The sequence below is a fragment of the Ixodes scapularis genome, unplaced genomic scaffold, assembly GCF_016920785.2.
Source record: "Ixodes scapularis isolate PalLabHiFi unplaced genomic scaffold, ASM1692078v2 PGA_scaffold5__190_contigs__length_132052651, whole genome shotgun sequence".
NCBI lineage: Eukaryota > Metazoa > Arthropoda > Arachnida > Ixodida > Ixodidae > Ixodes > Ixodes scapularis.
In genome coordinates, this window is record NW_024609880.1 from 31,220,041 (window position 1) to 31,362,628 (window position 142,588).

At 47.8% G+C, this 142,588-nt stretch overlaps 5 protein-coding genes across 9 annotated transcripts in view; 2 read left to right on the forward strand and 3 right to left on the reverse strand.

Moving 5' to 3' along the window:
* Positions 1-6,955: 6,955 nt before the first annotated feature.
* Positions 6,956-51,367, reverse strand: LOC120846079 (tyrosine-protein kinase RYK). The gene is made up of 7 exons (XM_040217741.2): positions 51,216-51,367; positions 49,930-50,043; positions 48,871-48,960; positions 47,933-48,114; positions 46,608-46,717; positions 17,052-17,348; positions 6,956-8,119 (listed from the first exon to the last, which is right to left on the reverse strand). The coding sequence occupies exons 4-7, from the start codon at positions 48,068-48,070 to the stop codon at positions 8,008-8,010; spliced, it is 657 nt and encodes a 218-aa protein (XP_040073675.2). The 5' UTR covers positions 48,071-48,114; positions 48,871-48,960; positions 49,930-50,043; positions 51,216-51,367; the 3' UTR covers positions 6,956-8,007.
* Positions 26,508-40,760, forward strand: LOC120846083. 4 transcript variants are annotated; one of them, XM_042293886.1, is made up of 8 exons: positions 26,508-26,703; positions 32,616-32,699; positions 33,015-33,173; positions 33,318-33,433; positions 36,541-36,628; positions 39,368-39,457; positions 40,487-40,522; positions 40,617-40,760. In XM_042293886.1, exons 3-8 carry the CDS (start codon positions 33,061-33,063, stop codon positions 40,618-40,620), a joined length of 447 nt encoding a protein of 148 aa, XP_042149820.1. In that variant the 5' UTR covers positions 26,508-26,703; positions 32,616-32,699; positions 33,015-33,060; the 3' UTR covers positions 40,621-40,760. The 4 variants fall into 4 exon arrangements, with proteins under 4 accessions (XP_042149820.1, XP_040359537.1, XP_042149822.1 ...); XM_040503603.2 differs by lacking the exon at positions 40,487-40,522 and having other exon boundaries at positions 26,515-26,703; XM_042293888.1 differs by lacking the exon at positions 33,015-33,173 and having other exon boundaries at positions 26,517-26,703.
* On the reverse strand, positions 48,863-82,835 carry LOC120846078 (tyrosine-protein kinase Dnt). Its single transcript, XM_042294181.1, has 6 exons — positions 82,718-82,835; positions 70,451-70,764; positions 67,193-67,413; positions 51,216-51,373; positions 49,930-50,043; positions 48,863-48,960 (listed from the first exon to the last, which is right to left on the reverse strand). The coding sequence occupies exons 1-6, from the start codon at positions 82,833-82,835 to the stop codon at positions 48,863-48,865; spliced, it is 1,023 nt and encodes a 340-aa protein (XP_042150115.1).
* A 15,356-nt stretch (positions 82,836-98,191) lies between these two features.
* Positions 98,192-126,295, reverse strand: LOC8033823 (splicing factor 3B subunit 1). 2 transcript variants are annotated; one of them, XM_029984720.2, is made up of 15 exons: positions 126,204-126,295; positions 124,275-124,465; positions 122,527-122,610; positions 122,354-122,471; positions 117,776-117,849; positions 114,794-114,887; positions 113,577-113,656; positions 112,288-112,537; positions 110,379-110,665; positions 108,505-109,866; positions 107,484-107,705; positions 104,860-105,231; positions 103,931-104,379; positions 100,146-100,362; positions 98,192-98,429 (listed from the first exon to the last, which is right to left on the reverse strand). In XM_029984720.2, exons 1-15 carry the CDS (start codon positions 126,232-126,234, stop codon positions 98,271-98,273), a joined length of 3,990 nt encoding a protein of 1,329 aa, XP_029840580.1. In that variant the 5' UTR covers positions 126,235-126,295; the 3' UTR covers positions 98,192-98,270. The 2 variants fall into 2 exon arrangements, with proteins under 2 accessions (XP_029840580.1, XP_040073679.1); XM_040217745.3 differs by lacking the exons at positions 122,354-122,471; positions 122,527-122,610; positions 124,275-124,465; positions 126,204-126,295 and adding an exon at positions 118,740-122,342.
* A 180-nt stretch (positions 126,296-126,475) lies between these two features.
* LOC8033819 (run domain Beclin-1-interacting and cysteine-rich domain-containing protein) overlaps positions 126,476-142,588 on the forward strand; it is a 35,682-nt gene continuing 19,569 nt past the window's right edge. The window contains exons 1-9 of the mRNA XM_002406092.4: positions 126,476-127,395; positions 129,552-129,664; positions 133,006-133,167; positions 134,123-134,174; positions 134,239-134,292; positions 136,783-136,833; positions 137,297-137,459; positions 141,437-141,551; positions 141,621-141,689. Of these exons, the coding sequence (XP_002406136.3) occupies positions 127,134-127,395; positions 129,552-129,664; positions 133,006-133,167; positions 134,123-134,174; positions 134,239-134,292; positions 136,783-136,833; positions 137,297-137,459; positions 141,437-141,551; positions 141,621-141,689 (1,041 nt within the window). The 5' untranslated portion in view covers positions 126,476-127,133. The remainder of the gene's footprint in view (positions 127,396-129,551; positions 129,665-133,005; positions 133,168-134,122; positions 134,175-134,238; positions 134,293-136,782; positions 136,834-137,296; positions 137,460-141,436; positions 141,552-141,620; positions 141,690-142,588) is intronic.

Genomic DNA, 142,588 nt, shown 5'->3' on the forward strand with positions numbered 1-142,588 from the left:
TGGATTTGTTATTCAGTTTGAAGGTGGCGGACAAGGGGAGAAGGGATAAAGGTTAATTTTTATGTATCTTTTAAGTGACCAATGTTCGGTATACAAGGGTGCGTTCGATGTCTGGTAGTCTGTGACTTTGTTATAACTGTAGGTCTCTTTATGGAAGTTCAGAAATGGCTTTAGTCGGCCTTAGATTTCTGGGAGTATGAGGATTAGTGGAAAGGGGGGGGGGGGGCATAGAAAGAGCTGAGTTTGAAACGTCCCTCTTTCTGTGTCTTTTCCTGCGACTATAAGTTTTGCTTTTTGTACCTCAGTCTCGGGCACTCAAAAAAGAATCAATGTCCACCAGCCCTCCTGCACACGACTGTTACCAGGTGAGGACCACACAAAATAAACCCTAAGATAAGGAGCCAAAACGTTAACAAGTTAAAAATATGTTCGTAAAGATATAGTTCTTATACTTTCAAAATTTCCCCTCTTAGAAATTAAATACAAAATTACCCCATTGAACGAAAGAAAGGAACGCCGTTCTTTTTCCCGTTCCCGTAAAAATGTAACGAGTTCCCGTTCCAGTTCCACCGATGCAAAATGGAACGGCGGCGTTCCTTCGTTCCTCCTAAAAGGAACGCGTTCCAGGAACGCCGTTCCTTGGAACTCCGTTCCGTACAACACTGGATTTAACACATTCTACGGTTTTGACGATACAGGTCATATATCGAGCAGAAACTGAACATAACTACTTTATCTCTTTTTACGGTTTCACCTAAATACGAGAAAAAACGCAAAGAAAACATAGCTTGACGCTTAAAACACGGAAACAATTGAAGTTTAACTTCTTTAAGACTTGGGAGGTAGTAACGACTAACGTAACTACGTTACTTGAAATAGTAACATAAGTACGTTACCCGTTACTGTGTTGAAAACGTAACGAGTGGGTTACTACGTTACTGAAAAAAAGTAACGCGTTCCTGGTAACGCCGTTACTTGTAACCTGTTACCGCCAAGACTGCAGAACGGACAAACCTTTACTGGTTGTAATGCCTTGTGGTGACGAGGGTATGACATATATCATACCTTGACTTGAAGACGGTCTGTGTATTTAATCAATTAATGAATACACACACTTCCGCAGACCCACAGTCTGCTGATCCCGCCGGCAATGCGGAAACCGACTCGATGTAATCGTAGGCCTCGAGAGACTTGTAGGCCTGCACCGTGTAGGGCATGAACTGACTTGGCGAAAACTAAATAAACGACGACCTGAACCGTCGACTTCCGTGGCAGCAACTTTACGTCGGAAGTCCAGCACCTAGGCCTTGTTTACGACGCACGGATCCTCGTAGGCAACGCCGTCCACGCACAGTTTGTTTCGATACCGCTGCCGTTCAGGCTCGGGCAACGAGCTCAAATAGTCGGGCATAGCATACGACATACACATACGTTATGAGGAAATACGACGCACAAAAAAAGATTCAAGCGTCCCTACAACGTCAACAACGAGCGCACGCCATAGAGCGCAATGGCGAAAACACGGAGAGCCGGGCTGCTTTTGCCCACATAGCTACCGCGCATGCGCGGCCTTCCGGCCGTGTTGGTAAACAGAGCCGCTCCACGTGTCGGTCTATATGCGCCGCGGGGAAAAATAGATATCGAGTAGGAGGTGTAGGGCGTAGTGTCGGTTGTTGTGTTTGTGTACATGTCGGCACACAGCTGTGTAGCTGTGTGCTGTGCTGTATGTAGGGTTGCTGTGTAGTCGTAGTCGTAGTCGTGGTCGTTCGCAGTGTTAACGGACTCGTCTTTTTTTTTTTTTAAACAGGCTGCTAGAAATCTCGATAGGTGGCACAAGTTACCGCCCGATTCTAAATAGTTTGCTTAAATCCATGTAAGTTCAGCATTCAGTTTTTTTTTTTTGTTTCGTTTAGCGGTTTGTTGAAGCTGCCGACGCCGCCGACCGCCGACAACGCACGTACGTACCTTTCGCAAGTAGCTACGTCCGCCGCTTGGAGACATCGAACGAGAACTAACGCGCCCTGTGTGCTTTCAATGGACCTTTTGCAGAAACATCGGTTCGAGAGTAACTGGTTCCAGTATCCTCTCTCTCTTCCTTCTGTCCGAGCAGAGAGGGAAGATGGTTTCGTTGTGTCGACTTCGGGGCAGAAGATTACTCACGATGGGGACAAAGGCGAGTTTGGGGGAGCCGGATCTAGGTCACAGCGTCTCAATGGGTGAACAGGATGTAGCTGACGTTTTGGGAGTGCAACGGGTGGGAGAGGCCTCGCGCGCGCGTTGTTTTCTTGCCACTTAGCCTCGACCCCAGTCGCGTGTCTAGGGGGCAGCACATATTCGCCAAGAGGTCCATTCGGATGAAAGGCGTGCGGCTCGCTGGGCTCGTCTCTCGCCTGTTCTCGGCCGCTGGCCGCCATGTTTCATAAGGAACACGCTCGAAACGGTTTTGCGGAAGGCAGACGCAGTGTAGCGTGTTAAGTTTACACAGCACCTCATGTGTAGACGAAAAACACAGATGGCCTCGTGTAAAACGAACACGTTTCGACGTGTCCGCTATGGGACAACGGTTTACACGTCTGGGCGTGTTATTTTTGCTAACAGTGTAGTTGGCGCATGTGCACCGCAAACTCCGTGCGGAGTAAAAATAAATACGTTGGTTATGTGGTTTTGGAATTCGGGGAGAAATCGGGTTTAACCCGATTCTCCTGAAACATGTTCGGGGTGTACAAATCGGGTAAAATCGGGTTTTACCCGAAAACGAACAACCCTACATATAACTCACCCGAACAAACCGCATTAGTGTAGCTTTGATGGCTTTTAGAGTGCAGCTCTTAGGGGCCCGTCCAGCCTGAGCGGTGTCGGCGTAACCGGGGGGGGGGGGGGGTCACGTGACCCCCCCCCCCTCCCCCCGAGGTCACGTGACCCCCCCCCCCCCCCCCCGGGGTCACGTGACCCCCCTCAGTACCCTTCTCTACTCCTCCTCAAGAGCTGCGCTCCAATTCGGCGTTACAGGGATTCGTAAACGGCTTTCATTTTTTTTTTCTTTTTTAAGCAAATCTGTAAGGCCTAAAAAAATACGCCCTGTATATTCTTATTACAAAAAGTAATAAGAAGTCATATCTCGTTAATACGGACCCCATTAATATGAATACCAGTACAGGTTCCATTTTCGGATATGAACTGAATAAATACACGGGTGTTCATTCCAATTCAAGCACGGTCTTACGGTCGAATTTTTAATTTCTACAACACAAGAATGTTTTGGGGGCATTCTTGAAATAAAAGAAAGCGCAAACGGCAGTTTGGCGGATTTTTATGTGTTCAAGACTGGTGTGACCGAGGCGAAAACTGCTGTTTCTCCCACCTGTCGGGGTATCGCATGTTTGACCGCTCAAACTATTTTCTCGCTTCTAAAAAAAAAAAAAAAAGTTGCAATTTTTTTTTTTATTTTGGTGAAGAAGGAAGAGAAGTGCAGCCGTCGCTCATAGATGGCGGTAGCTGTCCAGTGCGTTGTGTCGAGATTTATTTGTCCACGGACACGAAGCTGGGGAAACTGCCCTTAACGGCTCCGCTGTAATCAAGCGCCACCTTGACGTCAGGTCATTTGTGGGGAACACGAGCGGTGAGAGATGGGGAATACAATGAGGACGAAATGTTTAAAAATAGTGCCGGATACGGGCTTCTGGAATTAACTTTAGGACATTTTTTTAGAATAATTGAAGAAACAAAATTCCGATCCTGAGTTCCTTTGATGAAGTTTGGCTAAGTTTGGAATGTTTTTACGTGTGATCTTTTTAAGATATTTGAATGCCTGACATCAGCAGAAAGCTCACACCTAGCTCTTTTTAATGAATACAGATTCAATGTTATATTTTTAGAATAAAATTTGTTACATTCATTCGAATGAACGAATGTTTGGTAAATTAGCAAATTCGAAATTGATTATCTCCAAAACAACGTTTTTTATATGGTTTATTTTTTATTAGTAGCACGGTATAATAGTGCTTCATTGCGGAATATAAATATAATATATATTATTTTGTTTATATATGACCGCGATCAAAGCTTGAATTTGTCATGCGTGCTGTAGAACGGCAAGATTTTTTGCATAAGTTAAATACTTTTTGCTTCGCCTTACGCACAATTTTACTTAGTTTTAAGATTACGGGTTAATTAAAGTATTAATATTACTTAATTATCTATTCCACACCGTTATGCCGACCATCATAACACCTATGCGGAGACGCAGTCTTTCTGGAGAACCAGTCATACCTTGCTACTAATAAAACGAAAAACAAATTAAAACAAATTTATGGCAGATTGCTAGGCATTTGTGTTGCATATGTAAAACGTTCTAGCGTCACAAACGCTTAGCGATACTCCGAGTTTCCAGACGTCTACTTTCACGACGCTTTTCTTCACATTGTTTACCTTGTGTGTACACTTGGAAGTTTTTACTAAAATGAAGCGATACTGCTAATCAGGCTTATAAACTTGGCAATCTTCCAAAGTCCTTCATAATCTCGAGCTCCTCTTTCTTAGTGCGCACAGGTGGTCGAACTCCTCCTCACCTATCCCTCTAATAACATGACCTGAACATTAACCAATCAGCGTCGAGCGTCGCGGCTACGCTTTTATCCAGGCTTCACGTTTGTCTGGGCTACACGAAATGCCGAACTCTCAGCCAAAGACCGTTTCATGCTAAAATGATGTTTTTGGGCCTGTGCCTTATGTCGAAAATTCTGTCGTTTCGTGAGCATGGTGGCGAAAGTGATTGTTCCGCTTTGTGGCGCTAACACGTACCTGCACGAAAAACGTGCGAAAAAGATGTTCTGTCTGTCGGAGCTGCGGTACACGTCATACACGCGGTTCAGTCAATCAAGAAACTCGAGTTCGTAAAAGGAATGCTCTGGTTGTCTGAATTTTTCGGCTCCGATTTGGCACAGGAATCTGGGGTTGTAGGGGGAAAGGTTCACGTGTGATCGGTGCAGCCATTGCCCGCGAGCCCGTTAACCACCGAAATTGACAGAAAATTTCAAGGCGTCAGCAGAGGCATGAGATGCGAGACGCAAGCACACCCTAAACACTGCGAACCGGCGAAGAAGCCGGGCCTTCGTAAAACTGAGCCACAGTACTTCGCTGAAGTACGCGGATATACACACAGGCAGGTAGAAGGAAAAAAAAAAACGGCACTTTTATTTCCCCTCTTTCACGCAGTTGAGCATTGATCACGTAAGCATCGGCGAGCGCTTGCCGTCGGATGTCTCCCCGCACCCGAACGTTTGAGGCGCAATTGGAGTGAGCAAGTATGGACCGCCTCTGAACTGTCTGTGAACTGACCATGACGTGAAGTTGGGCTATACCGACAGAACGAGCTGCACCTCAAAGTAGCAACACTTCGGTCATCTTTGTGCGTAAAACCGCGGTTACCAGTTATCCGAAATCGCAGGAGAGATCTCTTCCGTTTTCCAGCAATGTTAAAGCAGACCGCAACAGAGAAAAACGCTCTATACTTCGTTTCACCTCAAGTACAGACGCAGCCGACGCTACGAGTCGATGGGAACAATCAGACATCGTCAAAACCCCACAAGAATGGTGTTCGCCGTGGTTTCGTACGTATATTATATAGATGAACTCATCACAAACAGAAAAGGCCCAGTGACTTGCGTTTTTGACTCTGCTTGATCGGTATCGTTAGCTCGATAGCGTCGTCTGCGTCTGGAGTTGAGCTCGATAGAAGCAACATGCTCGTTACACCCGCCCTGCGTGCATCTTTCAGCACGTGATCACGCTCCCGCTCATATCCATGGGCAGAACGCGGGGTTCTGCCCATGGACATGAGCAGAACTTGAGCACGAGTTACGGTGACGTCAGAACGCCGAGCTCTGATTGGCTCCGCTTGAAAGATAGTGGGTAGACCTCAAAGCCAGCTGCCTCGAAGCCCTACAAAAGGAGCAGACGAACTTGCGCTCCAGATAGCCATGGCACTGTCAGCTTAGGGGTGAACGGAGCATAATTATCGCACCGATGGAACTGCACACCAACGGCTTGGGGACGCCGAGTGTTCCCGAGTCGTTTTAATATGATTTTTTTTTCGAGCGCGGACGTTTCAGTGCCTTCTACGGACAACCCTCTTTTCCTTATACAGTTCCTTGTTTCGCTCAGTTTAGGAAAGCGTACCAGAGTATCCGCCGGGTAAAACATGCTCTCTTATCCGCTTTCGATACCGCAAAACAATGCTGCAAGTGGCCAGGTTATTACTTCCTCGGTTCTCGGCACGAGCGTCATAACGGAACTTAATCTCCAAACTCTAATAATTAAAAAAAAAAAAAAAAATGCCACAAGTTACAAGCACGTGCATCCTGCTTTTCTATAAAAAAAATAAATAAACGAGAGTATACATTCGCACCATTTCTTTTATTGCTCCGAGAAAAAAGCGGAGGCGGTAAAAAAAACTAGTTGGCCAAAGCAATTGGACGGTACCCGACTGCCTTTCGTCACCCGACTCAACCCTCTCTCTTTGCGATTGGAAGAATTGATCAGCTGACCCTAATTATATACTTCTCAGCCTCTTTCCTCCACTGCGCGTACAGATTGACCTTCAAATGCGTTTTTTTTTTTTTTAAAGATTAAACGGGAAGCACGTGCATATTGTTAGATTTGCTGAAGCGGGGAGATTGAACTAGAGCCAGAGAAAAAAAAAAAAAAACGAAGGCAAAAACGTCTTTCGTGCATCTTCATGTCTGCAACTGTCATCGGAGCGCAAGTTGGTCCGCTCTTTGCGCATGCGCATCCTAACAATCCAATCAGAGCTCGACGTTCTGACGTCACTGCAACCCCTGCGCAAGAAGCAGACGAATTCGCGAATCCGTCTTCCCGCCGAAACGTCTTGACACACAATGGCGGTGGCGGTTCCTTCGAATAAAAAAAAAAAAAAAAAAAGAAAGCGAATACGCGCTGGGAGAGGAACGGATCACATTGTATTTACAGGCCGTAATAAAATATGCTCGAAACCTGAAGTGCTGCGCCTTTGGAAAAGCAGCACGCATAAGCGAGTCATTTTCCAACCAATGTGTCCATTGTCGGTCACACGGTACTTCCACCACTCGACACTGTAACCCAGGTTCTCTTACGCAACTGCTCTCGAAACGATTCGTGAAGGACCTTCCCTCGTACAAGTGCAGAAGTGACCGCGGGACATATGCGCGTGAGAGATGGAAGGCCGATGTGACATCGCCATTATGCCACGTATAAGAAAGGGACGTTGAGAAGTTCTCGCCGATTTGCTTTTGTAAAGACGTTACGGCAGTCAGTCAACACGGGCTTCTCCGCGTCGTTCATTGTGCGAAATAATATGTTAATCGGAGGACGGCCTGGCATGACGCTCCATCGGGCAGTGAAGCGACGCAGAGCAGCTCTCTGTCATTGGCTGCCTTTACTGCCTCCGTGGCCCTCCTGGTACTCCGACGTCACGTCTCAACGGTGGCGCTGCTGTCGGCCCAGGGCGCATGCGGAAAATGTTCACCTCGTGCAAATCTGGTTTCTTCGCGTGCGCAGTGCCTACAGGGACAAACGCTGACTTGTTTATAAGTAGCGCGTTCTTCTTTCGTCGTCATGTATGTCGAACGGCGTCACACCTGCAGCCTCTTTTTTGAGGCGTACCCTGCTGCCCGGAGCCTGTTGGCAGGTTGAAAAGTTTGGCGTACTTGAGTACGAAGCGTTTCTCGACAGTACCCAGAGTCGATCGCAGGGAGGCGTAAGCGGAAAAACGTTCGAAAAGGGTCCATGGGCAGCAGTGTGTCAAGCGACGGCGGCGCAACGCTGTCCCTTCTGTGTCCTCCTCCTCTGTCCTTTGATTGTGAGCGAAGACGAGCAGCCTCGCCCCTTTCCCGGATCCAGGCCGGGCTAATAAGCTCGGGGGCGGCTCTCGCGCTGCGTCGGCCTTAGTGCAGGGCGGACTGATTGTCGACGGCCGGACGACGCAGTTCCTCCGATGAGGCGCGCTCCTTCTCAGATGAAGCGGTTCAGCGCCGCGTACAGGTCGGCCAGCAGACGTAGCAGGGTCAGCCAGCCGGGACGGCTGTCGGGCTGGGCGCGCCAGCACAGCTCCATCACGCCGAACCTGCGATCGCAGAGAAAACAACAACAAAGCAGGCGTTCAAGGATTACACAGCGAAAGGTGTCGGTCGCGTGTTCAGAAAACGTTCTGGACTAAGCCTATAAGCCAATTTCGTCGCTCTGATGTCATATCGCCTGGTTTACGAGAGAGAGAAAGGGACCGAGGCATAAAGGGGTCATGAAAGGATTTTTCAACTCCTTCCTTTTTAGCTTTCCTCCTCAACTCGCACATCGCGCACTGTACCGAACAGTTCAAGAAGACGGAAAAGAGCAACTCCCTCTTGCTCGGACACTCGTTTGTGTACCCGGACACGGCCATTCTCCTCCAGATTGATTGGTCCGTCGCTTGAAATTGCAACTAAAGTTGCTTTCCCCACGCCGTTCACCGCATAAGCTGACAGTGCTGTGGAAGCTACGTGCTGGTTGGGTCAGCCACGCTTTTCCACGTGATCACGCTCCCTCGCGCACACCCACGCGCAGAGAATGAGGTCCGGTGATGAAGGGAAGGCAGCTGATTGTTCTGGCAAGCGCACAGCTTCCATCGCATTGTCAGCTTTGGAGTGAAGGGAAGAAGTAGACCCGGTGTCGTGTAACGTGCGTTTGGGCCGGGTGACGCGCTTTGGGTACCGCGAATGTATTACAGTGAGCAGGCAGAGAGCTTTCGAAGGGAAGGAGGTACGAAAGAGTTCGCTGTATTTAAAAATGTTTGTATCGAAATGCAGGCTTTAGACTTTCTAGCTTCTTCCTTTTGGCCCACTAAACGATATGCTATTAGTAAAATGCCAATCTAAATTTATCGCCGACAAAAATTCGTTTCATGGGCCCTTAAAATAAACACAATACCTAATCCCCCCTTCCCCCTCCCTCTTCTCCCGTAAACCATGTGAGGTGACGTCCACGAAAACGCACCACCAACCGGAGTGCCGAAATGGCCTGTTGACTTTTCACACAAGCTTTTTTTTTCGAATGCGCGTGTCGGTAGGACTTGGAAGTGCGGCGACACCGGTTTACGTCCGATGCGCGATGGACCACTCGCCGAAAATCCCAGAAGGCCGAGCTCGAAGCACGCAAGGAATTATGGGTATGTCCTGTATGCTCCTTGCTCCCGCAGCGTCTATTATGTGACACTGAAGACAGTGAGAAAGAAAGCGGGTAGCATAGTTAAGCAATACCTCCTATTAGCGTCGAGATGTTTCGGTGGCGCCCTCTTATGTTTTCTATTCGTGGAGTCACGACTAAGATTTGCCTCGCCGTGACGTCACGAGTTGTTACCCTTGCTGCTTACCGTCAGTTGCGACGGCATGTTCGATGGTGTGTATAAAATGCACAATGGAGGCTAGGAGCCATCCCATTCCCAAACCAACACCGACCAAGTTAACAGTCTAATAATGCTCTCATGCCCCTTGTTTGGCCAATCGTGGATAGCTGACCGCAGCGACGCTTTTATTCGCGCACGTCGCTAATAGTCGGTATGGCGCACCGTGAATTCACGAGGGCGCCCATCAAACCATTCGGCCAATCTTGGCCGCGGCACGATCACATGGTCGTGTTGCCGCGGGGTCGATCGGGATCTCGAATTCGGCTCCCGACGCGCCGCTTTCTCTCCTAGCCACTGGAGGGCGCTGCAGGCGCCCCCGTGGCAGGCGAGGAGAAACCTCCTCGCCCATCGATAGATATACTCGGTGGGGCAGGGGGCGAGAGGCCTCTAAGAACTTCGGACGAGACCGAGACGCAGGCACTGGCAGGCAAGTGGGTGGCGACCGGATCTAGGATATCGCGGGACGCGAGGCCTAAGGGCCTCCTTTGTGTTTAGCTTTAGCCTTAACGTGCATTTGTAAATAATTGTGTAATGTAGCTTGTATTTGTAGTTTAGATTGAGTGTTGTGTTTTATTGTACGAATAAACGGGGAGCGGAATCCCGCTCCCGTGAAAGAACCAGGCTGGACTCTGTTCGTTGACGGCCCCACGTTGGGCGCCATTTGTAGGAAATCGCGTACCGCCGCCGATGGGAGGCGCCGCAGGAGGAGGCGTTCCTCCAGCTGACCGAGGCCTTGGCGCGTACAGCATCCCTCAAACTGCCAGACCTGAATAGGCCCTTCACGATCCAGACGGACGCCAGCGACCAAGGACTCGGCGCGGTGCTCTTGCAGGAGACAGGGGGAGAGATCCGCCCGGTGGCATTTGCCAGCCGGGCGCTGAACCCGGCAGAGAAGAACTACACGGTGAGTGAGCGCGAATGCCTCGCCATCATTTTTGCTCTTAAGAAGTTCGATCATTATGTCGAGGGGACGGAATTCACGATCGAGACGGACCATATGGCCCTCGCGTGGCTCTCCCGAATCAAGGAACCCGCCGGAAGACTGGCGCGCTGGGCCTTGACACTGCAGAAGTACGAGTACCGAATTCGGTACCGGAAGGGCACGACAAATGTGGTGGCCGACGCGCTCTCCCGCGCACCCGTGGATCCCCCACCGCGCGAGGCAGCAGACTACGGAGGCGGGGCCATCCCCCAGGAGACGGGAAATCCCGCCTCGCGCTCCGCTCCCCACTGTGGCGGCGTCGCGCAGCTGGCTGAGGCAATTACCTCACTGGGACCGGCGTTCAACCGAACGGAACTGTACGAAGCACAGCAGAGCGATTCGTTTTGTCGCGCTATCTTCGACCGGCTCAGGCAAGAGATGGATCCTGACCAGACGGGCGAAAAGACGCTCCGGCACTCCGGAACACCGAGAGGGCCAAGTGCCACCGCCCAGGAGTCAGACATTGAAGCAGGTGAGCTGGAGTCTTACCTGATCGATGGGGACGGCGTCCTGCTGCGCTACTTCCCGGAAGAGAGCGATTCAAGTGAGTCGTTCAAGACCGTGATTCCCCGCGATCTCAGAGTGGCAGCGCTGCGTCACTACCACGATGCGGACGGTCATGGCAGTGCACCGAAGTCGTGGCATAAGCTGCGCCGTTTCGCTACCTGGCCGGGCATGAAGGGGCAGCTGTGCCGTTATGTCCGTAGCTGCGCAGTGTGCCAAGAGCGCAAGCCCAGAGGGGGCAGACCACCCGGCCTGCTCGAGCCCATCGTGAGTACGCGGCCATGGGAGATCGCGGCCTGCGACTTGATGGGACCCCTGCCGCGGTCAAGCGGAGGCTATCAACATGTGTTGGTAGTCACTTGCCACTTCACCGGATTCGTCGAGATGTTTCCAATGCGGAAGGTGACAGCCAAGGGAGTCCTGAGCAGGCTGTCCGAGGTCTGGTGTCGCTACGGGTTCCCCGAGAGACTGGTGAGTGACAACGCCTCGATATTTTGCTCGAAAGTCTTCGCGGCAACCTGCCAGGCCCTCGGGATTAAGCATTGTAAGACTTCGTGTTACCATCCACAAGCAAATGTGACCGAGCGGCGGAACCGCGACATCAAGCCGCTGCTCGGGGCGTATGCTCGAAAGCAGCGGGACTGGGATCTGCATTTGGATTCGATTTCGTTTGCATTGCGGTCCAACCTCAACCGCAGCACTGGGTTCACGCCTGCGCTTTTGAACTTCGGCAGAGAACTCTCTACGCCGACCGATGCGGTTCTTCGCCCGCGACAGAGCGCGGCCAGAGCGGTGCCCTCGTACGAAGATTTCGCGACGCGCACAGGAGAGCGACTGTCGCGGGCGCTGGACGCCGCCCGCGGAAACAGGGCTCGCGCGCGGGCGGAGCAGAAGATCACCTATGACAAAGCGCACCGCGATGCGCAGTTCGAGGTGGGCGACACCGTTCTGCGGCGAAGTCACGTGCAGAGCGATGCGAGTAAGTTCTTCTCGGCGGCGTTGGCCCCCAAGTGGGTTGGCCCCTTTGTCATCGATTCCAAGAAGTCTCGACTGACATACACGCTGAGGGACCAGAATTCTGATCTCGTCCGCGGGACAGTTCACATCGGCGAACTGAAACCCTTTTTCCCCAGGGAAGGGGATGAGCCGGTCAAGCGGCCGCAAAGGGGCATTCGCGGGCGCCAACGATCTCAGGAGTTCCTGGGACCACCGCGGCACAGCTACAACACGCGTAGCCGGAGGCAACCCGATGGGATCGGAACTTCGTAGAGTGCGTGGCCCGGGAAAGGGAAGAAGAGGGGGGACGATCCGAAATCGGCGTTCCGTAACCCGGGAAAGGGAAGAAGAGGGGGGGACGATCCGAAATCGGCGTTCCCGGCATATATATTTTTTTTATTGTTTTTTGTTTTTCTTTTTGGGTGGGGGGAGGGTGCCTCGGAACCTTTAGTGCTTGTTTTTCTTGTTTTTGCTTTGAATGTTTTTTTTTTGTTTTTTGTGTGCGGTGTTGCTGTTGGTGTTGGGGTACTGCTCCCTCGCTGGGCGCACGCCTTGGACTTTTCCCATCTTGTGCGTCATCGCCCCTGCGGCTGCTGCTTCGAGACGCAACTTGGTGTGCACCGAATGGTCCTCTCTGGGAGGGATGAAAGGAGGAGTCGCCGTTTGGACAAACACCAGCTTGGGCTGAGCTCCTCGTCTTCTGGCAGCGTATTCCCCGGCAGGAACCACAGCTCGGGGAGCCTTGTGGGACGTCCGCGACGCCACGCAGGACGCCGGGGTGCAGTTCTCAGTGACACTGGACTTCCAGCCCCGCATCGTTCCGGGAGGGCGGTCGCAGCTGGGTCGCAACCACAGTCCCTCTCCGGTGCACCACTCTGTGGAGGGGCCAGTCTCATGGTGGCCAGGCACACTGCTCAAGGACCCCGTTGCCCCGGAGGCCGCCGCCAAGCCGAAGTCGACGCAGTCTACTGTGAGGTGCTCGGGAGAACTGATGGACCTCAGTGAGGACGACCCATGGGACCAGCGGTGTGTGTGTGCGTGTGGGGGGTCTCCAGGCCAAACCAAGCGACGGTGTTCCCAGCAGCCTAGCCGTACGTCTGAATTCCGGCGTACTTCGATTTTTAGGAGAGGGGAGTATGGCGCACCGTGAATTCACGAGGGCGCCCATCAAACCATTCGGCCAATCTTGGCCGCGGCACGATCACATGGTCGTGTTGCCGCGGGGTCGATCGGGATCTCGAATTCGGCTCCCGACGCGCCGCTTTCTCTCCTAGCCACTGGAGGGCGCTGCAGGCGCCCCCGTGGCAGGCGAGGAGAAACCTCCTCGCCCATCGATAGATATACTCGGTGGGGCAGGGGGCGAGAGGCCTCTAAGAACTTCGGACGAGACCGAGACGCAGGCACTGGCAGGCAAGTGGGTGGCGACCGGATCTAGGATATCGCGGGACGCGAGGCCTAAGGGCCTCCTTTGTGTTTAGCTTTAGCCTTAACGTGCATTTGTAAATAATTGTGTAATGTAGCTTGTATTTGTAGTTTAGATTGAGTGTTGTGTTTTATTGTACGAATAAACGGGGAGCGGAATCCCGCTCCCGTGAAAGAACCAGGCTGGACTCTGTTCGTTGACGGACCATGTGGGAAATGGCGAATCGGCGGCGGTACGCGATTTCCTACATCGGTGACAGGTTAAGGATTTCAGTAGCTGCTCTGCGCCCGCACGAGTGTTCTCCCTTTATTTATCTATTTCAAATACCCTCAAGGTCAGTACATTGAAGAGGGGAGAGCTCTGTAAAATATTACCTACAAAGTGCACATATTAGTAATAGCATGTTTAAATAAAACAATATCAGCCATGTTTGCAATCGACGCGGGAAGGTGGCTCCAGTCTATCTTGCTAATACTTCACAGTGCACAACAACATATTAGCATGATTAACCAACTCGCCCAAGCTGAAGTATTGTCCAGTCTATCGATGTTTGAGGCATAATAAAATACTGAAACAACAAAGTTCTGAAATTTCTAATACCTGCCTTATGGCTATTATCAATGCGAACAGAGATGTAGAGAGTGGGAGTAATTCGTTTATGACGAAGGGCAGCATTTTGATGAAATATTTTATGAAAAAGATACAAAGGAGAGATTTGTCGGCGGTGAATTAGTAACGACAGACCTGCTAGAGTTTTCTTTTTTTTTTTGTGGTAGAAACGCTGGCAGTGCGATGATAGTTTGTCAATATGAAACGAGCTGAGCAGTTTTGAATGGATTCCATAAGAGTAATTAGTGATGAGTGAGCGGGGTCCTACACAGCAACAGCATATTCTAATTTCGAACGGATCAGAGTTTTGCAAACCATTTCGTCGTTTACCCTGAGACGGTTCTTTTAGAAGAGCAGAAGTAACAGAAAAAACAGACAGGTCTCCACCAGCTAGCCTGTACCTTGACTCTTTTCAGAGTTTTGTGCATGGTTAGTTTTAATAAAGACGGAGCGAGAAGAAAATTTATTTTAAGTATACCTAACAAACGGTTAGCACTGTTAATTACGTATTCGATATGAATCTTGTAAGAAAGGTTAGACGTTGTATGAACACCAAGATATATGTAAATACTAAATAGGCGTGTGACAACCTCGTCGATTTGCATTTGTCAATGTTTAGTTCTATTAGCACAGTGATATATACGATTAAGCTCTGATTGTAGCACAAGAATGTCAGATGTTATGTTCCGGTACATTACGCAATCATCATTAAACAGGCAAATAGAAGACAAGTCATTAATGTAAATACGAAAGAGTAGCTGGCCAAGCACTGAGCCTTGTGGGACAGCCCACTTGACTGGAACAGAGCAAGAATTCGTATTATTAGCAGTAACAAATTGTAGGTGGTTAGTTAAAAAAAGAAAGCCGTTTACAACTCCCTGTAACGCCCAATTAGAGCGCAGCTCTTGAGGAGGAGGAGGGAAGGGTACTGAGGGGAGGGTAGACCCCTCCTCCTCCTCCTCCTCCTCCCCTCATGCTTTAATATGCTTCAGGGAGGTCACCTGTCCTCGGGGGGAGGGGGTCACGTGACCTCGGGGAGGGGGCCACGTGACCTCGGGGGTCACGTGACTTTGGGGGCCACGTGACCTTGGGGGTCGCGTGACCTTGGGAGGGGTCACGTGACCTTGGGGTGACCTGGGGGGTCGCGTGACCTTGGGAGGGGTCACGTGACCTTAGAGGGCCACGTGTCTTGGGAGGTCACGTGACCTTGGGGGGTCACGTGACCTTGAAGTGACCTTGGTTACGTCGACGGTGACGGCGACGCCGCTCAAGCCGGAAACGGGCGCCTAAGTGCTGCGCTCTAAAGAGAAAGCCGTTTACAACTCCCTGTAACGCCCAATTAGAGCGCAGCTCTTGAGGAGGAGGGAAGGGTACTGAGGGGAGGGTATACCCCTTCTCCCTCCTCATCCTGCCTGCTACTCCTCCCTCCGAGCGGCGTCGGCGTCGCCGTCGGCGTAACCGTGAGGTCACGTGAGTGACCTCGCGAGGACGTTTCGGAACCGTGCCGAAACGTCACCGCGTTTACGCCGACGCAGACGGCGACAGCGACGCCTCTCAAGCCGGAAACGGGCGCCTAAGAGCTGCGCTCTAAAAGGTATGAATCTAATTTAGTTATACAGGAGTTTATGTTAATATGGAGGAGTTTGCGGGAAACTTTGTCAAAGGCTTTTGAGCAATTCAAAAATACATAGTCAGTTTCATAATGATTCACGAGAGAATGATAAAGATCATATTTAAAGGATAGTCACTGCGTCTCACATGAAAAACGTCTTCTAAAGCCACATAGCTTCACAAGTGTACAACATATGTTTTGAACTTGTGAATCAGTTATTAGTTCCAATATAATTTACAGACTGTGAATAGATGGCGTGTTCAAATATTTTACATGGCACACTTGTTAAAGAAATTGGCCGATAACAAACTTTTAGCTAAATTACCCAAGCACCAAAGAGAATGATGTGACATAGCCTCCTCTATACTGACAAAGCCTGGCAGATCGCCACGAGACGCGGCCGCAGAAAGTGAAAAGGTAGAGCGGCAGACAACGGATGAGGGGAGAGCCTAAAGCCCCTTTATACGGAAAAGTAGCGCCATCCTTTGAAGAATACCGCCTTCTATCTTGGCCCGATCCAGGCGGCGCTACAGTCGACGCGCAGGTGTAAAAACGCGACATAAAGATGAAAGGTGTGCGCATCAGGGGAGGAGGGAGAAGATGCCGCTACCTTTCTTAATCAGGGGCATTAGAGAGCCATGTAACGGGCGCCCCGCTGTGGCGAGACGCCGAAACACACTTTTCCCGAGCGATAGAATGTCCGCTCATGCTCCGCTGTCACCGCTAGGGGATTCCTTTCGGCTTCTGGTTGGCCAAGAGAGCATGTCAAGCCCTCTTTCTGCGTCTGGTGCACGCCCTGGCTTCGCCCGCTCCTCCAATTGACCAAACTCTCTCTATACGCGGCTCTAAGCAGCTAGCTCAACGTCTACGACTAATCATTCGGTGCTCTGCCGTTGAAGTGCCTGGAGCGCGTCCCCTACCGGTGTGTTTAGAGTCCTATTCCGCCGATGCATCGAAAGGGCTCCTTAAATGGCTACAAATGACGTCACACAAGCCGGAGTGTCATGCTGTTGGATGTCGCTGTTCCGGGGGTTGGTCCAATAGAAGAAGTTACGGCAAAAGGCAAGAGCAAACGCGAGTGTTCCTGTCGTTACTGCTTCCAACTCCCGAATGCCGAAGCTCCCGTGGACTAGTCGTAAATACTCCGAATTCCAGGCACACTAGTTGTAAGAGTGTAAGGGGTTACCAGTAAGTTACAAGTGGTTGCGAAGTCGATAACGCCCAAACGCAAAATTCGTGCACCAGCCTTTACTAGCGTTTGCTTACGTTACGTTATAAGTCACCGGAAGATCCGTGCCCCGAATGGCGCGTGCAACGTTGCTCCTTGAACTGTTTGCAAGGTTTCATACGAAGCACGGGTGTCCTGGTGACTCTCAACGCAAACAGACGTCAGCTTCCGTAACATAATGCAACGTAAGAAAACGGTGCTGTGTGTGAACTGGCCTTTTACGCATTAACCGAAGTGACACGTATGCCGAGAAGACCAACTCACAGCGGATCCGGGCAGTTGACGGGTTGTCCGAGGCGGTAGCCCTGGCTTAGGTGGGCGGCCACCTCGAAAGGGTCCAGCTCGGCGTAAGGCTGCTGGGCCAGCGTCATGAGCTCCCAGAGCGCGACGCCGTACATCCAGACGTCGCTGGCGGCCGAGAAGTGGCCCCGCACCAGGCTCTCGAGGGCCAGCCACTTGACGGGCCTGTTCTCACCGTCGCCCAGGCAGTGGTAGTCGTCCGGGTACAGGTCCCTGGACAGGGCGCTGTCCGCCAGCTTCACGTGTAGCCGGTCGTCCACGCTGCGAGCCAAAGTTCCGCCTTGCATTTGCATTGGTGGACGGACCCTTCCCGAAATTGCGCGCTATCTCTCACTGTAACTTGGCCAACGGCACGTGACGGTGAAGGCGAGTCACAGTGAGCCAACCAGCGCGACAGAGGCGAAGCACGTGATGGCCCTTATACCAAAGGGGGCGAAAGCATATCCCAAGCAGTTTGAGAAGAAGGAACTTCCCTCTTACCGTCTTTTGTTTGTCCCAGGTCCCTGATTTTCGACAATCAGGGACCTTCACAGCAAAGAATGTGACCAGCTGTTGAAATATGGCTATGGGCTATCGAGAAAAGCCCTTTACCCGTCGAATATTGAAAGGCAGAACGTAAAGCTTGCCTTGCAAATCTTCAATGATTCCTTGCCTGTGGCATTGCGTGCTCTTGGAGCGAAGCAAAACCTGTTCTCATTTGAGGCCACTGCTACTTTAATCGACATCATACTCAAGTGGTGGTAAATTGTGAATGTGAAAACTCCGCGGAAGGGAAAGAGGCTGAGAGACCAGTTCCAACAACCAGTGGTCTCCGTGGAAAACGATCCAACAAATTTACTTCTTGCACTTGCTTTTGAAATGGCTGGATGAGTGGAAAAACAAAGGCCTTGACAAAGGTACTCTGACAAAGGAAACTCACGCTGCGCTCGAGCACACTGCCTATGCGCTTGTGGAGCTCGCTAGGTACAGCTTCGAAGAGCTTAAAATGACCTATGTTCTTTTTGGTAAGATATACAAACGGACTGCCTAGAGGACCGGTTTGGAAAGTATAGACAACTGGCAGGTGCGCAGTATCATGTTTCTATCAGGCAGATTTATGAAGTCGAAAACAAGCTGCGCATGCAGAGCACCTTGCCGACTATTTCCACTGAACAGCATTGGGAATGTGTACTGAAGCAGGTACAGGCAATGCATCCCAGCTGCAACGTAGTTGTAAGCAGCGAGACGCTTTCGAAGATGCAGGACATCTTTCCGATCCTAGTCTACGTTGCAGGATATGCCGTGTACGTGACCCTTAAGAAGTTTAATTGCGCAAAATGCAAGGACGCGTTGACTGTGGATAAGACAATCACAGTGTCTGCCGCCCATGAACACTATGATCTCGCGAAGCAGTTAGACCGAGGAGGTCTACTGTACCCATCGATGTTCGCGCTCAATGCTGTTGCTCACAACTACGTTGTCGTAGAGCAGCTCGCTACGCAACCAGAACTGCTACTAATGCCCGAACAGCGCCAGGTGATCACGAAACTGACGCTGCATTTTCTGGCCAACGAAGAGTCATCTGACTTCGACACCTGCGAGAACGGCCACTCGAGTGAATCTGTGCTGAAAGACATCCTTCGGTGCAGCACGAACATTTTACTGAAGAGCTTCTGTGGAAAGCTAAACGACAAGCTTCTCGACGCTGCTGACAAATAAAAAAAAAAAAAAAAAAACAACGGAAAGCCGCAATTTTCCAGAAGAAATAGGTGTATTGCTCCTGATGAAGCGCAAACACAAACGAAACTGGATTGTGTAGATAAATGTTTCGCTCCTATAATTTTCGTCCAGTGAAATGTCTTTTACAGCACATGCATGCTCATTCTTGCAAGAAAAAAAAGTGCCCGCGCGGTAAATCGGTGCGAGAACCTCTCTTGAACAGCGCTCCGCACTTTTACCAATCCGCCCTATCGTGTGACGTCACGGGAAGAGAGCTAAGGCCTAAAACGTTTCTAGAGGGTGTTGCCTCATTCCGAGGCACGCTCTGGCGGCGAGAGGACAGGGGTTGGGGGAGAGGCGTCGCAAAATAAACCACTCCACCAGGGGATGATTCAGCGCGGCTATCGTTCTGTCTAATGCAAATGAGGAGAGTGTCCTGTATTCCCCTAGTGAAGTATTTGCCTCCCTCTTGAAGATTAACCCGTCATTCAAAATTCGTACAAAAGCGGCTTTCCCCTCTCTTCCGTCCGTGGCTTCCGCAGTACTGCGTCGCCAAGTTACGGTGAGATGGAGATAACAAGCCCGCGCGCAGTTGTGACGCCACCTAAAGAGGCCACCGCGGGCGGCACGGATTGGACACCAGTGCTGCGGCAGTGTTCGGCTGAGACTCGTCTTCAACCAGTAAGGTCACGAGTCTCAGCCGAACGCTCACGCAGCACCCGTGTCCAATCCGTGCCGGCCGCGTTGGCCTCTTTAGGTGATGTTGCAAGTTCAGCCACAGGCCTTGTTATGTAGATGATGATTTTCATTTCATTTCATTTATTGTACCTTAAGGCCCCTGGGGGCATTACATAAGGGGGGTAACATAGAACACAATATAACACTTCAAGGGTTGAAATCAAATCTAGGGAAAAATAGGTTGAAAGAACATCTGTTAAGTACAAAACGAGCGTGTTGGTAACGGTAATTAGACACGAAGAAGATACATAGAAAGGGGAAACGGACAACGAAGACTTCCAACTAGCAACAACATTTATTGACCCGAAGTTTGCATATATAGGTGAAGGAGGGGAGGGTGAAAGACGCTACAATGGAAAGTGGGAAAGCTATGAGAGAGGGTGTAGAGCCAGGGAAATGAGGGACGATCCCGTGGGGTAGACATCTAATCGCTCGGAGCCGCGGAAACGAGGGACGTCAGCTCTGGCCCCAGGAAGTTTATCTCCCTCCTGGATAAGCCTATGGACGGGGATCCGAAGTTGTTGTGATTGTGGTGCATGGCGAAGGCCTCCATGATCTCTCGTCCGTATCTTGAGGCGTGACCTCCAACCCTGGTGGTCGAGGGAAGGTCGGCCGAACAGGGTTCGCTGCACTCAGAGGTGTGTTTGGCAATCGGGTGGTAACAAATCTCCGAAGTGTCGGAGGCGGCTTTCTTGATCTTGTTTGCATGTTCCCTCACCCGATCGTTTAGGCATCGGCCCGTCTGTCCGATGTATTTAGCACCGCAGGACATGGGAATCGAATACACGCACTCTTTGCAGCAGGTTACATAATTGGTCTGGTGCTTTTTCTGGCACGGGGGCGCTGGACCGGGGTTGTTGACCTTTCTAGAAATGGAAGCTAATTTGAACTTGCAGGAAAATACAACATTGGTGTTGAAGCCGAGCGCAATAGTTTTCAGGCGATGTGAGGTGTTGTGTATGTAGGGGATGCACGCGAAGCGTGACTTACGAGGGAGAGGTTTGGACTTCTGCCCCGCGACAAGTCTTTTGATTGTTGTTTCAATCAGTCTCTCGGGTATCCTGCCTTTATGAGGCGACTAATCTGCTTGGATAGGCTGGGGGCGGAAAGGTGCTGACAGGATTTAACCTTTGCCGAAGCAACTATAGATTTCGAACGATCCCATTTTTTACATTCCTTAAGTGTGAGCTGTTGAAAGGAAGAACGGGCTTAGGGGACCTCTGCTGGTGAGCCCAGCAGATACCTTTGCTAGTTGGGACCAACCTGAGATCCAGGAACTGTAAGCCCTCAGGGGTGGGGGCCTCTTTGGTGAACGTAAGCCCATGTGAGTTCTTCTGGAACACGGTCTCTATGGCTGCAGAGTCGGAGATGGTGGAGTGTAGGATGAGATAATCGTCAACATAACGAAAAACCTTCGCATCGGGAAAATCTCGTTGAAGGTCCGCCTGAAGTTTGGCGTCAACATAAAACAGGTAAATTTCGCTGAGGACAGGAGCCAAGCAAGACCCGATACAAACGCCGGCCTTTTGTATGTACACTTTACCCTCATATTCAACAAGCGTCGATTGGAGATACAGTTGTGTCAATTCGAGAAATGAGGACAGCGAGACGCCACATGAATTTTGAAAGTCTATGACACCTGTCTCGTGGATGGCGTCAGAAATGAAGCCCAGGAGGGTCTTCACGTTTAGGCTATAGTAGAGATCTACAACATCGAGCGAGAACGCTCTTACAGCTTCAGTGCCGGCGTGTAACTCGTCCAGCAAGGGAAGGAGATCTTCCGAATTTCTTAGTCTGAAAGCTTGGGGGAGCTCTAACGTGCCGAGATGTTTCTGCAGAAACTTCGCCAAAGGCCTCTGCCAACACCCCGTCTCGGATACAATGCTGCGGAACGGCACGCCTGGTTTGTGGGTTTTAGAGGAAAAGAAAATAGAGAGGTATTGCTTCGCTGGGGCAAGAACGGCACTTTTTAAAGAAGGGAGGTTAGATGAATCGCAGATTGCCTTCACCCTGGACCTGAGGGATCTGGATGGCCGCGTTTTGAGGCTCGTCGGATTTATCTTGCATTTGTTGTTTGTTCAGGATGACGAACTGACCCGTTTTGTCAGCTTGAAGTAAACTCAGCTCACCTGCCTGAAGTTCTTTGATGACTGGCGTAGAGGCGTTTTTGGCTCTCCTGCTCCCCCCGTGGAAGCACACAGCCCTTGTTCCAGCACCGACGAAGTCTTGACGGCTATCCTCCGAGATCTTGGCGGCGATCTCGTACACCGACGCCAGTTCGTCGACTCTGGAGCTGTTCACGGGCGGGGCAAATTTAAGTCCATGGGCGAGCAGGCTTTCCGTGGCCGGAGACAACGTAACCCTTGATAAGTTGATGGGGGGGGGGGCTCTGGTTGGGCCTTGGTTGACACGTCTCCACCGTTCCTCAGGTGACGGAGAAAATGGTTCCAGGAGTCTGACCGCAGGGTGCTGGCCGACTCCTGTAGAAATCTGAAGGCTGCCTGGCGATCATAGTTGGGTCCCAGGTGTCCGCACATCACGGAGGGCAGGAGTTGTTGCATGACTCGGAGTTCATTAGAGATCTCGTCCCGAGCGATCTGCATCACCCTGTGGTTTGCTTGCCAGTTGCTTGAATGAAATCCCATGATCTGCTTGATGGATCCATGTGGGACCTTCTTGCGAATTGAGTATCCCAAAACACGCAGACGTAAACGTAAGAGTGTCATCTTGGAGAGGAAAACTGCAGCTTGGAAGAATTCACCAGGATCAAACTCCGAAGTCGGTTGCTTGGGACAAGACATGAGAGCTCACGTGAACGAATTAAGTACAAAACGAGCGTGTTGGTAACGGTAATTAGACATGAGGAAGATACATAGAAAGGGGGGACGGACAACGAAGACTTCCAACCAGCAACAACATTTATTGACCCGAAGTTTGCATATATAGGTGAAGAAGGGGAGGGTGAAAGACGCTACACTGGAAAGTGGGAAAGCTATGGGAGAGGGTGTAGAGCCAGGGAAATGATTGAAATAAAATGAGCCAGGGAATTGCACGGTAAAATAACATATGTTATTTTACAGTGCAATATCTTCATTATACAATCATATGCTTAGTAAGTTCTGCTAAAAGCAAGGCATGATCAGTAATTGTTACAATGGACTCAGGTCTATTGTAACAATGAAAAACTCCAAAAAACACCCGCCGGTAAAATTTTTGTCCATTCGAATTTATCCGATAACTCCGAATTGTCATGTGCCCATGCCCCCCCCCCCCCCCCCCCCCCCCCAAAGCAAAAAAAAAAAAAAAAAAAAAAAAAAAATTTTGTTTTTGTTTTTTTACATTTTGAGCAGCGCAGAATCAATGGTCCCGGGGAAATGACACCATAATTATCTTTCAAGCCTCGGACCGTTGTCAAAAGGGGGTCTTACGGCTTGTCTCGTCAAGATTGGTTCAGGAAACCATTCGTGTCGCGACAAAAGCCACTCTTTTGGTTTCCAGTTGGGGCCATGGGATTTGGGATTTAGAGAAAAGAGAGGGTATGTTTCTGGGGGTAACAGTGAAAACTATGGACTTTAGAGATTGTATAAAATAGGGAAGAAGGACAGTTGAAACTTCTCTATTACATCCTTAACCACTCTACCTCGCGCGGCAGCGGTATAGATTGATGGGATGACTACGAGCTTCCTTGCGGCTACCTCCGGCAGTTTATTGATTTTAAGGTATCGACGTTTATCGAAGCCACACTTGTGTGCGACCTTTGTCGTGGGACAAATTATTATTGCCATTGACACCAACGCCAAATTCAACTGAAGAAATCTTAATTGATACAAGCGCGTTTTATATTTTATCTGGCATACGTTTGCATCCGGTTATTATTTATTATTTTTTGATAAGAAACTCTGCGAAATTAATCTCCGAATTTCGGAGAATTGGGGATTTACGAAAAAAAAAAAAACTCTGATAAACACCGAATTTTTGTTAAAAAATAAACTCCGAAAAACACCCTTTGATTTTCACGAAAAATAAACTCCGAAAACAAGGAACCTTAGCGGTAACCGATATCATTTATACAAATAAGGAAGAGCAATGGGCCTAGTACAGTACCCTGTGGTACGCCTGAAATAACTGGTAAGGATTGTGAAGATGTTTCACCAAGACGTACGGATTGGGTTCTAGTCGTAAGAAAAGTTTTTATCCAATTAACTACAGTTGCATTAATTTTTAAGTTTTGTAATTGTACTATAAGTCTGTAGTGTGGCACACGGTCGAAAGCTTTCGAAAAGTCTATAAAGAGAGCTTCTGTTTGTTTTCGTGAGTTAAGATTACTGCGGATATCGGTTACCAACTCGAAAAGCTGTGTTGCGCATGATCGATTCCTACGAAATCCATGCTGGTTAGAAAATAATACATTATTGATATCAAGAAACTGCATTATGGCTGTAAAACTAATATGTTCAAGGAGCTTACTACGTACACTTGTTAAAGAAATAGGCTTGTAATTGCTCAGATCGTCAGATGACCCAGACTTAAAAATTGGAATGACGTCTGCATGTCTCCAGTCATTGGGAAGCATACCAGTAATAAGTGATTGGTTGAAACTTTTACCCAGGTACAGGGACGAGATGTGCTTAGTAATTTTTAAAATCTTACTGTTTATCCCGTCGCGACCAGGAGCAGAGCTGACTGGAAGTTGCTCTATTAATTTTGATATTCCTCTAGAAGAAATAGTTATTGACCCCATTTCGCCAAGTGCGTCCCGAGAAGCTAATCGCGGCATCCCCCTATAAAAATGGCTTCCGCCATTCAATATACATCTGACTGACATCCTATTGCCCCTATCGCCATTCGATTGCTCTCGCTTGAAATTTATGGACACGGTATTACCCCTTTATTGAAGTTTGGCACTGACGTGGTAGGCGCTACAATGGCAATCAAATGGCGACAGAACCCTTTAGCGTCTTTTTATTGGCAGGTGTCAATACAGAATTCGGGTATCGTCTTTTTATACTCATCCTATTGTCAATCAAGCGCCCCCGGTGGCAGTGCAATACCGGCCAAATTCTGCTGCAAGTAAATCAAACTTTAGGTACAAACCATAGTTATAATATACGCCAGAGGTTCAATTGGCTCTTGTGTTCCGCGGCAAATTGAAGAAAACCATACATGGTAAATTTCTTCCAAAATGTAATTTAATTACAATTACAATCATATCGCTCCAAAAGTAGTTTAACCATAATTACAACTACTACTATGTGAAAAATAATATATGACAATTACAAATTACATCAAAAAGTAATGCAATTACTTTACAATTACTTATTTCTGGGAGCGACCATTTTCGTCTATATAACTTCAAACAACATGTTAAGCATGCAACGCATTTCTTCATTCCTTGCCCAAATGTTTGAATCGCCGAATATATGTCACGAATTGTACATTTTTTTGGTAAATTTTCTTAAATTAATGAGAGAAGTTAACAATTTGGGATAATGAAATCCTACGTTCTTATATTTTCAAGAAATAATAATAAATTAGTTTATATACACGAAGACACCAGATCACTAAAATAAAATTGGTTGACACACCTTTGTTAGCCAGGCAAATAAAAATGTGACAATTAGCTATATCTGAATATTTTAATAGTGTTAATATATGACTACATTCTACATCTACACGCGCTAATACAACCATATTTACAGACAAACGTTTCATTTTTTTCTAAATTATTTACAGTGAGTTGAAATACAATGGCTCAAACTAAAAAAAAAGACCCGAATATGGGCTCCCGAATCCATCATGACAATATCCACAGGTGCGAAGTCAGCTCAAAAATGCTTATGCAAATAATATCCGAAGTAAAACCAACGAAAAATAAACGTGAAAATAATACAAAAAATGCGACAGTACTCAAAGAGGGGCGCAAAAAAACTGGCAAACAAATAAATAAAAAAAAATTACTTCATAGACCCTTAAAAACCTCAGCCTCGGCCGCCTTTTTTTTTTTTTTTTTTCTGAAATTTTGTTTTGTTATTTGACTATATTTACGACATTTATTTTTTTATGACTAACACTGAAAAAAAGAAAAGAAAAATGCTGTCGACGACAGTGCTAAAAGCGCGAGCTCGTTGCTTTGGATCGCGCGCCACGAGCGCTCCTGCAGCGGGTGCAGTCATGCCAGTCAAGGCTACTCGCTCGCCGCTTGCACGGCCTTCGCAGCTATTCTATGCAAGGGTGACAATCCGTCGTATTGCACACAAGTACAGCTCCAGAAAAATGCGTACGAAATTACTGCGGCTGGGCTCTGTCGCCTCCGGTACACGTAATCTTCATTTGCAACAGGAGTGACGGACGGCACCGGGCGAAGTTTGAAAATGGAGAACGCTTATTTTGATGTTCCTGAGAACGCGACGAGTACAGGCGGCAATGTTGACAACACGCACCAGCGCGGACACCGCCGAGCCGAGCACCCGGCCACACACACGCCGAGCTACCGACATTTCACAATGCAGTCAGCGGCATCCAAAGAAAACGTGTTGTTGACGTAGAAATAACTAAGATGTCAAAATAAAAGAAAGGGGGGACGGACAACGAAGACTTCCCGTTACCAACACGCTCGTTTTGTTTTTAATTTTTTTTTTTTTTTTTCAAAATAAAAGCTGCTATTTTTACGTCCATGACGCCATTGTCCACGCCCCCTGGATATCCAATCGGCGTCGAAAATACGCAGCCTCCGATTCCAAACCGAAACTGAAATCCCGTCGTAGTTGCTGGTAGTTGTGTGGCTAAGCGAAGTTTCGTATCGCGTATAAAACTTTTTTTTTAATACATCTGTTTTAGTTTTTTAAGTTTGTTAAAACGTTTTATTGTTTCGGTTCGCCACTGTTTTACGAATAATGTTACGTTAACTTTTTTATTTTCGCATTTATTATGCACCTGGAAATAAAGTCGTTTACAAGCCAATCCAATCCACCCTGAACTTCATTTGCGTCGAAGTTTCCGAAGATTTGTTGCGGTTTGGTGTGTCTTTTATTTTTACGTAGAACTCATATCGATCCGATATGCCGCGTCCGAAAATGGATTTTGCGACTAATAAGTGGCGAGGCACCACGCGAGCAAGAATGAACAGCCCTGGAGGTTATGGGCACTGCTCAATTGGCTCATTCCTCGGTGCTTCTCGAAGGTAAGCCTTTTTTCTCTGTGTCCTCCTAAGCTTCCGTTCAAGCATCTCCTTGGTTTGTTTCCTTGCCCTGCCTTTGCCTAATCGCGCCCGAGAAGTGTATTCTGACAGGTATTTTCCTTAGGCGAGCATCTCTCCTCGCGCTTTTCGTCAAACCGTCCGACGGGTTGCGAGTTCTAATCGCGAAGCCATGATTCGGTCACCCAACACGTCGGTCGACCTGGATCGCTAGGTTGGACATTTGAGAAAAGGTACATGGAAGTGACGTAATGCAAAGGAGGAGCGTATCCTAGCAACACTCACGTGGCGGCTCTGCCCACTTTGTCGCCGCTACGTCATCGCAAACTTGACACCCGTCACCCGTTTCAGCGACGTCCGGAGCCAACCACCGACGAGCGGAAGTAGCTACGCATTCCCTGAGGCGTCCCTACGCGCGGGATACGGGGTAGGATTTACTACGACGCGGGGAGCAGTTCCTGAGTTTAGCGAAGGAACGGCAGCCAATCCTGTGCGTCGCTGGCCGTCGCATCTGTTATAGTACAGGTAAAAGTATTGAAAAACAATCAAAACCTTTTGGGCGTTGTTAAAACAAACCTCTTTTTTGTACCCTTTTGCAATACATTTAAGAATTAATTGGAGAGAAAGTTGTTCCAATATGCGGGATGTGCGCTACGCGCCTTCTTCAAACCAAAATGTCGAACCACGAGGAGCCGGGTGTGCCGGGGGCAGCGAAGGGGTCGGCGGAACCAACGGGGAGCGCGCGAGTGACGGCTGCTTTAGTCAGAAACAATTTTTTTATCTTTCGAGTACTTGCTATTGCTGTGCTCAAATAAGAGTGTTTGGCGCAACATCTGTGATAATTCTTTCAAAGTGGTTCAGTGTTTATATGGTGGTATGCTAGTCAGAGAATATATATATATTTTTTTCCTTTCGAAATTTAACTATTGTGCTCAAATAAGACCAGAGTGTTCAACAAGATATCTGTGATATATACTTAAGATTGTCCAATTGCTTACATGGTTCCAGTCGATGCTCAGTTTTACTTCCAAGAATGAAATATTACATTCCATGTTATCACACTTTTATTCATGAAGTCACAGGTTTTTCTTTAAGAAATAAAGCAATTTTCAAAACAAACTACATGTGCACTGTCTTGAGATAACACAATCACCTAACTTTGATGTAGTACCATAAAAGAGATAATAAAATGGAGCAGAAGGCAAGACGCTTTGAAGTATTTGTAAAATGAAACAATGTCCATGACAACAATATCCCTGGTTCAATCAGCAAGTAAGAAAGCAATCTCTGCAAAAGCAAGCATTTCTTTCTAGAGGTAGTCTAAATTACTTCTGAGTTCTTTGCAGGGGCAATCCAGATGACCTGTTGGTCTGGCAATTAAACCTCCGAACCTTTTCTGTCACTGTCGACTGCGTCTCGTGCCTTCTGCTCATAAAAATTAAAATAAAGGCTGTATCGATTTCACCGCGATGCACTCGACACGTATCCGGAGGCAGCACGCTGGCTGTGCGACGAACTTCACAAGGTGTAGGAGCTGAAGAGAGTATGTAGCTTGTGGACGGCCATGACTGTGGAGCAGGAAGCGAAGTGTGCACTTTACGGCTTCCACGGGAAGGGCTTCACTGAGGGCAAGGATGTGACGGGGTCCTTGGTGGTCAGGACCTGAGTCGTGGTGGCGAGAGGTTCCCTGTCGCTGGCGGCGTCCGTGCTGGGCACCACCGCAGCGAGGGCGCTGAGGGGCTTCCCGACGGTGTCCCTGGTGGTCGGGACTACCGTCGTGGCGGCGGACCCCTTGCGTGTGGCGCTCCGCACGGGCACGTCTGCGGCGGGTTCCGAACCGGGCGACAAGGCGCTGCCTCAGAGCCTTCCCCCTGTCCGAGAGGCCGACCGGAAGGCCGACCGGAGGGCCGGCAGGAGCCAGCCTCTCGGGAGCCGACGCTGACCTCTCCGAGCTTGGCTCAGAACCGTCCGAGCTCGGCTCAGACTCCAACTCTGACTCTTCAGGGTCGGAGTCTGACTCCGGTTCTGGCTCGCTCGATGCAAGGCAGATGTTGTGGAGCACTGCACATGCCGAAATAATGGCGGTGGCTGTTGAAGGGTGGTAATACAGAGCCCGGTGCCTTTACAGACACCGGAATCTGTTTTTCAACAGCCCGATGCAGCGCTCCACAACAGACCTGATCGAGGAATGCGCCTTATTAAACCGGCCGCAAGCGGTGGAGGTCGCGTGGTTCCCGGGGACGGGGGTGATGAGCCAAGGCTCCAAGGGGTAGCCGCTGTCACCTGCACATGTAGAGGATGGAACATATTACATTCTTTACTTTTTAAAATAAAAGGCAAGAAAACAGCTGTGTGCAACTATGTCAATTATAATGTAACTTAAGTGTGTTAATATTTCTGCACTACAGTATCAGTTTACATTATGATTAATTAGCACCAGCTTGCCTGCAAACTCCCTGTTATTTCATGTAACTATGTGTTTTCCTGGTGGGTTGTATGGGATGTGTGCACGATTCCTTAGGGGTGCTGTGTTGTATGCAAGTGCATTATTAGGCCCTTGCATCCGACAGATAAAAGCTCTGTTGCTTTTGGGAGTGTGGCCGTGATCTTAGGCACGGGCAGAGCAGAACACGCTGGCCTTGTCTTTGGCAAGCAAGGGGATAAGGCGCCAGTTCGACGAACCTCTTTCCTAATCCTCAGTGGAGTTGGAGATGGGGAAAAAAAAGGGGGTGGTTAGATTGGAAAGGAGTCAGGTCCTGTTAGGACACGGAGGGTCTAATAGGAGGAGCTATATAGGCAGACCGAAGAAGAAGGGGCAAGGAAAAAATCCAGTGTGTGGGACAGAGACGACCCGACGACAGATTTGGCGAGCCCCAAGTGGCCAAGGAGGAATTGATCCCATTCCGTACAAACTGACGACCGTCAAAGCGACCAGGCGAGCCCCCAGGGATCAGCGAAAGAGCTCCAACTTCATGCAAAAACCAACCAGCAAGAGGGTACAGGTAGACAGTAACAGTGAGTGGGCCGAACCGGACAGCGACTCGCACTGCGGTCGCATTCCTTGCATAGTCTATCACTGTCGTGAGATTGGTGTAGTGTGGCTTTCGTAGCCTGCAGAGTGTGAGAGTTATGTGGACATAAACAGAGATTAATGGCCAAACTTTGGGTGTTGTCTCACTTCAAGGAGTTCCATCAACTGTGTCTGTGTGCCTCACAACAAGCACAGTACGTGTGGTACTGTGGCTTTCAAGCAGTGGGAGCCACCGTGTGCGTAAGGAATGAATTAATATGCTCACCAAGCAGGAACCGGCCGTCGCGTGGCACCTGCCCTTGCTCGAGTTGGTTTCGGAGCCAGGAAAATTGCCACACGAAGGAGTCGTGCACCGACCCGGGATACCGTGGGTCGATGCACATTATCCGGCAGTCGGCGTCACAGACCTGAAAGTGAGAGATATATTGACATGTAATTACCTGAATCCACAAGTAGTAGATTGTACTTATGGTTCACAAAGCAGTCGCAATTTCAGAACCTTTTAAGTTATTTTGTCTGACACATGCATGTCAACACACCTTCCTGGATGCAAGGTACAACTAACTACCTTGAAACAAAAATAATGTGTTTTTTTTTTTTACGGAAGCTTGCACGTTTTAACAGACAAATATTATTTTTGGGAGAAGAGTCTCACGGCTCACATGCTACGTAGAGCACACGCTCGCGCAGTCGTGAGACCCCACAGCCCGCAGTCATAAAACGGCATACTTAAACGGTATCGGCAATACGTTTTTTTTTTTTCTACAGATTTGGGGCGCGTTTTGACAACGTAACATGAGTGTACTTACCACCATCACGTTAAGGGCGTAGAAGTACTTGCGGCACCAGTACGCCGCCTTCGTGACGGTGGGGTCGTTCTTGGACGGGCCGACGATGGAGACCATGGTCCCGTCCACGCAACCGATGACGCCGGATATCCTGCCGAGCAGCCTGAAGCCCTTCTCCGCGTCGAACCTCTCGCTCGGCGTCTCGGGGAAGTGGATACAGCCACGCTGGACCCCGAGACGACGCACGATAGCGACGGACACGGCGCGGACCGCAACGCTGACTGTCTTTTGGTCCCGCGCTACGTGTTCGTCGCTCGCCACCATGCCTTGGAAGCTCCCCGTGCCGTAGAAGTGCAGTGCACACAACACTTGAAGCTCCACAGTCATGACCGTCCACGAGGTACGCACTCTCCTCACCTCCGGTTCCTCGCGAAGTTCGTCGCACAACCACCGCACCACGATCTTGGGCAGGCGGTATTGCTTCCAAAAGATCTCCTCCGCGAGCTCGAATGCATCGCGGTGTTCCCGATACAGCCTTTCTGGCGAAAAAAAAAGCTCTATTAAAGAAAAAGACGAATTGACGAGACGGCGACGCCTCGCCGCCGAACACATGCTGTCAATGACACCTAGTTCCGAGCAAGTACCTTTTGAAACGTACTCGGTACAAAACGAAACGTCATTTTGTTGTCACGTCCGGTAGCCGACTCCGCCCAGTTTTGCCGACTCCGCCCACAGTTTTCTAGGGAAATTACGTCACTTTTGTTTCCAACCAATCAGACGTGATGACGTCACTTCCGTGTACTAAAAAAAGGTACATGTACAATGTCGAACCTAGCTATCCTGTCAAACGTTTTATCGCACGTGGGTCGTCACTTCGCGTCGGCACGCATCGCTGCCTACCCATATCTGTACTGGCCAGGTTTCTTTGTCGGCCCGCGCGTCTTATCGCTGTGGGTGATCTCAAGCGACGCGAGCGAAACGCGTAAAAAAAGAAAACATTGTGGTTGGAGCCGTTTGATCTACTGCACTATATGTATATATAGAGAGAGTAAAGCTATACGCACTCCGGAGTGCACTTCGGACGGAAATGGCTATACGCACTCCTCCGAGAGATCATGCCGCTCGGGCCACCCTTTTAGAACGGCGCGTGTATCACTGGGGAGCTCGTTAACACAGCCCCCCACCTGCGTTCACGCCGCTTCGCGGCGACGGTATCGGCTGCTAATTACAAATCGTAACCAGTACACGCCGCTTCGCGGCGTCCAGCCGGCAATCCAAGCCCCGCTGTCCCCGATCGCACCTCGAAAGGGAGTCCCATGCCATTTAGTTTTGCAAAGTTTCTCAACACTCGATTTTTTTTTTTTTTTTTACTGTTTATCGCAAAAAAAAAAAAAAAAAAAATGACCTAAATATTGCCAAATGCCTCGACAAAACAAAATGTTTGAGAAAAAAAAAAAGAAAAAAAAGCAGGCCTACTGCGGATGGAACCCGCGTCCACTTGCGTATGAAGCGGACACCTTGACCCCTATGCCATGCCTCCGCTTAGAAAATTCGTTGTGACCACTCGTTTTATGCGAGAAAAGCGGAGTGCGTATAGCCATTTCCGTCCGAAGTGCATTCCGGAGTGCGTATACCTTTATGCAGAGCTGATCCAACCTGCACTCTCTTTTGCCATTGCCGGTAGCAAATTGTGTCTGTTTAGTATTGCACACCTGCCAACTTCCCCGTATTACCCAGAAGTCTTTTAAATTTTGATCAGTTTGTATGATTGACAGCTAGAAAAACTTCCCGAAAAGAGAAATTACCCTCCCCCTCTCTTTTGTACTAAAGAGTTTTTGCCATCACTGTGGACGGCTGCAATCCCATGAGCATAGGCAGTGCAATATATAAATATAATGAAGTTGTCTTCATGCAAATTTGTTCCCAATATTTCTTTTTAAAACACCCTCCCCTGCTTAGAAATTATCCCGAATTCGGTGTCCCCAAACTTGGAAGGTATGGTACTGTCTGTGCCTTTTCTATCTTGTGTCATTTATGTAACGTAATATATCTGTTCTTCATATTTATAATCGCTGCAGGCCTGGTCAAGGAGGAGTTGCTCAGTGAACTACTAGTTTGAGTTCCCTGAGACGGACACCACTGACATCACCTACAGTGCCGAGGTACAGGCTTAATGGCAGATATCAATAGGAGATGAAGGTAAGCTGTCCTATTTATTTAGCAGTGTCGGAGTAACTCACTTGAGTTTTCATCACTGTTTTCGCTGACAGTTTGTTGCCTGCACACAAAAATGGTCCATTATTTGTCCATGTCCATTAAAATTGATGCAGCCTTCACACTTCTGCGGTTTAGAGCGATTCGCAGACATGTCGATCATAGTCGAAACAGCGTGGCTCATCATTAGAGTTGAATGCTGAGTTTCGCTTAAAAACTTTTTGGCCACTTCGATCACTACAAAACATTATTTGCCTTCTCAGGTACGCGTCACGTCTGTTTGGTTGGACAGCCACCAAGTTGACTTGGATGTCAGCACCTGTTGTCATCAGAACCTGGTTCTTGTGCTGCCACATCATTTTTGGTGGTGGCGCTGTCGTCACCTCCCAGCGCTTGCGCTCCCCGAGTTCCCATTCAAGATGGTGAGTGGTATACTTGTGGGGGCCTCGCTGCTGCAGGTGCTGCCATGTAGCTCTGGCTCGTGGTGGCTCCACCGCCATCATTTGTGCTCCCTGTGATCCCAGCCGGAGTGGTGACAGGGATTATGCAAGGGCTCTTTGTCGCAGGTGCTGCCACGGACTTTGGCTCGTGGGGGTGCCGTCGCTACTGACAAAGCCTTTGCTCCCCGTCGTCCCTGTTGAAATGGTGGCTGGAACTTGGAGAGGGTTTGCCGCCACAGCTGGTCAGTTCAAGTTCCGCACATTCTGCCGTAGCCCTTGGGAATTCGTTCCTTCCATGTTGAGGTTCTAGTAGGAGAAGTCCACCGCTGTTGAGCTACATGTCACCACAGCAGTCAATCTGCAGAGGGGCATGGCCACGTGACCACACTTCTGAAATGTTAGAGCCTTGTTGTGGACATGGAGGCCGGTGTGAGAGATTTAATATGCGTCTGGCACATCTGCCCGGCGAAAGAACTCATGGGTGTGCCACATGGAAAGTGAGCAGACTGTGCAAGTCTCTTTTACAAAATGGCGCTAACAATAGGTAGTGTCTGAATCATTCTTGTCTTACGTAGGTGATACTTTCTAGGCGTAATGTGTTAGTAGATAGCTATGGTGTTATTGCTTAACTCTGAACAAGATACAAAGTATGAGGCATTTTCAGGCCAAGTAAAAAATTTCTGCTCACTTTAATCTTGAAGATCTTACAGAGTTTCACATCATCCAGCAATCCTGAAGGCGATGCACCACATGTAATTATAATTAATATTCCCGCTCTTAGTTTACCAGGAAGGTGTTAAAAAAATTGTAAGTAGTGTTAGTTGCTTAGGAGAGCGATGTGTTGCACCTTGGCGTTCCATTCACTTTGGGATGAGGTGCTTCATTCTTGTGCGTCCTTGGTTGTTTCCTTAGCCCCTAAAGATGTTGGAGATTTATATGTTTTATTTTTGGGGAAACCATGTTATGTTAGTATCTGGCATGCTTTTTTTTTATTGCTGAAAGCTGTTTGAAGTGAGCCTTTTGTCCACCTAAGAGCATAATGATTGGGAGCTTCACTCAGGTGTGTTTTCTGGCCACACCGCAGAGCATGATTGTAAGCATCGATGCATGCTATTGATACCAAGATTGGGACTTCAGAGAGGATCAGTCAAGTCTTCCTATTTTTATTTCCATTGATTCTTTGGCATTCTAGATATCTTTTTGTAAGCGTGTTCACGTAAGCTTGTTCAACTTTCTGGGTCATAGTATCGGGTCGTTCTGTAATTATCATATGCTTTATGCATTTGTTATTAGTCTCATCTGAAGTTGTCATGGGCACATGGCTGACACATTTGGTGCTGCTTTGATTTGGAGGGTAAATATTGTCCGCCATAGGTCTAGCAAACTTCATATATTCTACACTTCAAAATTTTCTCGTAGACCTGATTACTAGGCAATAAGCTCCTTTTCAATATGTGCATTTACTTAAATTGAAAAGCCAAAAGGCTTTTAATAATCAGCCACATGCAGAATAAGAACAGTGTTTCTGCCACCTAGTGTGGGAGAAAATGGGTGGGGGGGGGGGGGGGGGGGGGTGGAGGCCAAAGCAAACGCAAGCAGTGTGAATACAACTCTAGGACTTATATGCGGGGTAAGTGAGGAATTTGAACTGTCTACCAAGACCATGTAGCTCACACATTTAGCAGAGGATAATTGGGTTTGATTTAACAAGGTATTGGGGTGGTTGTAAAGCTCCTATACAGCCCCACATGGAGTCACCCTGCATGCACTGATCTAGACTGCTCGTTTCACATAGATTTTTGTGACCTATTGATCTAACTGCTTCTTTTATTTGCAAATTTTTGTGTTATTCAGGATAATTGGGAACCCAGCAAAAGGTTGGCATGTCATGGAGTAAACATGCCATTGTACAGTGTGCTTCACTCTAAAATGTAATGCATGAGCAGTGGCCAAAGATGATGACACTTGTCTAATGAGGAAATCAATGATACTGCACAAACTGAAGCATATCTTCCTGGGACCGTTGCCATTCCCCTATACAATTATTGCATGACCTCCTTGTTTTTTTTTTTATTGCCCTCAGTTAATTTGGCGAGGACTGGATTGCTGTTATCCTTAATAGGTCGGCGTGTCACGTTTATCTTGAGGTCCAATTAACGGGAAATTTGTTTTGATAAGTTAAATAAGGGGAACAACAAAATATTCAGAGCAATGTCTTTTTTTTTCTTTCTATTTTTTTGCATCACCGAAACATTTATTGGTCACCGCATTGAAACTGGGAGTATAACGCACAAAGAGAACTGCAGTGTGACCCTCCAGTCTCTGCCGTCAGACGATGCACACATTCTGCAACATAAGTGCAGGATCAGCTTTTTTTTTGGGGGGGGGGGGGGGGGGGGGCGGGGCGGGGCGGGGCGGGGCGGGGCGGGGCGGGGCGGGGCGGGGCGAGGCGAGGCGAGGCGAGGCGAGGCGGGGCGGGGGCGGGGCGGGGGGGGGGGGGGGGGGGGGTAGGGCGGGGCGGGGGGCGATTTTTCTGAGATGACATGAAAATGTTGTGTTCATCACCATCAAAGTGATTTGTTGTCTGCATGTTCCCTGCTTTAGTGACAAGGCCACTGACAAGCCGCTTCACGGGTACTAAATTGAACCGCTTGACAAGTTGCTCAAACAATAGTGATACACAAATGGCAGTACGAGGACAAGTTGAAGAACCACAAGTAGCGCTTGTCCTATCACTTCTTCAACTTGCCGTTGTCCATAGCACTATTTGTGTTTTGCTCCTCTTCATCTGCTTCATAAAGAGCAAATATATAAGGCTGCTTAATAAAATGACAGCGTCCGTCAAATCGGTAAACATTTCTCTGTAAAACATATTGCCCTGGCCAAGTCCAAGTCTCGTTTTCACGATGAGTCGCATAGTGAATCGGCTAACAATGGTTGATGAATATGATGTAGTTCTACTGAATCAGTAGCATACTTCAATCTCTCTTCTGCACAAAACCTATGTTTCGGAGTGGTTGACATAGTGTTTTCTCGACAGCCGAGGGGCTTGAAGCAGGTGCTTAATGTCTGTGAGCCTCCACCATTGAAATTTTAACTTGTCACTTGCTCTAGAACTTGATAATGGAGCAATGGCAGATTTTATGAAGTTTGCAAAACCGACGTCGGAGACCTTCGAATGGGAAAGGTTTACAGGGCTAGAAAAATAATGACAGCACGTCCTCACTCACAATTATCTGTAATAAAAAGACGGTGCCCAAAGAACTGTAGCTAGTTTTAAGTGTCACTCGCTGAAGCGGTTTGTATATTGTGTTAATTCCTGCATTATGCTGTTTTTTTTCTGTTTCAGGATCCAGTGTTACATTCCTGTGGCTTTTTGGTTGTTTCCCAATTATTGAAGGGAGTTGCAGGCTTATCATGGGCGACACAGTGCTTTGGTGAGTGTACCTTTTATTTACTGCTTGGCCAATCAAATCGAGTGGCTTTGCAGGAAACTCTCTACAGTTTCAGGATGTTTGAGGGTGTGTTCTCCTTCAGACATTCTGAAATGGCACAAATTTTTTTGTGCTGCATCACTACACTCTGTTGAATGACCAGCTGAAATCGTAGTAGAAGCTACATGCTCGTTGGACCAGTCATATGTCTACCTTTCGCCATGTGTTACACTCCCGCCCATAACCATGTGTAGAAGGCGGGGTCAGGTAACGAGAGGGAGGTGGTTGATTGATCCGGTGGGTGCATAGTTACCACCACAGTCAGCTTAGAGGTGAATGTTAATTACTCAAGCTTTAAATAGGTCACAGTACTCAAAGCTTGAGGAACACCTGAGAAGTTTTAGAATGTTTTTATTTACCGTGTCTACTCGCTCCATGAGTCTCAAACTACGTCCAACTCGGCTAGCCATCAAGCCAATTTTCTTTCGCCGCCAAGCGGCCAGGCCACTTCAAACCAGGCAAAGCATAGCGGTACATGCTTTCATGGCTGCAAGTGTGTAGTTGCGGATGTGATCAAGAGTGAAACCGAGCGGCGCATACACGTAACAAAGCTGGGGTCGAGGAATTGCCCAGCTTTGGACATGTTTCGCCCACCGAATGCATTGATGTCAACAAACACGCGGTCATCTGTAGTGTGCCTTCGGACAGTGAAATCGTGAAAGTGGTTAGGCCTAAGGACGGTCGCGTCACTCACCATGCTGAGTGAGCTTCCCTAGTAAAAAAATTTAAATGTGTAAAAAAATTTATGTCCAACAAACGCGTATGATTCAATAAGATCATATAAAAAAATACAAGAACCTTATAAAAACATATAAGAACAATATAAAATTATATTTGAACTTATAAGAAACTTCTTTTCAGTTTCTTAAAACTTCTTATATAATCTTATATATTTCCTGTATTGTTCTCATACGTTTTTATAAGGTTTTTATATGATCTTATTTGGTCATATGCTTTTATTGGACACCTAAATTTCTTACATGCAAGATTTTTTTACTATTCACTAGGAGGGTGCTTTTCCTTTGACAGAAGGCACACCGAAAGCACCCTAAAAAAAGGTTTTCAAATTGTAGAACATGGTTATTGTAGCGCACCCACGACCAGCCGTCAATGCGCCTCCGTCAGTGGAGACATGCCACAGTACTTTGTCGTGTCATACTGCCACCTAAAATTACATTTTCGCGAAGTGTGTAAATGCAGAAATTTACCCTGCATAATGAACGCACCCCCTAAATATATGTCAATTTCAGAATAAAGAGGTGTGTTCATTATGCGGGTAAATGTGGTAAAAAAGTGAATGATGACTCAAACAAATGCAAAACTCATACATTGGAATTTGAAAAAAATCACCAACCATATCCTACAACAAGGTCCCAACGTTTCAAAAACAGCTTGTTTTTTTCTTCAGGGGTGACTGCTTCCAGATAGGGGACAACAGCTTCGTTTTCTTCTACGATAGTCTCTTCTTTTTCACTTCGTTAGGTGGCTGAGTCCGTTCACGTAGCATGATGGCAATGTGCCAGTGGACCTATTGATGTTTCCTGGTGTTGTTTGGATATGCCATGACTATAAAAAGCTGCTGGCAGAAGTTTGTCTCAACATTTATGAGGGTGTTGGCAAAGTTGGTGCGATATTCATTGTCCTCACAGTGCTCTGCAACAGCGCTGCGCTCGTGGTAGAATTTGCAGTTGTTTTTGTGTTGTTGAATTCTTTCTGGGAAGTTCTTTGTTTTTCCAATGTAGGTGGCATGGAATTGAATATACAATGCCCTGCGCGCTTTGTTTAGAGGGATGGCCTTTAATTCGCAGCATCATACGTCAAAGTGTTGATACCGGTTTGTGGGACACCTGAATACTTTCTTTTACCAGCATACATGACAGCGCTTCGCTAGTCCCCTTTATGTAGGGAACACAGATGCGGGTGTGTGGACGGATGTTTTTGAGTTCCTCTGCCAAAATGTTTACCCTCAAAACTTGCACTGCATGTAGTATTGGCTCTTGGTCTGCGAGAATTTTGTTTTAGTTTTGTGTTTGTTGAGCATTATTGGGCAAATGACAATGGCTATGCCGCCTCATTATGACCACAGTAAAAAGAGCTATACACTTGATAACATAGTCCTGTCATGTTTTTGCTTTGAAAAAAATGTTAACACACAAGATTAATCTATTTCTTGACCCCTTGACTGGGGACCCATGAAAAAAATGTTTTGTCCCTATTTTGCCTATATTTTTTTGTACGGAACTTTTCTTGTGCTACCAGCATAGCTTTAATTCCTAAAGGAAAATTATTTCTGGTGTTAGGGGATAGATGGTGCTTCCTCCCATACGATAAAAGGAGTGAGCGTTTAAAGACGCACTCCCCAAACTGATTGAAGAGTGGTGCATCTATGAGTGCGCTCCCCAAGCTGCTGTTAAAATTGCCAAGCATCCAAAGATCTTATCAAAAGTAATAGATAAATCTTTGTCTAAGGTGAAGTGAATATTTACATTAAATTCAAGTAATGACGCAATAACAACATGGCAGTGCCCACAAGCTGCATGCGCATGAACGAATTTCACCATCCAAATGGATGAATGACCCTTTTGGCAGAACTGGACAATGAGGAAAAGGGTACCAATACTTGAGTGTAGCTTTCTAGGGGCTATTATCATTTTAAATTGCAATTCTCATTTGCTCTTTCAGCTCGCACCTTCACGGAGTACAGCAATGTGGGGAAGCAAGTCGAGGACAGCCTCTCTCGATTTCTGTCCCGGGGGCGCTATGCTCTTCCAGGTAAGCTGCTTCCCTCTCTTAAGAGACACGAGTAGACCCTTTTATTCAAGACAAGAATGACGATAATAATCACATCAAATAAAATGGGGAACAAGGGGACAAAGGAGATTCCTCTTTGACCTTTCTCCCCCTTGTACCCCTTTTCCAAGGATTATTATTGTATTCATACTTATTACATTATTGTGGAGTTCACATTTTGACAACCTGTGGTTGGCTGATGTGTTGTGGAAGTTAAAGCTATTGCACATTCAAACATTGTGTTAAATACAGTAGAACCCTGCTGCTGCATCTTTGTGCAGTCGCAATAAAGGATCATGACATGAGCGAAGACGTAACTGATAATGCCCTTGGGATAGCTATAGATGTTTCAGGAAGCTGTATTCTCTGTTTACCTTACCTTAGCTTTTATGGCTGTAAAAAAGATTGCCTTATTTTATATGTTGACAATTTTTTCAACACTTCTTAAAATTGTGGTTGAACTATAAGTAACACACTGTTTACAGACAAGCTTGTGTTTGCCCACAGCAGCTATGGGCACTGCATACGCAGGAACTAGATTCGTGTGAGCAGACATGTGTGTACATGGGCTGTGTTGACAGCCGCGCCATCGCAGTGATGCGTTGTCTATAGTTGCAGTTAAAAAAATATTGAAATATAAGGATGCAGAAATTCTGAGCGCATCGAGCTAAACCACAGCTGCCTCAAACAAATCACTGCACCCTGCATGCCACATCAAAGCAGTGGGGCTTGATGCAATCAGCACGGCTTGAACGTGGTGGCATGGAGGTGGTAAAGAAAAATGGGGTGTCATGAGAGCCTGAATCTCTTATTGTCATACAAGACCAAGCAAGAAACACAGTGCAGAGAGGCAAGGAGGTAAAATAAAGGGAGTAAAGCAAAAGGAACAGGGTATGTGTTTCTAGTAGTCATGTTGGCCACCTTGAGTGGCAGTGTTTGGGCATAAGAACCAAGAAGGAAATTCATGAAGCCTATAATTCTAACACATATATACTTTTGGACGTTCGATAGGACCGGTTTCCGTGAACATAACAGCCGAGAAAACATGTGAGCAAGGTTCTTCTGTACATATTTTTGAATGTGCTGCAAGAATATTTCTGGTTATATGCCCACTTAATTTATAATGTTTTTCTTCTTTCAGCTGACACCTTACAGACATGTCAGGAAGCAAGGAAAGGTTATTTTTTCACTCATCGTTTACATTTGGGTGATTAACTTAGTCTTGAAAAAAAACACGTCATTTTAATGACATTGTGATAAATAAATTTTGGGTCTTTAAATTGTCCTTCAATCTTTGTTTTCTTCCCATATTCCAAGCCGGCACTATGTGTATCAGGCATGGAATCAATGGTAGGCCATGTAAACTATTGCAGTTTTTTGGCTGGCCAGCTTAAAGTTTACGAGGGGTTGACAATGGCGAAATGGTCACTAAATTCGATCAATTGACGTCTATGTGATAATTATGCCCTTATAAAAATGGTTGATGCCATTTTGTATTATTGTCAAATGGCAACAGGTGTTTAAGAGCAGTCAGTCAGCAGGCAACAGATGTTAATCGTCATTGAGATGTCATCTTGTTGACCCGGATAGCCATTTCGCCACCGTCAACTTTTTGCCGTTCTATTGGTTATTGTCGGTGCATTGCCAGTGTATCTACATGCTAATGCTAATTGGCTATTGGAGGCAGTCAAAAGACTATAAAATGTATAGTCCTTTGATTGCCTCCTTTAGCCATTTAACGTTAACATGTAGATACACTGATGATACACCGACAATAACCAATAGAACGGCAAAAAGTTGACGGTGGCGAAATGGCTATCCGGGTCAGCAGGGTGACGTCTCAATGACGATTAACATCTGTTGCCTGCTGATTGACTATTTGTAAACAGCTGTTGCCATTTGGCAATAATATGACTTTCAAATGGCATTAACCATTTTCATAGGGGTCGGGAACGTTTCGCGAGTGAAGACGCTACTGAAATATTCATTAAATTTGTCACATACTTCATTTTCAGTCAGCTGCTTTCTAGTGCGATCTGAGATGATCAGACTTTTCTTTGAAGAAGGATTGATAATTTTCCAGACTCTCCGTGGACTTGAGATAAGAATGTTATACAGGTCGTTCTCAAACAAATTACGTTTCGCCGTTCTTATTTCACGTTTACAAGTTTTAGCAAATTCACGGAAGCGAGACTACGAGGCGTCATCATTCTCTTTTCTTTTTGCCGACTGGAATAGCCTCTTTTTCTCCCTTAGCATTCTCTTCGTTTTCTTCATTTTCTTCGTTTCGTAAACCATGGCGAACTGGGGTTAGAGATTACCCGACATACCGGAACGTATCGAGAAATGAGGTTGTGAATAAGTTCTTTGAATATACACCAGTTTTCTTCCACCGACCTTGTATTAAAGTGATGCTCAAAGTATAGTATTTACTGGAGGCCATAGCTGTGTGCGCGACTGCTGAGCACGTGCTGACGGCGAGCTCCCACAGATCTTTCGCCACGTGCATTCCGCACCATCGAGGCTGCCGGTCTTAACAGCCTAGTAATGTGATATTCCTATACACCTTTTCCACAAGAGCGCAGCCATCTTGAATGACGTCACTTCTGGTATGCGGTAAAACATCCTTTTGATATCTCCCCGCCGCTGGAAGGTGTTTACGACAAATGCGTGATTGTCCCACATTCTTATTTTGCCTCATATATTCTCTCGCATATTCCAGATTAAAATGTTCTATTATTTCTTCGTCCCGCACGCCAGATACGCGACAGGAAACAGAAAACGTCTATACTCCATTTCCAACCTTTAGTGTACAATGATGTCGAAGCTACCGGCGCGAGCGTGGTTTATCGTAGTCCCTCTTTTGCACGAGAACGCGTAAAAATGAAACATCACACGCTCGCGTCACCCACGAATCATTACAGCGCCGTCTCAAAATCAGACCTCATAAAACAAATATAGGTACACACGTTACACTCTTTGCAAATAAGCATATGATGTAGCCGTCTAGTAACGGCCACCTTAATATCAGAAACGCAACGTGGCCCCTGAACACAGTGAGTAAGTGGTCAATAAATCTTAGCTAATTAGCCAGCTGGTCGTGACGGTCACCAACAGGCAAGTCCACCGAACGGCGGCGTGATGTAAGAATTCGATTCGAAGAAGGGTTATTCATATACCAGTTCCACCCTTCTCTTTTCTATTTACCTGTACCAAATGAAAAGAAAAAAAAAATGTGTATTTTGATTTATTAGTTAAAACGCGCCACATGAAAGAGTGCGTTTTTTGAGGGACGCAACGGACGCCAACTTCAGTCTCAGTCTTCCACCCACACACGCGACAGCCTGTCTAGCGTCGCCACAACCTCCTTTTGCTCTTTTTTTTTCTTCGAAGCTTTTGCAGCTGACAAAGTCTTTTCGAAATATCTCAGAATCCTCTCTCCTGTCTCTTCTGATTTTTTTTTTTTCTTTTACAGTCGCTTTACGTGATTGGCGAAGCTAGTAGTAAGGGTGTTTGGCAGCCGCTCCACTCTCTAAGACCGTGGCACGCTTCACTTTCCAAGGCTAAATAAAAAATATAGGCTCAGTAAAAACGCGAATAAAAACGAACGCTACAGCGTTCGTTTTTATTCGCATTCGTGTTCAAGGGAGCGGTATCACATCGAGACATGTACAAATTACTCAAAAAAGGTAGTTAAGTTAAGTTACTGAGTATTTACGCCAAAAGTAATTAGAGTAGAGTAGAAATTACGCATTTGTAATAGTAATTGAGTAAACTACTAACTACTGTAAAAAAGTAGCGAGTTACTTTGAAGTTACTTTCGAAGTTACTTTTTTATATTTTTGTCGTAGCAAAATGTACATCAATTTTGATCCGTGAAGAACCCAGCGAGCCTAAAATAAATGCAGTCATTTTATGGCTTGCGTTTTCACCAAAATAGTTTATTCGCTCGCAGAAACAACTGACTTACAAAGTTCTTGATAGGAGAGTTTTCCCCTTTTCCTCCTAAAGACGTCCCCAGCCAAGCTAAAAAGGTTTTCTATCGACGCGCTGGATGGAACGGCAGCGTTGAATTTGAGAAACAGGCTGTGCAGGGTCGGGTAGGCGAGTGTCGGTATCTGAGGTGTCCATGACGAAACATGTGAGGTTTGCCCCGGCTAGAGGGTCTTGTTATAACTGGCCCTTCTTTATTCCCACGACGTTCGGTGAGTACGCTGAGCGAGTGCACCTGACCGTCAAGGGTTCAAGTCTCGCGCCACGACGATGAGATCATCCGGACGACTGCGCGTCTTGTTACAGTGCTAGTGCTACGCTACTGAAAAGAAAATTGTTTTGGAATGACAGAAGATGGAAACGAGGTATACTTCGCCGATGATGCCGGGTCCAACAAAAGGAACTCCCAAGGGTGACTCGCAATTTTCGCCGGCGACTACGGTATCCTGGCGCGCCTGACAAGTAAATCGTTTTCAACAAAAAGGAGGTCTCCTTAGCGTGGGAGGTCGGAAGGACGCGTAGTTGAATTACGTGAACAAGCATTGTCGCTCATACAGTTGCAGCTGGAAGCGTGAACGTGCTCCCATGAACGGATTCTCCGTGTCTACGTTTTTGCGCGGGGGAGCCGGGCTTTGCAAGGGAGTAAGTGCTGTCGACAAGGCGACCATGGGAGCAGGTGCCCAGCTGCGAGGTCACTCTAGTGGCGCCTTCCGTGGAAACCCCAAACCGCTTGACAGCATGAAAACAACAATAACCCTGGGAGTGTCCTCGTGTTTCACGGTTGCAGTTGGAGGCGCGGCGCCTGCGTGCATTACCGGATTAGGTCAATACCCGACCAAGGCTTGTTTCTGCCTGCGTTCGTGCGCGCCGGTATTATGTTTTGGCTGCTCGTCGCCACCTTGACCCAAGGACGCCAGTGATGCAGTTTCTACGGGAACGGAATGGGATGGGGCTTCTTGTTGGGGGAATGCCCCTTCATCTGCCGGCGTCTTATTTGTTTCTGCGCTCAAACTTTTGTGATGAGCAAATTTAGCATTAGATTTCGGAAGTAGTTAGTAGTTTGAGTAGAAGTTACCTGAAAAATGTAGTTAAATTAAACTACTAATTACCCAAATAAAATTGTAATTGAAAGTTACCAAGTTACTCCAAAAAGTAGTTAAACTACAGTAGTTTGAGTAGAGTAGTTGAACTACGTCCAAGTATGACATTGATGCGGACACCCCAACCTTTCGTTGAAAAAGACACTAAAAAGGTGCTTTAAACCGAATCAAACGATTAGCGAATTGCCCCTGGTGGATGTCGCTAAAGCCTCGTTTGCAATGTCCGTCTAGAAACATTGGCAGGTTTAGTGACGATGCCTGTCTCGCCTAGAACTATATATCCTCACTGCAGAGCCGTATATGCCTCACTGGCGCCTCATGCATGCGTAGAAGCATGTGCAGCATGCGCCTGAACGTAGCTTTGCCAACCTTGTAATCGCAATCACTTGCCCGCCCGAGCAGAGAAATGGCGGCTGCCAGATACCCTGCTTGCTATCGTCTCATCGACGCCAGCCTTGCCTCAGCTTTGCTCGTCCCGAGACGAACTACGTCACGATTGCGCCGGATGTCACGCGGGCTCTCCGCTGACTGCTCTCTGAGCTCTTGCCAGATCGGGCCTTTTATAACGAAAAATACAGCTATCAGGCTCAAAATACAAACCCCATGACTGTCATTTACGGTTTTTGTGGATCATATTCAGCATATTTCTAAACGCGACGGGTATATTTCAAATTGCGTCGAAGTATTCAAATCGGCTTGGTAACTATCGCGCTACAATTTACCACAGAGGTGCCCGAAGGTGGCAGAAGCATCGCATGAAAATTTCGAAGAACGAAAATACCCGAATAATAAGTTAAAAAAAGAAGGTAACCGTTTTTTTTTACCTACGGTGTTCGTCTGCTATCCACGCACCCTCTGACTGACGCAACAGCAACACGCACGACGCCAAAGGCAGGCGCCATGCATGTTGCTCAAATTACTCGACGAACCATCGGTTTTATTATTTTTGTGTCAGTTAGTGTGTTTTATTGGGTGCGTGCAGTTTTTTACTAAAAAAACAAAAAAAAAAACATTGTCAGCTTTTAACGCGACCGAACAATAGGCTTGCGCCGTAAGGTTTTTTTGGCGCCGAGGCCCCTTCCGCCATCTGATGGTTGTTGCGCCAGTAAAAGGGTACAAAGACAGCACTCAATTATCGTTATTTAATAATTTTTTTTAATGTTTTTACTCAGGTATGTTTGCCCTTCAAAAGTTTCGTGCGATGCTTCCACCAGCTTCGGGCACCTCTGAATCGTGGCGCGATACGCTTCTATATCTTTTTGTCTCGTGAATTCAGTTATCGCACATTTGCAGACTTAAACGTAAACCGTATTTATTTTCAAAACCAAAGCTCGAGGTACACCTAAGCACTTATTATGAGTTGTGAATGCGAAAGCATGCAAGCCGCTCGACTGCTCCCTTTTTCGTCTGCTACGTAGTTTTCGTCGCCGGTCAGCGCGTGTGCTTCACTGGTGACCTTGGACGCTCTGCGCTGATGCGCTGATCGACACGCAGCGCCATGAGTGAGCGGTCATGGAAACTGACGAGCGCAGCGGCCAATGGGAGCCCCTCGACGCGCGCCAGCCAATGGAACCGAAGCCGAAATCCATCAGCGTTACTTCGCTCCTTTGGGATCGGGAAAACTAGGTGCCGTTTTCGCGCTTCAAACTGATGACGTCAGCTCGCTCAATGGGACAGTTTCACATTAATACGTGCAACGATTGCCGCCGGGATTCTGGCGATCTTCTCTGCCGCCTGTTATCTGTCGAGAGCGTCGTGACGTCATTGACGGCATCCCTGAGCCAGCTTAGTGCCGAGCAAAGGTCACCTGAGCCCGCTGATGACGTCACTTTTGCTATTTTTTTTTTCCCGCTCTCGCGCTTTCCTACCTTCGGTGCGCCGCAACAGACGGGTCTACGTCGAAAGTTTAATTGGCTATTACGACACTCCTGCTAATAAGATCTAAATAAAGCTTAAGACATAGCTTTTAAGGTGTCTACATTACGAATTTTGCTGTTTGCTAGAATTCAAGGACCTTTCGTGGGGAGGCTGACACTCACAGGCAGTTCCTGGTTCCCACGTCCCTGTGCACGAAGCCCCTCTTGTGCAGGTACTGGAGTCCTTCGGCCACCTGGATAGCCATGTCCACCAGGTCCTGCGTGACGAGCACCTGGCAGGCAGCGCAGAAATACATCAAAATGTGAGTTTTTGAATGAATCGCAAGATATCTTGTGTGGATACAAGGGTTCAACTTCTTACGCTGTAAAGCGAGCCGGAAAAGTGGGCGCCTGCACAATGACTGCGTTTACGCAGATGCGACTGTAGCGCATTGAATCGATATTTGACTATTGTGATTGGTAGTAGATGGATATAGAAGACGAAGAAGTAGGGAGGCAGGGTGCGTGTGATTGGTCCCTCTGCGCTACGATCGCATCCATGTAAACGCTGTCCTAGAAATCTCGAACTTTCAAATCTGCATTGAGGTGGCCACTTTTACCTTATGAAATCTCAAAACTTTCCTCCTGCGAAGAATGCGAACAGACTTGCCCAAGTCAACGTCGGGCGTGTTCGCAGACGACCAAGTTAGCGATGAATGCAACTTGTGGCGCCATTTCCCGATAGACGCAGCGGACAGACAACGTACAGTGCGTCGTCTGTTCGCGACGCCTATCGGGAGATGCCGCCACCACTAGGTACAACCAAATCCTAGTGAAGTATTTGGTATAACCAGTCCGTAACCAGTTTGTTGTCTTCCTTGAACTAAAAATTTCAAATTTTTCCACAGCGTAGTCTAATGAGTTACATTATGATTAATTATCACCACCTGGCCTGCAGACCCAATGTTTTTTTTCCTCAAACTGTGCTAATTTAATTGAACTAGTAAGTTTTTAATTATTCAGAATCTATTATTATTATTATTATTATTATTATTATTATTATTATTATTATTATTATTATTATTATTGGTATTATTGCAATCCCTGGTGTATGCTGTCGCTAACAATTTATTCCCGGAAAGCTTTTTTTTCCCCTTTTACCTTTTACTTTTTGAAGTCTTCGCTGAAACATCTGGTATACGATCATGAAACTAAATTTCTGTTGCTTTTGTAATGTATTAACTTCGGCTGTTCATTTAAAGTCAAATTTGGGGTTTTACGCGCCAAACCCACCGGAAGAGCATCTGGCGCGACCGAGCGGAGGACTGGGGATTATTTTCGACCACCCGGGGGTCTTCTGCGCAATACGCCTCCGTTAGATATCGGGCACCTTCGGCCAGGATTCGAACCCGCCAACCTTAGCGGTTTATTTGGAGTTATTCGCCATTACGCGGAAATTCCAGGTTGGATCTGGTGATGTCCAGATTGGGATCGCGCGCGGTCCACACCTGGTCAGCGTTCCTGAGGAAGCGCTTGAGGCTTCCCCCGCTCATGTAGGGGTAGAGCAGCAGCGGGGGCCCGGGCTCGTCGCAGGCGGCACCGACGACGGCCAGCACGTTGGCGTGGTTCATGCCGGCCAGGGCCATGCCCTCGCGGACCAGCAGCGACGTCTGCGCCGCCGACGCCTCGCCTGCGAGTCGGATGGATTTCTGTCCTTGTCCCGTACCCAAGAAAGATTGATCGAAATTTCGGATGTCTTCATTCGCAGAAGACTGTCGTGATTGCTACCGGTTCACAAGGCTACTAGTGAGAGGGATGGCGTACAAGGGATATAAAAGCCCGTTCACACTCTTGCGACCTCTTAGAACTGGGTGCCTTGAAACCGGGAGCAGTGTAAACTTGCCGGTCGGGCATATTTTCTATTTCTCTCGCGCATTATCCTTTCTTTCTTGGCTCGAAAAACTTTTGTCAACGTTATAAACGAGCCTTTCTTATGGGTATTACGCACATTTGATCTCGGAAATCCCGCGAAACCTTCGCTCAATTGTGACATGCAGTTCCAGGGTCACCACATAGATGGCGCCAGAGTGCCAGTGTGTTCCCTCGCCCTAAGAAATTTTAAGAGGTTTAAACAGGTCTCGTCTCTCTTGGTCGTACTCGGTTGCAAGAGTGTGAATGATGTGCGCTGTCTCGAAGGTCCGCTTCACGCACCCACCAAGAGATGTTACATTGCTGATATACTGCTCATACATCATACACAAGACAGTCTTCAGACACTGTCTGAGGCCTTCCTTGTACGATGGCACTGTAACATTTGTCACCTCGTCGTCTGACTCTTTCTCTCTATCTCTCTCTCCCCCCCCCCCCCCCCCCCCCCCTTTTTTTCTTCCTCGCATTAATATGTAAAGCCCTACCTTCCCGAGCAGTTTTCGAGCATTTTACTCACGGGTGACAGTCTTGACGATGACGTTCTGCTCGGTGCCCACTTCAGCCCAATCTTCGATGAGGAGGCCATGGTGCACCTGACCGAACGTACCTGCAGTACGGAACCATTCAACGTCCTATCATTATATCTAGTGTAGGTTCATGTTGTTCGTTTTACGATGGCCCCTTTCAATTCAAGCGGCAGTTGAGCAAACAGATTGACTCGCCCCATATAAGTGCATGATGATAAGGATGAACTCTTCATGGCTGCCATGGCAAGGTACTACCTATTTCAAAAGCGAACCTAATCCAGGAGCAGCTATGAAATCTTTTTTTTTTTCTTCTTTTCTTGTGGTGAGCGGAGATTTTCTCACGCTCGATTTTACAAGTGGAAAATCATGCATCCACTACTGATTGTGCAGATAAGACCAGCAGCAAACTCTCGGTTTTTGAAGCTACTTTTAAAGCCCGACCTGCCACTGCCTTTTACGGCTTTGACCCTGCGCTCGTACACTGCGCAGTGTTCCAAGACAAAGTCTCTGACACTGCAGAACACATGGCGGTTGATTAAGGTCGGGTAGGAATACACACGAAAAGAAACTAAGAGGAAGAAACGAGAGCTTGCGGTGACGTCACAGCGCCAAGCTCTGATTGGAAGGATAGCGCGTAGACGCATAAACTAGCTGCCTTCCTCGAAGTCCACTACCTCGAGACAGTGGGCAAAGAGAAAGTCATCCAGCCTTCGCCTCTACCCGCCAATCCTTCCAAGCAGAGCTCGGCGCTCTGACGTACGTCGCCGCACGCTCTCATCTCCTCCTCACCCGCAGTTTCCCTCCGTATGCGGAGAGCAAGTCGTCTGCTACTTGCGCAGGAGTTACGGTGATGTGAGAACGACGCCGAGCTCTGGTTGGTTTTGATTGAAAGGGTAGTGGGCAGACCTCAATGCTACATGCCTTGAGGTCGACCTACTATTTTTTTTTTTTCAATATGTCAACAAGGGCTCGGCGTTCTGACATTACCGCAACCCACGTGCGAGAAGTAGACGAACTTGCGCTCCGAATAGCCAGTATAGCTCACTCACCTTGGTGTAGCGTCTCAAGCAGCGTCACCTTGTGCCTCTCCACGGCGATCTCGGCGAGACGCTCGGCGAGGGCCGGCGCCGCCGGACACGGGGACGAGCATCGGGACACGGCACCTGCGCGTCGACAACTCCCGTTCAAGCGAACACACCGGAAAAGCCCATGGGATAAGAGTACGGACGTGTCCGTGTTTTGCGGAGTTTATCTTTCTTCGAATGGGGGGTGTCTTTTCTGGTGTTTTGTTTTTCGCGGATGCGGTGTCTTCGGTGTCAATTTCCCCAACCTAGTTAAAGGGTGTGGGTAATTTTGGGGATTTCTCGATATTTACCAAAAACACGGAACCTACATGCGAGGTTCATTGAGCGATATCTGAAACTTTGTGTTGGACGTTTGTTTAGATAGCGGGAACTAGCCCAGTCCCAACGGGGATCCGGTGTCTGCCATAGATGAGAAATTTACCCGGTGCAGTATGCTATTGCTGGCCTTTTTGAAGTGCATCACGCAGTGGTGTCGCACGACCGCTCGCCTCCCCGAGTTTCAAACACATAATTTTGATTTGTTGGCGAATAAACGTCGGTGTCTGGCACCCTGGTGAGGGTATAGGCTGTATCAGAAAGTGAGTACCAACGAGTCGAAATGCTTGTTGTCATCGGTTTAGGGCAACGTGGCAGACGGCAGAGAAGTCGACCAAAACGCGTCTCTTTACGCATAAGAAAGGAGGCGCGGCAAAAGTGAGGGGGAATCGCGACGGTACTCTCTTTAGTGTAACAGCATCTCGGTCGCGAGTTCCTCGTTTATTGTAGCTCCATATGGTAGTTGATAAAGCAACGCATCCTTCGAGGCCTTCTCTCACTTCTTTCACGAAGTCCGAGCCCTCGTTCGGTAAGAAACAGTGGATTTCTGACAGCCGCGGTAAAGGCAAGACAGCCCTTGCTACGACTACACTCTGGTTCATATCTTACGATATATGCCGCGACGGACAAATCCTGCGAACATCCTCATCCTCCACCATGGAGCGTCACTACAGTCGTATGGCGCCCGATCCCGCAGCACTCGTGTTCAATCTGCGTCTAATGGCTGACCAACTACACGCTGTATAAATATCTGCACAACCCCAATCATTATTCTGCGTCTTCGCTTGATTTCACTATGATGACGTCAGAATTCTAAAGCGCAGGCTTGCCCCCGTCCGGAGCAGTCTTCCTATCAGAGGCCAGCACCGTGACGTCACTGTAACCCTCGCCACAAGGAGCAGAGGAACTATGTACGTTTAATAACACCGACTCACCGACCGTGGACCCGGCCCGACTGCAGGCACCCAGGCGGAGGGGAGGCGTGGGGGACTCTGGCAAAGCCGCCGTGTTCCACGGGGGCACCGGGCTGTCCTCCAGGGGCCCGTCGGGCCAGGCCTGCTGCCACGAGGCTGCGTCCTCGGGCCCGGGTGTGCTGCGAGAAAACGCATACAACGCAAACATCAAGCGTAAAAAATAAATAAAAAAATAGACGTTTGTGTTTTAAAAAAAATGTAGCTTGTGCAGCACTTGCACGACTGCTAACCTGGGGCCTTTACCGTGCATCGAATACACGAACGCACGCCGGCACGATGCTGATCCAGATCAAAACGGACAGGGGCCCGGCTTTCCCCCCTGATCGGGTTCTACAGCGCGAGCTTTCGCCCGTGCACGTGATCCGAAGCTGCCGTGTGCTGAGACACTCGGTTGACTCGATCACCAACGGATGCATAGTTTTCGATAAAAATAGTCTCGCGTTCTTCGTTGCACACGAGAGTGTTTAGGATTTAACGGCCTTTCTTTTCTCTTGCTCTTACATTTTAACTCGACTTCTTCAATGATGAGATGCCGTCATGTCCGTGCCATGGCGTGGCGGACATAAGGGCACCCTACACCATGCACCGTATGCTTTGACTCCTTGAGCCAAGCATTACCGTGCACGTTCGAAGGAGCAACCGTTCATTTTACTGCTCAGCTCATTCATGCAGACCCAAACCCTAATGTCCGCTGAGAGAACCTGACTAGGCTACGTTGTAATGGAATGTACTACGCCAACTGCAACAATTGACCCATAGCTTATATTGCACTATAAGCACGCAAAAGGCCAATCAGGCGAAGTAGTAGCCCCCGTAAGAGGTTAGAAAAGCTTTATCATAGTGATGATGGCTCCAAGTAAATAAATAATATGGTTATATTGCCAGACCTTTTTAGATGAAGAAGAATCTGTAGTTGGGCAAGTTGGGCATCTTAGATTCACGTTTCCTAATAGGTTGGGTAGCTCAAATGATGGAGTAAAAAACAGGCATCGCAGGGTGGCTTACAACCATGGCTACACTTTGTCAACAACTTTATTTCGAGTAATACACTTTTTTTAATCGCAAAATTGGGTGCCGTTGGATGGAGTAACCTGTATTTTCGAAGGGCATAAAAAGAGTACGGAGAAGGGTGCTGCTGCGAAAAAGCGTCTAAAGGGGTGTCCAAACAGGACACTGCAAAAATCGTCGGGCGACGCGACTCCTGCAAAAGCGTGAAAATTGAAGCGGACGCTTGAATCTTGACGATTTTTGCAGGAGTCGTGTCGCCCGACGATTTGTGTGGTCAAGCAAACATCACGACTTTTCTCCTCGCCTCCTCCATTTTTTTTGGAGGAGGCGAAGGAGCAACCGTTCATTTTACTGCTCAGCTCATTCATGCAGACCCAAACCCTAATGTCCGCTGAGAGAACCTGACTAGGCTACGTTGTAATGGAATGTACTACGCCAACTGCAACAATTGACCCATAGCTTATATTGCACTATAAGCACGCAAAAGGCCAATCAGGCGAAGTAGTAGCCCCCGTAAGAGGTTAGAAAAGCTTTATCATAATGATGATGGCTCCAAGTAAATAAATAATATGGTTATATTGCCAGACCTTTTTAGATGAAGAAGAATCTGTAGTTGGGCAAGTTGGGCATCTTAGATTCACGTTTCCTAATAGGTTGGGTAGCTCAAATGATGGAGTAAAAAACAGGCATCGCAGGGTGGCTTACAACCATGGCTACACTTTGTCAACAACTTTATTTCGAGTAATACACTTTTTTTAATCGCAAAATTGGGTGCCGTTGAATGGAGTAACCTGTATTTTCGAAGGGCATAAAAAGAGTACGGAGAAGGGTGCTGCTGCGAAAAAGCGTCTAAAGGGGTGTCCAAACAGGACACTGCAAAAATCGTCGGGCTACGCGACTCCTGCAAAAGCGTGAAAATTGAAGCGGACGCTTGAATCTTGACGATTTTTGCAGGTGTCGTGTCGCCCGACGATTTGTGTGGTCAAGCAAACATCACGACTTTTCTCCTCGCCTCCTCCATTTTTTTTGGAGGAGGCGAAGGAGCAACCGTTCATTTTACTGCTCAGCTCATTCATGCAGACCCAAACCCTAATGTCCGCTGAGAGAACCTGACTAGGCTACGTTGTAATGGAATGTACTACGCCAACTGCAACAATTGACCCATAGCTTATATTGCACTATAACAGGGGTGGCCAGGCTGACCCGGCCTAAGAGCCGCAAGCAGAACCACGAAACTTCTAAGAGCCGCGGCGGGGGGGGGGGGGGGGGGGGGGGGGGGGGGGGGGGGAGCCAACTTTTGTCGAGACTCTGGACAAAAGTTGGCACGACTTTGGTACAGCAAACCTTTGCCCTTCCATGCAAGCGTTCCAGACGCTCCTTCACTAACCGCTGCCTAGTTATCCCCCCCCCCCCCCCCCCCCCCCCGAAAGCATAAAAAAGCAGCCTGCGGGTCACAACTGTAAGCCGGTAAAAATAACAGTGAGTGCAGAGCATGTAACCGATCCTTTATAAACTTGAATATAACGTCTGTGACTAGTGGAAGCTATGTATGAGTTCAACCCGGGCTTCCGCGACCTTCAAGAAGAAACGATATGGAGGGAACATCCGTTATCCATTATCTGAAGAGGACAAGTATCACCGGCGAGCGACAAAGGCCTTGTGACAGAACATTTCCTCGACCCCAAGCCAAAGTGCATACAGGGTTTGAGAGTCCCTGTCCTTGGTGCCTTTCCCCCTAGGGTCCTGCAAACTCCCTTGAACATTGAAAGAAGCATGATCTGTGGAATTATACGAGTGAAGAACGGTTCGACTGCACGTATGGGGGTACAAGGCTGCCAAACCGCAAGCTGTTCTTTATTCTGAAGTCCTTTCCTTCATTCTTGGGGAAACGCGGAAAGGGTCAAAGGGGGGGGGGGGGGGGGGGGTCACCTTCCGAGGGATCCGCGAGCCGCACTTGGACCAGCAAAGAGCCGCACGCGGCTCGCGAGCCGCGGTTTGGCCACCCCTGCACTATAAGCACGCAAAAGGCCAATCAGGCGAAGTAGTAGCCCCCGTAAGAGGTTAGAAAAGCTTTATCATAATGATGATGGCTCCAAGTAAATAAATAATATGGTTATATTGCCAGACCTTTTTAGATGAAGAAGAATCTGTAGTTGGGCAAGTTGGGCATCTTAGATTCACGTTTCCTAATAGGTTGGGTAGCTCAAATGATGGAGTAAAAAACAGGCATCGCAGGGTGGCTTACAACCAGGGCTACACTTTGTCAACAACTTTATTTCGAGTAATACACTTTTTTTAATCGCAAAATTGGGTGCCGTTGGATGGAGTAACCTGTATTTTCGAAGGGCATAAAAAGAGTACGGAGAAGGGTGCTGCTGCGAAAAAGCGTCTAAAGGGGTGTCCAAACAGGACACTGCAAAAATCGTCGGGCGACGCGACTCCTGCAAAAGCGTGAAAATTGAAGCGGACGCTTGAATCTTGACGATTTTTGCAGGAGTCGTGTCGCCCGACAATTTGTGTGGTCAAGCAAACATCACGACTTTTCTCCTCGCCTCCTCCATTTTTCTTTGACGTCTGTGCTCGTCAGATTTGACGTCACACGCCACCTGCGTCTGGCTGACCTAGGTTAACCGGGGTGACGTCATGGCGAGGAGAGAATTTTTCCCCGACTCGCCCCGCTCGCCCTGTGGAGGCTGTGACGACGCTAGCTGTCGGCGCGCTCGTTTCTATTTAAATTTTTTTTTGCGTGTTTTTCGTAGGAAGTGTAAATTTTTATATGTGCCTTTATTGAGGTATGGCCTATAGCTACAGTCGAAACTTCAACCAACATTTTAAGCATGGTTGACAGGGCAGGCACGCATGAATCACAGCTGGTATATGAAAATAAAGAAATATGGCCACAATTGCAGGAGCATCACTATAGATCACTATAGACCATCAGCAGCACAATAAATGCTGCTGATGGTCTGAATGAATTGGCAGGTTATGTGTACTATTTTTTTTGTGTATCTGTTTTAAAACAAGATCGCCGAAGCAGAAAAGCTGCGTGCTGCTCGAGCAACATGCTAAATACAATCTGGGCTATGGGGAGAGAATCAGAAGTAAGACAGCCCAAGTGCAGGGGCAAAGTAGGAGAACAAGGAACATTTATTATATTCATTGCTCGCATTTGACCTTTGCTGGATTCGGATTGTATTTCAATGGACTACACGGGTGGTATCTGTGGACTTTTATATCAACCCTCAACTAATGTATAACAAACGTAAGCGAAGGCGTATAGCTCGTTATTAGTTCCTTATGCCCTAAAATTGATAATTTACTTAAATCATATTGTCCTGAAGCTAAAATACCAGAAGCTTTTCTCACGCAGACTGTCGCCCTTCACAGGTTCCACATTTTCTGCTACTAGTGCTGCATCTACCACTGGACAAACGTTCGAATGCTTGCTTCTACTCCTGTCTTCCTTGTCAAAGAGTCCAGCTGTAGGGAATTTGGAGGCTGGGGAAGCTTTTGGGGACCTACAGCAGTGCCTTTTTTAATTGGAAATGACAATTCACACTAAACGGTGTATTTTCCGAATACCCAAGTCTGGAATAAAGAATGTCAGCAAAAAAGTATAAACATTGCAAATTACGGCACTATTGCTGTGCATATTTTGGGCAGTTTAGTATATATCATACAGGCAACTGGGGGGAATTCGGCCGTTTTTGCTGCTACCATACAAACTAATTTCCAGTAATTGTCCATCTTCTAAGAAATATGCCTGCAAACGTGTATAAACTTTATGATTAATTCACGAAGAAACTACATTTATGTAGAACAACCCTGTTCCACGAGCACTTCAAATCAGACACAGGGCTTTTAAATTTAAAACATCTGCGAACCGGTGCATGCAGAGTGGCAGCACAGAGTCGGGGTCGCGAGCTAATTTGCCGACCACCCAAAAACTTCAAACGCCTTGAAAGCGGGATGTAATATCGTCCTAAATCCTGAACATGCAAGGAACAGAATTCCAGCGTCTGAAACACTTGCGCCACCGCTTCACCGACCCCTCGCAAAATTTCCTTGAGTCGTGTGGATGGACGGGGAGGTTCATCGGCGGAATTGCCTCCGCCGATTGCGTTCGGGATTTGAAACCCAACTTTACAAGTAAAAGGGACAAGCAAACTGATAAAATGTACGGAAACAGGTTAATATCGGCCTAACTCAACGTCTTGTACACCGGGTAAACGAAGTCTAGCTCCTCGAAGAGCTTGCGGCACACAACGCCAAACCAGGAAACCGGCGCTGGGAAGCGAGCCAATGCGAGATCGCGGAGCGGAGTCCCCCCCCTGACGTCACGGTACACCTCACCCAATCAGGGCGCGGCGACAGCAGCGACGCTTGTGTTCGCTCTCGGGGCTGATAAACACTGAGAACTTAAAAGTGTATATTTTATTTTATTAAACTCCTATCCTACCAAGTTTGTTCGTCTATATGAGGTACGTTGGGAACATAAGAGCGGCGGGAATCCGATCCAATCTACAGAACTGCTAGAATGCGACAAGACCTTGGACACGAGGCGCGCTTGTCTGGCTTGCCCCCTCACCCTCGAGTCTTACCTTTCCCGTTTTCGGGACTTGGAAAGCGGCGGAGGCCTTGAGTGATTGACCGACAGCCAACAGAGCGTGTGAGTGGCACCCCGGACCCACGTGATAAGCAGATCTTGCGCAGAGGACACGGGCGAGATTTGACGGGGGAAACTTTCCCCTCGGCAAAGAAAAACGGCCGGAAGCGGAGCGCCGCACGATTTGTCAGAATCGTGTCGCCCGACGATTTTTGTAGTGTCCTGTTTGGACACCCTGGAGGGGAACTCCGCCGACATTTTGAGCTACCTAATCCAATGGCATAACCTGAATGCGGATGGCTTCCTGAATCCGAAATGCTATGTCGTTCTCCCAGATTCACTCTAGTTAATTAAAAAAGTGATATTTTGTTTGCTGCCGAAACCGAAACATCGTTCTCCCTAGTTTTTCCCCAGTTTTCCCCGCCGCCCAAGCGTGACGTCACTTGTGTGCAGCGAGGCGCGCGGCCGGCAATCGGGTACGCTCGCGCCCGCCTTTCTCGCGTCTAACAGCAAAAGAACCTGGCCGTTCGTGCTGTTTGAAGCTGATAGTTATCTATATTTGCACAAAGTATGGCCTTGGCCTACGTGCCTAACTATAAGAAAGTAAAAAAATAAATAAAAAATAGAAGAAAAACGGAAGCAATTGGAATTTTCATAAAACCGTTTTTGCAACTCGCTTACGCTCAAGCCGCGGCTCGCTAGTTTCGTAATATCGCCAGTAAACCCGTTCTCCTTTTATTAGAAGATGGCTGGCGAAGAAAGGTCGAAGAGTCACGCAATACATTTTTTGACGAATTGCCAAAGCACCGCGGAAAATGCTCGGAATATGGGTACAGATGCCCCACACGCTCGTATGACCTGAAGGAACCTGCCATTTGTTTTAGATCTAGCTCCTTTCGAAAAGTTGCTGTTGCAGGCGTCAGCACGTGTAACTACTCATGTGGCATGAATATGCTCCTTGGTGCTTAAGTAATTTAGCGAAAGATCTGTAGACCATTTCTGAAAAGCGCTTCTGGTCGATGCCATTTTCAGCGTTCGTGCGTGTGGCGCGTACTTTGCTCGCCTTCCAAAGCGACGAACATGTTCGTGCTGAGCTGGGACCTAAGGCATGTAGACTGAGATTCTCGTAAACAATAAAATGTATAGAACGGAATGAACTACATTTGTGTAGATTAGATGACAGGTTACTGGTCATGAAGATCGTGTTAAAATGACGATTAAAAACTTCACAACCACCAAGCCAAACATCAAGGTGCAATGGAATTCATTCATTCATTCATATTTGTTTATTTTCTGTGTTCATGAACAGCTTGACGCCTTGGTAATGATGCGCAACAAAATGTTCACAGGTTAGTTACAACAGGCTTGAAAGCTACGAAATTTGGGTTAAAAACATCAATATCTGCTCCCTTGAGGGCATTGTAGAAGTGTTGAATACAGGTCATGGGACTGGTTTGGAATGCGTATAAAATACACAAATACACTGTTCATCTCAAAATAAAGAATATTTGCTTGAAGATACAATAGTGCGTGAGGTTACATAAAACATCATAAATCTTTTAATCAAAAATAAGTTAACAAAAGTTGCTAAAAAATATGTACCCGTATGTTTTCTCTTTATTTTTTGAGTAGAATGCAACGCGTTCAAGCACCCATCCACGAGAGAGCTTGGGAAAAGGGTAATTCTATATAAGATTTTTCTAAAATTAAGTTGGTTTAGCACAGTTTTCATCAGCTGTAACTCTGAAATGCCTCCCCTCAACAACATTAATATTTTCATGGTTAAAAAAAAAAATTCAGCCCTATATAAAATTTCCCCGAAATAGAATAAATTGAAGACGTTTTCACCGCTTTTTCTGCAAAGAATATTGCACGCCAACCATTTAAAGGGCAACTCCACTCCATTTTTACCATTTTTGGGTTATGATCTGTTTAGTCGAAGCCGGCGACCCTGAATCACGAGATATAATTTGTTTTTCGGTAGTGTGCATAGTTTTGTAGATATCGCGAATGCAAGAATCGGTCCGGCGGCACGGCGAAACCGAAACTACCGGTTGAAGCAGCTTGGCAACACTGATACTAGTGGCGCGTCGTCGGCATGACCTAGTACTGGTCCGGCGCTTCTGAGCCGACGCGCCGACAAGGTCGGCTCAGTCGTACGTGGAGTTTCAAAACAGAAGGTTAGATGCACATTTTCTTTCTTTACCGCTTCACTTTGGTAATATGCACCAAATGTAGTAATTTTTAGCGTGTATTTATAAATTTGCCGGCCGAAAAGCGAATCCGACTGCTATAAATATGACGCGGTCGGTGCCGGCGCAGCGTGACTGTATTTGTTTCTTGCGCGCAGACCGAGAAAACAAAATAACGGGAGATAGACGGACAGATCTATCCACAAGTGGTCTAAGTTGCTAAGCTAAGGTGCCTTTATGTGCACGCTAGTTAGATCAGCCGCGACCTGCTGCGTCCGGCCGATCGTGCTGGAGCAGCCGGCGGACGGTACGCGAACAGCGACGGCACCGCATCGTTCTTCAAAGACGCCTGTTTCGTGGTGAAACCCGCAACAGTCAGCAGCCGCAGATCCCGTGTGTAGGTGTCTGACGTAAAGTTTTGGGAGCAGAGCTTCGCGTTGGAGCTCGGAGTCAACGGTCTTCCGAAGTCTATCCGGCGAACGGCACCGACCCACACCTTGTGCCTCTTCCGGTCTCTTGGGAACTGGTGGAACCGCAGCTCCGGGTTGCGCACCGGGTTGTTGGTGCAACCCACAGCACTACAAGTCCTGCTCGACATTGCCCAACGCGAGACCGGCGAATCTCTCCGGCTCCACGACGCGCGCGTGAGCGAGCAGCACCGCTTTGCTCTCTTACGCGCTGTCGCGGAAGCAATGCTGGAATTAAAGGAACTGCCTGGACGCTAATAAAAATAGGAGAACACAGGATAATGTAGTAAACACCTCGTGCCGTCAGCAGAATCGCAGAATGCCACGGGAAACGAAGCGTTCGCGGCGTCCGTACGAGAGCGTAGGACTAGACCTACGTCATTGCCCAGTGTTGCTTCACTAGCTCACCCGGTGCCAGCGTTGCTCACCCGCTTTCGGGCCGCTAACCGAGCCGGGAGAGCATTTTTAATATTGGTTTTAATCGGTAACGCGGCGTCGGTTTGACGTGATATTTTGGGTATGACCGTATTTTGACCTCCTAAAGCGATATCAGGCATTTCGATAGGGTCGACTTTTTGAGTGGAGTTGCCCTTTAACAAACCAGGCAAGGCTCTATCGTATTTTAATGGAGCTCAACACCTGCTCCATAAACCTCTCTAATAGCAGACAGGAATAGCAATATGTCGAAAATCATGTCTAAATCCAGACTTGAACTTTGTTTAGACGTTTCACTTCTCGTCTTCAACATATCGGCCGCGTGAGTGGAACTCCGAGAGTAGCCCGAGCTAGATTCGACGTCCGAAACAAATATAGTGTTTATAAAAAAAAAAAAAAAAAATTAAATATAAAAAAAAAATTACTGAACCAATTGTGAATAACAAATGTGACTGTGCAAAATGTCGACTATAGTGCTAGATCGTGTACTATATTTCTCGATATTATTAGCGCCCTCCTTTAGACGGGTGTCGTAATAGTCACAGCCGGCTTGAGTTTGCGCTTGCCCCTCTTGAAGCTGCTCCAGCTGCTGAAGGAAACTCGACTCGCAGCACGCGGCTATAAAGTATTCCGAGCAAAAGTGAAAATGTTTCTCCTGACACTAGTTTTCTCGGCACACAGCTCGCGCAAAAGCACCTTGACGCGGCTGGCCTACATTGCTGCCGGGGAACGCTTTTTTTTAGAGCGCAGCTCTTAGGCGCCCGTTTCCGGCTTGAGCGGCGTCGGCGTCGCCGTCGCCATCGGCGTAACCGCGCGGTGCATTATGGGTAAATTTTCCCGAAGGAACCCGAGGTAATCCAGAGGTCCTCCCGAAGGAACCCGAGGTCCTTCGGGAGGACCTCGGGTTTCTTCGGGAGGACCTCGGAAGGATTTCGGGTTCTTTCGGGAGGACCTCGGAAGGACCTCGGATTCCTTTTTCTCCCACGAAAACAAGGGTAAAAAAAAGAAGCTTTTTCCCGGCACTGTTTTTACAATCTACTGCGGAGAACATATTGCTACCCATTGCAAAGGAACTTTCACCCTTGAAGCTGCGGAAAAATTACCTCGATCGCTGGCGTCCGGAAAGCCACTTCGCGGGCCGCGGCTGCCCGAGTTGCTCGTCTGCCTGCACATTCGTGACGTACGCGGGTAGGGAAAAGTAGGGATTTTTATTGTTGCCAGTGGAGAGTCGCCTCCTGGAACCCTCGCGGCCGGCGTAACTTGAAAATTCAATAACTTCACGGAAAATTTTTCTTTTCTTAAAATAATTTGGTTATCATTTGAGAAAGGGTTATTGACACGGTTTCCAAATTTCCAGCCAAAGCGAAGTCTACCTAAAAATCGGCGGAGTTCCCCTTTAAGCCACATTCATCAGCTTCAGACAGCTTTACTGAAGTTATTTCGATGACTGCGATCGAATAATCATTGCCCATATCACTGGGGGGATCGGTGGCCGAGTGGTCTAGCGCACACCAGCTCGGAGCACGCGGAGCGAAAGCTCGCGCTGCAGAACCCAGGGATCGTGGGCTCAATCCCCACCCCTGCCCGTTTCGATCTGGATGAGCATCGTACCGGCGTGCGGTCGTGTATCACTACTGCGTGGTGCACGTTAAAGACCCCAGGCTAGCGGTTGTACTGCACTGGCTAAATGTCTCATCTACAGCTGGGAGACTCGTCGCCCCTGTGAGGCAGACCAAGTGCTAGGCTGTATAAACATAAACAGACAACCCCCCCCCCCCCTATCACTGCTATCAGGTTGGGGATGCACACCTTGAACTTCGAGACACGTGAACACAGCAACACACTTCAAAACCCCGTGATTGTTCAGGACGACTTCGAGAACGACGTCTAGGACGACCTCAAGGAGTACCTCTCGGACGACCTTAAAGGCGACCTCAAGGACGACGTCTAGGACAGCCTCAAGGACGACTTCTAGGACGACCTCAAGGAGTACCTCTCGGACGACCTTAAAGGCAACCTCAAGGACGACGTCTAGGACAACCTCAAGGACGACTTCTAGGACGACCTCAAGGAGTACCTCTCGGACGACCTTAAAGGCGACCTCAAGGACGACGTCTAGGACAACCTCGAGGACGACTTCTAGGACGACCTCAAGGAGTACCTCTCGGACGACCTTAAAGGCGACCTCAAGGACGACGTCTAGGACAACCTCAAGGACGACTTCTAGGACGACCTCAAGGAGTACCTCTCGGACGACCTTAAAGGCGACCTCAAGGACGACGTCTAGGACAACCTCAAGGACGACGTCTAGGACGACCTCAAGGAGTACCTCTCGGACGACCTCAAGGACGACGTCTAGGACAACCTCAAGGACGACTTCTAGGACGACCTCAAGGAGTACCTCTCGGACGACCTCAAGGACGACGTCTAGGACAACCTCAAGGGCGACGTCTAGGACGACCTCAAGGAGTACCTCTCGGACGACCTTAAAGGCGACCTCAAGGACGACGTCTAGGACAACCTCAAGGACGACGTCTAGGACGACCTCAAGGAGTACCTCTCAAACGACCTTAAAGGCGACCTCAAGGACGACGTCTAGGACAACCTCAAGGACGACTTCTAGGACGACCTCAAGGAGTACCTCTCGGACGACCTTAAAGGCGACCTCAAGGACGATGTCTAGGACAACCTCAAGGACGACTTCTAGGACGACCTCAAGGAGTACCTTTCGGACGACCTTAAAGGCGACCTCAAGGACAACGTCTAGGACAACCTCAAGGACGACTTCTAGGACGACCTCAAGGAGTACCTCTCGGACGACCTTAAAGGCGACCTCAAGGACGACGTCTAGGACAACCTCAAGGACGACTTCTAGGACGACCTCAAGGAGTACCTCTCGGACGACCTTAAAGGCGACCTCAAGGACGACGTCTAGGACAACCTCAAGGACGACTTCTAGGACGACCTCAAGGAGTACCTCTCGGACAACATTAAAGGCGACGTCAAGGACGACGTCTAGGACAACCTCAAGGACGACTTCTAGGACGACCTCAAGGAGTACCTCGGACGACCCTAAAGGCGACCTCAATGACGACGTCTAGGACAACCTCAAGGACGACTTCTAGGACGACCTCAAGGAGTACCTCTCGGACGACCTTCAAGGCGACCTCAAGGACGACGTCAAGGACAACCTCAAGGACTTTTAGGACGACCTCAAGGAGTACCTCTCGGACGACCTTAAAGGCGACCTCAAGGACGACGTCTAGGACAACCTCAAGGACGACTTCTAGGACGACCTCAAGGAGTACCTCTCGGACGACCTTAAAGGCGACCTCAAGGACGACGTCTAGGACAACCTCAAGGACAACTTCTAGGACGACCTCAAGGAGTACCTCTCGGACAACCTTAAAAACGACCTCAAGGACGACGTCTAGGACAACCTTAAGGACGACTTCTAGGACGACCTCAAGGAGTATCTCTCGGACGACCTTAAAGGCGACCTCAAGGACGACGTCTAGGACAACCTCAAGGACGACTTCTAGGACGACCTCAAGGAGTACCTCTCGGACGACCTTAAAGGCGACCTCAAGGACGACGTCTAGGACAACCTCAAGGACGACTTCTAGGACGACCTCAAGGAGTACCTCTCGGACGACCTTAAAGGCGACCTCAAGGACGACGTCTAGGACAATTTCAAGGACGACTTCTAGGACGACCTCAAGGAGTACCTTTCGGACGACCTTAAAGGCGACCTCAAGGACGACGTCTAGGACAATCTTAAGGACGACGTCTAGGACGACCTCAAGGAGTACCTCTCGGACGACCTTAAAGGCGACCTCAAGGACGACGTCTAGGACAACCTCAAGGACGACTTCTAGGACGACCTCAAGGAGTACCTCTCGGACGACCTTAAAGGCGACCTCAAGGACGACGTCTAGGACAACCTCAAGGACGACGTCTAGGACGACCTCAAGGAGTACCTCTCGGACGACCTTAAAGGCGACCTCAAAAACGACGTCTAGGACAACCTCAAGGACGACTTCTAGGACGACCTCAAGGAGTACCTCTCGGACGACCTTAAAGGCGACCTCAAGGGCGACGTCTAGGACAACCTCAAGGACGACTTCTAGGACGACCTCAAGGAGTACCTCTCGGACAACCTTAAAGGCGACCTCAAGGACGACATCTAGGACAACCTCAAGGACGACTTCTAGGACGACCTCAAGGAGTACCTCTCGGACGACCTTAAAGGCGACCTCAAGGACGACGTCTAGGACAACCTCAAGGACGACGTCTAGGACGACCTCAAGGAGTACCTCTCGGACGACCTTAAAGGCGACCTCAAAGACGACGTCTAGGACAACCTCAAGGACGACTTCTAGGACGACCTCAAGGAGTACCTCTCGGACGACCTTAAAGGCGACCTCAAGGACGACGTCTAGGACAACCTCAAGGACGACTTCTAGGACGACCTCAAGGAGTACCTCTCGGACGACCTTAAAGGCGACCTCAAGGACGACGTCTAGGACAACCTCAAGGACGACTTCTAGGACGACCTCAAGGAGTACCTCTCGGACGACCTTAAAGGGCAACTCCACTCAATTTTGAAAATTTTGAGTTAGTGGATGATGTTACCTTGCAAAGCACTCCTAAACGACTCTGTATACCCTTTTCCCCGAAAAGTAAATTAATTTCCGAGTAATCTTGAAAGAAGCAAAATCGCAAAACGAAACCGAAACTTCGGCAAGGATGGGCAACACTATCGTCAGCGTCTACGGTCGACGTCGAGAGCATGCACACACCACGTGGGATAGAAAGGGTCACGTGGCCTTCCGCACGGACAGGCGCTGCACACGCGTCGTCTGCATCGCATCGGCTGCACAGGACGGCTCCCGCTTCATTTCCGTTGTGAACCGTAACACACAACGAGGTAAGTTCTTGCCAAGGTATATTTTGTACGCAATTGTAGATGCAAGCTGGGCCTGTAGCCGCCGTCATATCTTATTTTATGCGGGGAAGCCAATGCAATCACAAGCTTGTCAACGCTACGTTCTCGTGCACGCTGCACGCGCTTGCACGCTGGGAGAGCTGCATTTCTAACCTGAACGGGCCTGAGTAAGGACTGTTGCAACGAAGTCAGCATGTGTGGCTTTTGTTCGTTGTTCTAATAACTTGTGTGGTGCGACCGTTCGTTGTTCTAAATTCCGATTACGTAGTTCCAATAGCCCCCGTGTATATGAACCCATGCAACTCTCCGATAGAAACGACTGAGTTGTTGCGTATGAGCGACTGCCAGTCTGTCAGGAGACAGTGAACGTACGCACCGTGCATCGTGTTAACATTGCCCCGCGAGAAAGATACATCTCGAAAGCCCGCGATCGCGTAGTGAAAACGTGTTTTGGTTGCATGAGCAATCGCTCAACACTTGTCTATGCCAAAGCGATGTGCTGGAGTAATATTTGATTGCATATGTTGCCGACGTAAAATCGCGTTAGCCACTCAATTTCCTGGCTGTCGAGATCTGAACATGATGGAGCCACCGCTGAGCAGTCTGCTGTCGGGGAAGCTGTGCCGCGTGCGAAGATCGACGGCACGGCGTCCGGCTTCAGCTTCGCGTACTTCGTCGAGAAGCCACAGTCAGCTAACACGCGCATATTTCGCTCGTAACATTCGGGCAAGAAGTGATCGGAACAGATCAATATCCTGGCAGTTGGCGACAAGGACTTCTCGGGGTCCCATAGGTACAGGGCGTCCGTCCAAAGTTTCCGCCGTTCAATGTCGCCAGGAAACCTGTGGAAGAGAGGACTCCTGGGCTGTTTAGCTGGTAGTTCGGGCAGCCAGCAACACAACAACGTGAGTCTCTGCCTTTGCGCTTTCTGCCAGCCATTGCAAAGGCACACCAGGAACAAATCTACGCGCCTCTTGCCTAAATAAAACACGAAGCAACGAAAGATGAACACGGCACAACCAGCACAACAGCAAAGACGCAACCGGAGCCTCCGCGTTCGCTCGCAGATCACGTGGACACCGCCTCCGAGGTAGAGTAGGCGGAGTCACAACAGTTGGTTGAGTCAGAGGGCAGAGTGACCGCCGGAGGCGGCGAGCGTGGCGCCGCCTGTGGGATGTGTACCTCGAAACGAAAAAACGAAGAAAACACCTGCGCATGCTATAGACGTCACTGACGGTGGAAGCGGCGGAAGCAGATCGGCGGAAGTGCAGTGTTGGCTGCGCCGCACGTTCCAGCTATAGCTAGCCGATATTGTTACTTTCGCGCTTTTACAACTTTTTTAGACGGAATTCAATTCCAATATTTGACGTGTAGCCTTTCTAGATTATACTGAATAGAATTACATTGTTTTTCAGTAGAAAAAATTGAGCGGAGTTGCCCTTTAAAGGCGACCTCAAGGACGACGTCTAGGACAACCTCAAGGACGACCTCTAGCACGACGCCTAGAGAAATTCAGCCTTTCCACTCTGGTGAGAAACAGAGTGGAAAAGCTGGAAAGGTTGCCGCCATGTATGAACGACGGTGGCAACCAGACAACCGGTTTGCCTGTTGTCTGGTTGCAGCCGTCGTTGTCGCCGTTGGCGTCGCTCATAGGTGGCGGTAGCTGTCCAGAGTTTTGTGTCGAGATTTATTTGTCCACGGACACAAAACGGGAAACTAGCCCTTAACTCCGCTGCATAAAAAAAAAAAAATTGTAGGTTAACGAAAACATAGTTAGAACGCAGGCGAGCTGGTGTAAGTTGAACATGATTGTAAACCTGAGACTGGGGTAGAAAAGGGAACAGAACAGAAGGTAGAAAAAGAGGAGCCGAGACGTGGCTCCTCTTTTTCTACCTTCTGTTCTGTTCTCTTTTCTACCCCAGTTTCAGGTTTACAATCATATTAATTTGTAGGTGTTGTTAAGGTTGCTAAAACGAGGGTGTTGTCTAGAGTGCTATAAAAGCCCCGGGACACGCTCATTTACACCCTCGAGGGTGAAAAGCTTTTGCTGGTCCAAGGAAAACAACCAAATTAGGCACTTTTCAAGAGTGCGCGCCCCCTAGTATTCGCTGCGCCAATTTTCCGAGTCTGGCATTGTTCGGGCACGTACCCTGGACATGTGTTGGGCACGTGGGCTGCGTTAGCATGCAGCGTGAACCTTCACTCGCCTAGTGCTCAAGAAATGACGACTGCCAGTCTTTCTCGATGGGGTTTCGAAAAAGAGAGACTGAAACGTAGCGTACCCGAGCGCGGTGCGTGCCTTGCGTGCCCGTACCATCCACGAGGCGGTGGCGGCGAGCGCGGCTGCGGCGACGGCGGCACAGGCACAACCCGCGGCCACCACCAGGGGCCGCGGAGCGGCGGACACCGACGGGCCCGAGGGCGCGGCCACGTCCCTGCGCCAGGGCTCACTCCGGGCGCAGATCTTCTTGCGGGGGACGGACACCGACGTGGCGTTGTTCTCCTGCGCACGAAGGACACACGTGTAAAGGGCCCTCCAAACAGGACACAGCAGATGCCGTGCACGACATTTGCTGTGTCAGAAGTGGAGGGTTTCCCCTAATTCCGGTCTGATTTAGTACGTGTTTTTTTTTTTTCTTGCGGGAGACAAAGCTATTTCTTGCTGGCGTCCTTGGAACGAGCTATTACGTAAGTTCGGACAGTCACTCACACGTTCTGTGGCCCGGCTTTCCGGAAACAAGAAAGGGGAGAAGACGACAGCCAGGAGAACGAGAGCGGCGCTATTTGAGTGGTATACATCCTCACTAATAAAAACGTGCGCGAGCGCAGGAACGTGCGCTTTTCAAAAAACGCGCTTTTTTAACTTTTAAAATTGTGTTTGTGTTGTGCATAACATTTACTGTGCACATGTACCATTTGCTAAACCGCAAGCGGAAGTTTTCCCTTCTCTTTCGGTCTGTTTTGGGACGTGTTTCCCCGGGGGGGGGGGGGGGGGGGGGGGGGGGGGGGGGGGGGAAGTTACTTTCCGCCACGACCGGCTTGCGTCTTTAGACGAAACCTCGCAGCGTGCTTATGACGTGGGTCTGGACGTAACCGCTCAGACGCTCTGCTGGCTGTCCGTCAAGGTCTCCGCTGTTGTTGTCAGTCCCCCAACCTCCCGAAAACAAGACAGGGGGGAGTCAAGTTTACAACACGTAAAACTGTCCAAACAAGACACACACACACACAAAAAAGCGTGCCCGCTTTTAAAAGAACGTGAACGTTTCGACGCGCGTGTACGTTTTCAGCGAGGGCATTTAACCACGCAAGCAGAACGGCTTTCCTCCTCGCCTCTTAACCGTTCTGCTTGCGTGGTTAAATGCCCTCGCTGAAAACGTACACGCGCGTCGAAACGTTCACGTTCTTCTAAAAGCGGGCACGCTTTTTTGTGTGTGTGTGTTTCTTGTTTGGACAGTTTTACGTGTCCGCCAACAAAACAGGCGGCACGTATCTGTTATAAACCTCCTTCGATTATGCATACATGGGGTAAGGGCGTGAGGCGCCCAAACAAATGTTATACGATATAGTGGCATCTGAACGGCAAATACAGTTATCAAGGGCTACAACAAAAGCCTTGAATTGGTCGCTGGAGGCCCGTCCGCGGGAAGTGGACGGATAGATCAGAAAATTATATAAATTGATTTTAAATATAACAAAAAGACTTCATTGACGTTAACGAAAAAAAATATCTAGAATTTCTCCAGCAGTTCCCAAGCAGTAAAAGAAAAAAAGAAGAAAAAGAACGTTTGCGCAGTTAGAAGGCGGCGCAAGATGTTACCGCATTTCAACGGCAATCGGAGCACGACGATTTCGGCAACAATTCCTTACTATAAAAAACGCCGATTAGTTGCGCAACGTTAAAACTAAATGCAGAAAACAAAACTAGCTCTAAGCTATCGTCTCCTCTGGTTTCCGGCTTTGAGTTTTGCGACGATTCAACTGGTTACGACTGGTCCAACGAGTCCGTTGCTTCCACCGCGCTGGCAGCTTAGCGGTGGACACAGTATAGTGGTTCGAAACAGACGACAAAGTTTAAGAAGTAACCCTTATATTTGTCATCGCAAAGGGCAATTTTATATCGCAACTGAAACTGTATTACACATTTATCCCAACGTGTAACTTGCATGCTTTAGCTTTCAAGAACACGAACCACAGACAAGAGTCAAACTCGCAACTGTAAGTTTGTTTCAAGCTTTCTCGGAGTTCAACCTCCCAGCTAAGGTTCTGAATGAATGGATGGATGCTAATGGCTATACCCCTTATAACGGGTCGTAGCTTGCGCCACCTGGCTTCTGCCAACTTTCGGCTCTAACTTTGTGCTTGACAAGTCCAGAGCCCCTGGAAGTTTGTTAAGCGTTCAAACTCTCGACACAACTTTCGGTACTGGGTTCAGTATTACGCTGCATTTACGCAGCTTTTTTCCTCGGTCTCCTTCCATCATGAGTGTGATGGAGAAATAAACATTCATTATTTATTTCTTTATTATTTATTGTTTACTGCAAGTTACAACTCACAATTGAAACTCTATTACGTGCTTCAACCTCTGATGAACATTCAGCCGTGAGCTGTCTCCTGTTCATGTGTCGTGTCCGACACACAGCCAAGCTGTTCTCGCCCTTTTCGTGCCGTTTTTTTTATGAGTTGTTTTTCTTTCGTGAAGCATGGGGCTAAAGTATCAAAGTGCCCCTGTCAGCTTAGGGGATTGTGACGAGATGTCACGTGACCTGGCGTCGCGCCACGGGGTCACACGACGCAACGTCAAGTTTACACCACGACTCGGCACTCAACGTGACCTGGCAACGTCGTTGACCGTCGTATGTCCTGTTGTCACGCGTTGGGTGCCAAGTCGTGGTATAAACGCGACGTCACACGACGCGGAGTCACGTCAGGTTCCGTGACGTCAGGTTCCGCACTCTTAATTTGACAGTACACGGTGGAAGCTACTCGTTTGCCGTACCAATCAACCACCTCCCTTTCATCACCTGATCGCGCTCTCTGTGCATCGGTATGGGCAGGGGCGTGATTACATGGTAAAAAAAAAAATTACGTTTTCAGCGTCGCCTAAAGCAGGCCAACATAGAGCAGACGCGAGTGCTGCATCAGTGTAAGACTGGCACTCGTGGTTTGACTGATTTAACACCAGTCTCAGCCGAACGCTCCTGTTCAACTTATGCCCTGCGTTATCCTCCTTAGGTGGCGGCGAAAATTCAGCACCGCGTCTCTGTCACCCGGAAGGCATTGTCCTACCACAACTTGACACCGGGACGTCACTTGACAGAATGGCGTTACCTAAGAATACGTTGTCACGCTTTCCAGGATTGAGTATACATGTAATAAAATCAAAGAAGCTCCTTGTGTTTTATTTTTTGACGATGACCAACGTTGTTTACAAACAAGCTTGCGTTTGGTCAAACCGGCTGATTTGTTTGGAAACGGCGCCAGCGTGTTGGTCTATGGAGTCATTGGTCTCTTCGCGTAGCCATGGCCCAGTAAAGGCTTACCTGAGAGACGTTGAGCACGATTCGGACGGGCACCTCTGCGCTGGCCTGGCCCGTGCAGGGCAGGCGCACCCTGAACGCGCGAGGCGCCGACGGGAGCGTGCCCGTGGGGTCCACGTCCAGCGACGGCCTGGCCAGGGCGCCGTGGCCCTTGCCCTCGGCCACCTGCACGTCCAGCGCATAGGCCAGCGGCACGGGCCCCAGGCCCTGCCAGACGAATTCCAGCTCGGACACGTTGGCCGGCACCGGGACGACGAAGCCCAGGGCGTACTCGTTGCGGCGCCCCTCCTTCACGTAGTACAGCTCCACGTCCAACCCTGCACGGGCAACACAGGTGGAACAAGAGCTCTTGGCGCGCTCAAAGTACAAAAGGTGCCGAGGCAAACACGACACAGCAAATGCCGTGCACGTCATCTGCTGTGTCCCGTTTGGACAGCCCTCGACACGGGCGTCATTCTGCGGAGGAGAACAACGCCACGTCGATGTCCGTCACCTCCAAACTTCATCACTATAATTAGTGTTAATTAAGATATCTTGGCGAACTGTGGACGCTGCGGCCCTCGCGACCCAATAAGGGTGTCGGAGCAAGGCACGGGTCAACACCGTGGTCGAGGCCACGGAGGCCTCGTTACCATCACAGCAAAAGCGCCGTTCGCGACAAAAAAAAAAAAAAAAATTCATACGCCTATTTTTTTGTTTTGTTTAAACGGCGATTGAACTCGCACACTTGCATCTCTAGCAACACTACGTTAAACAACCCGGAAGAAACACGAAGACATGCTACTTTTCAACGATACTTAATTCAGATCGAGCCTTTTCCAAGAACAGCTTGCCTTTTGAACGAGGTTTGAACGCTCGCAGTCCTGTAATCGACCACTTCCGCTCAAAATGTCCTCCTGGCATTAACCCCCGCCAGAGATTGGCGGGTACACTGAGCATATGGTTGTTTCAGGAACTGTTCCAGAAAAGATTGCACTCTAGCAGACGGCATGGTTGCGGCGGTGAACGTTCGTCCGTAGTTGGTTGGCTTCGCAGCAGACGACGCCAACAAGAGTGAACGGCCTGCATTTTTAAGGTTTTGATGAAAATGCAATAAATTCAATAGACTGGAGCAATAACTGAAATAGTCTAGTGGCTAAAGATAAAACCCGTTTGCTCTACTCACGTCTGGCTCCTGGTTAGCTCAGTTGGTAGAGCGCTCCACTGGAAATGGAGAGGCACTTGGTTTGATCCTAGGCCCAGGCGGATCTTTTCGATCGCGCACCAGTTACATATAGCTGTTACATATAGCTGTGTTTGTAGATTTCTGTTTGTTCTTTGTCCCCCTTCTCCAGGAATGGTTATCGTCATTCTTGTCCAGCTCGTTTGCACCTTTGCATTTATTGCATTATCATGAAAAGAACTCAAGCCCTACATTGTGCACATTGAAGTCAGGGTACGGGTGTGCACCTAAATAATATGTGCTGCAGGTTTATGCCACAGTGTTCTGTGTTATGTGTGCGGTTTCTCGAGTATTCTGATGGAGATACGGCATTGAAGTCGACATGCGGTGTGAGTGGTGCGTGTCACATTGTCGGGAGAGCTACAAAACGGCATGTGAAATGCAGTATTTACAACTCTTCTATAGTGCTGAATACAAGTCACGGGAATAAAAATTTTCCAACTACTTACATTTAGGCTGAAAACCTATTTATCAAATTCTGATGCTATCCAGGATCAGTTTGTTGAAGGTTTGTCAGGTAACACTGGAGTACTATTTTTTTTTTTTTTTTTTTACCTGGAGGTTAGATAGATTTTTTTCCAGAGTTTTAAAAGAACACTGCGGTACGCATAAGAAACTAGATTAGGGTTTTGTAATTGCTGCCAAGCACGAATATTTTGATGTCACGCAACTAATATATGGAAGCAGGCAGAAGCAAAACAACATGCTGCACCAAACTAGTTACAACTCAGTTCTTATGACTACATTACTAGCTAGTTAGAAATCTTCACTATATTTCGCAAGCATGTGATGAAGCACACTAGCTTTCTCCTATTAAAGCTTGTGTTGCAGTGTAAGGTAGTTGGCTAATAAGTTACTGGAATATAAAGGATAAGATCTTAGAGACATTCTAGCTGAGAAGTATCATGCAGTCTTTCTCAGATAATGTTCATTGCTTTATAAACATTCAAAATGTTTAGCATTTGGTGGTAAACGTTTTGCATTTACGCATACAAAAACAAAACAAAAAAACAATCAGACCACTGCGTCTTTAGTTATAACTTCTGACTTTTCGTAGTAATTACTTTTCGTATAGTAATACATATTTCAGAAATAATTACACCACTCAGAATATTGCTCATTATAAACAAATACAGCATTCTTCCATTTAATGTCGAACATTCGACGCCGCAATGCTTTTCCCGAGTAATAGAATCTGCTTCCGAGCTTAAATTATGAGTGCAGTGGCACTTTAGCTAATTAAACGCGCTTGTGTGACTAAAAACGAGCAACTGCGACGGTCGATCTGCGTGCGTCGCTTTCGTTTCGGCGCTTCGACGCCCGGCCCCGATGGCCTTGCTTTGCGACGTCAAGAGGAGAGCGCTACGGCCTTTTGCCTTTGTTGCCCCGGGCCTCGCATTTGGCGCAGTGACGACACAAAACGCTCCCGTGATGTGAGGTCCCGCGCCTCGCTCCGACGCTCTTATTGCGTCGAGGGGGCCTTAGCCTCCACAGCTCGCCAAGTCATCCTGAAGCGGAGTATATAGCGGATCTAGAGTCACTGGTGACTTTAATGCGGATCCAGGAAGCGCCGCCTAGCTTGCATCGGCATCGCCGCCAGCTCGTCTCGCAGTGCCTTTATCGTTGTTTGGGGCGGGTCGGGGATCCACCGATGATGACGTCACGCGCAGGCCTTGTCTTCTAGGTGCTATGGGTCATAGTCACGGGAAGAGTGGGAACGACAGCGCGTGTCTTTCGAACGCCCGGCCTCCAACACGCGAAACACACCAACGCTTGCACGAGACGCCCAAGCGTTGGCGAAGGCACAAACTCGCGCTGGGGGAGGGCAAAACTGAGGCTTCTCCCAGCCGTTCTCACCATGTTAGCGACTATGCGCGCCGAGAAAGTGGGGGAGAGGAGGAGGCATGGGGAGCGCGTGGGGACGTCAGAAACGCCGGCCTCTAGTTCAAGTGGTTAGTGGGTAGACCTGCAGCTAGAGCTGCCTCTACTGCACTCGTCGAACGCGTTAGAACTAGGGATGTCGCGAACCACCCTAGGTTCGATTTCGAAAGGTTTCGACATTTGCGAAGCGAACTGAGGTTCGATTTCGAAAAATTTCGATATTTTCGTACCGACCGAGGTTCGATTTCGAAAAATTCGCAACTTTTGACCACAGCGGAGTTTCGAATTCGAAAATTTCGAAGCTTTCACGGTTTCCAAAATTTCGAATTCGAATATTTCGAATATTTTTTTACTTCAGGTTCGATAAATTCGAAGATCTCGAAATTCTTTGTAAAAAAAATTCGAAAACTTCGAACGCTTCGAATTTTTATAGACATGAAGTTCGAACAATTCGAAGATTTCGAATTTCTTTTTGCATACAGTTCGAAAAGTTCGAAGGTTTCGATTCTCTTTTAACGCTAAATTAAAAAAAAAAAAAAAAAAAACTTCGAAGATTTTGAATTTTTTTTCTAATCCAAGTTTTCAAAGTTCGAAGTCCGATTTTCAAGTTTTTCCACAGTTTCAGTTTCAAATAACGTTTTCACGACTCACTGGTTTTCACGAAATCAAGTTTAGAAAAGTTAGGGTGTGATATCTAGATTCTGCGAAGTTGGTCAGGCAATTAAAGGGGGACGACGAGTGTCCCGGATGTGCTAGAAAATTTGCCAGTGCAGAATTGTGACCGCCAGCCCCGAAGGGGGGGGGGGGGGGGGGGGTCTTTAACCTGCATCACGCAGTAGTGATTGCACGAACACACTGTTTTACGAGACTCATCCAGTTCGAAACGGCCAGGGGCGAGCGGGAGGTTGAGGCTCAGATAAACCTTGAAGCGACCTGGCAAACTAGCTCGCCACCCCTTGCACGCTGGTAGTAATCCGATCCGGTGAAGTTTATAATTGTCCTGGAGGTTTATTTTCTGGGACGGAGGAATCGCCTCGCAAAAAGCACAAAAGCCGACTTAACTCGAGGTCGAGGAGTGTTCTACCATACAAGTGGCGTCGGAAGAGGAAAAACGGGGGAAAGAAGGTAGCGGAGAGGGGGGGGGGGGGGGGGGGGGGGGGGCTTTAGCCTCCTTTTCCTCCTTGCAGGTATTTCGAACTGTTAAAGAAAACAATACGGGGAAAGAGGGCGTGGTCGAGCTTATTTTAATCTGAAATTATTTATGCATATGTATAGCTACTGTCGCTCTTCACTGCATAAAAGATTGCGTAGATGGTCATTGTAGTGGTTCGGAAGTTCAAAGCTGTCTTTTCGACCTAAACACCTGTGCCGATAGTAACAAAAAAAAAAAAAAAAGAATAAATGCGGGAATAAAAAGCAGGAGAAAAAAAAAGACTATCAAGAATTTGTCGGAAGTGTTCTTCTATTCTTGCATATTCAGAGGTTCAGAACTTCGAAACAAGTTTCTTTTACCAAAATGTGTACAGGCTGAAAGAAACACGTCCCAGGAACGTGAAGCGAAAAAAAAAAAAAAAAAAGGTTTTCTTTTAATGACGTGCTGAACTTGAACACTATTAGAAATCTTCTCCCATGAGTTAATTTATTCCTTAACGTGAAAAAACAATAAATATATTATTTCGTATTCTGCAGATGGCAATGATATGTACTGTCTGTGGTGTTAATTTAAATGCGATACCTCAAACAACTTAGACGAAAATAAATATCAAGTTTAGGTTATAATTGTATGCAGATACATGTTTGGACATTTCTTCGAAACTCACGTTGAATAACAATAATCACATCTTAAGACGACACTTACCTAGGCTATACATAGATCATTCTTAAAAAAGTATAACATCTCTACCATAAATAGTTCCGGCTGCAGCGTGCTTCAAATCTGGCACAAACGATAATCGTCAAAAACCCGTCGTCCTTCCTCGCCCCTTCGGGGATTTATTTCTTTAAACCTAAGCATGCCAGAACATTGAAATAAACGACATTGTCTTTCGTAAGGAACGCAGCACCGCGTGTAAAAGTTCGAGAAAAAAAATTACGAATGTACCCCACTACTTGAAATCAAATGAAACCGTCCGCCGGTCTTTCGAAGTTCGGCGAACGTCGAACTTTTACCCTAAAAGTTCGAAGTTCGTCGAACTTCTGACTTTTCAGAATCCGAAAGTTCGAAACTTTTCGAATTCTTTTGATAAATAAGTTCGAAAGTTCGAAATTCATCGAATTTTTTGGTCAGTCAAGTTCGAAAGTTCGACAAGCATCGAACCTTGCCGCGCAATAAGTTCGAAAGTTCGAAAAAGATCGAATTTTTTAGCGTAATAAGTTCGACGGTTCGAAAAGCGTCGAACTTCTTAGCTTAACAAGTTCGAAAATTCGACCTCTGTCGAATTTTACGATATAGACAATTCGAAAAATCGAAATCTTTCGAACCTTTCGAACCGCTTGATTCGATCATCGAAACTTCGATTCGAAAAAAGTTCGCGGCATCCCTAGTTAGAACGCGGAACGACGGCGTCCGGAGTATGGCTCTCGCATTCGAGAGCGTTCGACGAGTGCAGTGGAGACAAAGGCAGCTAGTTTTAGGTCTACCCACTAATCTATCCAATCAGAACTCGGCGTTCTGACGTCACCACACGCTCTCGTCTCCTCCTCTCCCTCACTTTCTGCCCGCATATAGTAAGAGAGAAACGTTTGAACTGAAGAACAAAAGTTGTTGGTTCCCTCATATCTCTTATTTCCCCCCTATCATTGCCTGTTTCTTCTCTTACCCATTTTCCTACCTAAATGCTGACTAGAACCCCCCCCCCCCCCCCCCCCCCTTTTTTTTTCCCATCTAAGCCAGAATGATCTGTGCTTTTCATTTTTTTTTTTTTGTGGCGCTTACAATTATTACTGAAATTGGGAGAGAAGGCGTGTGTTTTTGCTCGTTAGATAAGTCTACATGAGTGTTCCTACCCCACGCACCACAATTAGGACCTGCCGAACTTCAAAATTCGGTGAAATCGTCCTTGGCAGCTTCTTGTGTTCGAACGCCGCGAGCATTGAGCTCGCGGCGTTCATTGTTATTTACTTTATTATGAGTCAATATTAGGGAGGCCAAATATGCGTGCAACAGTTGAGGTGGAATTAAAAGGGGAGGGGAGAGCGACTTGCCCGCGCATCCCTAAAAAAAGAATAAGAAAAAAATATGCATGGTGGACGGGAAAGTTCGAATATTACGCTAATGCACGTTCCTTCGCTTTTTAGCAATATATGATTACAGTTTTGTGGTGTCATTAGTAACAATTATCACGACATAGAACGCTGTCGGTTAGCTCCAGAATCAAGTATACGTTCAAGCGAAACGGATTGTTTCGCTTGAACGTGTACATAGCATAACGATTTTTTTTTGTTAAAACTTGTCTGTTTATTTGCGAATTTGCCTGCTGAATATAGCCGAAAGATCGACGTCACGTGCGTTACACCACAGCGTCACATGACACCAAAACTTGAATCTGTGACGTCATTTCATGCCACGTGACCTTACGTGACGTGAAATCACGACGTCGATTGACGTCACACCAGTTGACCACGTCATACGTCACATCACGCGACATCGTGGTAAGACGTGACACGTCGACCTGACACCGCGATCTGTACTCCACCTGGCGTCAATTTCCTCGCTATATTTAGCGGAGGGGGGGGGGGGGGATTGACGTTATGTGACGTCAGGTCACGTGACGCCAATGCGTCAAGTCCTTGTATCACCCGATGCCGGGATGTCACGTGACGTGAGATCACGCGATTTGAATCTTCCAGAATTAATAAACGATACGTTCTTCACTTCACCCGTTCCTACGTTACGTTACGTTACGTTACATTACGTTACATTACGACCGCTTACGCCGCGCATCACCGGGACATCCGTGCTCCGAATGAAACGTGGCGACCGTTCAAGGAGCAGCTTTGCACTCGACATGCGAAACACACATATGTCGGTGACTCGTTAAGTAACATAAGATCTCGTAAGCAAACGCCCTGTGTGAACCGACCTTTACTCTAAGCAAATTTAAACGATTGCTCCTCAAGCACTGCATGCCATGTTTTTTTTTTTGTTTTTTGTTTTAATTTTTACTTTTTAACTAAAGCAACTACGGGCAGCGTTAGAACTGTGTTAGAAAGGCGATTATGAGAAAAACACGCAACCAAAATACCGCTATTTGTATGCCATATTTATGATTCCAAGCACTTTTTTTTTTTAAATACTAGACTTCGATAATATTTCATCCCGTAATCGAATGCCATAAAACAGAGCTGATTCTGTACTGTCCCGCGCAAGGACCGACAACTTGTTCTGGTTTATTCGAAGTAATATCGGGTGAAGCACTCGATCGAAATCCCCAAACCCATGTCCACAGAAAGCGTCTTTAACTTTGAAGTAGGGTAAACTGGCTTCTCTTCCGATTGCTTCTTTGAAGTTTTCGAGAGATATTTTGTTTGTTATCCCCTTTTTTGGCGTTTCTGCAAAGCCCCGCAAGAAGAAAGAGCTCCCGCGAAAGCTCCCCACGCAAGAATTTACGCGTGTCACGGAGTTCGAGAGCTTAGAGTCGGTGAAATGAAAAGCAAACAAAACGTTTTTTGATAAACGCTTTTGCGCGTCTATATTGTTTTTTCTTCTTTTGTTTCGATTTCGTAGTTGTTGGAGACGCTATCTCTAAAAAGAACAAGAACATAAAAATAAAAACTTTGTTCTATTTCTTTCGGGGCTTTACTAGAAGCTGATCGGTAAAGCCCGCACTACCACGGAGAGTTGTGTGTGCGTGTGTGTGTATTTTGTAAAGAAATGTTTTATTCGTTGTTTCGCAAATTTATATGTTGCGCTCCTCTGGGAGTCGTTCCCTTTTATGGCTACAGGAGGAGGTGCGAGTGTTGTGGCGCCCGACTGACGGAGATTCTTAAAAAAAAAAAAAAAGGATCAAGGCTGTGTTGGAAATAAGACTTCGCGGTTTCCTCATCGTAAACAAAAAAAACTTTTTTTTTTATTTATTTAACGGAAATATACTTTTCGAAAGTGCGCGCCGTTTAGTAGTTGCTTCGCCAATCATTCATTGTTTCAATCACGTACTCTGACCCTGTATTTGACATGATGACTGCGTCGACGTTCGACGTGAAGTCGACTCAGCACGTACTGAGCGGAAAAAGCTCCGTATAATCACTATTTCAGTTCCATAAAAAAAAAAAGCATTTTCAGGCGATTGAAATTAATCCTCAGCCTTCCGATAGGTCGTGCCAGATTCCCTCCTTGGCTCAGCACGTAAGAAAAAAGAAAAAAAAAAGAAGTTTGATTTGAGTTTGTTTTAAGAACGAGTAGCCGGGTCGGCGTTCGTCCAGTACTCGAATTCAGTCCCACGCTTCGTCCCCAAGAAATGGCGGTTATCCAACGTTTGAAACTAATATTTAAAAAAAACAGCCCATAAGTACTTAACAAAATCGGGGGTCGTGGAGCAGATAATACCCACAATCAGTCGGGTAAAATTTTGAATTCTAAACACGGACTCCTTTCGTAGCTCTTTCGGGGGATGTTGTATTTCCCGTGTGCGTTCTCATGTTCACCGTGTATTTCTCATTAGATCACACGGTTTCTTTTCGCTGATTGGTAAAATGCATCTTATAGGGTATTAGAGGGAGAGGACTGGTCGTGAATTTATTACATTGTTCGAGCGCGCGAGAGAACTCGTCAATATAAATTTATAGAAGTATAAAAATAAATTGAGGACCGATTTTTTGGTTCTTCGGGTTCTCTTATGTATGCTATGAAATCGTAAAGTAGTGTATAACAATAAACGCCTATGCAACGTCTCGGGGTCCTGAAGGTAAAAATGTAAAGTAAATAATTATAAAAATATATATTAAAGCAGCGGTAGTGACTTTTATTTCCCAAGTTCTATAATGAGTCGAATGCAATATTTATATGGGAGCGTTTGTTTAAACTTCTTTAGATGACATTGAACCGTTGTTTCGGGGAGTGAAGAAAACATTGTTCATTATTTAACGTCAGGTGACCTGGCTTCACAGTGTCAAGTCGCTGCGTCATGTGACGGTTGTGATGTTATGCGACCTGGTGTTACGTGACACCGCCAACGTCCCGTGGCTTCAACTCACGTTACGGTTATGCATACGTCAGGAAGCGTGGCGGTTGCGTATACCACGGCGTATATGCGCAGATGCGTGGACGCACGAACGGACAAATTTCTAGGAGTAAGGGTTGCGTGTTTTCGCTGTAAACACAAATAAACACCGAAAAACTCTTATCGAGTCTCCCTTTCTTATCTGGTACATGGTACGTTTTCCAAATATCCGGGTAATACGCATGTTCCTCGGGGCTTGCCTTCTTTCTTTCTTTTTCAACATGAGCCCCGATAAACACCGATTTTTTATCCGACACCGAAAATCGACACAAAATAACACTAAATATTTTGATAAAAAATAAACACAAAACACACACACGAAATCGAAGAAAAAACAAACTCCGAAAACACGAAACCCTTGTTACAAATTATTCCATGCATTCATAAAATGTCTACGAATAAAAAAGCCTAGGCGTAGAGCTTGAACATGCACACTTTTTTCATGTGATCAAGTCTACCCTCGCGACGTACCACAAACAAATACTTTACCCAAACATATTACTAATTATTCGAAGGAATTAGATCACGCAAAAGCTTGAGGGACACCTAAGCACGTCTTATGAGTTGTGAATACGAAAGCACGCACGCCGCTCGTCCGCTTTCTTTGTCGTCTGCTGCGTACTTTTCGTCGCCGGTCAGCGCGCATCCTCCCCTGGGCACGCTGACCTTAGACGCTCTGCGTTAACGGCGCGCTGATGGATACGCAGCGCCATGGATGAGCGGTCGTGGAAACTGACGAGCGCAGCGGTCAATGGGAGCCCCGTCGACGCGCGCCAGCCAATGGAACCGAAGGCGAAATCGCGGAAACGAGGTGCCGTTTTCGAGCTTCAAACTGATAACGTCAGCTCGCTCCATGAGACAGTTAATGCTTTCGCATTAAAAACAATCAGTTCCCAAGACGACTCCGAACTCGAGAAGCAAAACGCACTGCGGTGGGCTTCCCCACATTTTGAGTTCAGATGCGGGAAAGCACGCTTGCCGTGACCAGCTTCAGGCAATCGTCGACGGCAGGATAATGTGCACCTTTCCTAGATCGTTTAAACCACCCTGCCCGCAATGCTTTCGTCAACGAAGGCCCTACTACTGCTCATGCGCGCCAATAGCCTTCTCCGCAATGTACCTGATCTCGTAGCTGGTTACAAAGAGCTCTGAACGGGCGGCGGAAGCGATTTACGAAGTGTTCCTAATACACATCCGTCCTCCGTTTCATTTTAAAAAATGAACTGCAGTGGGATGCTACGGGCCAACGGAGCCAACCGCACGTCGAGTCAGTGTCCCGCGACTTCGCGCACCGCGCGTCCCTGCACCCGACCGGAAGGCCATAGGACCCGCTCTCAACTTTCGACTGGATTCGATGGTTCGCAGACTTCGCTCATGCTCATTTTTAAGTTTTCACTCGCTAACACATGTTGTGGTGTCTGGTCACCGGCTAGACCAGCTAGACCAATCACGCACAAAAACAAAAGCACGGGATCACGGCGACGCACCTAGATGGCCGTGACGATGCACTTTTTGGCGATGTTGGAATCGCTCCATCGGACCTAGTGGGAAATGGGTTGTAATTTTCTTAACCGTCTATTCCTCGTTCACCCTTAAGCTGAGACTAAACGTTCCGCCTTCAGCGCGAGCTTTCTGACCTCTCTAACAAAAGTGCGAACGCACAGGGCACGCGCAACCAAAGCACCGCGGAAGCCAGCGAGCTCGCGCTGAAGGCGAAGGAGTTTTTAAGTTTCAGCTTAAAGGGTGAACGGAGTATATAGTTCCTCGGACCTGTTCAGAACGTGGCGGACAAAAAGCAAACAATGCCGAGAAAAACAGTAACAAACAAACAACGATAAGAGCTTAAAAAAAGAGAAGGAAAACGCATCTTGGGAGGCGCCCAGGTGAGCGTACCTGTGAGGGAAAACCCAGGTAGGCCCGAGGGAGCCGTTCAACAAGGAACCGATTCCACAGGTTGGAGACGTGCTCTCGGCCAGCCGAGACACGCCGATCGATGTCCCGTCGCTCGGGCAACGCCGCGTGCTTTTAGTCTCCCGCGGAGCTGTCCGCGTGCCCAGACGAGCCGGCAGAGCTCCGTGCACAAAGCTCGCAACAATGACCAACAAAATGTTTGTAGGGAAAACAAATACACACTTACATAAAAACGAGAAAAAGAAAACTATAAATGAATACATGTATTAGAGGAGAACCTCAGGGGCCGTGAACCAGAAGCCGGCAACTAGTCTGGCGGAGTTTGCGTTTCGGATCAAAGCTTATCTAACAAACGGCAGCATGTTCCGTCGCCCGCGTTCAGAGATGCCTCGCTTCATCTCTTGTTTTCTGTTTTTTTTTTTTCCGAAGTGTGAAATTTATTTGGTACTTAGTGTGTACAGCTTCCATCACAGGGAACTTCAGTACGTTTCCAGCTATGCGGGCGAACAACGAGGCGTGCGAGCTATAGCTAAAGCAAATAACCCTTTAATCGGGCAAGCATGCCGGGAGCGGTGAAAACCTTTTCTAAAACTTGCTTTTGCTCTCAGTTTTTATCGTAAATTCACGTTGCGGTTAAAAACAAAAACAAACATACACACACTAAGTGTACAAGCACGTGACGGGGTCCGTCACGGCACCGTAGGTCGAAATGACTCGGTGTTCCAAAACAAATGATAGTTGTCACATTTAGGCAGTTTGAGGTCCTGCTCCAATAGCTAAATGTTCCTCCCCGCTGCAATAAACTTGAACGGCGGACTTCGGGTACAAACATAGGCGCCTTTAACGCAGATCACGAGCCGCGACAAAACGACAGGTCGCCTCCCCAAAGTTGAAATCGGCGACGCCGAGACTCAATACCGCGGCAAAGACAGCGAGAGACTAAAAGGCCAGCGCCGAGAGGCGTCGGTGGTCGCATCACCGCGGCTAGCGTCTCTGCGGCGCGCGCCCTTTCTCGGACGAGTCCGGCGTCGCACTCACCGAACAGCCTCCTGGACTCGTGCTGCTTGAGGTAGAGGTTGAAGGCCGTCTTGGACGAAGCGGTCACCACGCCCAGAACCGTGAGGGTGGCCGCTGCAGCTAGCGCTGCCGCCGCCATTCCTCGAACGCGACACTCCTCGGACGACCGCAGCGACGCGCTGTCATCAGCGTGTGCGCCACCGCGCAACCGCGCGCAACTGGCGCCGCCTGCTCCGATACACCCGGGTCGCGACCGTTTATTCAACTCTGGAGTCGCGACCCTAAGCGGCGCTGAAGTTGTGAACCTCGCGATCTTCGCCGCTGCGGTGCTGGGCGTCCCTTGGACCGGAAATTTTGGTTCCAGCGCCACGTAATCGAAATATACAGTGCGTTCTTTAGTCACTCGGAGAATGAGATCGGCAGGGTGTGTCCTTTTGTTCCTCCTGCACGTGCGCCAGGCCTTCCGCAGCACTTTGGAGACTTTGGATGCGCGCGCGCCCGCTCGAGGTGGACAGCCGAATCGAGACATTGGAGACGGCCGCCTCTGCCGTCTTGGTGAATCCCTCGGCGCAACGCGGTGCGCTGGCTGGATGGACGCGCGTTCTCTCGGACGCAGTCTGTCCCCGCCGATAAAGGAGGAATTGGCGCGCGTTGTTTAAAGGGGCGATGCAACGATTTTTGTATCTTGCGCAAATACCGCTTAGAACGGATCCCTGACGTTAATGACCTGTAAAATACCCGTTCGTTCTTCACCACAAACAATCGAAGTCGCAGCAAAAAATAAAGAAAGACGAGCAAGGTTTACCCCCTCAACTCGCAGCCAGAACAAGTGGCCACGTGATCTGAAGCCGATTATATGCCACCAATGTTGATCATAGCCACGCGCTGGGATTGGCAACGCACAGGACACGCGCTGAGTTCCAGACATCGTTATGGCTCGGCTGTTTTCGTCACTGCAGCGATTGGACACGGGACGCTACCCGAATGCTTCTCGAGCTAGTAGTTATCACGAGCCCAAATCGAGTTCCACGCAATGCTCGGGTCCAATCTATGTGCCTCATTCAAATATCGTCACTGGGCGGTACTGCTACCGCCTAGCTACGTCATCAGGTTTTGCGAAGGAGAGATTGAACGAAAACGCTCGGTTTTGTCCTCGAAATTACAGCGCAACAAAGAAGTTTCTTGGCCAGTGGCATTGCGTGCGAGTATCCTTGAGTCCCACTATAGTGCCAGTAAGCTCGTGTGAAGTGAAAAACATTTCAATTGAATATCGTTGCACCGCCCCTTTAAAATGCAATTGAGCAGAGCCGAATGCATTCTCCTATACTCGTTGTCATTACAAGAAATAAATGGAGTTTTGCTCATTGTTCATACGTCGCGCGAAGTAGTTGCTTGTTGGTATGATTGATACAGTGTTTCTGCGCGATCTGCTATACTGTCTGCCTTTGTGTTTTTGTTTTTTTCTTTGTTTAGTTTTTGGGGAGGAGGGAGCTCGTCAAGCTGATTTCTTCAACTTTTTTCCCCTACCTCCCACATCGCTCGGATGGAAATAAAGGCATTATTATAGTTCTTACAAGATTTAGTTGTCGGAGGAAGAAGTGATGCTTTTTTGCGTTTGAAACATCTGCGTCCGGCTTATACGATAACAAATTTCTAGTTTAAAATGCACCTAAATGTATCTTAAATCTCCACGTGAAGGAGGAAATTAGGAAGGCTCCGCGAGGATCCGAACCTTATTTTACTACAGTTCTTGAGGTGAAAACGAGTATAGACGCTTTGCAGCAACTGTGCATGGGCGCCGCCATAACTGACCTTCAGTTTTTGTTTCCTCTTATTTCGTTTGTTTCACTTCACCATTACCATAGCAGGCCAGGTTATTGCCACATTAGATTCAACTGTGTCCTTTTCTAAAGCATCGGCTTTTGTAGACGATCGTCAACTACCGTTTCAGTTGCTCGGCATCTCGGTAAGACAAGAGAAGGTCAGCAATGGCGGCTGTAATTTGGCGCGTGTGTAAAGCGTCTATAGCGAGGTACCTGGCGCGGCGGGCGTCGGAGGTAACCCTCCTCTCCTTCGCGTTATGAAGGCGATTACATACTACCCAACTGCCGCCACTAGCTGACAGGTTCAAGATGCTCCCTAATGCTTGTCAGACTTCAATGCCCGTCAGATTTCCCTGCCCACTAAACAGACTTCAATGCAAAATCTATATTTCACGAACGCACAGCGAAAAGTATGCTTGGGCCAAAACTCGACGCCTTTGCAATGCCACTTTCCCGCAGCGTTTTGGGGCATTTAGGGGCATGCTTTCTTCGCCAATAAGTTAGCAACGAAAGAAAAAAAAAAAAAAAAACACGAATGCAATATTTTGCGGCGCCTCGGAACGTCATATCCCACAGTGCACTTTCCCTGCCGGAGAATGAATGTGTTCCAAGTCTGGGTTTCGCGAGAAGAGCGGCACGTTACACTCGAGCATTGACCGACACGAATCCTAGAGAGAAGCTTGAATTTAATTTAAATGCGAGGGTGGTCGTTATCAAATCGATGTTTATTTGAAGAAGTGAAAAATTCGTTGCCGTAGTGCATAATAAATGCAGTGAAATTATTACGGACTGCACCGCATAATAAAATGCAGTACAACGCATGATTGAGGTGCATTTATACGTTAGAAGCTGCTATTTCCATCTGTTCATTTGTTTTATGAGATTTGAAGTCACTTTTAGCCAAATTAGAGGAAATAACTATTGTGTGAACGTTCCATGTCTAAAAACACCAATTCGAGCAAAAGAAAAAAGAAGAAGAAGAAAACAACAACAGATTTATTTTGATTTATGGATCAAACCGTCAAAGTGGAATTGCAATATATGAGAAACGGCTACATTATCGAATATTCTTAATCGAGACATATCTAGTTGCGGTTCGCGTGTTACTTAGAAACAGTTCCGTCATTGGTCCAAGTTTCGTGCTTCAACGGCAGCAAGATGTTTTACGAAAGCGCTAAAAACGCCAAGCAAGCGTCCTTCCAGTCACGGCCTCCGAGATTTTTCGCGCGTTGGCTGCTCTCCTCAGACCGTTGCATTCTCCGGTAGACTGTTACTGTGGGTCGCTTGGTGGCGCTCACAACCAAACCAAACTAAGACCCCTTCAAACCAAACGATACAAAGACACATCTGTCTACTTTCTTGTCCCTGTGCGCCCTTGTCTGTCCACTTTCCTGTTCCTGTGTTTCTTTTTTTGGCGCTTACCTACGTGATCATGAACCAACTGGCCCGAATTGCCGCTTGAATACAAAGAGATAGCGGCGAATTATCATCACCACCATTATCGCCGGTCTACGGAACTTGGGAGTAGCGCCGCAACACTCAGACTTTGGCAAGAAAGAAGGTGTAGAACAAATGTCCGTGCACGTAAGTGAAGGTCAGAAAGTTCTTCTCATGCGTGACGACATAAACATTTCTATACCTGTACCGCCGGCCCAGGCAAACAGTATCCGCAGAGAACAAATATAGATCTGCGCTAAATCTTGCATTCTGAGGTATCATCCAGCGAAACAGCGCAAAGACCGGAGCAGCGAATAAAAGTTACGAATCAACAAAGATAGACTTACCTGTCTCCATTCTGATGGCGAAAACAATGAAACTGCAAGCTTCGTGCCGCAGCCTCACACTTGACAGAGTGTTTTAAGGCGATTTAGTTTCTGTTTCAGGTTTGGTTATAAGTAGGGTTCGGATTTTTCAGTTTAAACAAATAACAACCGATAAAAGTATGCCGAATCCATTTTCGGAAATTCCGTTTTAATCGAAAAAGGTCCGTTTTTAGGTTCGGCATTTTCGATTTAAACCGATAAAACTTCGCTCCGTGCACCCTTGAGAAGTTCATTATCAAACCACAACTTCCGCAAGTTGTTTCAAAAAAGAAAGGTCGTTTCGCTGTGATTCCCTACATGCACAATATTCCGCGCACCGTTTAAGGTCTATCGCGTCCAAGTTCGACACGAGTATGGTTTTTTTCTTGTCGTATGCGCCTCAAACAGATGTGCAAAAAGGTTAACGGGAGCGACAGTCCCCGAGTGTGCAATGTAAAACATGCCAAAAAGTTCGTAGAATGCGAAGAAAGGAAGGTTTATTCGATTCCACTAAGCTGTGGCAGTCAGTACATTGAACAGACTGGGAGATGCGTCAACCACCGACTCAGAGAACACAACTTGGAAGCATCAAAGGCTTCAACTGAGTTGTATCACCCATTGTCGTTCACAGCCGCACATGCGATGACTGTACTCCTCATTTTTCTGATACTAAAATACTGGGCGGGCGCAACAACAGATTTGGGAGAAAGATCATCGAATCATTTGCCATGGAAACAACATTTCTGTACCTTCATTATCATTGACAAAGACAGAGGTCGAATTCTTAACACCAGAGATGACTAGAAAATTGACATCTCGTCGTGACGCTACAGCTTTTTAAACTCTAATATTTATAGTACAATTTCCTTTTTGGACTGCAAACAAGAATAATTCTGCAATACCACTGACAATGACAAAGGTTGAATTCTAAGTAATCGGAGATAACTACTGATGCGCTTTTCAAACTTTTTTTAGTGTATTCCCTTTCCTTTACAACTAGTATCTCCTTTCCCTCTTTGAGAGCGTTGAGACCCTTGGGGGGCGGTTTTATCGTTGTGCCATTCTATTATGTTGCTAAATGAAAGATGTCCTTTTCCCGTCATCGTCCTCTCTGTTTTATACTTTCAAGTTTTGTACAATTGGTTGTTTGGCTGATTTTGGCTCAGGCAGCGCTTCATGTCCTCAGCCTGCCAGCGTTCAGTGTTAGCGTTGAGAGGGCATTTTTGAAGCTCAGGTTCATATTAATAGGAAAGAAAAAGTGCAGAACAACCAGGAGTACCTGGGAAAGTACATAACGCTCCGTGCGGGAACTATAGGGGGCGCTTTGAAAAACGCGCGTGACGCCGCTAGCGGAGGAGCTGGCGTTCGACAGTGAGGCGCGTTCAGCAGCCTGCGGCGCCTTTTCGCATGTGAAGCTGTGGCGGCGGAAGTGCGCACGGACGGAACTTATGTTTTTTAAGCCGATACGTTGAGGGTGGATTTGCATGAGGGCTGGGGCAGCCCTGAGAAGGGCATCTAGCTGTTCTCCGCTTAATATATTCAGTTCGAGTCGTTTGTAGGGGTCATTTCTCTAGTTGCGGTCGAAAAAGGGGTTGGAGCAATTTTCCGAAAAGCAAGATGGTCGGCACCATAACTGCTCTCAGTGGAAAATTTGTTTGGCTTGTCGCTAGAGCAGTAGGACTGTTTGGACGATGATATTTGGAGGCGAGTGGGATGTTCACTAAGTTTGTGCACTATGTGTGAGGTCATTAATAAGAGAGCGGGTGTAAAAGTTACGTTTCGAACGAATAAAGGAATAAAGCTGTACGGTATATCTAATATTGGACCCAAGATGTTGCGTTATAACTGAGCTGTGCGAAGTGTAGATTTGGGCACACATGTGCTTGAACATGGCAGTAACTTGACGCAACACTTATGATACCAAAAAGAGGTGGAATATGGAAACCAGAAGAAATTTAGTTTGGGCGGCGTAACTGAATGGGAACCGGTTATGACCGTCAAAGGCTGTCAAGAGAATACCACTCGTCTTGAGAGGTGCACACTTTACAGGTAGGAAGGGACCAGTGGACGATACCTCTAGTTCAAACAACTTTGCGATAGGTGGCTCCAAAGCCGAGAAACAAAATTGTCGTCTACAGGACTCTGAGTGTCGGCATTTCCACATTCAACAGGACGCTAATCAAATGGAAAGCACACCACATAAACTTCCATACTCAAACGTCCATTCTCCAGTGATTCCGTCAGGCAAACACCACCACCACCACCACCACCACCACCAGTGATTCCGAGTTTAATTGTAATTTTCTTTACATTCATATTTGTCACTTTTTGTACCGTCCGAATCTTTCTTCATGAAGTACAGACTGCAAGTCATACTGGTCCGGAAATATCATCGACAAGTACGATGGGGACGAAACTTCTTTAGAAAGTATTTCTCCAACGAAATTGGCACAGCATAACCGCGAGAGTGGGATGGCATTTCAATTCGTCTCTAACATATGGGCTCTAACATATATAAGCGTTACTGGTACTAAAACAAACGTAGAGGGCAACACGGGAATGTAGAATATGTCAGCCGGGCAGACACAGTGACAGACATGATCGGGAGACCAAATTTCTCGCGTCGTGTGGCACGGGTCCGTCGTTCTCGCTGTCCCAGAAGAAGTTGAAAAACTGTGAAACTTTATCCCCACGAGATACAACACATAACTATTGAAGCACTTAACGACGCAGCAGTTCATGCTGTCAACCCAGCGCAACCGCACCACTAAGACTTTAACGCGTACCAATGTATACGGCCTGGTTTCGTTTCGCTGGGGTTCTCACTGTCTACCTTCGGTAACGGCCGCGCGGCGGCGCGCATGTCGCGTCGCACGGAGTGTTATACAGAGGGCACGGAGTGTTATACAGGCTTCATATCTGACTTGTTTGTACTTGTGTTTTTTTTTTTTTTTCTTTTACAATTGCACATATTTGCCAAGTGAAATCTCTTTTTCAATGTATGTGTGCCGCTATTCTTTGAGTAATGACAAATATCAGAGCTACAAGGATAATCTGATCCGGTGTCGGTTGGTGTTTATTTTATATTAACCGAAAAAAGGCGATAAACTTTTGTGGGAATAAATATACGCCGAAAAAAAAAAAAAAACGGAAATTGATTTTTAAAACAAAAACCAAAAAAAGTAAGCCGAATTTCGAAAAAAAAAATTGAAACCGAAAAATCCGAAACCTAGTTATAAGCTTCACATGCGGAGATATAGAGAACTGGATGGGCTCACTTTTTCTGCTGGGCAGCCGAGCGTTTGAACAGACTGGAGCAGAGCGCGCGAAAAATCTCCATGATTTAGTGCTTGGGACAGACGCTGAGCCGAGAGCCCGGCTGCCATTGCAACGACAAACCTCCTTCCACCGTGGCACGCGGCACTCGCTGTGATCACTTGCAAAATCCGAAATATTTTATTTTTATTTTTATTTAACAAGCGATTGGACATGATACTTAGACATGACCCCCAAAATTTTAAGCCCGGAAAAGAGCGTGTTTGCGGAGAAAGCGAGTATTTTTAAAAAGCCCAATTTCAAGTTTCCGCGCTTCTCGGTACGTTAAAAATAATTTGGAGCTTTTTTTTTTTTTTTCTTTTTGCTTGTTTCTTTTGCTGCTTTTTAATTTTGAAACCAGGCATTGTCAGACGCCAGCCACGTTCGTACACACTATGTTTCATGAACGCCATTATTAAATGTTATAAGAAATGGAACTTTTGCGACCTCAGAATTTTTGCATATTCAACCATCGATGACGTCGCGGCACGTGATCAGAAAAACGATCAAAAGGAGCTGTCTGGTAGGAGGGGAAGGTGCGCTTGTTTTAAAAAGTGCGTTTGCGAATCAAAAGCTTTTTTTCCACGTTGATTTTTTGTTTGCTTGTTTTAAAACACAATTTTTAGGCGTTTGAGGCACTAAAATAAATAACGATATTGGGGTGTCAGTGAACGCGTTGGCTCACGTTCGTCGAACATTTTAGTGTCCATAAAAAGGGACGCACGCACTTTGCACGAGCCAGCAGCCGCCGGTGTGCGCGAGCACACGCAACGAAATTGTCGCCATAGTCCTCCATTCACGCTTCATTAAGATGACAGTAAAATGTGTGGGCTCCGTACAAAAAGAGAATAAAGACAGGCTTTTCAGATCCACGAGTGACAGCTTCGTGCTTGTTAGACCAGTTAATCGCCTACCTTTTACGCCAGACCCCACTGTGGATATGGAAAGCCTGTCTTCATTTTCCTTTTCCCCAGAGCCCACACATATCACTGTCATCTATAAAGGACTATGACGTCAATTTCGTTCCGTGTGCTCGCGCACACCGGCGACTGCCGACTCGTGGAAAGATCGTGCTCTACTTATTATGGAAACCGAAATGTTCGGTTCAGCATCCCTTTAAACTGTCGGTCGGCCTTTGTGTAATAGCGACTGGCTTCGTGTCGCTACACTGCACCGGGCCGATCCTTCCCTTGCGCCTCGCAGCGCCCGCCATTGCGGATCCTGCACCGCTTTGGGGCTACACAAAGCCCGCAAGCAGAATCTTCGAAAGTAAGTCTGCCTTGCTGCCACTGACCACACACCGTGGAAAGTTTCCGCTCCAAGAGTAGTCTTCGATGTGCAGTCCGCTACTGCGCACGCTCCGTGCACACAAAATAGCTTAGGTTGGCACTATAAATGCTATGCGTTAAAAAAAGAAAAACAAAATTCGGCACCCTTGACATGACGTGCAGGCGCGGGAACTAGACGTGGCACTTGTGGATGACCATGCGCCCGGACAGGGCTTGTGCCTCCCTCCATCCCTCACAAGTTAGGGCGAGATATAAAAAGCACACGCTGGCCATTTATCTGCTCATCTGTCCTACAAAAAAGGGCATAGCCAATATCACCCATCCAGCGCTATACAATTGCTATTGCATCATTTAACCATCACTGCTATTTCCAATCATACATGGGTAAATTACTTTCAAAATGTAATTTAATTACAATTACAATTATTTTGCTCCAAAAGTAGTTTAACTACAATTACAATTACTACTACGCGAAAGTAATTCATTACAATTACAAATTACTTTTAAAAATTACTGCAATTACTTTACAAGTACTTATTTTTGAGAACTACCTACCTTGGGCAATGTAACTTTAAACGAGTTATATGGCCGCTGTATAAATGTCACCTATTGTACTTTTCTTTTATTAAATTTGTTAAATGAATTATAGAACTTAACAGTTTGAAGTAATCAACTCCTGCATTCTTATATTAGCAATAAATAAAATAAATTTTTATTATGTTTTTATTTCATTATAGAACAAACTCTTGACAGTCTAAAACCGCGGTTTGTAAAGTTTGGGAATCTCGTCCAATCGGGTTGAGAAACGGTTGAAAGGGCTAGAGGTTGGAGCAAACGGTAGATAATGAAAATTTATGCAGAAAGGTAGACTAAGATTGGGAGAGGGAAGAGCAGTGCAGCAACAACGGTTGGAAGTAACATGGGATGAGTCGTGTTAACGAGACCTGCTGCTTCTTCGCCTCGATGTTGGATTAGCACAACTTACTGTAAGTGGTACCAACAGACAAGCTAGAGTAGAGGGACGTGAAGAACTCGTAAAGAAAAGAGAATAATTTCATGGACAATACCGTATTTACTCCAGTATTAGCTGCACTGTTTGTCAAGAAAACCTGAAGGTTCGCTTTTCCTCGGAACTTGCGAATCGCCAATCACCGCGATCGACAGCATAGTTCTAGCGGTTTAGAGGACAGAGATAACGCCTTCGTTATTGCATTTGTATAGAGAATCGTGTTCGCGATCTAGTTATTCGTTGTGTTATTTACGCGCAAAGCGATGATTAGCTGTGTTTGTGTTCTGCGCAAAAGTAGACGCAAGGGCCTTGTTCATAAATAGTGCGGCTATTACTCGAGTAAATAAGGTAAAATCTCCAACCTTGACTGAAGTATGTAAGCGAATATGCTAGCGACGAAGACGCGTAAGGAGAACCTCGAAGCCTTCGCCTCGACCGGATGATGTGATCGGAGACGGGTACCAGCTCGACTTCGAACCCCGATGCCCCCTAAGGGGAATGAGAAACAAGAGAGACCCCTAGGAACATGAGCAACAGGAAGCGAACGAGACGAAGAGACAGATTTCAAATGCGATCCGAACGAAAACCGACGGGAATGTAGCCCTCATTTATCAAATTACTTCTCAAATTTTTCATTAAATCGTTTTACAGTTTACAAAACCGTTCATTCCGTTCTATCCCAGCCTCTCCTTCCCATTCTTCCTCTCCCTCCTTTTGAGCAGGTTGGGATACACGCTCTCCCCTGTCGCTTAGGCTGTACTGCCGTCCCCGTGGTCACGGGAGAAAAAGTGCCGGCGCCGTAAAATCTTGCGAAGTAATTGTAATTCTGCCTGAAATGCATCACTCATTCACACAGTGGGGGCTACTTACCAAAAGTTCGTCTTTGCGGCAGTCCAGCTTAAAGGAGCTGTGCAACGATTTTAACGTTGAAAGAATTGGCATCTTCTGCTTTTGATATAGTTCACCTTGTCACAAATGACAGAAAACACACATCCTTTCATCGAAATGTTGCGATTCCGCCGCGTAATAGCGAGGCAAAACTTAGAATATTCCCCAACCTGCAGCCGCGAGCGGCGGCCATGAGAAACACGCGGCGTGACGTCAATGGGGAATCTTGTAGAAAGATAGCAAGTTGTGCAAATACCTGCTCGATAAAAGGTAACTTTTCTGTAAATTTTGTCGTTCCAACATATCCACCTTTCCAAGAAACACTCGAACCGTTTTCGAGCCCAGTCACTGGGTTTGAGGCTAGACTCTTACCGGCGTCCCTGGTAACCCTAACCGAGTGTACTGTGATTTCGGTAGGCGCACTTTCAAACACTGCTAGCGGCTACATTCTCGTCTTTTCTTGCTGTATTTTGTGATTCATGGTGCATGTATTTTCCCGAGGTCATTGAGAAAGCATTGTACCACATTTGAAAAAAAAAAAAAGCAATAAACAAAACCTATAAACCAGTGTGTCGAACCGAAAAAAATACGGGTTCGGTTACGGTTCAGGTTCAGGTAAATTTATTTTGCTCCGGTTCAGTTCCGGTTCGACTAATTCGATCCGCGAACCGGTTCGGAACGCTGAACCGGTTCGCGAACCGGTTTGGAAATTATAAATGACCAATTGCAACATCAAAATAAATTAAAAATAAAACATATGAAATCAGCACATACGAAACGGGATACATCGTAGTGTAAGGCTCAGGGATTTCTACCAGGAATGGTTTCTTTATGTGCACTCAAAGGTTACCTCACCGACGTTTACGCATTCGGACTTCATCTAATTGGGTCCGACGCAGTAGCTGTAAAATCCGCGACCTCCTTACAAACCCACTTACAAGTAGAACTCGCTAACTATCCCGCCACCTCGGCGTGTAAGCAATTGAAGGAACAGTGGGGAGAAAATACAGCTTGCTTTATTTGAACTAGCCTTCGGTAACTCAAATTAGACCCTTAAAGAAGTTTTCATTAAACAAGATACGGGATATGAAAAACACTTCACCGAACGCAACGCCAGAAGGACGTAATAGGATAAATATTAGAATGGAAGAGTTCGCTGTCTCACAAATATGTTAGCCTCTAAGTGCCTATACGAAACCGGATGCATTATTATCAAACTCCACAGCCTTTTCTTTTCTCATTCCGATGGAAGCAAGCTTCAAGAACTCGCGCGTTCTAGAAACGTGTTATGAATTGAGCACACAGCAGCATTTAGGATTTACGAGATTGTAGAAAAATAAAATCCCGTGACGCGATTTTTTTTTTTTTTTTTTTTTGCACAGCTTTCCAATTTTTTTTTTTTTTTTTCGTGCAAGCCGCTACCAGCGCAATACTGGTTCCTATGTCAAGATTCATGGATGCAGCGTTTATATTCCTAAGACTGAGTGGAGAAGAAAAATATGTAAGCGAGGTGTGTGTCAGTTGACGGCACTTAAAAAAAGTGAAAGCCGCTTACAACTCCCTGTAACGCCGAATTGGAGCGCAGCTCTTGAGGAGGAGGAGGGAAGGGCGCTGGGGGGGGGGGGGGTTAGACTAACCAGGGGGGGGTTACGTGACCTTGGGGGGTCACCTGACCCCCAATGCCGATGATGTCATCACTGACGTCACTGATGACGTCATTAGTGACGTCACTGATGACTTCACCAGTGATGATGACGATGCGAATGTCGGTGACGTCATCAGTGACGTCACTGATTTCGTCATCAGTGATGATGACGATGACGATGCGGATGTCGGTAACGTCACCGGCATCCACATCGTCATCATCACCGATGACGTCACCGGCATCCACATCGTCATCGTCATCATCACTGATGACGTCACCGGCATCCACATCGTCATCATCACTGATGACGTCACCGGCATCGTCATCATCACTGATGACGTCATCACTGATGACGTCACCGGTATCCACATCGTCATCATCACTGATGACGTCACCGGCATCCACATCGTCATCGTCACTGATGACGTCATCATCATTGATGTCATCATCACTGATGACGTCACCGGCATCCACATCGTCATCATCACTGATGACGTCACCAGCATCCACATCGTCATCGTCATCATCACTTATGACGTCACCGGCATCCGCATCGTCATCGTCATCACTGATGATGACGATGACGATGTGGATGCCGGTGACGTCATCAGTGTCGATGACGTCATCGGGGGGTCACGCGACATCGGCGGGGGTCACGTGACCTCGAGGAGGGGGTCACGTGACCTCAGGGGAGTCACGTGACCTCGAGGAGGGGGTCACGTGACTTCGGGGGGTCACGTGACCTCGGGGGGGTCACGTGCCTCCCCACGAAGTCACGTGACCCCGGTGGGGGGCTCGCGCGGTGCATTATGGGATATTTCCCATGATGCACCGCGCGGTTACGCCGACGGCGACGGCGACGGCGACGGCGACGCCGCTCAAGCCGGAAACGGGCCCCTAAGAGCTGCGCTCTAAAACAAATGGCATTGATAGCACATTCATTGTCAACAGCGCGCGGCCGAACCGTTTTGACATGAGCCGGTAACCGTTATTTTTTTTCTGGTTCAGTTCCGGTTCGGGTTCATCGCGATAACAATATAACGGTTCGGTTCCGGTTCGACACCCTGCTATAAACTATTTTTGTTGGGCACGCGCGCGACAGAACGAATGCGACTGAAATGTATAGTTCTAGTGTTGTGTTTTTTTTTTTTTTTTTTATGATAAGTTTTGACGGCGCCGCGCGATTCGCCGCATGTCAAACGACAAAGCGCTTAGCTGTCGAAAATAATTTACAACAGAAAATAGCCGAAAGGCATGCATTCTTCACGTTCACAAATAATGTGTTTACCGATGGACAGGACACGGACATACAATTTAGCAAGCGTTAACATTCGAACAATATATTGTACGTACCACACGATGCAGCGTTATCTAAAAATAATTTATTTGAGAAAGATCTCAAATAACACAGTCACAGTCGATGACAGTCACATCTTCACGATCGGACGGAATCCTAGCTGACTTCGTTTTGGGGCACGTTTGGGGGAGAGCTTCCTTTTTTCACAACAGCACCAAGGCAAAGGAACGAACACGACTGACCCGTTCCCCACCCCAACCCGGACAACTGTTTTTGGAGATGACTGCGGATTCTACGCGGATTATCTCTGGGAGGGGGGATAACAATGTTCGCAAAATCGCGTCGAAGGCTATTTGAAGTCCTTCACCTCCTTTTTGTTCCCATTAGTGTCGAGCAGAAAAGCTGGAATGGCAGGCACTTACCAGCCTTATTTCTCATAGCGGAAGATAACACGGATACGCAGCACGCATTAAAAAAAAAAATTAAGTGGAAACTTTCAAGAGGGTTTAGAAAACATCCAATGCAAAACTGCAAAAACGTAGGTAGAGAACCGCGCTGAGCGGCTCTTCACAGTCCAAGAGAGTGACAGAAAATTTCTAGCTGATAGAGGGCGCGAGGGTCGCACCGGCCGCATCAGCATCAGCAACATGGCGGCGGCCTAGGAGCGTTTTTTGGAAAGGTGTATATATAAATGGCGTCAAGAACCTGGTATCATCGACAAAACTTTTATTATACGGAGTTTTAGTGGCGCCATCTATCCTAGGTCCACAAAACCGTCAGCTCTCTCTGCTACCGCGAACAACCGCCAGAAGCCAAAGGGGGAGGGGGACAGGGCCGGACGGGTATGGCCGGACCCGGATGAGACTTTCCTCCTTTCGCCATATTGTTCGCGCGGCGCCCGCCAGCACCTGGTCACGCGGTAGCGAGCGGATGAGTTCTCGCTGCTCACTGATGGCTCTAAAGAGAGAACTTTTCCGAAACCCCGCGCCTACCCCATCAACGTCACTGCGCACGTGGCCCGGAAGACGACGTACGAGTTGAGAGGTGGCTAAAACCTGGATCTTTTTCATTTTAGAGCGCAGCTCTTAGGCGGCCGTTTCCGGCTTGAGCGGCGTCGGCGTAACCGCGAGGTCACGTGACCCCCAGAAGTCACGTGACCCCCCCCCCCCCCCCCCGAAATCAGGTGACCCCCCCCCAGAGCATCTTCAAGAATGAGGGGAGGAGGGGTCTACCCTCCCCTCCTCCTCCTCAAGAGCTGCGCTCCAATTCGGCGTTAGAGGGAGTTGTAAACAACTTTCACTTTTTTTAAAATAAAAACTAGGGTATCCAGGCAAAATCTGTTTTCTGTAGTTCACTTCAGAAGTGTCAGGCATCAACTTCCACAATAATTTAAGCAAAGCCCTGAATAAATAAAATAAAATTGTAGCACAGCTCCTTTAAAGGAATACTGAAATGAATATTTAAATATACCTCTCACATTAAAAAACAAGTTAAACATGATAAAAAAAATCTAATAGTGACATTCACACAAATGTATTTCGAACGGATGGCTATGTTTGTCATTCCAAATGGATGATTTCAGCGAGCGCTTCAAGCGCAGCCATCGGAGAGCGTGATGCGTGTTGGAAGATTTGGCGCCTCCGTAGCGTTTGTGATGTCACTTTTAACTTCACGGGCGAGGCTGGCGTGGTTGCGAGCTTCGCCACTTGGTGGCAAAGCTTACAACCTGGCCGTTCAAGATGTGCGCTCCCCAACCCCCCAGCAGTTGTGTAGGCACAGGAGAGAAGGGAAATCCAGTTCGGCCAAGTTCGGCAGGGAGCGCACCAGCAGCTTGCCGCCATACTTCGTAAAGAGGCACTGTTTTAATGGGAAGGGAGACATAACCACCTTCGAAGTAGCTTCGGGAACATTCACCAGGTGCAGTCTGGTAATCTGTTTATTCATTTAAAATACCAATTCAATGTCTTTTTGAACAAAAAATTGGTGTCTCTGCGATGCAGCCAGAACATGGTTGACATTTAGACAATAAAATCTGTGTAGAATTTTGTTGCAGTATCAAAGGCAAGCAGAGTATACAAGCATATCCTTGCATAAACCCCATTCACTCGCCACCAATGCAAGCACATTTACTCTCAATGCGGGGTTTCCACGAAACTCCAGGTGACAGCAATAGACTGACCACACAAAGCGGTTGGTGCATGCATGCCGCCGCCATAACCTTAGTCCACGGGAGGCAGGTAGCAGTGTACAAGAAAACTTGCGCTCCGCTTGCGCAGAGCTCCAGCGAAGTTGTTGCACATGCTGAAAAACTAAAGTTCCCTTGACGCATGGCAGATGTATTGCTGTAATCAAGCGGGCTGGTGAGATCCACCTATTCCAGCCATCACAATGACGGGCACGTTACCCGCATTTAGTCACGAGCCCATCTCTTTCAAGTAGGTACATTTATTGATAACTCACTCGGACGCAACGGGAAAGGGAACACACACAAACTGGGGAAAGGCGGTCAGAGGATGTAGTCCAACTCCTGGCGCACAAAGTTGTTGCGTCCGTCGTCGGCCACCCGCGCATAGCCGGCCACCAGGGCGTCCTGTCCCCCGATGTACAGGCTGTTGTAGATCTTCCAGTACACGTCGCGCACTTTGCGTGCCGGATGAAACAGGCCCTGCCGAGCACACGAGAAGATCGGACGGTTAGTCATTCTGTTCATGCAACAGCTACCCCAACATAGTGCCATCAAATCAGAGTAGACATCAGAACAGAACCCCATGCAGAGCGCAAATTTGTCCGCTTCTTCCACAGAGGTAGCGATGATGTCGGAATGCCAAACTCTTATTAACCAATTGAAAAAAAAGAAAAAAAGTAGACATTGAGGTTTAGTTATTATCCTTTCAATCAAAGCCAATCAGGGCTCAGCGTCGTTCTGACATCACTGCAACTCCTGCGCAAGGAGCGGACGACTTGCTCTCGGCATATGCGCTCGAGGAGAGAGAAAATACTTGCAGTTCTATGTCAATCTAGCGATCAAACCGTCGTACGCAAAATTGCGTTTTATGAGGAAAGCAGTGGGCGCTAATTCCACTCTAAGCCTTCCCGGTATGCAGTGCCGTGTCAGCTTCCCCACATCCTCCTTTTGAACTTTTTTCCCTAATGTTTTTGAAGCTTTCGCGGCTGGCAAAGCATTCTCAAAGCCTCTAGGTATCCTACCCCGTAATTCTTCCGTTTAGTTTTGTATTTTTAACTGTGCGGCTACCGGAGCTCACGATCCAGATTTCCGGCAGCTGGCCACGTCACTCACTTTTTTTCCAGGCCAAATTGGAAATAGCTTCAGTAAGAATGCAATTCTGCATTAAGAAAGAACTTTCCTCCCAACGAGCAATCTGTCTTCCCCTGTACCGACTGTGGGATTCCACATTCCAACAATTTATAGCTCTACAGTAATGCCAGCTTAGAGACAAAAACAAACTTTAGTGGCTTTTAGAGAGCCTTTATACTGTGCATTTTCCCTTCTCCATGGCACTGTTAAGGCTAGCGTAGTTTCCCTGCTGTTCAGATGCCATCAAAGCTACTTTTGCTAGCTTCATCTGGTGCCTCCTTTGCACGAGAGCGCGCGTAAGAGATGCAAGACATGTTTGCATAGCAGTGCAAAGCTGCAGCGCTATGGGTCGAGGGAAGGGGGGAAGGAGATGTCGCAAATGGAAGGGATGACATAGAAGAAGATAGCTGCCATTTCACCAAGAAACTAAACATTCCTCCCCCCCCCCCCTTTTCCCCCCCGCAAAAAAAGAAACTAGTTTATGCTCTTTTCTTTCGTACAAAAATGACGCACTTGGTGATGGGAGGTTGTCCCAAACTGACTTGTAGGAAGGCCTCACTGTACTTAAATATACAAACAACTAGCTAAACTGATGTAAAGGGCCCCGAGAAGCACCCCCTTCCCCATGGCAGGATTTAGTTCTCATACAACTAAACAAATCACAAACTCGCAAAACACCATGCCCACAAATATGACCACGGTTACGACGTGGCGAGCACAATTAAAAAACAACAAAATTAACGTGCTCCTTCGATTTACTACTACTGAAACGTCCCGTATGCAAAATGCCTGCATGCGGCGTGACGCCACCTGACCCGACACCACATCACACCGTGACTCGACAGCCAATGTCACCGGATCTAATTACCTCGTCGAAACCGCTACGTCATGTGGCATCACTATTTCATCTTGTGACATCCCGTGACCTGGCGTGGAACCAGCCACATGATCGAACGACCCATTGAGGGCTCCCGCCAAATTTGGCCGATGACTGCACATTACGGCGACAGCTACACAAATGTCTCCTTGGCTCCCGTTAAAATGCATAAAAGGAGAGGTACTTACCTGCAGGCAGTACTGAAGTATCTTGACTGGCCCCAGAGCCAGCCTGAGGCCCTCGACGGCCCCCATGAAAGCCTGCACCAGGTGGGGGGAGGTCTCAAAGATGTTGGGCCAGACGTAGTTGAGCAGGTGCACCAGGGCATCCTCGCAGCCGAACCCATACACCCCAAGGGACATGTGCTGGATGGCCGCACATGCCGTCTGCCGGTGGACCAGGTCCCTGCACGTAGGGGGAACACACGCTACTTCTTTAAAAGGCTCGAGCCCCACAGTCACCTACGGGCCAGAAAAGCACTTTACCACACTACCCTACCCAAACTGGACAGAATCCAAGATCAAGAAATCCATTTTTGCATTTAGGCAACCTATGCAGATAACATTTTTGTGAAGAATAATTTTTTTTACCTTATCATTAGCTATATTTCTCGCATAGATGCTGTTGATCGGCTGTGTGCTTGCACCGCGGCAAAGTAAACGTTCGAGCATTGTTCATAAACAATGCTTTGATTACTCTAGTAAATATTCTATATCAGCACCTACAATAGACGTAACTGTATGACGAACATACAAGGGTCGTTCGAGGACGGCGGGGACTTTTTCTCCCATAGAGGAAATCGGACGAGCACGGAGCAACGTCGGTTCTTCGAAGTATTCCCCGCGTGCATGCAGGCACCGCAGCATTGTTTTGGTAGCTCTCAAATTTCTTTTTACATAGAAAGTGCTGCACTGAGAGGCTCTTGTCAGACGAACACGTCCATGTGCCTCTTTTGTCACTGGCTGCCATCCTTAGCCAAACTGTTGACACCATTTGTACACTACTATCTGTGACATTGTTCCACATACTGGGCTTGCAATCTTCTCAGGATGTTTGCTGCTTTAACTTTCTCCTTCACAAGAACCTTTAATATGCAACACTGCTTCACAGCTACAGACATATTGCTCACTTCCACAGTAGATGTGCACGCGCCGAATACGCCGTTTCGGGCGTGGGGAAATCGAGAAGGATTACATTAATGTCCTCCACACATTTCATCATGCCACACTTGCCCGGTGGCTTCTTACAAACAAAAGTCCCGGTCAACCTCGAACGACCGTTGTACTTCAACTTTTCTTCACTGTATCTATACAAGTTCGTTGTATAATACTTTACTACATAGACACATTCTGCAGCGCAATTTCTAGACCGACCGACAGCAGACGCAGTAAGCTCAAAAACGTTAGGCCACGCTTTCTGCACGTCAAAAAGGGGTCGTCGCAGCAACACACTCCTCCAACTCTTACCGCTTTCCCAACAAATGCAGCAGGGAAGTCCCCATTACAGCTACTACCTTAAAACATACAATGACCAACCAAACTAGAATATACCACCTCAATATCAGTATCTCCAACAGTTCTCTACCATCCATGTCAGCTAGCACAAGGGTTGACACTAAGACGACGTTGGTACTGGTAAACCCCGTCTTCAAGGGCCCACCATTTCCCCGCTGTTCGTGACAGGAATGTGCCAGAGGGAACGAGAAACAGAACCATGGGGTAAAGTCCCAGAGACTCTGGTCATTGCTGTGGGAAGCCGCCCTCCTCCGAGTGCAACCTGCCCTGCCGGCGACCGGCACGGAACTGGACGTATAAATCCGGAACGGGTTCCGGTGCCGTCGGAAGTGCGGGTTGACCTGGTTGGGGCCGGATGCGTCGTGGTAACCATATTCTCGCGGTTCCACAACGTCCGGCTTCCAAGGGTGCGTCCACCACGCAAAGTTCTACGGACGGCTGTTCTTTCGCACTCGGTGTCCACTTTGTTGTGCCAGGATGTCGAGGCTGGCGTAGTTCCAGCAGTACTCTAATGCTGCCAGAACTATTTCAGCAAGTGTGGGGCTTCGTTTGGCATCTTCTTCGCATTAGAGCGCGTGTGAATGAGATGCAAGACAAAGCCACGTAATCTCGCAGCAGTGCACGCCGCAGCACCGTGGAAGCTATGTTGGCCTCGGCAGTGTAGCACAAACAAACTTTGTGCGAAGTGTGGTCACAACTGGGCTAGACAAAGTGCAATATTAGCTGGACTGCCACTCTTGGTAAGTTTATAAGGCTTAATCCATAATTCTTCTAGGCTGCTAAGTTGCACAAAAAGAAACTACATGAATGTAAAAAAAAAGAAAAAACATGCCATACACATGAAACCGTACGTCCCGTGTTTCCTCACCTTCGCAAAGATGTTCTGCACAACTTAGCAAATCAGTATTGATAATGATCAATATAAAACCAGCCAACCCCTTCTCAAGCTTTGCTAAATATATCACCGGTGAAAATGTCTACTGCGCCGATAGATGCGACTAGAAGTAGAACCGACTTTGGGCAGGCCTGAGCAGACACAGCTCAAGCCTCTAATACAGAAGTCTCAAACACGCGGCCCCCCGACTCACTCTGGATGCGGCCCGCAGGCAACCGGCTACAAGCCCTGTTTCCCATGTCTCGAGCACTAGAATGGCCATGCGCCATAGTGATGTCATCTCATAGATTCTTTTCCACTCAAAAGTAGCTCTGCTATTTTGATGTATTAAGATGGTTTATACTTATCTGTGTTCATTTGCTTTTTGCTTCCCTTTATTTTATGCTTCCCAGCTTTTTCTCATGTTAAACACCTGTAAAACAATTCCACTATTAGGCTGCAAGTGCGAGGTCTTCGTTGAAGGATGCGTCTCGGCTACGCGAACTTTCAATGAGCAGGAGCAACTGCCAAACATAAAGCTACGAGCTTGGGATTCTTGTGTTCAATATCGCCATTAAAAGACAAGTATCTTTTCAGAGTGTTGTAATAAAAATTGTCAGGAAAGCAAGACTGATAAAATAACTGATTGTTTTTCCAGAGACATGTTGAGCTTGGTTAATTCCTGAATGAATTGAGCAATGAGAACAGCAGTATAGGGTGTTTTCATTGACATCATTATGTCCACCATTTTGATGTAATAAGCTCTCCGGCGCGTACCGGAGGCGACCATTCCAAAGATGCATCCGACACCATAGAATATGTAGTGCACAAAGGCCTATGGGTTTTATAGGGCTGACATCTAACAACGAAACGGCAGATTGACGTCAAGTGAAAACACCACTCGTTCATTCTATTAAAAATGCTTTCTCATTCTATTAAAATGCGAGCACGTTGGTGGGGCAGTGCCATTTTAATTCTTGTTTCACATCAGGTCAGGATCGAAAGTAGTCATATAAATCAATCAAATCTAAAGATGTCACTGGCAACACTGTGAGTTTACAAAAAGCATAGCACCAGGTCTCTTGATGGGGGAAAACAGCTCAGAAAACACGGACTACGAAGAGGAACACACACGACAGGACAATGCTGTGTGTTCCTCTTCGTAGTCCGTGTTTTCTGAGCTGTTTTCCCCATCATGTATAATGTCAACCAACTGGCCCAGTTCTCCACCTTATTACCAGGTCTCTTCTGCTTGAATTATTTTGACTCCCCCCCCCTTTCCGCCTTATGTCGGCACTCGACCTTTACAGGGTGGATAATCTGGCTGGCCCTCACACTCAAATGAGTTTGAGACCCCTGCTCTGATACACACAAACTTTAATTTCTAAGGCTAAGCTAAAACTGGTGGAAAGCAGTAAAGAATTAGTTTTAGTTGCGCTCATTCCTACTTTCTAGCAAAATTTCTAGCTCAAACCACCAAGATCGCGATGTCGTTTCTCGCCGCCTCGGGATTACTTTTCGCGTGTCGGCGGAGCGGGACGCCAAACACGCGTTCCATCGCATCGTACCGACGCCCGGCACGCACCTATCCATGAGGGCGTCCTCGAGCAGGGGGGTGACGGCGTAGATGTAGTCGCGGCCCATCTCCCCGATGTACTCGAAGAGGAACGAGAGTGACTTGAGCACCCCGTTCTGGACGTTCAGCTCGGGCACACGGTACTCGTTCATCAGGGCCGGCAGCACCGTGAACGGGGAGCACGTCTCGGCCACGATGGCGATGGCCACCGTGGTGCACACCCGGTTCTGGCGCTCCTGTACCCGCAGGTTGTTCAGCAGGGTGGCCAACACGTCGTGGGGCCCGATGGCCTTGGCGATGTAGCCGAAGGTGTTCACGGTCGCTCGCCGGATGGCCTTCTTGTGGGCCTTGAGCAGCTCCAGCAACTCGAAGCAGATGCGCATCCACTCCCGGGCCGGCACGTACTCGGCGCCACGGTCGGCGATACGCCCCACCAGGTCGATGCAGTTCTCTTGCACCTGAAATCGAGGGTTTATGCACTTGCGGTTCCCAAGCCACTTTGGGGCAATGGCCTCTCGAGCTTTTATTCTCTCGTATAAGCAAGTTGAATTTCATTCTCTCGTATAAGCATATTGAAATCTAAGGTTATGAAGTCCAGTCGGTTATATATTAACCTTCTGCTAATTTTTAAGTTTACCTAAACCCTAGTCTACAATTATGGTATCAAAATAGTGAGTTTGGCTAGTTGGTTCCCTTACGCACCAAACGGGCCAAAAAACGGGAACAGAGTGAAGACACCTCGTGTCGTCTTCTTCACTCTGTCTGTCTTTTGCCGCTTTTAGTGCATCAAAACTGTGCATTACATTTATGTGCAGTGCTTAGTTTCCTTCAACTCAAGCACGGATACACAAAGACTGCTTGTCGGAAACCGATAACTTGACACCGAAAGACACAAAACCCGCGAGAAGCAAATAAACCCAGACAAAGCGAAACCCCACCTTCTCGTGCCTGTTCTTGAGAATGGGGGTGAGCCGGGGCAGCAGGTCCTTGATGGGGGGCGTCATCTTGTGCATGCCGATGACGTTGACGATGCCCTTCAGGGCCCCCAGGATGGAGCCCAGGACCTCGGGGTACTCTTCTCCCAGGTACTCGTAGAGCACAACCCCCAAGTGGCCCATGAGCTTCTCCTCCTGGCAGGTCTTCATGACCACCGCAATGCGGGAGATGAGGTCCGCCGCCTGCTGGCGCACCTTGGCCGACTTGTTGTTCAGCCGCCACAGGATGGTGCCGCAGATCTGGGGCAGGTACGCCTTCACGCGCTTGCCCAAGGCGTTCACTATGGTGCCGAAACCATTCAGCATCACCATGTCCTGTGCGGGGTGAAGGCAAGGCTCTTTAGATTATTGTTGTTCAATATAGCAACAATACTATAATATGAAGTACACTACACTTTAGTACAACACTACCCACAGTGTATACTACGATCAATCACTATGGTGCCGAAGCCATCCGGCACCATTACGTCCCGAAAGAGGAGAGGCGAAGCTCTTTATATTACGATTATTCACTACAGTCACTACACTATACTGCAATACTATACTTAATATGACAACTCACTTAGAATATGTGCAAACACATGGTTGTTTTACTGCTGTTCTGCCTGTTGACACCAGATTGAAGTCGTCTTAAAGCGAGAAGCACGAAAGCTTCTTTGTTATAAAAGCACCATCGCTTTGAACATCTGTTTAACAGCAGTAAAAACCACAGACACAAAACTCTGGCCTCGAAATGTGCTTCCACGGCACAAACACTTGCGCTAGAAAAGGATGTTTTGAGGTCAGGTGCACGTGCTAACTAGCGCTCATAGCCTTTGTTGCCCCGTCGGCTTAATGGTGGACAGAGTATAGACCCTCCCACTTGAGTATTTTTGACACAATCTACCATTCATGTTCGCTAACAAAGGGTTTGACCTTGAAGAGATGATGGGTATTGGTGTGCCCCACTGTTCGAGGACCCATGCCTTTCCCGCTGTTTGCAAGAGGAATGTGCCAGAGGGAACGAGAAACAGAACCACGGGGTTAAGTCCCAGAGACTCTGGTCGTTGTTGTGGGAAGCCGCCCTCCTCCGAGCGCAACCTGCCCTGCCGGCGACCGGCACGGAACTGGACGTATAAATCCGTAACGGGTTCCGGCGCCGTCGGAAGTGCGGGTTGACCTGGTTGGGGCCGGATGCGTCGTGGTAACCATATTCTCGCGGTTCCACAACGTCCAACTTCCGTGGGTGCGTCCAGCATGCAAAGGTCTACGGAAAACTGTCCTTCAATCACAATTCTCAAAGACCAGAGTGCAACATTGGATGGAAAGGTTGCTCTTATTGCAGTTTTCTTCTGTGGAACTAAACTTATCATTCTCCTTGACTGTGCTACAAAGTGCTACCGTAGTTGCACAAAAAAAAAAATTGTATGAAGGTGAACAAAATGCGGGACAAACATGTGTAAAGCAGCCATGATGTACCCAATAACAAAACATTCACTGACTGAACAAATGTAAGTATATGTCCTGTCTTTCTACACCTTAGTGACTGAATGACTAAACAACATTGAACTGACTGAGAAAACGGCAAAACCAACCAGCCCCTTATCGAGCTTTGCCATATGTATTAACAATGAAAATGCCCAAAGTGCCGATAGGTGTGACACATAAGATTGACTTTAGGCAAATCCGAGCGGACAAACTTTTAAGCCTCCAATACAAATGCTCTTTAATATCTAGGGCTAAAAGGCATCCTTCCAAGCTGAAATTAAAACAAAACAGCAAGGAGATGCAACCGTGTACTGTTTTTCTTCATTCCTCTACTGCAAAGCAGGCATTCTCAAATATTTACATTCCAAGGAACCTCCATCTCTCAACGGCTGCTGTAGAAGGGTTCCTGCCCTTCTACAGCACGAGCATGGTTCTGATGCTTTCGTGAAGCAATGTGTATCTTGATGTCAAGCTTGCCGCCGTGGGAAACGCTCACACATCACAGGCGCACATGGTACAGAATTTATACTTGTCAGCTTTCCGCGAAGTGACAAAGCACGGAAACTCAGTCGCGTATGATCTCAGAAATACTTGCAAGTACTTCTTCTTGGCTTTTTAAAGTGCCATCGATCGTTTCAACAGATCAGTGGTTCCAACTTAACTCGGGGAAACACAAAGACTAGTTTGGCTTTCTGCACCTCACTCGACAACCTGACAAAGCCCACTGAAGTCCAGCGCACCATGGTCATATACGCCGTGTTCCAAAATGCGCTCTAACTTCAGGAGTAGAGGTTTCGTACCTAGGCATTTGAAAATCTACCCTTGTTCTACGCTACTGCTCCGAGTTGTCACGTGGTAACCTGCCAGAGTAACCTAAATTTACTCTCGAGTAACTCGCAATGACACACGCGTGATGATTATAGCAAAACGGCGTCATAAAAAAAAAAAAAAAAAAAAACACTACGGCGGATACTTTTTGGGAGATTTGAGGTCGCGTCCGTACAATCGGGAGATGTGATCAAAATTCGGGAGGCTCCCGGACAATTCGGAAGAGTTGGCAGGTATGTGTGAACCAACCTCGAAGGAGCAAACGGCCTCACCTCAGTGGTCTGTTCCTGGTAGGCGTAGAGGATGCCGTCGATGAGCTGCTCCTCCAGCCGCGAGTCAATGTCGGTGGCCCCCAGGTTGCCCAGGATCTTCTCTATGGTCTCCATGACCATCTTGCGGTACTGCTCGTTCTCATCCTTCAGGTCGTCCACCACTCGGTTCACTATTTCTGCCGCTCCCACTTTGTTGGCGATCTCCACCGTTGTGTCCACCAACTGCGCACATGCCGTTCACGCTCTCTTACCGGCTCCCATAGAAGCGTCTCCGTATGGTTAATGAGTACAAATACAGCTGCAGTTAGCTTATAGACAATCTATACTTCGGCTCACTATAACCTCGCAAACGCCGAAGACTGTGGTCCCAGTGAGCCAATCGGTGCGTCGCAGAGAAACGAGTGACTATACTCTATCTTCTCAGTTAGGTGCGGTGCTGTTGAAGCCACAGACGATAGAGAGAGAGAAAAGCTGCTTTTGTACGAAGTTGCTCTTAGCCGAGTTACGACGAAACGAAGTGTAGCGGGTACCTTATAATTGTAATTTACAAGGACCAACTTACAGGTTAGCACTAATGACTTGTCAACTTTTCTATACTCAATTTCCCCTTATGAGGCACCGCAACAGATGCACGAGCCCCCGCAGCCGGTCTACAGCTCGAAGCGTGTCGTGCGAGCTTCTGGTTGTCTGGTGTGGTACATCATAAGGTGAAACAATGTATAATTCAGAGCTCAGCATAAAATTCTGATCAAATTTGAATAGCAAAACTAGATGGAATTTCCGCACGCCACAAATGCAACCAATAAAATCTCGACTGTCAATGACGACAAGAAACAATTTCAGTGTCTGAAAGCCAGGGAAATACAAAGCTTTAAAATCCAGAAATTTCTCCGCAGCTTGTTGAATTTTGGCAAACATTAAGCAAAAACCTCTGACTCGGCTAACATTCGCCAGCAAGTGCGAGAATGTTTGCAGCAAGGTTTGCCGCATTGACCAGAAGGAGCAAAGTGTGGCCACTTGCCTGTCGGTAGTTTCTCCGGTCCAGGGCCATGCGGTGGTTCCAGAAATGCTTGAAGAAGTGCGGCAGCACCTCCTCCTTGATGTACTGAGGCTCCACACCGTCCGTGGCACAACATTGCTTCACCACCTTCAGCACAATCTTCTTCATCTCCTCGTCTGGAGACTGAAACTCTCGGATCAGGATGAGCATCACTTCCCTCGTGTAGTAGTTGGCGTATTCGGCGTCCATCAGCGGGATCAGGTAGCCGATAGCCTTGAGGAAGGCCGCCAGGCCCTTACCCCTGTGCGTGCGGATGCCCTTCCAGAGGGGCTTGAGCACCGAATCGAACGACTCGATGCCGTAGGGCGTGGCCGCCTCCGCAAGCGCGGCCAGCGCCAAAGCCGTGATGGTGCGCACCTTCTGCTGCTCGTCCACCAGCCCGTGCTCGATGATCTCCACCAGGGCGCGCAGGTGAGGCAAGATGGCACAGCCCATGAGGATGGCGATCTGCTGGACGATCTTGATGCCCGTGTGGCGGGCCTGCCACGACTTTTTGCTGCGGCAGACCGCCTTGAGGAACGGCAGCAGGGCCGGGATGCCCAGCGCCGAAGCCACCACGGCGAAGGCACGGGCCGTCGTGTTGCGCACATACTCGTCGATGTTGTCAATGTCCGGCCGCATGGTCGAGATCATGGTGGCCAGGCCGGCCGCCTTGGCCAGGTTGGAGATGATCTCGCGGCCCTCCACGCGGGCGTAGTAGTCCTCGTCAATGAGCAGGGGCTCAATGACTACGAGGATCTTGTGGACGTAGGGTCGCACCAGGTCGTCCAACTTGTAAAGGACCCGGTCGATGACCTTGACCAGGAGGTGGCGCTCCTGGTCTTCAAGGGTCGGGGACATGAGCAGGGGCAGGATCTGGTTGAAGAGGGCCCCTGCCCCGAGCTCCCGCGCCTTGTCCGTGATCTGGCGGAGGGCTGCCTTGCGCATGGGCGGCGTCCCATTCTTGATCTTCAGCAGGAGCTTCATGATCTTGCGCTCCTTCTGCTCTTCGGGGCTGAGCAGCTCCTCGTCCACTTCGGCTAGCAGCTTGTCGAAGTACTGCAGGTCCTCGGGCTTCAGCGGGGGCAGGTTGCCCTTGGGCTGGCTGTCGGCCATCTTGACGGGCTCCTCCTTCTGGAAGAAGAAGCCGGGGCCTCCGCCAGGCATACCCGTCGTTCCGCCTAGAGGCGTCGGGGTGGCAGTCAGCTTGCGGGCCGGCGTGCGGATAGGGATGTAGCCCGCCGGCGGTTGGAGCACCTTGTAGCCTGGCGGGAACATGGCGTCCAGCTCTTCATCCGTCAGGGGGCGGTTGCGCTCGTCAATCTCGCGCTCCCACCGGTAGGCCTGCACGTGCGACAGGGATTAGTGGACCGCATGAACTCCGCGAGAGTTGGCTGAGTGTACACTGCATAAGGTTTGCACGTCTCATTCAACTTGAGCTTCGCAAGATGACTGTGCTCATCTAAACACCAACACATGCACCAACATGAACTATTTTGATTAAAAGTAAGGATAATTATTTTACAGATACAAGGGTGATTTTCTAGAAAGCACCAGAAGCAAGCAAATCACTTTTGATGGCTAATAAAGCCTCTTTCTATTTGTAAATTTTCCCTGTTCCACGGCTAGTCATGCTGGCTTTAAACAATGCGCTAGATCAAAACCCTTAGACACCACCACTTACTTCCCCCCTATTCATTCGCACGACAGAGGAAAGGTCCGTTGTGCCAATACGGTATAATGCCGCCGGCTCCTAACACTGCAGTGGATCGAATTTCCATACAATGCCACCTCCGTCGCTCCAAACTCGCCGCTGGAAGCGTCGTGGTTTGCAAAATCCAAAAGAGGGGTCCCACCTGCAGCTGTTCGGGCGTCATTGCCATGAGGTGCCCCGGGGTCGGGGTGGCCATGGCCATGGCCTTGGCCCCTGTGGGGGTCACCCCCGACGGGGTCATGACCGAGGTGGGGGTCATGGAGGAGGGTGTCTGGGGGGTCTGGCTGCCCATCTGCGACGAGGGGGTCTCGTCCCAGCGGGACCGACGCTTGGAGGCACTGGGCGTGGGCGTGTCCTGGATCAGATCCGCGCCCCCCGTGCGGTCCGTGCGGGGCGTCTCCGCCCAGCCGCTTCCGTGCCCGGGGGTCTCTGCACGCGGAGGGAAGGAAACATTGGGGCTTTGTGTTGCAAAGCAAATGAAGGCTATAAGTAGGGTTCGGTGCTTTTGGTATAGACCGATGAGACGCCCCGGTCTTTTGAACGCCCGGCACGTGCGCCGTGCCTTCTGCGGTGCTATGGCCACGTGCATGTACAAGTGCTCGAGACGGCAGAGCATTGCCAAAAGTAGGGAGCTTGCGCTGGAGGCACGGCAACTGAAGCTCCTCCCTTCCATTCTCATCTTGTTGGTGACTATAACGAGGCTTCTGACGTCCCACATCTGGGGTTTTTTTTGCTGGCGTTGCTGCTCTAACAGTTGAAGGCTGACACACACTCGCAACCAACTGCGGCACGACTGGTATTTTAAACCGCCTACCACCGCCATTGCAGTTGCGCGGCCCAGCGTAAGCGGTTGCGAGCAGCTCAAAAACTGCTTGCGTTGTACAGTCATATCTCGTTATTGCAAACGTCATTATAACGAATTTTTAAAATTTACAAACATTTCGAAAATCTCCTTCCCAATGCCTATTAGTTTCAATGCAAAAATACTTCGGTACTATGAATTTTAAAATGCCAAATATTTCGGAATAATGCGCATAATTTAAATGCTCTTGTATGTGAACAATACCTCAGTTTTACAAATTTATATTGCAAGAAAAAAAAAAAAAAATCCAACCGAAAGCAATCATGGCTAGCGAAAATAATTTCAAGTTACAACATGCGCATTTTGCCCGCTCGGCGGCTCCCGAAAGCCACCGAGCGGCCGCCGAAAGCCACCACATGCTGACCATCATCATCATCGTCGAAGATCGACCAGGGAAAAAGATGCGCACTAGGCCTGACCGCCTAACCTCGCATTTCTCTCCTTCACGCAGGCTGTTCAGCATCAGCGAGTTGTGCACATTTCTTGGAAGGTGCGACGATGCGACCGGGGCTGTCCATGGGAAGGTGGACGACAGAAAATCGTTTGTCCTGCAATATTTGTGCTGCACCAACCAGATGATGATGTCAGATTTCTTCCATTACCTGTGCCGTGTACCGCGTGAGCAATGCCTGTGTCACCGTCTACGTCGGGCCCTCCTTCCCGTAGCATTTGTGCTGGACCTTTTTTTTCAATAAATATGTCATGTCATTTTTTTGACTGAAACTTGACAAACACTGTGCCATCAAAAACCTGCAGCCTTTCCACTCAGCTTAAGGAGGAAGACCAGCAAAGCTGTACTACGGTGGGATGACCTCAAGGACGACGCCTGGAGGATGACGTCTAGGGCGACCTCAAAGACGACGTCTAGGACGACCACGAGGACGACTTTTAGGACGACGCCTAGAGAAATTCAGCCATTCCACTCTGGCGAAAATCAGAGTGGAAAGGCTGGAAAGGTTGCCGCCACCTATGAATGACGGCGGCAACCAGACAACCAGCAAGCCAGTTGTCTGGTAGCCACCGTTGCTTACAGAGGTGGTATCCTGTCCAGAGTATTGTGTCGAGATTTATTTGTCCACGGACACAGAACTGGGGAAACTAGCCCTTAACAGCTCCGTCGTAAAAACGAGCTTCTACAAAAAGCAATGGGGTGTCTCTTGGAGGCTGCCGCACACGGCAGTTCACTCACCCCTCTCTGTCTTGGGGGTCTCGTCCCAGCGATTGCGCCTGGCGCTGGGGGTCCCCGGTGCCCCGCCCCCCTTCTGGCTGCCCCCCGGCGTCTCGTGGCCGGGGGTGGCGTGGCCGGGGGTGGAGGCGTGCGCTGGCGTGGGCTCCCACATGCGGCTGCTCGAGTAGCCGGGGGTGGCCCCGGGCGTCTCCGAGCCCTTGGCCCGGCCGGGGGTCTCGTCCCAGCGGATCTGGGACGGCGTCTGGGACGACTGCGGGGAGAGGAAGGGCGCTCTGCTTGAGCTGCTTGGCTCTCTCGCTCCGTTCGCGATCGGCTCCTTTTCTGTTCTAGTACTGATATTGTAGCTTCTACCCTACTCGAGCTCTCGTGTAAAATTAAGTAAATGCAGACTATGCACTCTGAAATAGTAGGTAAGAGTTCTTTGTGAAAAATTCTGCTATACTGACACCGTTCAAAAAAAAAAAAAAAAAAAGTTGCTGACTGAAATATGCTTTTTCGAGCAGTTTGCTTCATCCTCACGATTGTCAGTGTACTAGTGGAACTGAAAATGCACTTTTAAGCTTAGTAATCGAAAAGTTCACTACTGAAAAGTAGGTAATAATTGAATATCAAACGCTGTAAATTTTTTGAAATGGGTCCTTCGGCAGAAACTAATACAACATCAAATAATTGTTCATTGCGACGCATATTTTTCGTGGGAACGATTTGCCACTTTCTACCCAGACACCAAAATACCAAAATGATGTTTCCAAATTCCCCGACTTTTTCAGGTTTTCCCCGAATATTTTATGAAATTTTCCTGGACGGCTCCCAAGAAATACAATGTCAGAACTGCAGCTCTTATGGAGAAAAAACTGAATCCTATGAGCTTTTTAGTCAATTGTTTCATATTTTTTGTTGAATAAATGTTTAGTCTTATATAAAACACTGGGCAAACATATTGGTGTGAGCACAAGGAGAGCGAATAGTCTCAGTGCGCACGTTTAAAGAGGATGCAATTTGCATACAGACAAGACTTTTTTCTGAGCAAGATTTGCGTCTGCAGGCCGGTGGAGTTGCATGGAATGTGTGCCACACTAGACACAAAATAGCTTGCAGTCACTCGGAAAAAGGAAAGCCGAATTTCCCTGACCGATGCCAACTGGGATGAAAATTATGCGACGTTTCCAAGCTCGCCAAATTATACAACAATTCCCCGTTTTCCTGGTGGACTAAAGGTTTGATCGAAAGACTCGGGCAATAAACCTGAACGACAGCCTAGGCCAATAATATAATCAGGGAGCACCCACCTCCGCAGCGTCCCAGCTCGACTTCTTCTTTGCTGCCTGGGGCGTCTCCTCGCCAGACTGGTCCCAGCGCCTACGCTTGGCTGGAACGAGACAAAAACTTCCATAAGACACAGGGGGGAACAGGGCTAGACCACAATTCTAAATCTGCTCCCCTCCCAAATCCCTTCTGGAACCAGGGGCTAGAGAGAGCCAAAGCTCTAAACAACTTACATAAGTAGGTTCGCCAACGTTGTGCAAATAAAGAATTGTTTAGCATACTACGTCGTCAATTCTTGCGTCAAATGTTTGCTAAGACATCTGCATATTTGGCACGTAAAAGCAGCCATTGGAGAAGCGGCTCGCAGTCAAGAAACTAAGGTGAGACCAGCCTTGAAAGTCGCCCACATTTCGTTCTTCCCACCCAATGCCTGCGCATTGTCTCAAGAACGAAGTGGGTCAGAAGATCACTAAACAGCAGTAATGAAAACCCGAAAATGAGGAACAAAGTTGCTCCTAACCAGAGACCAATGAAAAAAGGAGCGAAGGTAGAAAAAATGCAATCAAGACCAAATGCCCGCCACCGCGGTTGGCTCGGGGTCGATGACACCGTGGCCTCGCAGTAGGACACAGGGTCTCGACCCAGAGTAATAATAATAGTTCATTACTACCGTTACTGTTGCCATTATGTACCATCATACAGAGTCGGAGGTAATAGAAGCTGGCCCGGCTTAGTGCTATCCGAAAAGGGTAAAATTCCACGAGCAGTGCTTCCGGCAGGCTCTTCCACGAACCCGACTCCTACACCGCGACAATAAGAAATGTGGCAATCCGTTCCAAGCTCTTGAAGGGCTCAAAACCGAAACCCCCCGCGTGGCCTTTGTGCTGCCCTGGCCTGTTCGTGCCGCCCCGGCCTGAACGCAGCTGGGCCGGCTCGTGTTGCCGCACTTGGTACAAACCATTGTGAAATAACAGTTAAGTTTGCGGCAATCCGTACACTCCGCCACACTGTTAACGCGAACGAGCCATCGCCGGTTTTGTCCGTTTCTCTCTCAGTGTTGAAGGACTGTTATCAAAACTACTATAATGGTAATGGTGGCAAATGCTCAATTGGGGTAGTGACCCCAGCAGTGAAGTGTGATACCCAACAGTACCATTTCGTAGCAAAATGCAAAAAAGTCCTGAGGTAGTGTTCGCGCTTAAAGTGTCCTGCAATGTACAAGGGGATGGCGTGCTCTTACCGGGGGCCGCCTGCTTGACTGCCTCCCCATTGGAAGGCACCGACTGGAGGTCCCCAGACTTGGCCTTGTCGGCCAGCTTGCGGCGCAACTCCGCCTAGCAAGAGGAAAAGAACACATGCAGCAACATTAAGTTGGGGGATGCTGCTTGCCCCAACCTCCTCCTAGCAGTCTGCACACCCCAAGCGTGTCGTCACATTCAATGCAACTCGCAAACTGCCCAAATACCTATGTGCATGCACAGTACATAAAAAAGGGCTGCGTGTTTGGTCATTCTGTTAATGCATATAAACGCGGTTGCTTTAAAGGGTCATCGATGGCAAAAAGTGTTTTGCAGCGAAATAAAATTTTATTGATATACTTTCAATGTTTTGCAAGTCTTTCGACCATAGGATTATCACCGTGGTGATCATGCAATTTTACTGCACGGACAGTGTGGGTGTGGCAACCGTTGGTGGCACTGCACTGGCTGTCATGGTTATTGTCACCGGTTTTGTTGCTCTCGACGGTGTTGCCACCGTCTTCTGATTTGTATGTTATGCAGAGCAACAGTTTATGTAGTTAGAAATATGCTACATAGTCCATGCAACCTAATCAGGAAACGCCTCACACAAAGACAGAATCGGTGGCGGTGCTGTTGTGGGTAATCAGGATTTTGGTGTTGCTCACGAGGTGTAACCCGAACGAATCGCGCATGTAGTCGATAAACCACGAATTCCGTTGCACGTTCACAGTAAAATTTCCACGTGCAGCCTCAGCGCGCCACCAAAAGCGGGTGCCCATATTTTGGTGACATTCGGAAAGGTGCAGGCTAAATGACACGTGCGGAAAGAAGCTGGGTTCTCCACGAAAAGAGATTATGTCACACCGTTGTCTCTTTGTGACATTGCGCACGCTTCCCTTCAGCATCGGTTCGATACAAGGCCTCTGCGCTGAATTATCTGCGCCACCAAAAGAGGAAAAGCACGCTTTCGCGCCCTCTCCACTCCTCATTCTGTGCGCTCCTTCTACGACACCCATTTCTGCTCCTGTTGTTCTTTCCCTTTCCACTCTTCTTCGCTCGGCACGCTTTCTTACACCACCTGCTTTTGCTCCTCCCGTTCGTGCGTGCCGAGTTCGTAGCTCAGTCGGCAGTGCGCTCGGCCTTCGTGCCAGTGACCAGGGTTCAATTCCTGACACCAGTTGCCATCCTATTTCAAGATTGTTTGGCGGTTACGAACTGACTGACCTTCACATTTCATGCTTACGCGGCTCCCGACGTTGGTTGGCCCAATAAAGCTTCTGCTTTAAAAAGATGCAGTAGAGCTTTGATGAGGCTATAGTTTGTATCACTCTGTGTGCAACCAAAGCCGAAGCTACAACACAAGCATGCTGTCTGGACGAGCACATATGCTCAGTAGATAGCTCAAAGTCTAGAGCTCACTCTTGCAGCATCTGCTACACCATACGTAAAGTGAAACAGGGTATAATTAACAGCAGAATATAAAACAAAAAATAAACATAGAAGATTTATGGCAAATTGGTAAGCAATTATGATGCATACGTGAAACGTTTTATCATCACAAACGTTTAGCGATACTCCAAGTTTCCAAACGCCTACTTTCACGACATTCTTTATTAGATAGTTTTAAGTGATGGTGAACCGAAATTTGAATTTCAAAAAACAATGCAGGAGCTGTAGGCGGAACGCTACAAACCTTACAACATCACTCGTAAGGCGGTATCTCCAATCAACTGCCGTATTTTTGGAAAAAAAAGGTCGAGATTGAACGAGGCAGACGAGGCGCGTGACGTCCCAAGATATCTCGTTTCCTCCTCTCTTTGCTTCGCCCCCTCAAGCCGGCGAAACGGAGAAGACGCGAGGCCGTTCCCTCTCCTTCTCGGAGAAACAAGATGTAAACATATCCGTGAAATGCGCCTCCTTTTCTTGAAAAAATATGGTCATCTGTTCGATATATCGTTGTACAAGTGATGTTTTGATGTTTGTAGCGTCCCGTTGCACGCTTTTGCCGCCATGCTTCGTGGAATCCAGATTTTGGTTCAGCATCCCTTTAACGCATATCATGTGTACATTTGATGGTTGTTCCTAGAATGAAGCGATGCTGACACTAATTGAGCTGATAAACCTGGCGATCTTCAAGAGCCTTCCACTCTCTCAAGCTCCTTGCCCCCAATTACCACAGTTGGTAGAGCTCCTCCTCGCTTACCCCTCTTGGTCACATGACCTTTCCCTTGACCAATGAGCGCTGAGCAGCTTGCTCCTCCTCTCCCACTCAATAGCGACGATAATCAGTGTCTAGCCTCGCGGCCATGCTTTCATCCAGGCTTCACTTTTATTCGAGCTTCACTAAATGCCCAACACCTAGCCGAAGAATGTTTCACATTAAAACAAGCAAACATGCACATGACAAGTGAACGGACAACAGAACTATCACTGCACCGTACAACATAAAATGCCTAAAATCACATTTTTCTTTAGCTATCTCTATTTCTTGTCTTTAGGCACCAACAACTCTAAGCCTACAATTTGCATGCTGTCCCCTAATATCTTAACTCATTAGCCCATCTTTAGCACTACCGAACTGTTCAGGCTCAGTAGGGCCCACTTGGGTTCACGCAATACATCCTAGAAGGCCTGCTGATTATGTCGTCGTCGGTAGATCCTTGACACAGCCCGAACGGCAAACACGCCGAAGACGCACTAGAGCACGCCGCAAAGTTAAAGGCACCAGCATCTTGGCGTCGCCACAAGCCGGCATTGCGCTCGTAAGATGCCGCGAGAGATCTGTGTGGCGGCGAGGATGCAAGCTAGACAGTGCTGCGTGGGTCCATTCTTATTGACTGACAGGACGAGAACATCGAGGCATGTCTTTCGAATGCCTGGCCTCCGGCACACACCCCATGCCTTCCTCCGAGCTTTGGCTGTACGCGCGCTCGATGCGCATGACACACCGGAAACGTCGGCGTGCAACGAAAGAGGCCCACCTGATCTTTGTTGAGTGCCTGCTCCTGCATGATGACCGTGTAGGTACGAGACTTCATGTCAGGCGTCTTGCCCCCTGCAACAGCACAAAAAAAGCAGAGACGGCTCTCGAAAATCAGTGAGCTGCTCCGGCGGAAAGAAATACTCGCGGGGCCCGTGCACCCAACCTCCCGCCCACCCTCTGGCCCCTCCCTCCCCTCTCCCAAGATACTTCCCCACCCCCGCAGAGAAACGAAACGGACAAAAGCTCTTTGGTCGCGGAAAAAAGAAAAACGAAAAAGGGGGCCCACGTGGACGTCGGCCGGGCCCCTTTGCAACGGGGACGAGGCGAGGACCCCTCGAGGGCACCCTAAGGTCCTGAATCCCACCGAGAAGACACGCCGGAGAGACATCCCCAGAAATCAAGGCCGACGAGCTGCGGCCCCGACGTCGCGGCTAGGTAAGTCAGTGGGCACAGCGGACCAAAGCGACACATTCCCTTACCCAAGCATTAGTTTTTGCGGCATAAGTTGTTCATCTGAATGACTAGAGGTTATTTTTTTAGCAACTTTTGGCCGCTGCCTCGTTTTGTCCACCAAACAAGCACCATTGTGATGCCGGACAGGTTGCTGGCGAAGATTTGCCCGCAGACAGAGCTGCCCGACGGAATAATAAGGTTTACGCTCCGTTCACCACCGAGCCGACGGTGCCGCGGAAGTTGCACGCTCGTCGGACTGGTCGCACATTGCTCTTCTGCCGCGCAATTGCGTCCCGCCTGCACGTGCACGCAAGGTGGGGCGGTGAAAGGGAGGCAGTCGATCGGTCCAGCGAGTGCGTGGCTCTCCCTGCACCGTCGGCTTAGGGGGCGAGCGGAGCATGGCAGGCTCTTCCGTAACGTGCCCCAGGCGTGACTTTCCGGGGGTGCCCTCGGAGTGGTGCCGCGTCCCCGCCGGAAAGAAACGTGGGCCGGCGCCCGGGCATACGTACGTGTCTGGGGAGGACGGCCAACTCTCTTCCGGGGTCATCCTCTAAACAAGCGATGCTGGCAGGACGCAACAAGGAGCGCCACTTCCTAAAAATACCTCGGGCTCATTAGTGCCTCCCCCCTTCCGGTCGCCCCACAACACAACCACCCGTTGGCCCGCACCAAAAACATGCCTCCTTTGGTATGGCAGCCTGCAGCGCATCTCCGACCGGTGCATTTGGCGTTCCGTACCACCCGCACGTCGAAAGCAGTCCTCAAGTCGCGATGAACAATGCCGCGGGAGCTCGGCCCGTTGCTCTGCCGGACGTCACGATCCCAGTGGTTAGAGTGGAGGACGGACACGCAACAAACGAATTATGGCTTGCAAACATTAATTAAGTTTCCTCTTTCAGTATCGATGTGTCGTCATTTTTTTCCCTCTTTCGCTTAAATTTAGCACACAGTAAAATCATTTTCTGTCCGTTATACTTTTGTAGAGTCCACTCGTTTGTTACGGTCGTTTATGTTAATGTTGAATTCTGCACTTCCTGCACTTCCTGCACACAGCTGACCATTGCAGGGATTTGAGCAAGGAGGTAAGAAGCTTCTGGGAGAGTGACCAAAACAGCTGTTGGGCCAGCTCTCCTTTTCGTCCAATAGCGTCTCTAGATTTCGGTCATCGTTAGGGGCATGTCCCTCCACACTCCCAACTTCACTTCTGGTAGACTTGTGTCACCTTCAGAAGCTTCTTACCTCTATGGGTCCGAGGATTAGTCAAGCTGCACAGTGCAGCTTTTTTTTTCTCGTATTTTCCCCCTCCCCAAACTTGACGAAAATAAAGTTTATTACTGTTATCACTAAATTCCGGCAAAGACGAAGAGTGATTTGGAGCGTCACTGCTGTCCCGGCGTCCCAACTTCAAAATGCCGAAGCTTTGCGGACCGTCAAGATGGAGAGCGACCCACGGCAGACGGGTGTTTGCCTCATCTCCCTCTGCTGCTCCACTACCAGGGGGGATCGCGATGGGCAAGGGCACGACACCGGCATGGCGTCGTTTGCGGAAGCGGAGGTACCAAGAAAGAGGAAGCGTTTAAGGCACCGATCGGATGAGTGTTCCAGGTGCCGTACCTCTGGTTCGCCCCGTTCCACCAGGGGGGCAGCCCAACCCCAATACATACCCTTCTCGAGGAACACGCGCGGGGCTGCCCCCAATCCCGACCCCGCCCCGCACTCTTCTCTGATCCTTACAGCCCAGCCTGTCAGCCTCGTGGGGGGCCCCCTCGACGGGATGCACCGCACACCCGCGAATCTCTTCCGAAACGCCGCGCAGTTTCCGCAAATTAGTGAGGGAACGGTTTCCATTACACAACAAATGATAAGGAGGACCATTTTTCTTAAGTGGCGTTTCGACACCAACTCAATTCTTTAGGCCTCTTCCAGAATACAGTTGCCCCGTTCACCTCTCTTTAGCGCTGTCCCTTTCTTTGGTATGATTTGGAATCCCATATACTAAGAAACACGGAGGCCCTGAAGATAGCCCTATGTTTGCACCAGAAGGAGCGACTAAAAATATAACGTTTCTGTGTTCCTGCCAAGGTAACTGCACCTGCAATAATGTCACACGATCGTGTCGTTATGCCCGTATTCCACCTGCTAGAAGGGCTCCAATTGTGAACCAATTTCCAAAACTGCCCGTACATTAAAACCTTTGTAGGCCCTCAATCTCGATCTACTACTTGTTCATGCGCCAATGTTATGAAGCTGTGACGATGCGGGGAAATTGTGACTGCTACATCGTTGTCCGATGTTTTTCATACTTGACGAATGTCGGCAGCGAGTTCGGATATGAAAGACTAATTTGTAAGAGAGGTAGCAGCTGTTGGCAAATATTAATAAAACAAATGCAAGAGACTTCACCACGAGCTTGTGGCTAAAAAGCTAAAGTAGCGTGCCTTTGCAACAAATATTGCGGCACTACAAAGCTCACGCTCATGTTGTACTGTCCCGCCACATGTCGCGAAGGTGCGCCACAGCCCCGCGGGTTTTTGCACGTTTCAGAGTGTAAGGCCAAGCAGAGAGGACAAATGCCTTGTTGTCCATCACGCGCACGTGGGGGGGGCCAAGGACGAGAACTTCCTTTCGCGGGTGGGCGGTACACTCCGATTTCGTGCCCCCTCTTCACTCCCCCCACCCCAGAGAGCCCCCACCTAATCTTTCTAACAAAAAGCTGTGCCCCAGTAGCCCAGAGACGGAAACTCTGCCGCAGCCGTGGCTTGAAGGAGGAGGGAAAAAATTGAACGACAGGCATTAGTCAAAGGCCAGACGTGCTCCTGCGCACGCCTCTCTTCTAGGGGACCCAGCCTGCCCTCCCCCAACAGCAGGCGACGAGCCTCGAACCAGAAACGCGAGGGCATATACACCCTCAAGGGCCAGTTCCTCCTCATATTACCCTAGGGAGGGCACGCTAAAGCAATAAAATGTTCTCCCAGCACTATAGCACCTCTGCATAAGAAAGACTGGGATAGAGAAGCAAAGTTGTAGTACACTCGCAGTACTGCAACAGTCACATGTGGTGCTGATATATACTTTGATGAGAGGAAATTGACATCACTATACTGACAAGTTTGACTGTGCCACATTGTCCAGTGCCTGCTGGCACCTTGTAAATGTGAAATAGGCTTACCCATTCACTTCACTGTACCATTACATACGTATCTACATATCTCTAAAAGTGCACGCCCCGTTTTTCTCTACCGTAGCTCCGCCGAGAGCGTGGATCGAAGCAACTAAACCAAAAAAAATCCACATGGAAACCCTTCAGTTTTAAGACCAAGAGCAAGCATTGATTTAAGGTAAGAAGACTAAGGACTGTACGTTGCCGCCGCCATCCTCGGCACATGTCCGGTTGGGAGAGTGCAGGCTGTGGCCTCGAACCGGCCCGGAATCGCTCCAGACCGGCCACAACAGATCAACCGATCCAAGACATCATCGACGGGAGCCCGAAGAGCAATCTCAATGGTCTGCCTTGGAGTCAATCCATTCACACATTACGCTTTCCCGAAACAATCCTACCACACCACCCCTGTGGCAACAAGGATCTGATAAAGCCAGCAGCTTAATGGACAAACTGCTTATTTTTCCAGATCCATCGATCATAGTGTCTGATCTCTTATTGAACATGTTGTCTAATGTGCCACCGAGGTGGTTTGTGCAGCTTGGCACGAGCAGGGAGGGTTGGTGGCCATGCCACGGCTGGGAACATATGGAGCTAAACCTTGCACCGCAACACCCTTCCTGATTTCGGACCCCACCCCTTTCGATCTAGAAGAGCATCATACCGGCATGCGGTCGCACAACCGATACCACACGATGCTCGTAAGAGGCTTCCAGGATGGCAGTTCTAATTTGCTGACCAAATTACTCATCCACAGCATAAACAAATGCTGCCACTCCTTAGGGCCACGTCTGGCTGTCTAAACATTCCAATTTGCTTCTGCTTCGGTACAAGCCGGCAGATTCGAGTGCCCTCTACAAGTCGGCAGACTTGAGACTGCCCCTCGTTTCCCATGTCACTGCACCAGAGCCACCGAGACCAAATCAAAGCGAGCAGCGAGAGAAACGGGCGGGCCCACCGTACCATCTGCAAAGGGATCCACGCGCTCGGGAGAGATCATGAGTTTCCGCCGCTGCGCCCGGTACTGGTCCTCGCGGTCCGCAATGCGGGGCACCCGACGGTCCGCAAATGGATCGTAGTCCTGCGATGGAAGCGTGTTAAGACCTGCGAGTGTCTCCTCGGGCATAGAGACTCACCTTGTCTGTGAGTTCAGCCAAGAAGGCGGCCGGAAGGGGGGCCTTCTTGGACTGCATGAGGCCCGTGTTCTCATAGTCGTCGTCCTGCAAGTAAGAAAGCACAAGACTTGTAGCTACGCTCCACAAAAAATTTACCGTCCGACAAAAGCTGACTGAGGTAGGGAGTGAGAAACTGATAGTTTTGTTGGATATTAAATTAATAATCACCCGGGATGTTGACCAGAGGAAACAGGGGCAACACGACCATATCCATCAATATTAAGATAGGCAGTGACAAAAAAAAAAAGTTGGATAAAGAGGCAGCTCTACTAAGACATGGGGAATGAGGGCAACATAACCACGTCCACCAGGACAGTGTGATAGACTGCAATTAGAAATAATTCGATAACGAGGCAGCTCTACTGAGTATTAAGCCACTTGGGAAAGCAAATAGGCTTTTGACGCAGATGTACTCCACTATTTCTTAAAGTCTAATGCTAAAGTGCTCTTATCTCAAAATTACTGCTTTGAAGGCCGATTCTCGATTGGTAGTTTATGTGAGAACAAAAACTAAATTTTGAGCCACACTTTATTTTTTCTAAATGATGGGGTTTTTTGGGTTGTTTTTATAGAAATGCATAGTCGCTGACTGAATAAAAAAGGCAGGGAGCCTGTTTCAAATGGCCCACTTCCAGCATGCATTTGTTGCCTCCTATAATGCTTTGGCTATGCACATGAGAAGCTCACGAAATGCTGAACTGTAATCAAAGGTGGGCAGCTCATACTCAAGGCGGAACAACTGAAACGCTTTCCAATTGTCTCTATTCTAAAAATGGCCAGCTGAACTGAGGAAAATAGAATTAGAGAAAGTCTTTATACATACGTATGCATAAAGACAGGCATCCAGCGGCATGCCTGTCTCTTTCTCTAATTCTATTTTCATCAGTTCAGCTGGCCATTTCTAGCAATATGCACCAACAAGCTCAACTACAGCCTGTGTCTCTATTCTGTCAGTGACCATAGTCCACTGCAACCCAAGAAGGTAGGGTGGGGGAAAGGAAGGCTGAGGAGGAGGAAGCAGACGGAATGCTGGAGAGGAGAGGAGGAACCTCCTCCTCTCTCCAGCATTTAGCCTGCTTCCTCCCCCCCGGCCTTCCTTTCCCTCACCCTGCCTTCTTGAGTTGCAATGGACTATAGAGGCATGCCTAACTGGCTAGTGAGATAGATGTCTGCTGGAAGTGAAACGGATGTTGAACCGAAATTTGGATGTCGCAAAGTAAGGCCGCAGAAGCGTTGAACGGGACACTACAAACTCCAAAACATTGCTCATACGTCTATACCTCAAACAGGTAGCAGTATCTCTAGAAAAGAAGGGCGCGATCAAGCAAGGACTTTAACATCACGATCCCCCTGGAACAGTTGAGAATACGACCGCCGGTGGATTCGGGGCCGCCAGAACCACGGCTTGCTTTGTTTTTCCTTCGGAGTCACCCCGGCGACATCTATTGCCTTCGTTTTGGCCGCCGACAAGTTGACTTCTCGATCGCCGGCTCATCTCGAGTCCGAATAAAGACAGCTATGTATAAAAACCGAGTACCAGCCGATGCAAGACAACTCGAGAAATCTAGAAAACGCAGACTGTGTGCGCAGGAAGACGTAGGGCAAAAGTTCATCAGCACGGGTGTCCAGCAAGATTTCGAGCCAGATGAATGTCCTACAAAAGAGCCTTATAGGTCGCCTAGACGGCGGCAGGTCGCGGCGGGACTTACGTCGGCATCCGCGTCGTCGTTGGCCGCGATGGACGTGACGTATCCCTCATACTTGTTCTGGGTGGAGCCGTAGATGTCCTCGTCCATGTACGCCCCATTGGCCGCCGCCGTGAGGGGCACGCCCTCCCCGTTGTCTGCATTTCTGTTGCCTGCCTTGAGGGCCTGGATCTCTCGGATCTGGGCCTCAATGTCTGCCGGAAGAAAGAAGTAGTTAAGCTAAAGGGGCACTGCAACTATTTTGTACTTTCAGCAAATTCTGCTTAGAATTAATTCTTGACATTCACAAACTAAGGAACACGTCTGTTTTTGTATCCACCAACGACGGTAGCAGAAACATTTTTTTTTTAGAAGAATGAGCACTGTCCACTCCTTTAACTAGCGACCAAAAGGAGGAACAGTGCGACGAGTTGGGTAATTATTGTCATTGCAGGGATTGGGCATGAGCCACTACCCAAATGTTTGTTGAGGCACTTGTTGTCATGGGTCCAAATTAAGTGGTTGTGTAGTGCTTGTGTTCAATCTACAAGCCACCCTTGACTATGGGCATAATGTGGCACTCCCTGTGACAATGTCAACAATGCGATCCCCATGGCTATGTCACCAAGTTTTGCAAAGAGACTGAAAGGAAGTTGTCTTTTATCCTTAAAATTATGCCGTCACAAAAAAGTTGGTGTCGGTAAAACTGCATGCAAGTATCTTTGGGTCACACTAATGCCAGCGAGTTTAAGCGAGAAACTTTCCAAACCAAAATCGTTGCAGGCCCCTTTAAAAGTACTAGCTCGAAATCTGCGGTTAAGACATAAACAGACACAAAGACGCTACAGGAAGACAGCTGAAGTCGATAACAGTGAGCCTTTTTAAGCAGTTTCTAGTTTGAGGTGTACGGCCAGGAAACACGCATTCACAGAAGTACTGGCACGAGCCTTCCACATGAATGCTTCTCATGGACGCTCCCGTGTTCATGAAAAGGAAAACGTGCGTTCACTCCAGAACATCTGCAACCATGATTTCAAAGAAGGTGGATTGGTGCACTTGAAGTATAACGTTAAGAAATAGGAGCACCTGTGCCACCAAGGAACGTGTTTTTCTATACCACTGTTCAATCTTTGGAACACAAAGAAAAGCCTGAATGCCTTTTTGTTGTTCAAACAATCTGTGTGAACGGGTTGTTCAAGAAGCCTCGACTGCTAGTCTTGTAGAATCAATGCCTCTACAGTATGACGTCGGTCAAGATAAGCTAAAGGTAAAGACAACCAGAAGGGTAGAAAATCAACGTTAGCCTGTGTCTGTTTCCAAGATTTCTAAAGAGCGACCTCTGCGTTGGCAATGCTACGACACATCTCAAGACTTCAGTAGAGGATCGCGATTCAGTTCGCTGTATGAGCCTGTTGACCCAAAGGAGTTTATTTTTTAGCGATTTCCCAGTTTCCGGATACACGAGCGGGTTAAATTTGTATCAAGTGTTCAAGAAATTCCAATCATTTTAGCACAGATTAGTCTTCCTCGAACTTAAACTAATTCCAGTTAATGCAGCAGAAGTTTGGCAAGGTGAAGCACGCACTCGAAACGTCATTAGTTGTCGCACGTAGCAACGCAAAAGGCGCGTTTTACTACAAGCGCGAAAGTTACATGAATAACTAAACATGAGGCTAAAATTTTTCGGCAGAACCACTTTAATCGTACCTCTGATTGACGTATTATACCATTATACGTGCAGGATTTCGCAAAAACAAATCGATCTTTCAATGCGACGGTCAACAAACATTAGGCCTAGCGAGACTGCTGGTTTTTTTAGCAAGCTTTCTAGCAGGTTCGCACGTTCGTAATGAAAAGACACGTTCATATATGCAACACAATTATACCATAGAAGTATTCACACGTTTATATCGCGCATCAGGCAAGAGACAAACGAGTAAAGTTAATATTTACCTTCAGTGGAAATTGGTGGCTGAGCCGCCATGTTTGCCGCTGTTTTTGTCGCTTGCTCTTTTGGGCTGATGCCGCTAGCAACGGCACCAACCCATAGAGATCATACATACCGCACCATTTTTTTCATTTGTTCACCCCCGAAAACAACAAAAATGCAATAGTATTTTACTTAGCTCTCACGTCATACTAGGATTATTTAAAACCATAAAATATTTTTAAAAAATGTTGTTGAATTTTTAATTAGTATTTTATCTATCCAATCCAGGCTATCCAATCCCGACTTCCGGATTGGATAGCCGTGCAAGGAACTTCAGCTGGTCAGTTCCCGTTTTGGGTTGTTATGTCGCCATGTCGCGCCTGACCATTGTCGAAAAGGGACGTCCCACCCAATCGCAAAATCTGATGATATCCGATTTTGGTTACCATGCTACGCTCCAGACTCGTTGCGAGCGCCAGCGCAGTCCACAGTCGCGTCACAAGGGAGATGACAGAACGCGGCAGCCTTCGCCCGATCTGCCTCGCTGAACCGTCACATGATAACGCACCAAGGTTGGACAGTTCCAGACATTCCGTGTCAGCGTTCAACCGACGTCACGTGTGCGGACGCACCTCCCCTGCCACCCCCACGAGCTAAAACCCATCGATGTTTTTTTTTTGTTTTTTTTTTTATCGAACTAAGACCGTTTATTGAATGATTGAAAGGTTGAGTGGCTTATCCCACGGTCGCCTAGTGTGACAAAACCACGAAACCGCAAGCTCCACGACTGAGACATCAAACGCCGGGACAATCGCGGCAGTACTGATAATCATGGATTTACTAGTTTCGAGAGCGACCGTGCATCGGTGTAGTATCTCTTCGTAGCATTGTAGTCTCGAGGTTCCTTTTTCATTGTGTGCTCCAACATCGAAGGGGGTGTGTGTCAGTCCACCATGGCAAACTTGGAGCGACGATGGAGTCTCCTCGACGGATCGGACTCGAATCCCAAGCCGCGAAGTGCGGTATCGCCGCCGACGCAGAACCTGCCTGCTACTCGAGGCAAGAAGACCCGCCACGTGCGGTCCCGATCCGACCAGGTCGGGCAAGTGCAGTGCGGTCCGTCGCCGTCGACGGAGGAAGCGATCCGGACGTCCACGTCGTTCCCTGCACAACTGACCACTGGCTCCGTTGGCCGACGAAGCATACTGGACGAAGGTGCTCGTTCATTGCCTCTTGCACTTGCAGGGCCTGCAGCCAGTACCATAGACCTCTAGGCTAGGCGGCGCAAGCTACCTCTCGTTATAAAGGGTACAACCATTAGCATCCCTCTATCCAGTAACAGTCAGTTTGACGAGCGGCGTTTCATTGACAGTTCTTTTGATCCAAAGGCGTCCTGCATTCATTCCATCAACACATCTGCAACGTTTTGTCGAACACCCTACTAATTTTGCAAGAAACTTTATGTCTTGCTTGGTGTACGGGGCGAGAGAGAGCCTCGGTAAATCACACACTAGCCTTCAGCCAACTTCCATATTTAATTGCATACTTAAAAAAAAAAAAAAAAGATTAAATTATTTGTTGACGAAACATTGCAGGAGCATGTGTCCAAGAAACGCCACAGTGTCAACGAAACATGTCCATGAAACGTGTGTCCGTAAAAAGTTGTCTACGAAACATATTTTGACGAAACAGTACAGACCCCTCTTCAATCCATCAATTGACTATGCTCATACAGCTTTTGCATGCCGAAATTAATCGTGCATTGCAGGAATGGCCACCATATATTATATTTTGTTGGGTTCCAAGTCATGTGGGTGTATACATGCCTTGCACCTGACGTCATTTCATCAGCTCTCCAGCAACCACAGGGGTGAAGAGGAAGGAGGAACTCTCTTCTCACCATAACTGTCCCAGACTTATGCAGGTATCGCTATTCTCCCTCTCGAAGATTATAGACAATTAACCCGTCACTCAAAATTTGTACAAAAGCAGCTTTCCCCTCTCTTTTCAGTTTTGGCGCAAAATGGATGATGTGATGTCAGGGCAAGGCATGTACTGGGTAATGTGAAAGCTGAAAGGCTTGCTCCTCTAAGTACCTTACCCTATCAGGACCAGTCGTGATGGTAGCAATTTTCTGTAGCCATAAAACCAACATCATCATCATCACCATCCATACAACCATTTTATGAATATCTATGCTCCTGGGCATCCACAGTGCACACATCAGTCAATGTCTGTGGAGGTTAATTTTGATGCCGCTTTCAACTTTTATAGGAGCTGGTGCACGAACTTGTGACCGGAGAGGCTTAAAAACCGGCTGTGGTGCAGTCCGCAGAAATCAAGTGCAAGTGTGTGTACCAGCCTTTAACACTAAAGTACTGCTATGATAAAAAAAAATAAATGCACCACTGCTAATATCTTGAACTTCGCTGCTGTGTTGCGGCATAAGCAAAACCTATTTTTGTGTGCTAGAAGTTCCTTTTCGTCTTTCTTCAAGAGATTTGCGCACCTACTCATTTTGCAATCATCCAGTCTAAATGCTGCTAAATGAAAATGTCTTTTTTTTTTTTTGCTATTGCAGTACATTGCAGTAAATGTATAGAAGCAGTGTCGCAGCTTTCTGAGGTGGGGTGGTCGAGGACTGCAGCGACATTGTAACTTGTCCTGCATTAGGCTTAATTGGGTAGCATGTGTAAGTTGTGGCAGAATGTTAGTCCAAGCAGAGGGTGGAGTCGCTGTATTTTTCTAAACTCATTTTACCGTAACCTGGCAAAAAGCGAATGGCCTCTTTGAGCCAGTCGGTGCAAAGAAAGCGAAGCACATGACTGCCCTTACCAAAGGTACAGAGAAGAAAGCTTAACCCAAGCAGCCTGAGAAGAGGGGAAGGTGGAACTCCCCTTTTATCCAGACCATCTTTTTTGCGTCCCGTGCGTTCCTTTTCCCCCTAGAAGATTTGTCCATCGCTCAAAATTCAAAAGAAAGGTGGTTTTCCTCTTTCTCTCTCCCGTGGCTTTGGCAGCACTGCATGCTACTGGTGAGAGAGAGTAGACTGTAGCTTTTATTGTTTGCCAAGTCGCGGTGAGACAGGGTATATACACCAACACACGACCCTGACGTCGCGCTGCTGCGGTGGCGCTGTCAACAGCATGGCGCAGACGCTTCACTTCACGCGAATTCGGTTTTTGCGCACGCGTGGTGCCCGCACCTGGTGTGGGCGAACGCGGGATTGTTTGTAAACAGCGTGTCTGTCTACAGCTCAGGCTCACTAGTACTGTAGCTTTTGCCGTGTGGAGTGCCGCTGATGCTGTTTATCGCCGTGTGCTGTGCTGAAGCTCACTTCTCAGTCGAGCATGTCTCCTTGCGCATCGCAGGTGGCAGGGTGGCCCCTCCCACGGAATGCTTCTTTCCGAGGCCGCATCGGGGCCAAAGTCTTACCAGCTTTCTCTCTTCGGCTGACTTCGGCACCTGTACACAACTGGACAGGGTGGGGCAGCTTTTATCTCTTCACCCTCATGTGCCCATGTATTCTTTAGGACTGGGACGCATAGAGGCTGGTTCATGCATTTGCATTCTCTTGCGATCGCTTAAAGGCCAACGTTCAGCCTCGCTTTTCTGCAGGGAAGATAATTCTCTTGGCACCCTCCCCTAAACTGCGAAGGGGGTTGTGTTGGGGCAGGGTAAAAAGTGGAGAGGATATAGGAAAGGAAGAGTCAGGCAAAAGTGGAAAGAGCGAAGTGTATATGTTGGCCCCTAACACCCTGGCACCACCTTTTGGGTATCCCTTGAACACTTCCAAATCTCTATTTTTTTACGCACCGTTCTTTCACCGTGGCCTGGAAATAAGTCTGTCAATGTTATACCGTATTTACTCGAATCTAACACACTTTTTTTTCCGGAAAAATAGGTCCAAAAATCGCATGTGCGCTAGAATTGAGTACGACCCAAAACTGCGCTACCATATCGCCATCGACATTTCAAAATGGCCGCTTCATTACGCGCTGAGAGGCTTGGAGCATAGCCAGCGCTTAGCGTAGTCGTGTGTATCTTGCGTTCGTATCAGCATGGAATTTCCCACTGGAAAGACATGCTGCGTTCACCATGATGCTGGATTAAAAAAAAAGTGAAAGCCGTTTACAACTCCATGTAACGCCGAATTAGAGCGCAGCTCTTGAGGAGGAGAAGGGAAGTGTACTGGGGGGGGGGGGGGGGTTCAACTAACCAGGGGGGGTCACGTGACCCCCCCCAATGCCGAAGATGTCATCACTGACTTCACTGACTTCACTGATGACGTCATCAGTGACGATGACGATGCGGATACCAATGACGTCACTGATGACTTCACCAGTGATGATGACGATGCGAATGTCGGTGACGTCATCAGTGATGATGACGGTGCGGATGCCGGTGACGTCATCAGTGATGATGATGATGTGGATGCCGGTGACGTCATCAGTGACGTCACTAATGACGTCATCAGTGATGATGACGATGACGATGTGGATGCCGGTGACGTCATCAGTGACGATAACGTCATCGGGGGTCACGTGACCCCCCTCGAGGTCACGTGACCTCAGGGGAGTCACGTGACCTCAGGGGAGTCACATGACCTCGGGGGGTCACGTGACCTGGGGGGGGGGGGGTCACGTGACCCCGGTGGGGGGCTCGCGAGGTGCATTATGGGACATTTCCCATAATGCACCGCGCAGTTACGCCGACGGCGACGCCGCTCAAGCCGGAAACGAGCCCCTAAGAGCTGCGCTCTAAAAGTGATATTGTGCGCGGAGAGCGAAGGAAATCGGGCCGCTTCACGTGCGTTTAGTGTTCCAGAAACTTGCGTGCGGGACGGGCGCAAGCAGAAAGAAAGGATTTTGGCCTGCAAGGTTCAAAGATGAAATGCTTTGGGCCGTTGACAGCGACAAGGAGTCGTCCGACAGCGATGACGAGTCATGCATACCGCCCCACGGGCACTGCCCTGGACTGTCGTCGTGATAACGACCTTGCCTGTGAGAGACGGCGCTGTTCATTTCATCGCAAGATTGATGCATTTTTAATAAACCTTCGTTGTTCCAAGTGAGAAAAAGTTTAATTTCTGTATCCAACCTACAAAATGTGGTGTGCGTAACAGTCAAGGTCATCACGTTTTTTGTCTTGTTTTTGACCTCGAAAATGGGGTTCACGCTACAATCGAGGGCGCGTCAGATTCGAGTAAATGCGGTAAGTGGGGTTCCATTCTTTTCAGATTTATTAGAAAAACTCTGAATTTCGAGGTCACAATTGCAAAATAGAAAGCAATAAAACGCAAAAAAAAGACTATTTTACGAATAAATTTTGTGAGAGCCCAGGGTCGGTGGTCGTGAGGAGAAGCCGCTTAAGTTTCTTTTGAAGTACCGTACCCTTGACAAGAGGGAGTTCACCGTTTATCCCGTCGAAGTTCGCTCTGGACAACAAGTCGTTGTTAGAATGCAATTAGAATGCATCAAGTCGTTGTACTTCAAGGCCATGACAACAGCCACTGTTCCGGTTTCCAGTCTGGAGCATGCTATTCGCGCTTTTTAGAGGGAGGAGGGGTTATGTTTTTATGAAAGTGAAAGCTATGATCCTGTGAAATTCATAGGAGGGGGCAGGGCAGCTGGAGCTTCCTTGGTTCCCGGTGACCACGCCCAGGTGTTTAGTCATTTCGAAACGTTGATGTCAGTTGAAGCAGCACTTCTTTGCAAGATTTGTCTTTTGACGGTTAGGATTGACAATGGCAAGAGCGCCAATGCAAAATGAATCTTCAGACATACCATTCAGTACAGGTGAGTTCCTGAATTTAGTGTATGTTTTTGTTCGAATGATATTTATTTTTGCTTTTAATTCTGAAAAATAAGAAACAGTAAAATTAACTTTAAAAATTTGGAAAATTTAAAACCTAGAGAAAAACAAAAACTGATGAACCTTACACTTTCAGCAAAAAATAAACTCTCAAAACACCCTCCGAATTTAATGAAAAATGAACTAAAATAGCATGGAATTCTAATGATATGTAGGTAGGTTTTATGCTTTTGAAGTTCGTTTTTGCCTTGCATACAAGTCTGATAGAAAGCGCTGCATATTAAAAGGCTTACGAAGTGCTATCGTACCTTTGTTGCATATGATGGGATATCAAATGCAGCCAGGTGAATTTTTTGCTCCACTTTTAGTACTGTTTTATCAGCTGAATTCTAAGAGAGAACCATCGTCAAAAACCGTCATGAAGAATTGTGACATCACATGGCTATGACTTTACATCAAAATAAATGACATTGTAGGACCTGTTGATGTCACAGAACTTTATAGCATCACGTGATGTATTGAGGTCACGTGATTCTGACATCACATTATGTCGGGACATTGTGCGACACTGACGTCATATCATGTGGTCGTACATTGTCATGGCATCACAATAGACCCACAAGATCATGGTATCACAGTACCGTGTCATCAGTGTCACGTGATGTCGTGATATTGTGACACCCAAAATATCATGACGTCAGTGTTATGTGACTTCATGCTATTGTGATACCCACAACATAATTGTCACCAAACCATGATGTCACATGACATCACGGTGTCATGTGATGTCATGCTATCCTGAGATCCACAATATCATTGTCATAATATGACGTCACGTGACATCACGGTGTCACATGACGTCATGATATTGTGACACTATGACATCGTGTGACCTCGCACACACTCGTATCATGTGCCCAGCTCATTCACAGCACATTCCGTTGCTCTTCTCACTTCTTGCTTGCACTTCTCCGCAGAAGCGGGTGAGTGACGGTGGCGTTTGTTCTCCAGGAGAATGCGCACATCTACGTGTCCGAGGCCCTGATTGCAGCCATGGAGCACCTCCGCTGCAGTCGAGCCGTGGAGCGGCCAGAGGAGCAGGCCGACAGCGACGAAGATATCCGCCAGCTGCAGCACTGGATACATGTTCGCCGAAGAGAGCGCCACCTCGAGGTGGTCCTTTACGTCTGCCCGTTTATTTGTGTCTGTGGTATGAGGGGGCCTAATGCAAGAAGGCTAGGTGCTTGGCCTTATCCCCCTCTCTTGCTGGGCAGGGCAGTGTGTGGATAAAAGTTGAAATAACAACAACGTAAGCATTATGCATAACATGGGTTTCCAAACTGTTGAATTCCCTAGAGCATGCTCTTGGGTTCGTCGAGCTGCCCTATTTCTTCGACCATCCCTACCCCAAAGTAAATGATGTTTCCAGTTCGAGCAGCATTTTTTTGGCATATCTGGGCCACCCACTGATGCATAACTATGAGCCAACCTATTGATAATAGTGTGTGCCTTACTGTTTACAAGCTCTGTAGTCTCCTGCCCTGCTCTATTGCATCAGTGTTGAGACAAGGGTTCCTTGAGATTTGAAGGTTTAGAGCTTGTGATACACAAGGTCAGATTGGCAAAGCACGAGCATTATACGCGATTAAGTGCAGCAAATTTATAAGAAGTGTGGACAAATTTATAGGTCAAAATCTGAAATTAAGTCAGAACCAGCTGCCGAAGCACAAATCTAGATAATTGCCCAACAAGTGCAATAGTCACATGAAAACATTTAAGGGAATAACAATGTGCTTGCAACTTCACAAAGCAACAAATGGCATATTAATACAATAAACAGAAAAAAAACTTGCGGTTGTATTTCAATTTATTGGTCAAACTGCCATATGCAGAATTGGGGAATACCGTGAAATACCGTGGTTGCCAACTATCGTATGACTCGGATAACCTTCCTCTGTACTGTCAACCTAGAACTCAATCGTGTTGAGCTATTTTCATGCCCCACGAAAAGAGAGAGTGACTTTTTTTTTTTTCAGAGCAATGCCAAGGACTTTATTTGGAGAGTAAGCTGTAATTGTTAGCTATCAGTGAGACCTCCACACATAAGTTACACTTCGTGCCATTGCAGAAAGTGCTGAAAGGTGCCTTCGAGCCGCAGCTGAGCGATGGCCGCACCGACGGTAGGTGTAGCTGTCCTGCAGCTTGCAGGGATCTCGGTTTCATTCGTTGTTTCCTCTTCTTCAGCCACCAGCAGTACGTCCCCACCAAGTTCCGAAAACTCGTCGCCTTCGTGCCGCGGTGAGCATCTTTCCTCTTGAGGAAGGGCATCGCTTTTGTTGCTTTTTCTCTTTTTTTCATGCTTTGAATCGGATGACCTTTCTGGTCCTGCAGTGAATGCTCGGTAATTTGAGGTTGATAGAATGCCAAAGTTTATTTTAATCATGAAAAGTCTGGGTCATTGAAGTTGTCCGTCAAAAGTTTATATTCCTTGCATCGCTTCTGAACGGAAGGTGCTACGTGTCACTTTTGCAGGTGCACCTGTAGAAATGTAATGCAACTGTCTTTTCACAGCGATGGCCATCATATTGGCAAGGATTTACAGCGAATCTTAGGGTGTGTACTGTGTTCATTGGGGCCCGTTAAATTTAGCGGAGAATCATAGTGTCGCATGACACTGTGACGTTACAATTCCCTTGCTAAATCTAGCGGAAATTTATCGTCACATGACGTGCCAATTTCCTTGCTAGTGTTAAAATTCCTTCGCTAAATTTAGCGGCAATCTTGGATTGCATGATATTGGATCATGGTGTCAGTGTCACGTGATGTCGCAGTGCCACATAAACGCCGACTGCTAAGTGTAAACGTGGCAGCGTAATTGTGTGTGGCAGAATGTGCAACAGTGCATGTAACGTCTTGGCTATCGCTGCAGTTAATTTGCTAAACACTGCAAGGAACTGCCAATTTTTAACGTTTTTTCATAACATATGAGTGTCATGTTTTCGAACTGTGTTGTACGTTATGTGCTACATGATCATAATAATAATAGAACTGGCTTAGTCAAATAGAAAAATGTCAAGCTGGCTTGGTGCTTGGCAATTACGTTTCTTTAGAAAGATCTCCTTTATGTATTTATTATGTGGTATAAAATACAAGTGAGCAGTCATGATCTGATTGAAATAATTCAATTTTGATTGATGACGTATGAAGGTGTATCCAAGAGTAAAGTTATGCTTTTGAATAAAACGAGAAAGCAAAGAGATATGCTCACATTCTGTACGTAGCTTCATTAAAAGGTTCAACCTTTGTTAATGTTTTTGACATAGGACGGTCGCCTAATCCCTGTAGACACCTACCATATTGTGTGATTTAATGTCCCCGTGTCCGTGGAGTAAAAGCCGCCTCCAGTTTTGTGCAACCAATTCAGAACCGTAACTAGTTGTCACAGTCTCATTTGTTTGTAATAGCCGATTCACACGACGGACTGATCCGCGGACGGATTGATCACATGACGACATATCCGCGGTTCGTCCGTCTCCCAAGCGCATCCACACGAGGGAGACGACGAGCAGACGCCAGTGAGGACGGACCGAACCTGTTCGCACCCCACAGTGCCGCGAAACTCCAACATCGCACAGTAGCACCGTTGTCCAAGAGAGAAATCGACGGTTGCTACCGCGATAAAGAATCGTACGCCGCTGCTACGTACAGATCGAGAACAAAACACCGGGACAGGCTTCGCGCGAAGCGCCACTAACTTTACTAACCCAAAGCATGACAGTGACACAGGCATGATTCTGCCCGAGAAAGCTTCGGCGTAGACGCGACGAACTTCTGGGCTCGCGGAGGGGCGTTTGGATATGCCTTCACACACTCCGCGCTCGTGCACAACACTCAAGCACACCACATCCACAAGAGAGGGCTTGCTCGGTGAAATCCTGATTGGACGTGCAAGAATTATTGCGGTGCTAGACTAGTTTTGACGGGAGCTTCTTGACACGGACCCGGAGGAGCACCGGAACCTGCGTCGCGTCAGCCGGACAAAGTTTCTAAAGTTTCTCTCATGCGTGGAACCAAGAATCGTACGATAAAATGAACCAACAAACGCACAAAATGCAACGACGCGCCATTTTTGTTTTGAACGCACAGAAGCAAAATACCAAGAAAACCATGTACCGTTGCCAGACTAAATGCTTTCCAAGTCAGTCTGCCGCCAAACGTCCGCGAGTGAAAAAGGCGCTCGACTTTATCAGTCCGCGCCTCCGCGGAGGAGGCGCGGATCGCAGGAATCGGTGACGTCCCGGTCACGTGGTACACGGTCCGCGGACGAAAATCGCGATTTGGTCCGTCGTGTGAATCGGCTATAATTGTCGTCCACTAAGCATGTTTTTTCATTTTACCAAACAGATAGTAGCTGCACATAGATAAGTCGGGGCTGTTTGGTGGAAGTCTCCACACCTCCCATTTACCTAAATGTTTTTGACAGTTTCTCGCAAAAACTGGGGGCCTTTTTTTCTGAAGGTGTGAAGAATTTAGTTGCACATCTTGACAAGTTTTTACAGTTTGAAGGTGACTGTGTTGAAAGAATAAATGTTGTACCTTTAAAAGAACATACACAACGCAGTAGTGTGTCTTCTTATTTTTGTTTCAATCCAAAGTGGAACTTGCTTCTTGATGTGCTTTTGTAGATAAAATTTACCTATCGGCACCATTTTTCTTCGGTAATATGATAAGCAATCCTAGTGGCTAATGTCTCATCATTTAAATAATTTTTTGCCTCGTCACTTCCAGTTGATGTGTCAGACGATGAAGAGGATGACGCGGAAGATTTCGAGCTCTCTGGTGAGGTTCTCGAAGGTTATCAACTGATGGAATCCCCTAAAAGTTTCCTTAGGCTCGGGTTGACACTTCTAGGAGTAAAGACAACACCATATTCTTTTTTTTCTTCTTTTAATAAATGGCTATTCTTTATTATAAGCTTGTATGGCACATTTGAATTCAATAAGTTTAGGTGAGCATAAAGATGCATAAGTTTTAGCTTTGAAGTTGTGTTTCTCCTACTAAAGTACCTCTAAAACGATGTAGGGAGTGGGGAGTTCTGTTGTCAGCAAATAATATCCAGGTAGCACCAAATGTCAGCAAATAACGCCCAGGTAACACAAAATTTAGATTAGAAAAAGTGTGATATTTGAAATTAAAAGAAGTGCTTCCGGTGCTATCCAGTTTTCTACGCATCCGAGGATTGCCAGGGCACAGTCCACGACAATTCCAGACGCTGAGACGACTTGTTCTCCCCTTGATGCAGATGCCACGGGAGCGAGGCTTGCTTCGCCACTTGCATCACCTTGCTCTGGCGAGTCGCCGAGTCATTGGCGCTTGTCTAGCGGCGAGCGTCTCTTGGAGGTCTCAACAGACACAGAGGTTCCAGGAGCTTTGCTTGATTTGTCGCTGGAGGAACCCAGTAAATTGTGAGTTATTTTTGGGTCTTGCTTTCGTCTCAGAACAATGATGAGTGCCTGTAGCTAAGCCGTGAAGAATGCTTTGTTGCTTTGCATAGATCTATGCTCGAACATACAAATGCACTTTCCTCCTATTGTCTGAGGCCAGCGTACTGGCCATTCGCCCATTCGTGTTAGGCAATGTTTGCTTGCATTCAGCCAGCTTGCATGCATTATCGTTTTTATTGTGCAAAGCTTTGTATGTGTACTGTTGGTGACAGAAATAAATATATAGTCTAGAGTTTTAGGTTTCGCCTTATAAACGTATGGGAATGCTACTCGCTCTATTCTGGGCTTTTTTTTTAATGCATCTCCTGCTTTTAGTTTTAGGTGCATTGGCAAAGGAATGCTACTTGCTCTCTCGTGGGCTTGCATCTCCTGCTTTTAGTCTTAGGTGTGTCGGTACGCTACCAACACTGATCCTATACGACCAGATGACCTCTTATGCTCATTCCCTTCCCTCCACCCCCTAAGGCAGTCTAAATAAACGTTTTCTATTGCTTAAAAAAAAAAAAAAAAAAGTTTTTTTTTTAAAGGGCGTTGATAGAACATTATTTTTTTATATAATTTTTTCATTAAATATATATTTTTTCTTTTGCTCAACATTTACGTAGTTAGACGCAATTCAGGTGGAGGTCACGGCCTGCTCTAGGCCCCGCCCTCAGATCAGTGGCACCACCCATTACGACTGGTTTGGCTCGTCCGTTTGGCGAAACATGCTTGCAAGCCTAGTGTTTCACGACATCCGGTGCATTTAGCCTGGCATCTCACGCCGTCTGCTAGTCGTGTGAGCAGGTATGCGGCAGCCTCCGCCATTGTCTGTTATTCCACCACTGTCTATTGTCGTCTGCGATGCCCGTAAGACGCAGACATGAAAGCTGCTCGTCGGCGTCCATTTTCACCTCCTTCCCTCTGCTATTCTGCACCCGTCTAAAAACTTCTGCAACACTCGCAAAACGCGACCTAAAAATATTCGCTTTGGCAGGTCTGGCACATTGCAAAACTTGAGAGCTACTTGCCTTTCGAAGCAAAATTACTGGAGCGACAAACTTGATGTGAGCCGAACGCCCGATTGCCTCCAGCCAAGTGGCTCGCAAATTCTTAGCTGCGTACGTATGTTCTAAATATTAAACCATGGTTGCAGTCACGACGGTAGCACAATTCACAGAGCAGCGGGGCCGCTTTTACGGGCTCCAACATCTTTATTCGGCATCAACACGCTCAAATGAAAAAATCCAGCGAAATCCAGCAACATATTTGACATGGAATGCTAGGCTTAGGCCAGTCCTGCTACGAACACAAGCACGTGCACAGCACTTACGAAGGTGCATATATCGTTGCGACAGTGTTTGCTGCAAACTGCGTCGGCTGGAGAGATCTTCCTCTAAACACCTCGGTGAATGCAGAACAACTCTCACTCATAAAAATATTCGAGCTCAGCAAGCTATGCTCGTTGAACACTGCCACAAACGCCAGCAGTCATGTTTGTTGCCGTTTAAACCGAAGCAGATGAGGCAATCTCCGAATATTTTTTAAAACAATGACTATCAGATTATTTGTTTCTCAAACATTAAAACATTGTTGATAAAAATATTGCGGCACGGAGAAACAATATTTCACATGTCAATCACCTCTCCAACCAATAAGAGCCGAGAAAAGGTGCTTAGTTAGCTAAGCACTGGGCGGGGCCTAGAGCAGTGCTAGCTCCCCCCCACCTAACGTGCGTCCAACAACGTAAATGTTCCTAGAAATATTTTTTTTTTTTAAGTTATGCACGAAAAAAAAAATATATATATATATATTTTTTTTGTGTGTATAACTTAAAAAAAAAAAAAAAAAAAAACGTGACCCATTTAGGCCTGTTAAACTTCTTCAATTTTTAAAGTTTTTAATTTTAGTGTTTTTTTATGAGAAGACCCTGGTCATTTGAAAATAAAAAAAACGAAAATATTTTTTAAAACATTTTTTTTTACAAGTCACAAACAACAATACTGTAAGTACTAAACTCAGGAAGCACACATTTATAGTAACATCAATTCAAAGTTTCATATCTAGGCTGTTTGCTAGCATGTTTGTAAAGCTTTTCCTGTTTTCTCAATTTCATTTCTCTGTCACAACAAAATGTTTTGCCCATAATATGTATTGATCTAAACTTTGGATCTGAATGCTATTTTCAGGGTTTAATTAGTCTCAAGTAGATCTAGTTGGTATATGTTAGGTATAAGTGTCAGCTAGTACGTAAGCATGAACACACAAATGATAGAAACGGATAAACATACCGCTGCCTAGCAACTGGGTTATAATTCCTCTTTGTCTTTAACCCTAAGTACTTCCTCTTCTTCGTCTTTAACTCCAATTACTAATTTTTAGAGATTTTCACCCGAACCACATTATTCTGGCTCTTGTGAAGACCATAGCACCAGGGCATTTATCAGCTCATTGCCGTGCGTGTAAACGCAGCCCAGCGCTCATTAACATACCAGTGCTTGCACGAAACAAAAATCCGTATGCACTGGAGATGCTTGATGCACTGGTGATGGAAGGAAAAACGGTAGAGCTTGTTAGCAACACCTCCACCATTTCAAGTTTTCATGTTACTCACTACACCACCTTGGTTACTGCTTCCTTCTTGAAGTCTACATCACCATCTCGGGTACAACTAAAAAATCTGTGTTATCTTCAATCGTCCTTCAGCAGCGTTTCTTATCTCATTTATATACACAACACATTTCTTCTTGTCATATATGTACCAATGCATCGACAGCACAGAATGGATCATATATTGGATCGGTGGCACCATCGCTTTGTCTGAAAGCCGGTTACAAGCTCTCCCATAAAATCTGCTCTTCCGCTGCCAAACTGATGCCCATCCGTGAGGCGCTTTGATACATCTTAGAAGCATCCCCTTGTGCTTGGATTATAGCAGTCAGCGACTCTAAGTCAGCCGTCCAGTCACTACAACATCTATGCAAAAATAGTCCAAACAGGCCACTGATCTTAGAAATACACAAAACTCACACTGACATCGTCTCACTAAAGCATTACCGTACATATCATTTTAATGGGTACCTAGTCACTGTGGTATAACAGGTAATGAAATTGCTGATGCAGTGACCACACCTGCTCATGTATCTCTCCAACAAGTACTGGCTGCATCCTCGAAATCTGATATCTGCATGATATCATAAATTTTAGGGAAATCTAAAGCAGAGCACCTTTGGAATGTCATCGACAGAAGCTCATCTTTAAAACATATTGATTCAACTCGATGTTTCGTGGTTTCGTATTTCGTGGTCTGAAGAGACAGCACGAAGCCATTCTCCGTCGAATACGGCCAAAAGTTTCTTATTGTACCAACTATTCCCTTTATCTTTATTAGAAGCCAGAAACACCCAACTGCTTTGAATGTGAAACCATTGAAGACATTAAACACAGTCTAATTCAAATTTTCAAAGTACGAAGAGCTCCGCCAGAAATTATTAAAAGACATTAAGAAGCCATCAGGAACAACCCTTACGATTCAACAACTTTCGGGTGTTATAAGCTGCTTATAGACGCTTAGCATGCAAGAAGGACGTAAAGAAGTGAAAAGAAAATTGGAGAGGGAAACAAACTAAAAGAGAAAAATCTTCTGCCAGGAAGAATTTCTTTTTGTGCGTTGGGCTTTAAGCATTTAACTTATGCAGCCATAAGTGGCATGTTTTCTTAAGCTGCTCAGGCATGCACTAGATTTCTGGCACCACTTTGTGCCTGCAAGCTGAAAGGGTACATGAAATGTGTGGTTCCAACTTTCAGTTACATGTTTAGAGTGTAGTCTTAGGGTGGAATGTCGGGAGAGTATAGTACTGTGTAAAACGCAAACTGTGCACAACAGTTTTTTTTTTTTTCTTATATAGTGATTTTGTGACTTTTTTTTGCAACTGCACGATGAGGCTTGTCTGCTGCAGGTGTTCTTCGGCAGAGGCAGTGGCGCTGAGCTTGCTCAAGCGGTTCTCTGGGAAGCAACTCCCCAAGGCATCAGAACTACAGTGGTTGGTTTCGGAGCACGAGACCGACCAGTCGGTGAGTGCGAGTGACCGAATGTTTCGTCGCTTGTGTTCGGAACAACTCTGTTTTGCTCCACCCATGCAGTTGCTGCCACTTCCTGACGCCTGGCCTGTTTCGCCAGATCAGCAGGAAGAGGAGTACACCGCACACAAGGTACAGTCTGGGCCGCTGCAAGCTGAAATCTCCAGTTGCCACTTGCTGTCATTACTCGCACACAGACATAAGAGCCTGCCATCAAAACTATTACGGCAGAGCCTTTTCAGCATAAAGCCAGATCTTTGTTATTTCATTACAGACAGGTCTCGTTAGTGTGGATGCATCTGTTGCCCCCAAAAATCGTCCAGAATGTGTGTCGATCGTCAATAGTTATGAGGCAAAAGAGCATGTACTGTAATTTCCAACGTATAAGCCACATTTTTTTTCCCCAGAATTGATGTCTGTTTGTCTTACACAACGGTATAACTTATATGCAGCCTTTTTCTATAAGAACAGACTTTAACTGCGAAAAGTTTGACACGGGATTATATTTCTTGTTTGATTAGTTGACGAGAATCCTGAACCGTCCTCTTGCTTGCTTATATATTTGCAGTCATAATGCACATATGTGGGCTTTTTAATACAGTTTCGCTGCACTGATTGTACAAATACTCTCGAGACCAGTTATAACGAAACAGCAGCTACAGCGCAGCGATCACAATTCCTCATTTCTGTTCACACTTTTTCAGTGCATTTGTGTCTGTTTTTAGCGAAGGAAATTGAGCGGCTCCCGTTGATATAGCGAAGAATAAAATTCGGAAAAATTACTAAGTCTTGGACCGCCGGACTTTGCTGCCGTGGCCAAGTAGCCACCCAGAACAGGCTGATGAAGATGCTGGAAAGGCGGCCAGCGGCAGCCTCTACAGCGTTGTCTGCTCCCTGCTTCTTATCTGGGAAGCGGATAGAAGAAGCAAGAAGAAGCCGTCGTGGCATGCGAATAAAGGCTTTCGGAGTGCTAGTGACAACATACTGGCAGAGATGACGGAGAGAGCATAGATTTAAGAGAGTGAGCAGTA

Coding starts and splice junctions, on each gene's coding strand:
- LOC8033823 (XM_029984720.2), bottom strand. CDS start 126,234: ATGGCGGCTCAGCCACCAATTTCCACTGAAG. Junction 114,888..117,775: donor AGGCACTCAACAAAGATCAG/GTGGGCCTCTTT, acceptor TCCTCTTGCTAG/GCGGAGTTGCGCCGCAAGCT. Junction 109,867..110,378: donor TGACGCCCGAACAGCTGCAG/GTGGGACCCCTC, acceptor TCGCACGTGCAG/GCCTACCGGTGGGAGCGCGA.
- LOC120846079 (XM_040217741.2), bottom strand. CDS start 48,070: ATGGCCCTGGCCGGCATGAACCACGCCAACGTGCTGGCCGTCGTCGGT. Junction 46,718..47,932: donor TCCTCAGGAACGCTGACCAG/GTGTGGACCGCG, acceptor GCTGCCTGCCAG/GTGCTCGTCACGCAGGACCT. Junction 8,120..17,051: donor GTCAACTGCCCGGATCCGCT/GTGAGTTGGTCT, acceptor CTGCGATCGCAG/GTTCGGCGTGATGGAGCTGT.
- LOC120846083 (XM_042293886.1), top strand. CDS start 33,061: ATGTCAGCACCTGTTGTCATCAGAACCTGGTTCTTGTGCTGCCACATC. Junction 33,174..33,317: donor CCGAGTTCCCATTCAAGATG/GTGAGTGGTATA, acceptor TCTTTGTCGCAG/GTGCTGCCACGGACTTTGGC. Junction 33,434..36,540: donor AGGGTTTGCCGCCACAGCTG/GTCAGTTCAAGT, acceptor TTTCTGTTTCAG/GATCCAGTGTTACATTCCTG.
- LOC120846078 (XM_042294181.1), bottom strand. CDS start 82,835: ATGGCGGCGGCAGCGCTAGCTGCAGCGGCCACCCTCACGGTTCTGGGC. Junction 67,414..70,450: donor TCGTGCTCAACGTCTCTCAG/GTAAGCCTTTAC, acceptor CTTCGTGCGCAG/GAGAACAACGCCACGTCGGT. Junction 50,044..51,215: donor TCGGGCCGGGTCCACGGTCG/GTGAGTCGGTGT, acceptor GTCGACGCGCAG/GTGCCGTGTCCCGATGCTCG.